The sequence below is a fragment of the Paramisgurnus dabryanus genome, chromosome 3 (genome assembly GCF_030506205.2).
Source record: "Paramisgurnus dabryanus chromosome 3, PD_genome_1.1, whole genome shotgun sequence".
Lineage (NCBI taxonomy): Eukaryota > Metazoa > Chordata > Actinopteri > Cypriniformes > Cobitidae > Paramisgurnus > Paramisgurnus dabryanus.
This window is the reverse complement of record NC_133339.1, coordinates 2326859-2471037: the sequence shown is the minus strand read 5'-3', so window position 1 is coordinate 2471037 and position 144179 is coordinate 2326859. Positions and strand designations below refer to the sequence as shown.

The 144179-nt window shown below is 41.5% G+C and overlaps 1 protein-coding gene across 1 annotated transcript; it reads right to left on the bottom strand.

The window, feature by feature from the left end:
- Nucleotides 1-41955: 41955 nt before the first annotated feature.
- Nucleotides 41956-133544, bottom strand: LOC135734107 (Fc receptor-like protein 2). The gene is made up of 9 exons (XM_073813738.1): nt 133471-133544; nt 130433-130761; nt 127807-128073; nt 49073-49342; nt 44840-44965; nt 44573-44755; nt 44183-44461; nt 42155-42406; nt 41956-42101 (listed from the first exon to the last, which is right to left on the bottom strand). Exons 1-9 carry the CDS (start codon nt 133542-133544, stop codon nt 41956-41958), a joined length of 1926 nt encoding a protein of 641 aa, XP_073669839.1.
- Nucleotides 133545-144179: the final 10635 nt, after the last annotated feature.

Sequence of the window (144179 nt, the reverse complement as noted above, 5' to 3'; positions counted from 1 at the left end):
CCTCCCAGAGTTCATCAATCTTCTTTGGTTTCATCTTCCATGCTTCCTCTTTTATCCTACCCCAAAAATGCTCAATGATGTTCATGTCTGGTGACTGGGCTGGCCAATCCTGGAGCATCTTGATCTTCTTCGCCTTGAGGAACTTTGATGTGGAGATGGAAGTGTGCGATGGAGCACCCTCCTGCTGCAGAATTTGGCCTCTTTTATGGTTAGGAATATAAGAAGTAGCTAAGATTTCTTGGTATTTTAGACTATTGATGTTGCCTTTCATCTCGGATCCTGCAATATTTGTGGTGACTCTGATGTAATTCAACAGAAGATTCATCTGAAAAATCAACCTTCTGCTTTTCCAACATTCAAACTTTTAGCAGGCTGTGGGCCTTGGCAAATGCCACATGGTTTTTCAATTGTCTTTTGTTTAGTGCTGTCTTCTGGGCACTGATTCAACCATGGAGGCCATTTCGAGACAGAACCAGACAAACTGTTCTGGTTTACACAGGGATTTCAGGTGACCAGGTCTTGTGGAGCTCTGCTGCAATGGAAAATGGGCTGACCTTGGATTTTCAAGCCAACAAACAGTGCCCTCGAGCAGTTGTCTTCCAGGGTCTTGCTGACCTGGGCTTGTCGAAAACGTCTCCAGTCTCTTCAAATCTTTTTTTATCCTCTGTGCTTGATGCTAAGACACATTAAAGGGGTCTGCCACATCAGCATTGGATCTGGTCTTCAGCCTCTTGATAAACAAAACTTTAGTCTCAGGGTGAATCTTGGGCATGTTTGCAGAGGTCTAGTTGCAGTTGATGTGAAGGTCTAGTGTACTGGGGTTCTTTTTATACACATCTGAGACCTAATTGATCCATTATTAGTCACAGATGAAGCTCAAGACAAGGCGACAACACTTATGTCTTTGCAAAAATCTAGGCTGCTTACGTCATCAAGACGGTCTTATTTCAGAATATTAACAATTATAAAGTTGACTATTATTCTTAGTTAATCGTAAGTTGTTGTAATATGTTCATGACTTGCAAATATAATGATGAGTTTACTTAAATCAGGCTTGATGACCAAAAGCGATCTCCGCAGGCTGCAGCCTTCGGATTGAGAAACGGCACTGCTAAACCATGACCACCGTGTACTTTGCTTTTTTAAAAGTTATTTACAGCTTACCGAAGTGCTCTGCTTGTCGTCTCCAAAGATAGAAATAATTGACCCCTCAATCAGACGAAGTCTATCGGCAAATCCTTCTTTATACTGGCAAAGATTGGTGAAGTAGTTATCCTTGAAGTGCTTCGGGCACACAAAAATGACTTTACCCACAGATGTGGGTACATTTCTTACTCTCTCGTAACTTCTGCATCTTTGAGCTTGGACTACAATATCGCAGCGAGAAAAAAAAATGGCGGATTGCTCGAAGTGTTGGGCTGGGAGTCGATGTCCTTATTTGGCAGTTCCGCCTCAAATACTGTGACGTAATTGTTCAAAAAACGTAATAGATAATAGAAAAATCAGAACAGGTTGGAAAATATGACCAAATCAGAATATAAAGATATCAACAAAGCACCTGAAGAGACTAATTTAAACTTTTATGTACTTCTAAACACTACAAATATACAACAAAATGCATTTAAGAGCCAAGAAAGTGGATTTAGCATGATATGTCTCCTTTATGTCTCCTCCAACTTTGATGGTCCATATTGGTTTTTACCTCTAACAGTTCTTGCACAACAAACTATCACTTAAATTCTTTAGCTTGTTATCAAGTCAATCCCATATAATTAAGTCAATGTTCATGTCATGAAAACATATAGAGAATATACATGGCACAAACTTTTATGATCTATACAAACCGGAGGTGTAGACTTAGTTGATGTCATAAAATATAGTGTCTTGTTGCACTATATTGGTGTTATAAGAGATGAGCCAACAAATTATTATCCAAAACAGATATTACTGTACACAATGTGATATTCTCATCTCAAATTAGGTCATATGTCCCTTGTAATTTTAATAATCCATGTTTTCTGAGGTTCTTTGTTCTGTGGAAATTTGTAAAACGATGTATTTTCTATGTTTTTGTGTTAGTTTTAATGGCTGAATGACCAGCATCCTGATACAAAACAATATGTTTAAAGCGCACATCCTGAACGTCCATCATGCTGATGAACTGAATAATAATGCATTACTCATAAAGCCTCAGTCTGCTGTAAATCACTTCTTTAACAATTTCATTTCAAAACATTTCATAATGAATGCCGCTAATGCAATGTAAAAACACTGAATCCGACAGTAATACTGCAACACATGTTTATACCACATTTACCATATTAATGTTACAGAATTTTGCAGAGGTGCATTAGAGACACTATGAAGTGAACAAGTCTATAGTAGCCTATGTGTTATCAACACGTACTGTACATGAATCTATATCTTAAATGTGATGTTTGATTGACAACATGTATGAAACCCACTTTTAAAACACAGTGATGTTCTTCATTAATAAATATTTAGTAATTAGTTTTGTTCGAATTGATCAGCAAGTTTACCAAACTTCAGCTTCATCTCAGCTACAGAATCACAGTTACACAAAACATCTCTCTGGTGTTTGTGCTGTTTACACTATTATACAGGCTGTTAGGTTTAACACTATCGACAAACCTGACGGGCTATTTCATACAAACATTCACTCATACATCATTAGAAGAGCATGAAAAGATTTAGTAAAAATACTGGAGCAGTAAATCTCTTGATCCTGTAGACAATGTGACAGTAATTGATGTGTAGTTAAATCCATAGAGAGAAGATAATACTCACAGAGAACTAGAGGAAGAGAAATCAACTCCATACTGATCTACTGATGACTGACACTTAAACATTAAACACTCTGTGATAAAACCTCAACACTTCCTCTACAACACCATGTACCTCCCTGCATCACAATTTACGTACTTTCTGCCCTAAATAGTATTCAAATATATAATATAAAGTGAACATAATACATAGAAATAATGAACGAACAAAAGCTAAAAAGTTGTCTTTTGATGTGTTTGATAGCAAATGATAACAGGATGCGTCCCGACAAAAACAGCCACTTTTGTTATGTGTTAATATGTCCAAGTACTACAATAAATTATTGCACATTTAGATGCATACAGTATGTCGCCAACCGGAGCGGGCCACTAATGCCCCTCCGGACGGTCCACCTCGAGGAGGTCCCCAAAAGCACCCCAATGACCAAGCACGAAACAAAGTAAAATTAAAACAAATTTTATTTAAATTAATTAAAATCAAGCTGGGATGGGGAAGGGGAAATTTAAAATAGCTCTGGCGTGTTCCTTTTACTTCTGCAGGGGGGGGAGGGCAAGGGGAAACAGGACGCGACTCCTTCATCATGAGGTAAGTATTGCGACTTCCTAGGAGTTCTAATCCTTGTTTTTCCTCTTTCCTTTTAGTTGAACACGTGGCGCCCTCCTCTGACCCTGGAGGTAGAAGGGAAACACAGTTAATGGATGTAGGAGAGCGAGACAACTACCTACTCCGCTGCGGGGTCGACTCCGTAGCTTCCCAAGCCGTGTTACATTTCGCTCCTGTGTATGACCGTGATTTAAATCAGGTGAGCATAACAGGGATTCTTTCGTGTCCGTGACTTCCTCTTCTGTTTGTTTTTACACAGGGTGCCTGGACGACTTGCCTCGGCCCGCGGTTGCTTGGCTCCCACGCTTGTCTCGGAGGTCCGCTACAGTCCTACACACACAGGAGACAGGTTAGAGAAAATATCACTGTGTTAACGTGCCTTCCTCCGTTATTGGAGGTTTTCCACGACGGCTGATGAACAAGAACACTCCTTTCTATTTCAGGTCATTTCGGGGACGCTGAACTCCACTGGACTGGCAGATACACAAGGTAAGTATGAACTTCACTAGGCATTCTAGACTGGATCTACAAAGGCTCTCAGGTAAGTGTAGCTCTATGTTCACTGGGCCTGCTGCTCTGTGTCCACAAGACGTCTTGGGTAAGTACAATTCCAGTTCTGGCTCTAGTGTAGCTCTGTGGTTCAATGGCATGCTGTTCTGGGTCAACAAGACAGCTTGGGTACGTATAGCTTTTAGCTCTGGCTCTAGTGTGGCTCTGCGGTTCAATGTGCGTGCTGCTCTGGGTCAACAAGACAGCTTGGGTATGTATAGCTTTTAGCTCTGGCTCTAGTGTGGCTCTGCGGTTCAGTGGGCATGCTGCTCTGGGTTAACAAAACAGCTTGGGTACGTATAGCGTTTAGCTCTGGCTCTGCCACTCTCAAGGGTAGTACAGGTAAGTATCTCAACATAGATAAGAGAATCTATACATCACCCAACCCTGTCCCACGGTGAGAGAGTACAGTCGCTACCCCCTTCCACATGATTACTGCTGGCCGGGTCACAGCCTGTGCCGTCCGAAGAAATGGAGGGAATTGTGGATGGGACTATAAGATGACGTCCATAATGACCCGTCAGCTCCCTTTCCTCTCCAAAGCCAGAATGACACCTAGATTGATGGAACAGCGGCAGCGCCTCTTCTCCACACAGGGTTTATACACACAGTTAACACTCTGGGGTCGGCTGCGGCGCGGGCGCCGCAAACTCTTTATTTTTCAATTACTCCCCAAAGAGACTTAGATAACTCTGCTGATTTTTGACATACAGATATGATTTATACATCATTTAAAACGTAAAATTGTCTAGTTTTTTTCTGTCCACTCCCAATAAAAACAGCATGTTGTGCTTTTCGCAAAATTAAGAAAATAAACATGATGCGCGTTTTGTTCTCTCTCCCTCAGTGAAGTCCTTTCAGAAACACGTCAGAAAAATGAACTGTAACTTAACTAATATTTGTCATATAAACAAAAGATAAATGTCTACATAATGCTTGGAATGTCTGCTTTTGGAAGATGTAAGTGAAATCGAAAACAAATATTGTAATTCGTTGTTAACTGTATTAGAAGAGAGAGATGTACCGTCTTTCTTCTGTTGCTTCATTATCTATAATGAGCCACGCCCGCTCCATTGAAGAGAAGAGCAGAGATCATCCATATTCATTAGGCAACCCCACAGTCAATGGACATTCCATTCCGTCTCTGCATCCAGCCATTCACTGCTGTGTTGAGTTTTAATCCGAGTGCTGGAAACATGACATCTACTTGTTTACTCGTGACTGTAACTAAAGTTATCTCCAGACGCGAGTGTGACTCGATCGACGTCCAAACGCACACACAAACACACAATACCTCATATTTGAAGCGCTTTGTGGTATCATTATAAAAGATGCGATTGCACACATCACATACTTGTTTACTCGCGCCTAAATCTCCAGACAGACGCGAGTGTGTGTGCTTCGTCAGTGTGACGGGATCGATGTCCGACATATAAATCCTTATTTACATGCGGATGTGTGTCAGTATCTCCAGACGCGAGTGTTTTCTTTGTCTTCCGTCAAACAGCTGAGGCGACGGGAACGCACATACACAAACACGCGAGTCAGGAAACTCGACGCGCTTTTTGGTATTCTTATAAAATCCGCGATTGCAAACAGTACAATCCTTATTTATTTGCGTCATATCTCCGCACAGCAAGTTTATTAAACACAGGATCACTCGCATGTGCACACATTCACTGCTTTCATGATCAACACGTGAGGTAATGGCGGCGGCTGTAAACAAACATTGATAAGTTTATCACGCGTGTCCCTGGTTGTGTTTCTACTATAATGATTACAAAAACACAAATAGGAGTCCAGACAACGATAGGCAGTTGTTCTTTTGAGCTTTTTACTGCACAAAAGTAAACCTCTCGCTGGCCAACCAAACACTAACCCTGTCTTGAAGTGTGTTCATTTTACGATGGCCAAACAGTATCTTTACCAGGATTAGGCTAACATGGATTTTAAAAGGTAACTTATACTTGTGAAATGAATAGAAAATATTTCAATAGAAATATATATATATATATATAATGTGTGTGTGTATTTACATTATATTGAAAAGTAAACCTTATCATGGTTTTACTACAGAGGTAGTTACATTCCTGTTGAACATCCCCACAAGGCTCATTATTCAATTCTTTTGTCTCTCAGCTGTCAATCACTGATTATTCAGGAGCTATCCCGCCTCCACGCATACAGCCTCTCTCAAGCAAAAGTGTCTTAGAAATTGTAAATCAATATCTTGCTTTATGTGATTGAGTAGGCCATATGATTTTCACATCATTTTGAAGAAAAAACTCTAGACTACTAGATCCAGTTTGGAAAGTCTTGGGAAACATGTTAAGAATGAGTTTTGTGGAGTTATATCAGTGACTTAAAAATTTTGCTTTTTCAAAAACCACGCATAAACATTTTTCTCTCAAAAATACAAACATGTACATACATGTTGATTATATGATATTGTAGCCCCGTTTGTGATGAACACAGTGTTATGAGACTTTTGCCATTAATATGTTTTTAAGCAACTGAAAAAAGCACAAATGTCTGTGCATGTCAAAACTTCCCCAGGGCCCTAAAAACCCCTTAGACCCCAGAGGGTTAACTTTACTCCTTCACAATTTCTTGACTTCCTTTGATTTTACTATGATCTCTTCCACAGCATGTCGATACTGTACTCACAAATCTCCTTCGTTGCTCGGACACACAGGTGGGGGAAATAGGAAGGTAAATCCATGATGGTGATCACACTCCAGCAGCTTCTCGACAACCTCGCAGAGATAGGCTTGACCTGGAAGCGGTATGAGCGACAAGGACACGGCACAACACTGCAAATACTTCAGGTGCACACACGTCAATAATTCACACTCACGGCAATCCACACTCTTTAGTGACAGAAAAGGCCCATACCTCCACACTGGGTCAAATACTCCACTGGGGAAAGACGTTATAGTTGCTGCCACCAGCGATTTGTGTAGTTGGCACGAGTCCCCACACAGCGGTCCAGATGCTCTGCAACCTGTTGGCTCGCCCACCGGCACTCCACACAACAGTTTACAGTCTGTTCTTCAATGTCTCAGTAAATGTAAATAATTGCTTGTACTCACAGTCTGATAACATATATCTGCTTCCCTCTGTATCCGTCCGCCCTCTTCTCGCGGCTCTCCAAGGCCGCTTGACTTAAGGAAATCTCCGCCAAAAATCGTGCAACACGATGGCCTTCCATATGCATATACACACACAAACACGCAAGCAGTAGTCCTTCAATATAATTCGTCTTTTGTCCAACCTGTTTCAGTGACTCGTCTCTCTGCTTTTTCTCCTCCAACAGATCCTCACTTCGGTTCCTGATCGTCCGCTTTGCCACATCAATACACCACTCTGCCACAACACCCGCTTAAACAATGGACAACGCCTTGTGTTTCACATGCTCCATTTATACTTCCTGCTTCCTGCGAACTGTCCAGTCAGCGCTCGCCACCTCATCGTGTACACCTGCCGCTTGTTTCCACTGATCTCGTTGTTTGCACAAAACGGCCCGGGCGGAACTTTTCTTCTCCACACTTTAGTTCCCCCCCCTACAGTCACTCGTGACATATACTTTTTAATAAATACTTTTAGGGCATAATATAAGTGGGTGAACTGGAATGCAGCATACATGAAAGTTTGACATAAAATCCACAAATGAAGAGTCACAAAGACTCATTTCTACAGAAAAAATGTTTGGTTGAGACTTTTTCATACAGCATCAAATAGAGTAAAACTACATTTATTTGTCACTGACTGCACATAATAATTGTGGTAGTGACCGTTTTTGTAAATTAAAGGAAAATATGTATTAGAAGCTGATGAACAACTAACGTCTTTCACACATTTGTTAATACCACAAAACTAAAACAGAACTGAAACTAAAACCACAATGAGCTCAACTTTTCCATCAGGTCACTCATGCTGAGTTTGTCAATGATATATATATACACATGTGAACACAGTTATAAAATTTCATTTTATCGAAATTAGTGGAGCATAGTAGACATTGAGTGCGTTTACATGCACAGTCTTACGCCGATTATGCTTAATAAACTGATAACATGTGGGGTCATGTAAACGCGTAAAACTGTTTTCTTTAATCGGGGAAAGCCCATAAACGGCGTAAGCAAAAAACGATCGGCACAGGTAGTTTTTTGCTCATTACGCCGATTTTGCGTGGCATGTAAACACCTTAACCTGCTTTCTCACGGTTTTGTCCATGTGCGCATGTCTCCGCCTATGAAAGATAAACATCACACGCGGAAGTAAGCACAAAGTAACGCATAAAAGTCTCCGCTTGACTAAAGCAGTTGGCAGAGAAACTGTTAAAATAGAAGCTTATGTTACATTTACAGGTTCTGCAGACACGAGAAGAGATATAACAATATAGCTTTAGACAGATATGCCGTCGGCTTTTTGATCGACTATTATGTAATTCAATTCAATTCAATTCAATTTTATTTATATAGCGCGTTTCACAAAAGTCAATTGTTTCAAAGCAGCTTTACATAAATAGAAGCAGTGGAAAGCACAGCAAACGACAGATAGCACAACAAAATACATGATAGCATGAGCAGTTAAATTTGCTGCGGCTATGACTCAATATTATAATTGCACGTATTACTAAAGCAACGTATAGAAGAGGAAGCTAGGTAAAGCCCAAAAAGGCTGCCTCCCCGGGGTGAAAAACCCCCTAGGAGAAAAAAAAAAACCCCGGGCTTTTATCCGAGGAAAAATAAGTCCTAGGAGGGAAAAACCCTTGGGAGAACGGAAATGGAGATTTAGCGGAGATTAAGCGGTTCTGCCGGTGATCGTTGGTCAGGTAACAGCTGGGCATAACGTTGAAGGACAGCCAGTAGATCAGAGGTGTGCCGACTTTCACATCTACCGGGACTGGGTCTGTTTGTCCCGTCCTCGGGTCGAGGACGAGACAGGGAGAGAAAAACAAAATCGTATTAGCGTAGCGGCCGTTCATATGTATTGAAGTGTCACACAGGGATGTGGTTTAACTCAGCTTAGTTCCAGACAGACTAAATAATGTGGCATAATTATGTTATCCACAGTTGAGGATTTAGCAAATTGGCGGGCCCAATGCGAGGGTATATATGGTAAATAAGGGTCACCTTCCGATCTTTAAGAGAAAATGAAACCTGACGACCCGTTTGACTAAGGCCTAAAGCCCCACTGTCGTCGTTAATGCAGGTTCTGTGGCAAACGGGTCTATATTGTATACCATTTACAGGACCAGGAGAAAACGCCAAAAACATCGCAACCCGACCATACGTGTTAACCCGTTTGACTAAGGCCGGAAGCCCCACTGTCGTCGTTAATGCAGGTTCAGTGGCAAACGGGTCTGTATGGCATACTATTCATAAGACTTACGATAGCGCCAAAATCGCAACCCGACCATACGTGCCAACCCGTTTGACTAAGGCTGGAGGCCCCACTGTCGTCGTTAATGCAGGTTCAGTGGCAAACGGGTCTGTATGGCATACTATTCACAAGACACACGAAAGCGCGAAAAACGCAACCCGACCATACATACCAACCCGTTTGACTAAGGCTGGAGGCCCCACTGTCGTCGTTAATGCAGGTTCAGTGGCAAACGGGTCTGTTTTGTATACCATTTACAGGACCAGGAGAAAACGCCAAAAACATCGCAACCCGACCATACGTGTTAACCCGTTTGACTAAGGCCGGAAGCCCCACTGTTGTCGTTAATGCAGGTTCAGTGGCAAACGGGTCTGTATGGCATACTATTCATAAGACACACGAAAGCGCGAAAAACGCAACCCGACCATACATACCAACCCGTTTGACTAAGGCTGGAGGCCCCACTGTCGTCGTTAATGCAGGTTCAGTGGCAAACGGGTCTGTATGGCATACTATTCATAAGACTTACGATAGCGCCAAAATCGCAACCCGACCATACGTGCCAACCCGTTTGACTAAGGCTGGAGGCCCCACTGTCGTCGTTAATGCAGGTTCAGTGGCAAACGGGTCTGTATGGAATACTATTCACAAGACACACGAAAGCGCGAAAAACGCAACCCGACCATACATACCAACCCGTTTGACTAAGGCAGGAGGCCCCACTGTCGTCGTTAATGCAGGTTCAGTGGCAAACGGGTCTGTATGGCATACTATTCACAAGACACACGAAAGCACCAAAATCGCAACCCGACCATACGTGCCAAACCGTTTGACTAAGGCCGGAAGCCCCACTGTCGTCGTTAATGCAGGTTCAGTGGCAAACGGTGGCAAACTATTTAATGCAATTCATTTTAAGTGTTCATGCAGAAAAGGTTTTTATTTATTTATTTGGTTGGTCTGTGTTATGACCGTGAGTGCTTTGTTCCGTGAAAATAACTATTGCGAGTTAAGAACCTTTACTAGACAAATTATGCAAATGCTTTGTTCAAGAGAAAAGTTTTAAGTCTAGATTTAAAATGATCGACTGTGTCTGATTCTCGGACATCGGTTGGTAAATCATTCCAGAGCTTAGGGGCTAAGTAGGAAAAGGATCTTCCACTTTTAGACACTTTTGATAGTCCAGGGATAATCAATAGGCCAGAATTTTGCGACCGTAGTGTGCGTGATGGATTGTATTCTGATAGTAATTCTCTAAGATATGAGGGTGCTAAGCCATTTAAAGCTTTGTAGGTGATTAGTGATATTTTAAATTGGATGCGATATTTAACTGGTAGCCAGTGTAAAGATGCCAGAATTGGGCTTATGTGGTCATACTTCTTAGATCGAGTAAGTACCCTTGCAGAAGCGTTTTGAACTAGCTGAAGCTTGTTGACCTGATTTGAATGGCATCCCCCGAGTAGCGAGTTACAATAGTCTATTCTAGAGGTCATAAAAGCATGAATAAGCTTCTCTGCGTCAGATGTAGACAGTATATGGCGTATTTTTGAGATATTTCTAAGATGGAAGAATGCTGTGCGGCAGACGTTGGCGATATGACTATCAAAGGATAAGTTGCTGTCGAACATCACACCTAAGTTCCTAACCGTGGAAGATGGCACCACAGTACAGCCATCTATGTGCAATTTGTAATCTGACATATTATGTTTGTAGCGATTTGGTTCAATAATAAGTACCTCTGTCTTATTGGAGTTGAGCTTAAGAAAGTTATGTGCCATCCAGTCACTAACATCGCTAATGCAGTCTTTTAGCTTAGAAAACGTGTGTGTTTCGCTGGGATGCGAGGAGATGTAAAGCTGGGTATCATCCGCATAGCAGTGAAAACTTATGTTATGTTTCCTGATAATGTCTCCTAGGGGTAACATGTATAACGAGAACAGGATAGGACCTAAAACTGATCCCTGCGGTACACCGTATTTAACCAGGGAGTGATATGACTCTTCCTCATTTACATAAACAAAGTGATAACGATTGGTTAGATATGACCTAAACCAGGCTAGCGCCTGACCACTGATACCAACATAGTTTTCTAGTCTATTGAGTAGGATTCTGTGGTCTATTGTGTCAAATGCTGCACTAAGGTCTAGTAATATAAGAATTGAGATTTCACCACGATCGGATGTTAATAGGAGGTCATTTGTAACTCTAAGCAACGCTGTCTCTGTGCTATGGTGGGGCCTGAATCCTGATTGGAACTTTTCATATGTACTATTATTTGTCAAGAATGTGCGTAACTGGCTTGCCACTACCTTTTCTAATATTTTCGAAAGAAAAGGGAGATTTGAGATTGGTCTAAAGTTATTAAGTTCTCCTTGGTCAAGCTGTGGTTTTTTAATCAGCGGTTTAATAACTGCTAGTTTGAAAGCTGTTGGAACGTATCCTATTTCTAGCGATGAGTTAAAGATATTTAGAACCGGGGTTGACACTACAGGGAATACTTCTTTAAGTAGTTTTGTGGGAACGGGGTCTAATATACAGGATGATGATTTGGATGATGTGACTAGTTTAGAGAGCTCATCTATTGTAGTAGGTTTAAATGAATCAAGATGTTCGTATGGTAGTCTAGTGTTAAGTGAACTAATGGGTAGAGTGGTGGCTGCCTGGGTAGCTACGATGTTTTCCCTAATAGCCGAAATTTTGTTAGAAAAGAAGTTCATGAAGTCGTTACTATTGTGTTGAAGTTTACTATTGGTTTCTGTTTGTTCTTTGTTTCTAGTCAGTTTCGCAACTGTGCTAAAGAGGAAACGAGGGTTATTATGATTCTCATTTATAAGCTTGCTAAGATATGTAGATCTGGCGGTTTTAATAGCCTGTCTGTAGTGTTTAACACTCTGTTTCCATGCTGCGCGCCATACTTCTAACTTTGTGCTTCTATAATTTCTTTCCATTTTTCTAGCTGCCTTTTTAAGGGCTGCTGTGTGATGGTCATACCATGGAGCTGGCGGTTTTTCTTTGAATCTCTTTTTTCGAATGGGAGCAACGGCATCCAATGTGTTAGAACAGACATTGTTTAGGTTTTCTATTTCAATATCTAGATCGTCACAGTTATCTGCTACATGTTTCATTTGGGACAGGTCTGGAAGAGTGCTAATAAAGCTATCTTTAGTGGTGGAAATTATTGTTCTGGCTAGTCGGTAGCATGTTGTAGATTAAGTGATCCTATCTAGAAGTACAGTGTATGACACAAGGTAATGGTCAGAAACTGCATCACTCTGAGGTGATATTTCGACGTCATTAATATTGAGTCCGAGTGACAGAATTAAGTCTAATGTGTGATTACGAGTATGCGTTGGCCCTGTCACGTTTTGTCTAATATTGAGAGAATTTAGAACATTTATAAACGCACGTCCTAATGCGTCTTTTGGGTTGTCCACATGGACATTAAAATCACCAACAATAAGAGCTTTATCTACAGTGACTACAAGCTCAGATAGGAAATCTGCTATTTCATTAAGGAAATCTGCATGGTGGCCCGGTGGTCTATAGATTGTCGCTAAAGCAAAAGAAAGCTGTTTGTGGTTACGATCAGTTATTTCCATATTTAACAACATTACTTCAAATGATTTAAATTTTAGCTCAGATTTTTGGTTTACTTTAAACATTGTGTTGTATATTGTAGCTACACCACCCCCTCTCCCCTTTAATCGAGGTTCGTGTTTATAATAATAGTCTTGTGGGGTGGATTCATTTAAACTAATGTAGTCGTCTGCTTTAAGCCAGGTTTCTGTTAAACAGAGTACATCTAAGTTTTGGTCTGTAATTATTTCATTGACAATAGGTTCTTTATTGGTAAGCGATCTAATGTTAAGAAGGCCGAATTTTAAGATTCGAGATTCATCTGTTAATGTATTGTTTTCTAATTTTATTTGAATCAGATTTGTACCAGATGTAACAAGCGGTGCCCTGTATTTATTTGTTCGGGGAACAGATACAGTTGAAATGTGCTGATATTTCGGTAAGATTGACTCGAAGTGCTGGAATATAAGTGGTCTTGACATATCACGGCAGCTAACAGATGGACGGTTAAGCCGATCCGTCTGTTTCCGGACCTGGGCCCTGGATAGTCAGACTATATCAGAATTAAGACTATTGATCAGATTTTTAGTGAGTATAGCACTTCCTTCCGATTACGGATGAAGGCCATCTCGGGTTAAGAGAAATGGTCTTCCCCAGAAATGCTTCCAATTGTCTATAAACCCTACGTTATGCTGAGGGCACCACTTTGACATCCATCCATTGAGAGACACTAATCTACTATGTGTTTCATCTCCCCGGTAGGCGGGGAGGGGACCAGAGCATATTACATTGTCTGACATTGTTTTTGCAATTTCACACATCTCCTTAATATTATCTTTGGTGATTTCCGACTGGCGGAGCCTAGTGTCATTCGTGCCGGGTGAATAACAATCTTAGAAAACTTCCGCTTAGCATTAGCCAGCACTTTAAGTTTGGATCTAATGTCAGACGTTCTGGCTCCCGGTATACAGTCGACTATGGTGTTTGGTGCCTCAATGTTAGTGTTCCTGAGTATAGAATCTCCAATTACCAGGGCACTTTTAAAAGGTGTTTCAGCTGGTATACTCCTTAGGGGATCGAATCTGTTAGAAATTGTCGTTACGTTATGGGTCTTAGAAGGACGCCTTATATGACTATGCCGCCTAACAGTCACCCAGTTTGACCGCCGACTTGACTCTGATGACGGAACCGAGCCATGTGTATTTTGATAAACACTATGCGCGCTCGATACAGTATTTGTAATATTTATATTAGCATCTGATGTCGGAACCGAGCCATTAGTCTTTTCGCTCGATAGATTATTTGCGACAGTAACATTAGCGGTTTTGCTATCCTCAACTAGCGTTCGGATGCGCGATTCTAGTTCAGCAACCTTCTCAGTTAACCTTAATACTTCAATACACTTAGTGCATGTAAACCCCTCTATGCTAACAGCAGAAGCTAAACTATACATGTGGCAAGTAGTACATGTTACAATAACAAGCGGAGTCTTACCGCTTTCATGCTGGGCGATGGCGTCTTCGTTTACCCGAACGCGGTCCCCGGAGCTGCATCGCGTGGGGTGTTCGGTTGTGACACGCCTCGGTCGCCTGCGAACGTCTGGGGCCAGGGTGATGTTTGGCTTGCCGAATCTGCGAAGGCCGGGCAGCGGTTCATCCACAGCTTCCCGATCGCTTTCATGTTGTTCACGGTCCGTGAAGCTGCATCGCGTGGAATGCATGTTTGTTGCTCGCTTGTGGACGTCGGAAGGTAGGGTGAAGTGGGCGCTGTACCTCGCCTTGGATCTGCTAAAAGCGGGAAACAACTCCTCCACAGCTTCCCGCTCAGGTGAGGATAGGTCAGAAAAGCATATATCAGATGAATCCGCCATTAGATCGGAAAATGCTAGCTTTAGCGTTTTGTACTATAGGTGGTGACGTCACTGCCTGCGAGAAAACTGATAATTCTTCAAGTACCATGTAAACGCAGTTGACTGCATAGCCGGCTTATTGATTTGCATGTAAACGCATGAAAACAGTTTTCTATAATAAGCAGATTTTTTATAGTTATCCGCTTATTCTGTGCATATAAACGAACTCATTGATTCATGAGTTCATGATGCTTTTTCGAGAGCTGCTTTCATGCCGCCGAAGTCTTTGCCCAATGAAGCAGCGAGGCAAGAGGTCAGCTGCCTAAGCTTTTGGACACAGCTTTGGCCAGTTTGAAACACACTCCGAACAAATGATTCGAAACAAAAGATTTGCAAAGGTTTCGAAGCCTCATGAAGCAGTGTTTTGAAAGCGACCATTAGTGTTCATCAACTTTTAGTTGGGGAACTAAAACAACAATGAACTTCACCTCCATCAGACCTCAAACACTGACGTGTGCTGCTATATGTAGTTGTCAGTTTATAATTATCACGGACACATAAGAGAAAAATAACTATGGTTTATAGGTAGGCTAGGTTTAGGAATGTTAACAAACCCATCACAACATTCAGATCATAACTCATCTGCATCATTTGTGCTACAGACATTGAATGATACCTGAGATCAAACTTCTTGTGCTGTTATGTTTCTAAACAACCAAACTTAAGATTTCTGTTTACATCATTATAAAATGAGTTAAAGGAACCCACAGACTGAAACAACTGAAAGAGGAACCTGGAGACCAGAATCACACAGACTTCATGGTGTAATCTTTTGACAGAGCAAACCACCAGAACACCACAGAAACCACATAAGACATTTGTACCATTTTGCTCCTAAAGGTTTGTCTGTGCTACTTAAAAACAAATTTGTTTGTTTTGTTTTTTGACAGAGTTTTTGCATGTTTCACCAAGTAAAATGTAAGACTTTTTAAGATCTTGTTTAGATCATTATGAATGAAATTTGAGACCTGCTTCATGACAATAAAGACAAATTTTCTTAATGTAACCGGATTAGGCGAGCTGTGAGTGAGACCTGAAATCACCTATCAGGGAGGGGCAACCCTTTTTTAAGCATCAATTGGCCGCAGCATGTGATGTGTCATGTCCGATGTTCCGCTTGGTGCGTGTTGACAATAGCGGCTGGTAAGTGTTGTTAATGCGTTTACGCTAACAGCTTGTACTTTCTGTGCTTGGATTTAAAACCTCTCGGTTGTTGCTTTTAGTGTGTCTTTTGCCCTGTGTGTGCCCTGCTTAAAGGGAAACTTCACCCATTTGCATTAAGCTTTGTACCGTTAGAACCCCAGTCATGTTTTTGAATGGTCGTGCATCATTCCCTCAGTTTCCCCTGAGAGGGGAGAAATACTCATTTCAGTGAGGCACTTCCTTCTTTCAATGATGTAAAAATCGTCATTTTGCGTCATTGAAAGAAGGAAATCCTGTATCTCTGTTCAGTGTGAAAGACTACAGACACTCATTCCTCATTTTTCCAAGGTGGGGGCTATGGGTGGGACCCACTCATGCTTCAGACCAATTGCAGATCAGTGGGTGGGACTTACGAAAATATACGAACACAGACGGAAAAAAACGATCAACCGCCATCTTTATGCTAAGCTAAGCTAAACAGAAGTTGTGGAGCGAGCCAGAATTCATGTTACAATAACAGTGTAAGTTAATCAATATAACATGGAAGAGGGTGATTTTGCAAGCGTGATGCTCTAATCCGCTGTTCATTGGACCTTTATGAGCCACAATACTGCAAAGACCTGGTAAACGGGGCTCTTAGGTTTTTAAACTTCTAGCACCACGGGGTTGAGAGCCTATTCTGCAGAATATATAAAATTCAGACAAAGAAAATTCTGTCGACAGTGTGTCTGTGTGATCCTTGACTTTGACTCTTAGTGAGTATTATTTGATGCGGCTAAAATTCCACGACATTAATGGCGACGAGGATGCGGATTCCACAGCTGAAGACTCCAGAAGGTTTGGGAGAGACTGACTGATCACCCCTGAGACGAGAGGTCTCGGGCTCCGTACCCCATGCCTAAGGGAAGGGAGAGTCTCAACCATTTCTGAAGTCAAAGCTGACGGAATCTGGAAAAGAACCGTTGTGGTGGCATCTGAATAGATAATACGGTAAGCGTTATTTCGTTCGTGACCATGGGTCAGGGTAATTCGAAAGGGAGTACAAAGTCAATGGATCTGGAAAATGGCGTGTATGCTCGAGTGATCAAATCAAAGGGCACGGGGGCGTTGGAAAGCGTAAAATCTGGGAGAAAAGGTATGATTTTCCTCCTAAAGGAACACTGAGTGTAAAAGCACTCATTTTATTAAGGGAAAAATCATTGCGGGTGGCAGAGAAATGAGAGCACAGAGTAAGATAAAGACCAAGGACGAACTGACTCAGACTAAGTCAGAGCTAAACATTAAGCAAATGTTTTTCCTACATCAGATTCATTACATGATGAACCTAACTTTCTTTTTTTTTTTTTTCCTCCTCCTCCCTATGCACCTGCATGTACCCCACCTGGGGTACATTTCCAATTCACAAGGGTACCGCTTCTGGACGATGACCTCCAACCCCCTCCACAACGTCGCCCTCCACCACCACCTGCTCAACAAATCGCACAGATACAACAACCAGCTCAACAAGCCGCACAAATACAACAGCCAGCACGACAAGCACCACCTTCTGCACCCCCGCCACCGCCGATGCAAGAACTGCCACGTGGACCAGAATCAGAGATCATCCACATCCTTGACAGCACTTTTGAAGAGGACAAAGATGATGTTCAGATAAAGACGGAACGGGAGGCAAGGCCTAAGGAAACAGCAGAGAAGCCGTTCACCAGAGAAACAGCTATCTTCAGCTTTTGCCAAGATAGGAGAATGGGCACAGCCACAACATAACAACGCAATTTCTCTTCGCAAGGACAACGCTCCCGAGAGAACGGGCAGCAGAGAGAATGAGAGAAGAGGAGATCCGAAAGAAAATGTTTGCTGGTATTGCGGACAGAAAGGACATTTGAAAAACCAATGTTTCCATTTCCTGAAAACTAAAGGGACACCGGAATCCCAAGGGAGTGCGGGAAACCTGCCGGTGTGTAAAGAAAGGGGGGACTGAAGACAGGAGGGGGAAGGGGAGCATCGTACGGAGGCGGGTAAGTCCAATCTTGTTTTTTCTGCGGTTCAAATGCCATATTTTCTGCTTGCTGATTCTGATTTTTCTGATGTGTGTGATAGGGAAAGGAATGCTCTGTGCAATGAAGAACTTGCTTTGCTTGAAATTGACCGAGAGGCATACTCTAAATTGCCTCTCGAAGAAATAATGGTTGAGGGACAGGCTCTGTTGTTTATGGTGGACTCTGGCGCGACTAACTCTGTCATACGCAAAAATGAATTCCCATTTGTCACCTTGAGTGGGCAGTTTAACTCATCTATGAGTGCTACGGGGCATATAGTGAGGGAAGAATTTACTGCTCCACTCTGTTGTATGCATGACGGTAACAAGTTTATGCATATGTTCCTCTTATCTGACGCGTGTCCGGTAAACCTCATGGGGAGGGATTTGATGTGTAAAATTAATGCTAGCATCTTATGTAACAACCAAGGCCTGAATATTTCTTGTTGGGATCCCAGAATGTCATCTATGTGTGTGTCTCTGTTATATGTGTATGAATGGGCCTTTCTGAATGAAGAGTTGCATGCTGAAGGGAAGATAAGATTGCCACAAGCCAGCGAGGTCATTCCAGCTGAAAACATGCATTGCACAAGCTCATGTTGTTGACATAACAGAAAGAGAGTGGCAAGAGAGATGGTTTTCTGTAAAGACAGAGGGTTTTGACTATAACCCATATATGCTGGAATGACTCATGGTGTGTGGCACTCGTTCAGTTGACAGGAAAGCAGGAACAAATTTTTGATGTTGACAATTCAATACCCCACATCTCCATTGCAAAAAAATACTAGTCAGCCGTTAGAAAAAGCAGGTTAATTTGCAAAGGCCTGCAGCGAGGCTGTTGATTGGGAACCATTGGCAGATAGCATACAGTTCTCAGAGCAGTTATCAGCACACAGAAGAGATTATGCTGCTTTTTCATGGCTGAGAGAGAGATAGTTGTAATACAGAAAGCTGTTTCTGCAGATTTCAACTCACAAAACAGTTTGTCAGTACACATGACGCGTGCTAGTATTGATTTACCGCAAAAAGTTCTTGACAATGTACCTGATTACCTGTGGGCTAAAGACAAGTATGATGTGGGTTTGATTAAAGGGTGTGAACCAGTAACTATCACCCCAAAGAGTGATTATAGACCATGTAAACCCCAATATCCTCTGAAAAGGGAGGCGCTTGAGGGGATAAGGCCAGTGTTTTAGGCCTTATTGGGATAATTATTCCCTGCCCACACTCACCTGTGAGAACACCCATTTTTCCTGTACAAAAGGTCAGGGATGCAGGTCAGCCCACAGAGTGGAGGTTTGTTCAAGATCTCCAAGCAGGAAATGCTGTGGTACAAGCAAGAGCACCTCACGTGCCAAACCCTTACACAATTCTCTCACAGATACCAGCTGACGGCCAGTGGTTTTGTGTAGTGGATATTTCAAGTGCATTCTTCAGAGTTCCTGTCCATTCTAATAGCCAGTTTTGGTTTGATTTTACATTTAAGGGGTACAGCGAGAGCCGCACTATTTACAAACTCTGCATTGCATTGTTCATTACAGAAACTTGTGTTGGATGATGATGTTGCTTTATTGCAGTACGTGGATGACCTCTTGGTGCCAGCACCTACTCAGCAATCGTGCACAGACAACACCATACGGCTGCTTACTCATCTAGCTAAGGAAGGTCATAAGGTAAACCCTAATAAAGTCCAGTGCTCAGTCCAGAAAGTAACCTTTCTAGGATATGAAATTGCACCAATAGGTAAGCCTCTCTCTCCAAAGAGAATAGAGGCAATAGCTAATATACCAAGGCCCATTACAAAGAAACAAGTCATTTTTGGGTATGACATCATATTGCATGACATGATTTATGAGAAACCTTTGGCACCATCAGAGAAGGTAGAATGGACAGAGAAGGCTGAAAGCGCATTTGTGGAACTAAAACAGACATTACAGCAGGCACCCACTTTGGGGTTGCCAGATCCAAAAAAGCCTTTTATTCAAACTGTGGATGAAAGAAATGGCTGTATGACCTCTGTTTTGTTACAAGAACATGGTGACAAGTTGAGGCCAGTTGCATATTTTTCAGGACGCCTTGAGGCGGTGGCCAGGGGCCTACCAGGATGTCTCAGGGCAGTGGCAGCTGCAGAGAAAGCTGTGCAAGCGAGCAGTGAGTTTGTGGGGTACGTGCGTAAGTTGCGTCTGTTGGTCCCTCACTCTGTGTCTCACATACTGCTCGAACAGCGCACATCTCACTTGTCTGCAGCAAGGTGGATGCGTTATTCCTGTGCATTGTTACAAATGTCTAATGTCACAGTTGAAAGATGTACAGTGCTAAACCCGGCGACATTGTTACCTACACCTGATGAAGGTACACCACATTGTTGTTTGTCTGCCCTACGGGAAGTATGTACACCAAGGCCTGACCTTGCTGACACACCCATACCTAAATGCACCCTCACATATTATGTGGATGGTTCCTCTTCCAGAGATGACAGAGGCATAAATAGGATGGGGTGGGCAGTTGTGTCTGACTTTGAAGTAGTGAAATCCGGATGCTTACCACCTCACAAATCTGCAAAGGTGGCTGAATTGCATGCACTAACACAAGCTTGTAAAATTGCTACTAATCAATCTATTTTACTGACAGTTTCTCTCCTATAACAAATTTTACTCATTTCTCAAATAGCTGTGCGCAAATGCAAAGCACACACCAAGGAACAGGACGCGGTATCCAGAGGCAATGCACGCGCGGACGCGGCTGCAAAAGAAGCATCTCTCATTTCTACTAACACAGACTTTTCTCTTACACAGATTTCCCAGGAAAAGGAAGCTGAAACACCACAGGAGTCACTAATAAGCATGCAAACATTTTCTCTCCCAACAGAAATAGCTCTATGGAAATCGTGTGGAGCTACCAAAACTCCTGAAGGGATTTGGATGGGTCCAAATCAAAAACCTTGTTTACCTAAACACTTTTATTCCCATTTTTGCTAGGTTAACACATGGCTTAGACCACGTGTCCAAAGGAGGAATGCTGACAGCCATGGCACAAAATTGGCTCACAAAGGGTTTTTCTCCTGTAGCACAGGGACACTGTGAAAACTGTCATACACGTCTGGGTAATAATGCTGCAAGAGGGGTAAAACCTGCACCTGTGGGGCATCCCATTCCTGAGGGACCATTCACACATGCAATGATGGATTACATTGAATTGACACCAGCAGAAGGTAAACGCTATTGTTTGGTGATGACAAACATGTTTTCGAAGTGGAACTGAAGCCACGCCCGCCAAACACGCAGACAGTGCTGGGCAGGGGCGCATTAATGCACGGGCTTACATGGGCTGAAGCCCAGGGGCCGGCACAGGGAAGGGGCATACTAAATGAACAATTTTTTTTTTTTTTTTTAGAAAACAACTTTCAGATTTGTATATAGTAGTAATACAAAAGGTAGTAATAAATAAATAAATATAAATAAAATCAGAATTTCCTTTATTAGGTTATTAGGTCATGTGTTGCGTAATTGACGTTGATTGGATAATGGGCGCGTCCAACTGTTAGTCTGCGTTGACTGCTTATAGTTCTATATAGTGTGAAAGATGGCGGAATTCAAGAAGCAGGATAGTGGGGCACAAAAAAGAAAAATGCACAAACTAATGGAACAGCGCAACCAGCAGCTTTTAAAGAAAATCCCTAAACTTACCGGATATTTCAAGCCTGCAGATAGTGCCGCTAATCAGCTTTTAGAGAACGCTAGACAGAGTGACGACCTGCATGGATCTAAAACGTGTCCTGTTGACGATCAAGACAGTGATAAAACAACAGAACTTTTAGAACAACCCCCTAAAGGTGAGCGAACATCTACACCCGTTATGGGCTCCGATAATATCAGTAATGCAGCTGCAAATGTGCACGTGGAAGACTTGAGAAAGTTTACCTCAACTAACCTGGGGGTGGCGCTGGGGGAGAGTGAAGAAATCAGCGGAGCGAGCCCTACTGACACCTGTTTTGAGAGCACCGTAAACGATTCCTTCAGTTCAGATCCTGGAGTTTGGGATAAAATAGACAGCAATGCACGAGCATACTGGACCAAAAAAGGACCAGAATTGTGTCAGAATAAAAACGTTGACGTGTCGGCTTCAGAACGCGTGTATAAGCACCAGAAACGTCACTTTTCACAAAGCTATTTCAGACGTGAACTTGGGAATGGAGAGAGTGTGCCCAGAGAATGGGTTTTGTATTCGCCTTCCAAAGGAAAAATGTTTTGCTTTGCGTGTAAAATTTTTGGAGATAAACCCAACGTATTCACAAGTGGTTGTAATGATTGGAAACATGCCAGAGAGCGCATAACGGAGCATGAAGGCTCCGAGACACACCGTAAAGCCATGCTAACTTATTTGCTTGAAAGTGCAGAGAAAGGACAGGTGGACTCGGAGCTGAAGAAACAATTTGAAACTGAGCGCGAGTACTGGACAGAAGTGTTACGAAGGGTGGTAGCAGTTGTTAAATTTCTAGCAGAGCATGGACTTCCTTTTAGGGGTCATAGTGCTGTTTTTGGTAATCCCAATAACGGAAATTTTTTGGGAATTTTAGAATTAATTAGCCAGTTTGATCCCTTCTTAAAATCACACATTGAGAAATACGGGAATGCAGGAAAAGGAAACCCTTCTTATCTCTCTCATGGGACCTGTGAAGAATTTATTCAGCTGATGGGGCAGAGGGTTCTTTGTGATATCCTGACACAAATAAAGGTCGCAAAGTACTTTTCAATCAGTGTTGATTCTACCCCCGATGTGGCACACACTGATCAACTCACATTAATTTTGTGATATGTCTCACAAGAGGGGAGCATTGAGGAACGTTTCCTAAAATTTTTGCCTATCACAAGTCATACAGGGGATTCTCTTTGCACAGCTGTGTTGAATGCTTTAAAGGAGATGGAAATAAACTTTGATAATTGCAGAGGTCAATGCTATGATAACGCCAGCAACATGTCCGGCTGTTATAAAGGTTTGCAGTCGCGTTTGAAGGAGATAAACCCTTTGGTTGAATGGGTCCCGTGCGCTGCCCATACGCTTAATTTGGTTGGCGTAAACAGCGTGAACTGCTGCCTAGAAACAGAAGACTTTTTCTCTTTTGTTCAGACACTTTTTAATTTTTGCTCAAGATCGCCAGCGCGATGGAAGACTATCACCGCCGGTTTACAACCAAATGACAACAGCAGGATAGAGACTCTGAAAACACTCTCAGATACAAGGTGGTCTGCACACTCACAAGCCACTAAAGCGCTCTGTTTAAATTATGCAAACATCCAGGAATCACTGAGAACGATAGCTAATGACACTAACCAGCAGTTGACCACTCGTGATGAAGCCAGTCGTCTAAACAAGAAAATGGATAAACTGGAAATTGCTTACCTCTTTAACATGTGGAACACAATTCTGCAGCGATTTTATAAGACAAGCACATCCCTCCAGAGTGTTGATATTGACTTATGTGTTGCTGTAGATTTGTTAAGATCGTTAAGAGACTTTGTGGCAGAGCTCCGAAATCAATTTGACAGTTTTGAGGCAACGGCAAAGCAAATGTCTCCAACTGTGTCTGACGTGTATAAAGCGGACTCTCAGCGCCAGAGAATACGCAAAAAGCGTTGTGATGAATCCACAGAGCCAGACCACTGCTTGTCAGGCCGGGATCGGTTTTCTTCAAGTGTTTTTATACTGGTGATTGACAGACTCATAGCGGAGCTGGACCGGCGCTTCCGTTCATATGAAACTGTAAACCAGCATTTTGGATTTTTAAATAACATTCTGTCCCTGACTCCAGATGAGCTCCGATTGTTTGCAACAAAATTGCAAAATAAATACTGCAGAGATCTGGAAACTGATTTAGTGGATGAACTTTTACAATTTAAAGCAATTATCCAAAAGGAAACCAACACCACAGCGAGAGCGCTCATCAAGATGATTAAGCAACGGAAGTTAGTGTCTGTATTTCCAAACATAGACATCGCTCTACGCTTATTTCTCACGCTACCTGTTACGAATGCCACCGGTGAGCGGTCATTTTCAAAGCTGGCCTTGGTCAAAAACAGGCTGCGTTCTGTAATGGGCCAGGATCGTCTCTGTCAGCTAACTTTAATGTCTCTGGAGAGCGACGTTCTTCAGAAATTGGATTTTACTGACATTATCAAAGACTTCGCAGCAAGAAAAACTAGGAAGAAAACCTTTTAAAGGTAGGCAATATAATTGTGTTCTGTATTAGTTTGTATTAGCACAAATTTAAATTATGGGTGAAAGGGGGCCTTTTGTAATGCTGTAGCCCATGGGCCTTTGCTTATCAAAATGCGCCCCTGGTGCTGGGGTGACAAAAATGCTGTTGAAAGATATTATTCCCAGATGGGGAATCCCAAACAGAATTTCCAGCGATAATGGAGCACACTTCACTGCTCAGGTGGTGAAAGATGCGGGTAAATTTTTGCAAATCAATTTGACCAATCACTGCGCCTACCACCCACATAGTGGAGATGCAGTGGAAAAAGAGAATGGCACCATCAAGGCAAAACTAAGCAAAATGGGTGAAGAAACAAAATTGAATTGGGTTCAGTGCTTACCACTGGTACTCATGTACATGAGAACAAAATTGTCCCCCTTTGAAAAACTTTTTGGAAGACCCTCACATACGGGGTGGGAACCACACAGGGCGACAGGCGATACTCTTCAAAATGAAAATGACATGCTGCAGTATTGTATTTCTATGCCCTCTGTATTTCAAAATATCTCCAAAGCAGGTTAAAGCAGCCCTACCCCGTCCAGTAGAAGAACCATTACACAACATCAAACCAGGGGATTATGTGGTGGTAAAGAACCTCAGGAGGAAATCCTGGAAAGCCAGATGGTGGGATGGGCCCTATCAGGTTCTGCTGACAACTCATACCGCCGTAAAGATCGCAGAGCGTGCCACATGGGTGCACGCTGCCCATTGCCGAAGGGTTGGTGCTGGAATCCAAGGGGTGATCCAAAGGGAGGATGACTAACCGACTGCGTGGTGTGGTGCTACCATACCCGAATCTACAGAGGGAATTAATCATCAAGGGCACACGACCCCAACTACAACTGTGCTCAACCCCTTCACCACAAATCCAAAGGAATCATCAAGGGCACACGACCCCAACTAGAACTGTGCTCAACATCTTCAGTACAATTCAAAAGACCCTATGCAACGATGAGAGTCATGAAGTTATGAATAAATCATAAAAAGGGAGGAGTGTAGTGGAAGATTTTTTATTTTTATTTTAATTATAGTCTATGAACTTATAATTGTTAAATGGAAAATCCTGTTCTTCTGTTCTAGTGAAAGATTTCTGTTCTTTCCATCTGTTCAGTAGTAAAATGTCCAAAGACTAGAACATTATGCAAAGTCCTACCAGATAAGATAAAGGGGGGCTAGTGAATGACATAAGTAACAAATGATGAACAAGTGGAAAAACTCAGTAAACGGTAGAGTTTCACTGAGAACAAAATAATTTCTTCTATTTGACCAGATGTGCTTCAACTGATATGTTTCTTAGTCATTGATAAATTGAAGGTTTATTTTCTAAGTGACGCTGGAACTATGATGAAATCTTTGGATCATGGGCGGAGATGGGATGATCAGTATCTTACTATAAATATGTGCTCAACCTGGTAAACGGGGCTCTTAGGTTTTTAAACTTCTAGCACCACGGGGGTGAGAGCCTATTCTGCAGAATATATAAAATTCAGACAAAGAAAATTCTGTCGACAGTGTGTCTGTGTGATCCTTGACTTTGACTCTTAGTGAGTATTATTTGATGCGGCTAAAATTCCACGACAGGCAGATGTAGGAACAGAAGCCCGAAGAGTAGGCCGGACATTTCTGCATCAGATAAGGATATGGACGTTTGTTTGGTGAAGGTTTCTAGGCAAGTGAGGAACTTTGCGCGCGTTTGGACATGTTTATTTCACGGACGTATTTCGGTTTACGAGCAGACGCGCTGGGGAGTATATAAGCTTGGACGGACTCTCGCTGTTTGCTTTCGGTTTAACATTTCTGGATCAGATAAGGATATGAACGTTTGTTTTGTGAATGTTTCTGGTCGCGTGCTTATTTCAAAGACGCGTTTCGGTTTACGAGCACAAGCTCCAAGAGCTGAGGCAGCGGGTCTGTGGAGATATTGTGCAGGGGACGCGTTTGTGTGGAGGATGCAGGGATAAACGGACGTCTGACTAAAGTGAGTGTTTGTATTTTCTTTGTTATACTAACGTGGCATTTATATACATAATAGCATATCTGAGCTGTGTTTTATATGTCTATATTGTGAGAGCAGTGATGCCAATAATAACACAAATGTAATTACAGTAAACAAAAGACAAAAAGAAAATTGGTAAAACTAAATAAACATTTAAAATGCATACCCTTTTTTTAAGTACTTGTAAAGACATTGGTACTGCGGATCTGAAACAGCACGTTACTGTTTGAATAAGACTTTGCTACACACCAGACCAGAGTGTTATTGTGTGTAACACAATGTAACATCACGTTTAAAAGTAAATCATGATTGGTGTCTGTCAGACACAGTGGTGATGGCTATATTCTTTGTTTTACTAACGTGGCATTTATGTACATAATAGCATGTCTGAGCCGTGTTCTGATTAATGGGAGTGGCTTGCAGAGCTGTGCATTGTGGTGCATAGTGGGAGTTGTAGTTTTTCATACAAATGTGCTCTAAAGTCACGTTCTGTCTTTTCTCGGTCAAATAGACACAAAATTCTACATTTATGTTACATTTTGACTACAAATATGACCCACTTTCCATAAAGATTAATGCTCTTATCGGTGAAATGGCCCTTTAAGTGGATGTTAGACCAGGGCAGGACTTACCAGGGTGGAGGCCCCTGGCCTTGAAAAAATTTTGTGCCCTACACTCTCAGAATAAAGGTACAAAAGCTGTCACTGGGACGGTACCCTTTAAATGGGTCCTAATGTTGTACATTTGTACCTATTATATCCACTCTTTAGGTACAAAGGTGTAGTATTTGAAAGTGTACCACCCCAGTGACAGCTTGTGTAAATTATCTTCTGAGAGTACACTCACAGTAAACAACCTAAAATAAAAAATATATCATAGAACTAGATTATAGGGAAGTTTCCCGACAGGGTTTAGATTAATCAAGCACTAGGCCTATTGCCAGGTTATCTCAGATCATTCAAGTAGTTTTTACAAACAAACCTTACAAAAATACATTACTGGTGTCCGTCTTGAGACAAAACAATGGCAATGATATATGTTAAGATATATCAGTGCAAGATGTGTTTAAATTAAGACAGATCAAACATGCATTTTAATCTTGGACTAGGATAAAACAAACTGCCCCTATATCTCTAAAGCAGAACATAAGCCCAGTCTTAAATTAAATTATGTATTTTTAGGGATAGAACAAATCCAAATTAATCATGCACATAAAAAATACCCCATAACAACATTTAAAATCATTGTGTTAGACTTAGCTTAAGAAAATAATGATATGTTTTGAGAAACTTTCACATTATTACACACCATATAATGTAATGTGTAAACATAATCAACAAGTGTATTTAAACAAGTGGTGCAGTGTTTAAGAATGAAAAAGAAAAGATTTTAGGATGTTATTTAAAAATTATGACACTCTAAAAAAATGACACACTCATGTACGACACAGTGTATGACACACTCATGTACACTCAAAAAAAAAAAAAAAAAAACGGTGCTACATAGCACCAAAAGTGGTTCTTTGCTCATAATCATAGAAGAACCGTTTTTAGTGCCATATGTAGAACCATATTTGGTGCTATAGTGGTACTAAATGGCCCCCATATGGTTCTACACAGGTGCTTCACCAATGCTATATGGCACTAAAAATTGTTCTTCTATGATTACGATTTGGCCTACCCAATTTCAAAAGCTTCCCATACCCACAAGCAGAGGTGCACATACAAAAGTTTGTATCATTTTACAGGAAACCATTTGAAATGACATAACACTGTTAAAAGTGCTAAACATGGTTGTATGTGTTGTCAGTCCTCTAATAAACACAAAAATAAATAGGCGCTTTTTGATGTTTTTTTTTTCTAAAGTCTGTATTTAAAAGTGTATAACTCTGGCCCTGAGTGGTAACGAAACCTGCAGACAGTTTTGTTTGATTCCAGCAATTGCCAGCTTACAGAGGACAAAGGAATTTTTTCTCTATCATAATAAATGCAAAAGTTATTTTACTCCAACTGAAGGGAGGAATAATACCCTTTTTGTATACAATTTCTGCCTAAAAACATTTGAAGTGCTCCCATAACCACATACAGTGGAATAAATGCAATATCTTTATATCATTTTAAAGAAAACCCTTTGAAGTTACATATAAAGTTGCTGTTTGTGACAAAGATTGTTATTTAGGTTTTTTTTCATATGATAAAACACCAAATTGTCTTTTTATGTTGTAAACACTGTCTTTGATAGTGTATAACTCTGGTTCTGTGTGCTCTCGCAGACTGCAGAAAGTTCTGGTTGTTAGCAGCAGCAGACGGTAAACCTCCCAAAAAAGAATGAACTCTTTATTAGGTCACATTCAAAAGTTATTATTATTTTACTGAAGGGTGTGAAAATAAATTTTTCATATAAATATAAATTTTTTGTTTTGCACATATAATAAATAGCAAGGGATTCATTATGCACACAACCAAAGAAAATGCTGTGAATGGACTCATTGTTTAAAGTTTCCCATATGTTTACAAAAGACTATTTTTTACCTCATTATTCATTCGACGATTGTTGGATATTTGATGAAAATAAAACAAAAATTATTCCTGAGAATGAGAGCTTTCATTTGATATAAGGCTTTCCCATGTTTGTCATACTTGAAAAATATGAAATATGTGAATATTAAATCATATAAAAAATTGTGGGGGTGATAGTGTAAATTAAGTGTAAATAACTTTCTTACAGTAAAACATATCTCAAAGTGATGCATATCTGCAGAAAGTAGAGAGTCTAAGCTTTCAAACAGTATCTCATATGTGGTACTGGGTCCATGACAGACCATTAAAAATTAAAGGAATATTTTATATTTAGTCAAAATAAGATAATTCTGGACCCGGTACAGGGTCCACAGAGTCAAACAATTAATTTTTGCATCTGATATGAACATAATACATTAAAACCTTGAACATAGATATAAAAATTAACACTTTTCAGAAGTTTAAAGTGTGATTATGTTAAGCACAAGCAAACATGCTGAAAGAGAAAGTACAGGTAGGCTAGCTAGTGGATTATATCAAAACCATCAGGACATCAACATGGCCATAATTTAGTGCATCCTCACCTCCAGATGAAGTAATAAACTGGACTGATGATTTAAATGTTGAAATAATCATATGTGCGTTGTTAACTCTCCGGATTTTGTTATGTTTCGTAGCTTTGCCCCACTCGTTCACTACTCCACAGGGAATGTTTGGTTACATTGTACCGTGAACTGCAGACTGCGAGCAGATTGGATTTAATTTGATGCTACGCAGACCGATTGGTGATGTCAAAGTACCACGAGAGTGATTTGAAAGCAGACTACCCCGTGTGATTTCGAATCGCCCTCGCGGTCCTTTGATGTCATGCGTCTGGCTGTTTTTGCACCACCTTTCCTAGTGGGTATACTGCGTATACCTGCGTATCACGTTAGACTACAAACCAACAAGAAAAAACAAAGTTACAAGACCATACTCTAGTCATTTTTTTTTCACATCACTGAGCGCTTCCTTTCCGCGTTGCTCTTTCTCGTTACATGTAAAGCTCCTTCATGACTCCCATTTCACATATTCGCTATTATACTAGCATCTAATGGTTTCAAAAGCAGTAAACTCAGCGCGTCATATTCAGCACTAAGATGACTTACATATTAACGAATTAAATGCAGCATCAAACAATTCCGCACCAACCAATAGGCTGTAAAAGAAAAAATTATAATGACTGAACAAATCAAATGAACGAAAGCAAGCGTGGAGGCCCCCTACTGGCCGGGGCCCCTGGGCTCAAGCCAATGAAGCCCAATGGTAAGTCCGGGCATGGTTACGACTGTTCACCCTCAAGTACGTTTGTTAAACACGCTGTTGTATAGACTGGGTGGGGTAGCATATTGTGCTAACATGAAATACGTATGTGTGGTCTCCTGTACCCTAGTTGCCGGCGGCTGATAAGGCTGTGCTGCTGAACCCATGCCTGTAGCAGGTAATGTTTATTATTATACCATTGGTTGGCAGGAGATTCGGGAGAATTCCCGGTGGGCTGCTTCCTTTTTGGGCCGGTCGAGTTTTTTTTTTTTACATTTGTCACGTCAGTGAGTCTATCTTCTCTTAAATGACACTTCACACGTTTCGCATTGGCAGCGCGCAGCCTCTGCATTAGACCTGTTTGAGTCGTGACTCACTCGGATCTTAACCCGGATCTTTAAATTAACTCATGAGTCGCGAGTCTCTAGTGTCATTAACCCGGATCAGTTGAGTCCTACTACAATTCAATGTAAAACCATAAACAGCGCCACCACACACACCAACCTCCTTCAACATTATTGATGAGACTTCGCTCGCACTACAGATCCACTCGAAATCGGCTGATATGCGCGAGATTCTCACTCAGAGCCGGAAACATTGCAAACTCTAAAGACCTGCGGATCCGCGCGAGCCGCGAATTGACCCGAGATTCTCACTCAGAGCCGGAAACATTGCAAACTCGAGAGACCTGTGGATCCGCGCTAGCCGCGAACTGCCCCGAGATTCTCACTCAGAGCCGGAAACAATGCGGACTCGAGAGACATGCGAATCTGCTCTGACTCAAGAAATCTCTCAACTCGTAACCGGCTGATCCGTAACCGGCTGATCCGTAACCAGCTGATACGCCGGCTGATCCGTAACCGGTGATCTGCGCGAACTGTCTCTCCGGCTCTGGGGGCTACATAAGCAGGACACATTTTTTTCTATATTTTCTCTATATTATTATGCTATTGTTATTAGGCTTATTTTTTAAAAGGTCAACCATACACACAGGGCCGACGCCAGACATAACTAACAGGGGGGCATGCGGCTTCCAACGAGGGGGCACGCAATCAACAACAATAACTTAAAAAAATAAGGCATAAAACAACAAAACGCACACTCATACAATTTATACAGACTGTCAGCTCATTTCGCGTGTAAAGTGAATAAGATCACAAACTAATCAGTGTTACCACAATCACGTCGCAAAAAAAAAAACAGATTGACAATTAAATGCAGTTAACGTTTTATTAGCCACACTACACAGCTTATGATTATGAAAGTTTCAATCAAGGTTCATTTTTAAATGAAAAGTGGTACAGGTGAGCCAGGGGCGTCGCTAGACCCCTTTTACTGGGGCACGTGCCCCAGTGTAAATATTTTGTGCCCTGGTGTAAATCTCAAGTTTAAATTGTATCAGTTAACTAGTGCAATCCTTTACAAAGACAATCGCGGCAAAAACGGATCTATATGCAATGTAGTTACCCAATTTACTCTTGTAAAAGCGACAAAGCAGTCGCATTGACGCGTGCACGCACGTATCCATGTCCGCGCGCGTCTTTGCGTCATTAGCGGACAACCGCATTCAAAAGGTGACGCCACGCGAGTGAGTTAGCTTATGAAAACATGACGAGACTAAAGTAAGTTTCTAAATAATAATGCTAATCTTATTTTGACTCGATCATTTTTGGCTTCTGTAGATGGACATCAGAAATGTTTTGTGCAAAGCAGGGAAAGAGAAGCAGAAAGGAGAGATGATGAGTTTAAGGGAGGTAAGAGAAACTACATCCTCATCCTGTCAGGTCTCAAACATTAGAGATAAAATCTCAGGAAAACCTCTTGTCAAGTCTATAGAATTGCATTGTTGCTGAGAAAATCAACAGATGTGATACTGTTCTGTATTTTCAGATATGAAATTAATATTTAGTTTACTAAAATATTAGACACATAACAGCAGTAACTATGACTGAGATTATTTAGTATAGCAGGCATAAAATGATTTTTTTTTTATTCTTGTAAAAATAAGTTATTAATCATGGCTATCATTGTATAATGTAGAAAATATTTCTCTGCTGTCATTATTTATGCCTCCAAACATGTTAATAATGTTAGGTATGATGAAGATTACAGTTATCTTTTGCAGTAACTGTTGCACTGTAGAATAATGGGTTAAGCAATTAAGGACATTATATAGAAGTGTTGCACACTTCTTGCACACAGCAGGCTTTCAAAAAAAGTCAGCAAAAAATGGGGGGCCTGTGCCCCAGTAGAGCTTTATGTCTAGCAACGCCCCTGAGGTGACCCAAAACCTTTTTCTATTCTATAGAAACATGGCAAGCTTTTAAAATCATCTCGTTGTTATACTCAAACCAATGATTATGTTATTACACTGAAACAAAGCGTATTTAATCTAAAATAAAAAATAACCGATATGCAGTTAACGTTTTATTAGCCAACATTACACAGCTTATGATTATGAAAGTTTCAATCAAGGTCCATTTTTAAATGAAAAGTGGTACAGGTGAGCCAAAACCTTTTTCTATTCTATAGAAACATGGCAAGCTTTTAAAATCATCTCGTTGTTATACTCAAACCAATGCCTATGTTGTTACACTGAAACAAAGCTTATGTAATCTAAAATAAAAAATAACCGCATAACTTACTTTTTAAAAAAGCTGAAGGCGGCGCGTGTGATAATTAAACCTCCTTAAAACGGTGTCCTTCCATTCGGTGGTGCATTTTCGAGTAAGATCCATCTCGAAGGCCAGCTGAACTAACTGGGCCTTCCGTTTGTGAAGCATTGAGCGTCTGTGGTCCGAAAAAACATTGCGCAGAGAGGAGAAAGAATTCTCACAGGTTGCTGTAGAAGCGCCGAAAGTCAGAGCATGTTTAAACGCAGTCAGTACACTAGGCATAGTTTGCAGAACTGTGTGGTACTTCGAGAGAATTAATTTTGTGCTCCAGTTTTCCCCCTCTGTTTTCCATTCTTTTTGCGACCTCAAAAAGTGTCAACTTCAAACTCTGCATCAACAATTGGTGATTGTGTCAGGTCCATTCTGTGTTTCACGGTCTTTGGATCCAGAAATAAATCGCTCTTCGGATCAAGCGCATTAAGTGCGCGGTACAAGTGTGACTGTCACAAGTCGGGGCGGACCCAGATGTTAATGAGGTCACGCCCCTTTTTAATTTCCACTTCGAGGAGGTTCCCAAAGCCACCCCAATGACCAGACACACAAGGTACGAATAATATTAAAAAAGACTTTATTAAATTATTTAAAAAGGAAGGGATGGGGGAAGTGAAAAAAGGGAATTTAAAATAAGGGCCTCTTCTAGCCTCCAGGCAGGTTTAAAGGAAGGGGGAGGGGGGCAGCCTTTTGGGGTCTCTTCTATTTGTGGCGCCCTCCGCTATCCTGGAGGCAGAAATCCGACGGCTCGTAGTGGTGAGCACACTGAATAATCTTCGGATACTTGGTTCGTAGTCTTTCTCCTTTTGACGAGCTTGGGGCTGTAACACAAGATCACACGGCACCTTTAACTTTAATTTTCTCTCTTACTTGCAGGTGGACTGGCAGCAATGGATACGGTGAGTAATCTTCGAGTCGCTGGTTCGTCGCCTTCCTCCTTTAGAGGCTTGGGGGCTGTATCCCCAGTGCACACGGCACCTTTAACTTCAACTTCCTCACTTACTTGCAGGTGGACTGGCAGCAATGGATACTGTGAGTAATCTTCGAGTCGCTGGCTCGCAGTCTTCCTCCTCTAGGGGCTTAGGACTGTAACATAAGATCACACGACACCTTTAACTTTAACTTTCTCTCTTACTTGCAGGCGGACTGGTAGCAGCAGATGTGGTGAGTACTTTCACAGGTAACTAGTTGGTCGTCTTCCTCTTTTAGAGGCTCAGACTGTAAAACAAATCACACGGCACCTTTAACTGTGACTGTCTTTCTCTTACAGATGGACTGGTGGCAGGGAATACGGTGAGTACTTCTACAGGTAACTATTTCGTCGTCTCCCTCATTTAGAGGCTTGGGGACTGTATCCCCAGTGCACACGGCACCTTTAACTTCAACTTCCTCACTTACTTGCAAGTGACTGACAACAATGGATACGGTGAGTAATCTTCAAGTCGCTGGTTCGTGGTCTTCCTCCTTTAGAGGCTTGGGACTGTAACATAAGATCACACGACACCTTTAACTTTAACTTTCTCTCTTACTTGCAGGCGGACTGGTAGCAGCGGATGTGGTGAGTACCTTCACAGGTAACTAGTTGGTCGTCCTCCTCTTTTAGAGGCCCAGGCTGCAACACAAATCACACGGCACCTTTAACTGCGACTGTCTTTCTCTTACAGATGGACTGGTGGCAGTGAATACGGTGAGTACTTCTACAGGTAACTGTTTCGTCGTCTTTCTCCTTTAGAGGCTCAGGGTTGTAACACAATTCACACAGCACCTTTAACTTATGACTGTCTCTCACTCACAGGGGGACTGGTAGCAGTAAATGTGGTGAATATTTTTACAGGTAACTATTTAATCGTCTTCCTCTTTTAGAGGCTCAGGCTGTAACACAAGGTGTGGGTGCAGTGGATAGATCTACTCACAGGCCTCCCGTGGTGAGATGGGTTCTTGTGGTTTTTACCTCCAAGTCCTCAATCACAACGAGGGGGTGGAATACTGTCCCCGACGAGCCGAACGCTTCCCTCTCCGTATGTGTAACTCCGGAGATCTGGACAGGGGCGCACCCTTGAAGAGGCTCCGTGACAAACAGGTTACTACACTTCTACACACACTGTGCTTTCCTTCTTATACACATCAGCATTCGAATTTCTACTCACACCAGGGTCTGGGCCTTCAGTATAATCCACCACCAACTGCACCAACTCCACGACAGGGGCTCTTGATGCCACACCCGTCTTTACACCACACCACTGCACAGCAGATGTATAAATAGCACTTCGCCCACCGCACGGCGTCTACTCTCACGGCCACTCACTGTAATGCCTCCTGACAACAAATACACAGCACAACACTGCACCGCATCAAGTGTACACATTCAGCAAAGTCACGACTCACCCACGACACACTTTAGTGATAATTATTAAGGTCAGGCCAAGATCTTCCCGGAGTGGGCCGTGGGCCGGCGGGGCGTTGTAGTCGAAGGCTGAGATAGAAGGTCGCTATTGCAATGGTCCTTTTCCTGGAAATGTTGCACTGCCGGCTTGCCCACCACTCTGCTACGTGACGGGGCCGCTATCTTCGTTCACTGGGGGCTCACACACACATGAAACAACAGGTTCTCAATAAATATATCCCACTGTAAATTCCTGGTACTCACGGTAAGTGGTCACACTCTCTCTCTCTCTCTTGGTTTCCGTGGCATTCACGCATTCCACAATACTAATCACTTTCAATATACTCAGCCAACGATTTCTTCTTTGCTTCCGTTTCCACTCACAGTTCATTCAATCCTCCGTCTGCATACCACAACAACACCAGTATCCACTTCACCACCACAACGATGAGCTCAGCCAACACAACAAGCCCGATGGGCAAAACGAACCACACTAACCTTGGATTTTCCTCTCTCTTTTATACTCCTTTACTTCCTTGCATCCTCCAATCCTCGATCGCTGCGTTTATTTGTCACACCTGCGCATCATCAGCTTGATTTTGGTCGCGGCGTTTTCCCGGAAGTTCCGGTGTTTCTGCTCATGCCGCCGGGTGGAACTCAACTCCGGGCGGAACCAATCTTCTGGAATTTTGGTTCCGCCCATGCATTCGTCACCGTGTGACATGACTTCCGTTCACCAAATCTCTGATCCATCTCTCCAACCACTGAATCTACAGTGCTGTAGTACAGTCTCTTGAGTTCTGTTTCCATGTCATTTTCTCTTTGACCCATCATTTCTTCTACAAAATAATCGTCCATATTCTTGTTTCCGGTGCGTCTTCGCTTTGGGGTTGTGGATTTCGGCAGTTAATCAGCCGTGGCTTTCTCCCACACTTTTGTAAATCCTTCATCACAACGAAAATTCTGCACACATGCTTTTGCACTTGCCACAATGTCCAGACCTGTCCAAAGATCAGTTTTCTCCCTCTGCAGAAGCTTATTTGGCGGATCCAACAATGCGAGGACTTCGTGCACAAGATTTGCGATGAACAAAAAGCTTGGTGCAGTTATCTCTCTTAGCAGGCCAACAGCTTCCATTCGCAGCTCTGGACCATGGGCTCTTACAGAGTCAAATTCAGTCAGAAGAGATTTGATATCTTTGAAATTGTTGAGAAGGACGGACACGGTAGCAAAATGGCCTGTCCACCTTTGTTCAAGAAGCCGTTTCAGGCGCTCACCCTTGTAATGCACAGCTATTGTGGGCTTCTTACAATATTTGTACAAGGCGTTACAAACTTTAAAAAAATCCATCACAGCTTCCTCGGCTGACATTGCATGCACTACAACTAAATGTAGCTGATGATTAAGGCAGTGAACATTAGGGATATTCTTATTAAGCTTTTCTTGTAACAGCTTCTGTACCCCGCCAAACTTTCCTGACATAAGTGATGCACCATCATATACTTGGCTAAGGATCTTTGATGGGTTAAGACCAGCTTTGTTAAGCTCTGCTAAAATGGTGTCTGTCAGTGTCCGGGCATCACCCATTTCAGCAGTGGCTAAGGTTAACAGGCGCTCCGATACTTCGAAAGACTCGTTCTCATTTACAAACCGAATGACAATTGATATATTTTCGCAGCCAGTTTGCCAGGCCTACTCTGCATGGGTTGTACCATGTGAGAGAGTTTTCCCCTCCCCTCCCATAGAGTTGGTTCGGTCCTTAGGACATCCAAGAAAACTTTTCTCCGGTTGGCTGGGCCGGCCCTACCGTAAGAATATGCGTCTGAGAGGAGGAGGGCGTAAAAAACAGGTTGAAGAAAAAATCCGTTAGAGGAGGATGCTGCCAAATATGTGACCCGTCACGGAAACCAGGGACTCAAGTCGGCAGCACAAGTTTCGAGAAAATGAGAAACAAAGTTTTTTTTTCGAAATTTGTGATTTTCGTTTTATTGCAGAATCTGTTAGTTAAGATCACGAAGAAGCCTCTCCATGTTTGAGATAGCAGTTTTTGTATATTTAAAAGCGTACATTTTGCGGTTAAAATAGGCTTGTTTTTCCGGAGATTCTAGCGTGCAGCGGGGGGCGTCATTGTCTGTGTGTATATTTACATACTGTATAAGCTTGTGTTTTCGCCTCCGCCCCCAAAGGGAACAGCGTGACTACTAAATAAGGATAGTTCGCCCAAAAATGAAAATAATGTAATTAATGACTCACCCTTATGTCGTTCTAAACTCGGAAGACCTCCGTTCATCTTCGGAACACAGTTTAAGATGTTTTATCGTTAGATTTAGTCCGAGAGCTTTCCCCTTCATTGAAAATCTATGTATGGTTTCCATGTCCAGAAAAAACATCATCAAAGTAGTCCATGTGACAACAGTGGGTCAGTAAGATTGTGTTGATGCATCGAAAATACAGTTTGGTCCAAAAATAGCAGAATTACGACTTTATTCAGCATTGTCTTCTCTTCCGGCTCGAGCGTGAAGTCACGTGACTGTAGTGACGCGCTGCCCTGTTCCTCAGACATGTTTGCTAAGTTTTTTTTTTTTTTCAAACTTATAGCCTGCGTCTCCTTAGACTGTAAAGCTCGGGCGCACAAAACAAAAGAAAAATAAAAGAAGCTGGGGCGGAACAAATAACAGTAAGCCGCATCGTACGTCAGCCGCGTCACTGACTTTATGCGGCGCCGCAGTCGGATGACGTCAAAGAACCGCGAGAGCACTTCAAGAAATCTTACGGAGTAGTTTAATTTCGACTCGCTCTCGCGGTACTTTGACGTCATCTGTATGTCAGTTCTTGCAGCGCAGCATGAGTCCAAACACACAGAAGTTACACAGATATAGTTGTATTCTTCATATAATTGGCTACATGTTTTGTCTATCAATATTTTCCATGAAGTCATTGGCTGATGGAGGAACGAGCGAGCCATTGGTAACCTCTCTAAAGGATGTCACGTTTTCGACGGCGCTGTTTGGATGATCTATTATACTACTTCCCTAATTTAAATACAAACTTTGAAGGCGGGTTCATGTGTTTTTAACGGGCTGTAAGCTCATATACCCTTACATGTTACGATTTAAATAGTCTTCAGATTATATATTATATTGTATTACCAGACATTCATGCGAAATCTGATGTAAACAATCTATATTTCACGGATTATACGCATTTGTGGACAAATAATGGTCATTGGATAATCTGAAACAGACTGGATTCGACTTGTGATCCCCACAAAGGTAAAAGAGTCATGTTTATTTTTGCGGGTTGTCATTTGTTCATAAAATACTACATATTATGCTAGAACATCTCAAAAAGGGTTTTACAGGGGGCATGGCTTAGCTAAATGAGATGTAAATGAGCCCTATTTTCTCCCCCAGCTGAAAAGAAGAGTCCCTTTCGTCTCGATTTTCTCGGTTTGAGTATTTCTGAGTTCCTATATTCAAATGGCCACAACTTCTCCAAATCTTATCAGATTTCCATGTGTTACACATCGTTGGAAAGCTTAGAAACTGCACTTTCAGAATCTGTGAATAACTCAAAATGCCCAGATCCGACTTGTGTCCCTACTTTCCGTGACTGGTCACATATGTGCCAAACTTACAGATTTATTTTCAAGAGGACAAACAAAAGTGACAACAACAGGTAACTTAGAGAAAATAAGCTAATGATTAGCATTAGCAACGTAATTATTCGGTTAATGCCGTTGTCAAACTATTTACAAGCCAACATTTTTTTTAAGTTAAAATATTAGCTTTTTGTGTATACATGGCGTTTCATAGACTTTGCAAATATTATGCAAGCAGCTTCTGAGCAGCAGAGAAGCCAGTCCCCCGCTGAAAATGAGGAGGCGATGAATAGACAACATGAATTAAAGTTATTTAACCCTCAGGTTGTGTTCAGAACCCTATAACACCTTTTGTTTTCCCAGTCAAAAATGACCAGCCTAAAAAAAGCTTATAAATCACTTGTTATGCTATATATTTACCCAATATTGGATTCAATATTTTTGTCAAATTGTTTTCTTTTTTAATAAGAACTGGGTTTTATATTTCTATTTGCATCTGATTAATCATAGGCCTCATAGCATTAGCAATGCTAATAATTTATCAACCTTTCCTTGTGGAATAGATCCAAAAAGGGCTGGGTAAATATTGGACAGAACACGCTGCTGGGTTAAAATTGACCCAATGCTGGGTTGTTTTAACCCAACTGTTGGGTTATTATAATCAATGGTTGCATAACAACAGCCCAACATTGGGTTCTTTTTTACCCAGCATGTGTTCTGTCCAATATTTACCCATTATGGGTAAAAAATAACACAGCCTTTTTTAGAGTGTAGAGGAATATTTTAACTTAACTTCTCATCTTAAGTGAAATATTATTTAACTTTTACCTTATTTGTTGAACCATGATATTAATAAAAACTATAGTAAGAGCTGAACTGTTGCTTGCTTTATCCAATTTGAAAAAAGTGCTAATTTGGAATAACACTATGGAAAAAGTGGGCCGGTCTTGGGCCTGAAACTCCCGGGCCGAAAAGTGGCCCCACTCCGGCCCTGTTGGTTGGTAAGTGTTTATCATCAAAGCATTATATTGTATGTCATCCGTTTGGTAACTTTGTCACTTTGTTGTGATTCCGGATTTGTGATCTGCCGTTCGTATTGCCGTAACATCATCACTGTCTTTTCCACATAACTCAACGAGGACCGTAAACTGTCTGGTTCGGCTGTGTATCGACCCTACTCTTACTATATTACAGCTATGGTGTACTCTTGACGTGTAGGGGAACGGGTAGCCTTTCCATTGGGTTTTGCTTTTGTTTTGCTTTAATGCATTGAGTTTTCTTTTTGTTCAAAAATTCATTCTTTCTATTCTTATTGTTTATTTGTTTTTGTTTTTTGATAGGATTCAATGTAGTTATTGAATTCTCTCTTGAAAGTATTTTGGTATTTATTTATATCTGCTTCAGTGAACTGGGTCCTATGTGACAGGTTATTGGATTACTTTCTTTTTGGACAAACTATTGAATTCTTGTTGTGACTTGTGTTTGGTTTTGTGAATTTGTTTTGAGTACGTTAGATTTATTTAATTAGTTTAATTCTTTCTTTTCTTGGTCATCAGCTAAGGCTGACTGGCATCATTTTGTAGTGTTGTTGAACCAAGTATTCATCCAGTTTTTGATCTGTTACAGGAGCTGGGGTCCCAATGGGTGGATGGAACTTTCTGGTGATTGTTCTTCTTTTTCATTGTGTGCTGTGTAACACGATGTGTGTGGTTTATTTAATTTGAGTGCACAGTGGTGTGTGTGTGTGTGTGTGTGTGTGTGTGTGTGTGTGTGTGTGTGTGCCTATGTGGACCCAAGTCGAGATTAAGAGCCCCTCTCTCCTGTTGGGAACCTCTGCCCTGCTTAATGTATTTGCATTTAACATTAACTTTTCAGTTTTTGTGTGTTTGCAGTGTGGTTGCCATGAATCTGAAGTGGAGTGATAAGATACATGATTGAGTGCTTATTTTAATGAGATTAAGTAATACAATTATTTTTGTATTATACTCACGTCTCTTGTTTACTCTTTCTTCGTTTTAAACGAGGAGTGAACCTGTGTGCTTTCCCACCCTTCTGGGTGTAATGAGCATTTCCCCGGGTGCAAGTCCTGGGGTGGCATAGTTGGAGTTCAAATATCAAATCTCTCCTTTTGTTCCAAAGCTATACCATCACGCCACATTAAATTTAGATTTAAAGTCTGTGAAATGTGTTTTCTAAGCCTTTTTAACTTTCATGACAAAAACAAGACATCTAGTCAGCATGTGGAGGACCCAGAGCACCATAACTCTGTTGGATGTGATTCAGAAGTGACACAGAGGTCGCCTATGGCAATTGCGGAGCTACTGTATGGGTCTTGCCTATAGATGGTTTCATTGGACACATGAGCTTCCAATCTGTATTTATTCATAAGTCTGGCTAGTGGCTTGACTGATCTCACAGACAGAAAGAACTTCAAATGTTGGAATTATATTTTTGTCTACCAAAAACATTTAAACATGTGCTTTTAGATATTTTTTTTCAAGGGATAGTTCACCCAAAAATGAAAATATGTTTTTTTATATCTTCCTTTGTGTTTATCAGAACAAAGAAATGTATACAGATTGTAACAACATAAGAGTAAATGATGACAGGATTTTCATTTTTGGGTGAACTGTCCCTTTAAGATCATGAAAAAATGTCATTCAAGTGACATCTAAGTCTTCTAATCTCATAATTATGACTGTTATTAAATATTACATTTTTAAAGCACATGACGGAAATAGGCTACCATACAAACTAAAAAACTGCTTACAAAAGTCATGACTGTGTCACTACATGCATACAGTGTGTATCTGAATTAAAAAATCAGAAGGAGAGAGACAGGTTGATTTCAATTTATTTTGCATAGCACTTTTCAATCTAATTCATATATTTCAAACTCACTATGAAGAAAAGTGTCTGACAAATCCCTCAGTGAGCAAGCTAAGGGTGACAATAATAAGCAAAATGAACAAAGATGTTTAAGTAGATGAAGAACAAACATTAGAAAAATCCAAATCAAAGGATCTGTACAGACGGAGATGAGCATCACTATGATACAAATTATTGAGGCCACAACAAATTAAACACAACTCATCAATCATAAAGACATCAATGTTATTTTATACAAATATAATCCAGCTACATCCAGTGATAATGACAATATGAACTAATTTGTTTAATTCAGTATAATAATCGAATATAATGACCCAATAAATCAGACAGATGTTTCACCTCTCAGTCTGTAGCATTTGACACCCAGCACGACTGACGCTATCAGATATGGACAAACTGCCAATGGAAAAGTAAAACTCTTGAGGCCAAACATCTCCTGATAAAAACCTGAAACTGAAACACATGTTATCATGCAGTATATCTGAACAACAACAACAAACAAAATCACTTGAGATCATTTTTATAGACTCTCACCTCTGACTGAGATCCAGCTCTTTGGAGACTCTCCTCTCTCTGGGTGTTTACAGTAGTAGAAACCCTCATATATCTTTGAGACTGTAGGGATGATCATCATGTCTCCTGTAGTCTGATTCTGCACCACTGATCCATCTTTATAAAATTCAGCTCTCAGTTTAGAGGGTTTTTTATCTCGATATAAACAGTGTAGAGTCAGAGGATCTCCTTCAGTCACAGGATGAACAGGACTGTCCAGAATCACATCAACATCTACACAACAGAAGAAATGACTGATGATTATAAATTATAAAAATATATCAGATTGATTTTTACAATTTACTATCAGCTTGTTATATCTGGTAAAAAGTAAAATTCCATAGACTTAAAATTGGAAAGCATCTTTAACCATAATCTAACCTAACCATAATCTAAATCGAACAACACCTTAGCAACCAGCATTAAAACCCTTGCAACAGCGTTCAGTTGACAGTGTTTGAGAGAAGAGAATTCAAGAATCCTGCCTGTTATTGCAAGATTTTGACAAACTCATTTAATTTATTTTGCTTTTTTTATTCAATCATATTTGTCTGGGTGGTTTATCACTTTTTAGTTGCGTCACAAACTGAGAAGACATTTGATATCAAACTTTTCATGGACTTTAAGTTCTGAATTACACTGATTCTTGAAACTTTGGCAAAAACATGTCCCACTAAGAAAAGTGCTAATTCTGTTGGAAATTAATAAAATTTTCATGAAGAAAAGGAATCAATGTTATAATCAGGGGGTCCTTTGCACACATGTAAGGTTCTTTTATAGGTTTATTTTTATTTTTAATTAATTTAATGATTATATGCTGACCCATTGCCTACAAAATCAGCTGTCCTCGGTTAAGAGATAATCATTTCAACTTGATTAAAAAAGCCAAAAGTAATAATTGAATTAAATAATATATTTACCACATGAAAGAGTACATTGTAATATGTATTAAAAACTACAAACAGTGAGTTTTGAACAATATTTACTATTATTTTGTGATTGCTCAAAATATGTCCCACATATTCGTCACCACCGTCAGATATTTATAAAAAGCAATAAAATCAGACAACTACAGGGTCAACTGCATTCCTGAGGACCCCATTTTCAAACCTTCAGCTCTACTGCATGCTTCAAGATCACTCAAGCTCCTGTATGTTTGCTATTTTCTCTTAAACTTGTCAACACCGTCATCTTTGTAAAAAAAATATTAGATTAGATTATGAAATAAATGTATCATTTTTAAGAAGAGGTCTGAAGTAGCTAGCAACAGAGGGGAAACAAGGTGGCTAATGTGAACAACTCATCTATTTTTTTTATCTATATTAGGTTTTTGTGTCTTTTCTGTCACGTTTTATGTATTTTAGGAAGTTATGATTTGATATTTGTTCATCACAGTGCTCAGGATTGTTATTTTTTGGACCAAATATTTACATAAAGTTTAAGCAAGAAGCCATTGACTTGAGTGGTATACATTTTAGAATAATGAGGCCAATGTCACCACCGTCAGATTAATGTTACCTTCGTCAGACGGAGTTTTATTTGTTTTAAATTAATATGCTTACAATATGTTTCTTCAGTGCTGTTAAGTTATTAAATTAATACTCTCTATTAATACAAAAATATGTTTATTAAATAAAAAATCATTACTTTTTCTATTTATGCTTAAAGTAAATGTTGTATGAGTAATAACTGGAAAAACACCTATTTTATGAAAAAAAAAAAAATACGAACAGAGGAGGTTGCACCAGTAAATTGCTGAACAGCCAAGACCTTGGTCTATAATGATATACCTTCAGATTTTGTAATTTAACTAACTTTTTTCCCAAAATGTAAAGCTGTTTTATCCAAATTCCCAAGAATCAGTGATAAGTGAGTTTATGCATTTATATTTCAAAATGTTTTATTTAATAGCCACTGATTATTGAAATTACTGAATTCTGTTTATGAATTTATTCTTTATGCAGTGACTGTAAAGATTTTTTGCCTTTAAAAAAATAAATACAAACTCACTGTGTACTGAGATATTAACAGGATGAAGTTTCTCTCCAGATTCAGACTGACACCAGTACACTCCAGTATCAGATGTGAAGAGAGATCTGATTGTACATGTAGATGTTGTTCCTGTAGATCTCCAGTCTGATGATGAACAAGGTTTCAGTTTGTCTGTGTATCTTCTCACTGTCCATCCAGTAGAGTTACTGTGATCCTCACAGCTCAGAGAGAGAGATTCAGATGAGAAGTGTTGAGATCTGTTGGGTCTGATGATCAGAGAGACTGAAGGAGAAACACCTGAGAAGAAAATGACAGAAAATCATCTTTATAAGAGATAAATGAATAAATGAATGATATAAGACAGAGTGTAAGAGATTGTTGTTGTTTAGTTGTGTGTAATGAACTCACCAGTGATCCACAGTGTTTGTGTGTTACTGTACTCTGTGTGATAGACTGGATCTCCTCTCTCTGCTCTGCACATATAAACTCCTGTGTGCTTCACAGTCACTGAACTCACTGTGTAGATGCCTTTAGATCCTCCACTGCTGTTTATGAGCTGATAATCATCTTTATTCACTGTAGAGTCAAAATCTCATTTAACCCTTAACAATGTTTTGAATAAACCCAGTTGATGTATTTGTTATGAGATGAATGAGATATTACCTGAGTAAAGACTCTGTACAGTGAACCAGCTGAATGTCCAGCCTGTAGATGAATTTATAACCTCACACATCAGAGTCACTGAATCTCCTTCAGTCAACCACTGCTGTGGAGAAACACTTAAAACTGTCTGTGGTTTATCTGAAAGTGATCAATCTCTCATGAATAACATGTTACACTTCATCTCTTCACACTAATAATGATGAACAAACATATAAACTCACCTGATGATACAGTCAGTGTAACAGCATCACTCATCTCAGTGTTGTGTTCACGTATCTTTCCTCTACAGGTGTATTTACCACTGTCAGTCTGTTGAATGTTGTTGATTTTACACTCTTGTGAGTTGCATTGTGTGATTATATTTCTGTTATTTGTCTTCTTTACAGTCCAGCTGTATGTCCACTCAGTGTCTCCTGTATCCTGTATGTCACATCTCAGAGTAACAGTTTCTCCTCTGAACAGCTGTGTGTCAGGATCAACAATTACTACAGGTTTAAGATTCTCTGTACAAACACAATAATTTTTTTAAAATTAATTTATTATATCATCATGTAAAATGCTTAACAAAACACATGTACACAACCTTTCATATATTTAAACACTTGATTTGATTTAAACAAAGACCATAGTTGGGGAAACAGCAAACATTTCTCAATTGACAAAAAAACGGGTTGTAAAAAAACTTTGACGGTCATGTTTGTTTCAAACCTGCATGAATTTCTTTTTCTCCAAAAAGGCACAACGAATAAATATAAAAAAAAATGCTGCTATTTTTTTCACTTAATAAAAGTGAATCAGGAGTAGGGTTGGGAACCGAGAACAGTTTCTTATTCAGAACCGGTTCTGTTTTTAAAAGGAATCGGAACCGCACGGAATTATTAAAGGAACAGTATGTGGCCAAAACTGGTATTGCAATCACAAAACGTGTGGCTAAAACTGGTACTGCAATCACACAACTGGTGGCCAATACACAAATTGACAACATAAACATCAGTTGAGGGCTGCAACTCCACTTTTTAATTGACAATATCCTGTCCAGACCAATGTTGTCAGTGATATAAGTATTTGAAATGAAAATGATTTCTACCATAAAGACTCAGAAGGCAAGTGAACGTTTGAATGACATTTATTCCATGTTGAATTAAAAGACAGAAATTCAAATCAGACTCAATTAAATGGATGCTTGAGTCTCGTATAGATTCTTTTGGCGTATGCCCCGCCTTTCGTCCGGGTCTAGCTGTAGTCCGGCAGATCCTGCCTGATGTTGAAGGCAGGGGCGGAGCCTACCCCCGGACAAAAGAACAGGGAACAACCTGGTGGTGGTGGGGAGGATGGAGGCGAACTTCAGCTACGACACCTACGGGCAGCAGGAGAGAGTGTTAGTTCAGCGTTTAAATAGTCGGCATTGAGCTGTGATTGGTAAGCCGATTTTATGAATGAATGACGTGGTATTAGAGTCTTCCTGGTAAAACTTACGCTGACGCTTTCATTTCTTAATGTCTAGTGACATATCACGGCCATTTTATGATTAATTGATATACATTTCTTACATACTGTTCCTTTAAGTTTTTAAGTGCTTAATTTCTTAATATTTGTTTCACAATTCATGTCTAAAATCATGCGGAAAACGTGACCGTGTTGCTTTCCTTTTCTTCAAAGAGTTTGGGCGCTCCAGAGCGTCTGTCGCTAAGTAACCTTAGCATTGCTTGACGTTGTGAAGAGCAGCCACCGGGGTAAAACAAATCGGCGTCTATGAACACGCACATTTGTTAAGAAACGTAAATCTGATTTAAATTTCAAAATGCATTATATTGAGTTTATTTATCTTAGTTTGGGAGGAGCATGGTCATGTGATCCAATCAATCAGTGCAAAGAGGTGCCTATAAATAGCAGTCCCATTTTTTTTGCAGCATCTCTCCTCCACCCCATCACCTCACTCTCATCTAGTTTTATTTATCCCAGTTAAAGAGGGGGGAGTACTCTGGCTTTGAGCTAAAATTCTGAGCTCGGAGCCCTCTCCTCGGACAGCACGCCAAATATGCTTTATCTCATTTCCTATCGATTACATGTTAATGCAAACTCGTGATATATACATTATATTGATGCCTATATGCATCAATGCGTGCATGCAGCTGTGCACATACAAAAATTATATCCTGTACAAGTAATATGACAAAACACTTGCTCCAGCATATATAAATCTCTAATCATTTGTTTTGAATGTTTGAGAACTACTGCTCCTAACATGTCCACATCATCAGGTAAGATCTTACAAGGGCTACTTCAACAGGAATAAATTATATAGTGACTGAAAATATTAATTCACTTTACATTTAAAATATTTTGAAAGTGATAAATAAACACAAATGGAATTGTTTAAGTATATTGTGCATTATTATTCCTGTTTATTTTATTATGTAGAATCTGAAACGGCAATCACATAACTGGAACTGAAATCGGAACAATAAAATTTCTTACGATACCCAACCCTAATCAGGAGCACCCCTTCAAGATGACATTAAAGCAAAATAAAGTTTTTCCAATTCTTCTAAAGCTGTTCAACTCATTTTGTGTAACAAGTAAATAGAAGATGAAGTTATAAAGATTTGGAATAACATAGAGGACAGCAAATTATGGCAAAAATATTTTTGACATTAGAAATTTCTAACAACCCATAACAGACTGTCAGATTAAATTCAGTCTACAGTGACTGAGATCAATGTCATCTCTCACCTTTAACATTTATCAACAGTCCATCACTGTAGTCTGTGTAATAGTCTGGTTTTCCTCTTCCAGCTCTACACCAGTACTGACCTCCATCTGAAACTTTAACACTGTGGATTGTGTAAAAGTTTGTTTCTGTTGTCGTCTCCTCAGTGTTTTGTGTGTGTTTGTACCAGTAAAACTTCCATCCAGTAGACCAATGATCAATGTGACACTTCAGAGTCACTGTGTTACCTGTCAGTAAAGATCCTTCAGTATCTGATGTGAGTTTAGGTTTTGATCCTGCAGGAGAATAAAACACAGAGTCTCTGTTTATAGTGTAACACTCAGACTTAAACACTTCAGTTGTGTCTTTATACCACAGATATCTTCAGTTTCTGTACTGATCGTCTATCTCACACTTCAGTCTTTTCACTGAACACTGATGTTTCTTTTTGCATAGGAAAAGTTAAAGGTAGCTTTTTGTCAGGGCTTGACATTAACACTCGCCAACACGCCGGATGCGGGTAGATTTCGGCTATGGCGGGTAAGACAGCCAATCCAACTAGTCACTTTGGCAGGTTGAATATATTTTTTATTGTAGTTTTCTTAAAAGTTATGCAGACTTATAAACAATGTGCAATGCGACATTGGGAAAATACAACTTCCATGAGCACTCTCTGCACCCAGCGCATACTGAGACCATTTGTTGCGTACACACTCTCTGGGCAAGAGCGGAGAGAAATTCATACAGTAGCGCATACCTGAATGCACACATCCCAGTTTTGTCCAAAATCAAAGGAAACCCAGCAGTGGAGAGGTTTGCAGCTCGCGCATCATTTTAATAAAAGCTACTTTGTGCAACAATAATGCCCTCTCGACATTTGCCAATAAAAGTCTTACATAAGGTTGAACAGAAACCACAATCAAGCATAAATTTACTGCTGTTGTTAATAAATATTTAAAGTGTTTGTCTAGGGTTTTCGTGTTTATCTTTTCAGTTAATCTCTACACCCCTGCTTCACTTTTAATATATTCATTAGAATTTAATCTATTTACGCCTTACTTAGCATGTTTTTTATGCACCTAAATATATGAAATGATCCATACTGATATACCAGCTAAATAATGTAGTCTTAATTTGAGGTGGTCAGTCTACATCTAATCTAGCTAAATCAAGTCAAATTAGTCAAATTAAAGTAATTTTAGGATGCCAAAGTCAAGTTTAATCATATGAAATCTATTTTACCAACAACTAAATTTTGGCCAGTGAAAATGCTGAGTGGCTAGTAACTTTGAAAACCAACTAGCCACTTTGGCTGGTGAGCAAAAAAGTTAATGTCAAGCCTTGCTTTTAGTATATTCAACGTTCAATACAGTTGCCGCTTAAATATTAATATTTTATTTCATAATAATGAGTGTATATTTTGTTGTATAGGTCAGGTCCCTCTTGTAGAAGTAATTTTAATCCTGTGTATATAACCTGAGTTGACTATATATATATATTGACTTTATATTGTGAATGATGATAAACAGACTCACCTGATACTGTCAGTGTAGCTTCATTACTGATGTGTGAGTATCGTGATCCTCTGGTCTCTGTTCCTCTACAGGTGTATTTACCTGCGTCAGACTCACTAACAGATCTGATTGTGTAATACTGAAGTTTATTCTGCTGGATGATTGAATCTTTATACCAGCTGTACTGCCAGCTGCTGACTCCTCCTCCATTGATGACACATCTTAGATTGACAGTTTCTCCTCTGTATACAAGATCATCAGGCCAAACAGACACTTGAGCTGTTGGTCTTTCTGTACAATAACAACAATTCACATTGAAAATAATGTCAAATAAACACTTGATTGCAAACTGTGTTGGGTGTAACTTGTTACTAAGTAATTAATTGCTGTAATTTAATTACTTTTCCATTGAAAAAGTAAATTAAGGGATTACTCTTATTTTTCCAGTAATTACATTACATTTACTTCAGATGTAATTGAACTACATACTGTGTCTGGACCGTAGAACAATTATATATAATACAATAGTGCATTTAACATCAAAATACTATAAGGTCTAATGTTTAAAATGTTTTTTATGAATCCTTCTCACTTTAAATATTTTGGTAAGAATAATAGCAATACTCTAGTTTTCAATTATCACTGGTTGGTTATTAGCATTAATATTACTAACATGTTGGCTGTTTATTAGTACCTAAATAGCACATATTAATGCCTTATTATGCAAAACCTTATTCTACATCCTTAACCATGCCCTTTTCGGTCAATACTTAAAATAAAAAAACTTTAATTAGCAGTATATAAAGTATATTTAGGCAAAAGTAGTTGATAGTTAGTTTTTAGAGAGAATTGGACCCTAAAGTGGTACCAGAATAATTGATGTACTTTTATATGATTTGTTCAAGCCATTTCAAGCCTATCTTTGTATCATTTACTAAATAGGATTTAGAAAGTATAAAGTAAGTAATCAAATACTTTTTGGAGAGAGTAATTTGTACAGTAAGCCAATTACATGATTGAATATGTAATTACAGTGCATTGAAAATGCGCTGTACTGTTCTTACTGGGCTTTTTATTATTATTATTACAGTGCATTGAAAATGCGCTGTACTGTTCTTACTGGGCTTTTTATTATTATTATTATTATTAGTGGTGCTTGCATTTATGCAAAGCATCACTATTACTATCTTGCATACTTATTAGTGGTGCTTGCATTTATGCAAAGCATCACTATTACTATTGCTCAGGGATATTATAATTATTAGTGGTGCTTGCATTTATGCAAAGCATCACTATTACTATCTTGCATACTTATTATTATTATGTTGGCTTGAAAAAGCCAACATATTGTTATTGCTTTTAAACTTATTATGTTGGCTTTGAAAAAGCCAATATATTGTTATTGCTATTAAACTTATATCTTATTATTCTACCCCAAAATTTCTGACACTAACTCGTCCTAGGGCTTTCAAGCTACATGCACCAAATTTTCCACAGACCTTCAGACTGGTCTGACTTAGTGTGCTATATCTTTTCTAACTGATGGGACCTTCCAAATTCCTAAACGGGGGGCTCGAACACCCCAAAATTTCCATTGATTTAACATTGAGACAAACTTTGACGGGTCATAGCTGTGAGTGAGAAACTTGTAGAAACTTGTGGCTTATCACATTTAAGGAGGCTGACAGGCTGTGTAAGAACATACCTCACAATGGGGTGTAAGCTGTACCCCTGGGGTGTAAGAGGCCCCCAAAATTTCCCATTGACTTATAATGGGGCAGGAAACATGCCCATAAAAGGGAATAAAAACGTCCCAGATGGCATATCTTCACTTTAGAGTGTCGCAGAGACATGGGGGTGGGCTCATTTTACTCAGGCAACCAATCAGTCTCTTAGGATCACCACAGAGCTATTAAGCCACGCCCCTAGCAACAATTTTGGGTACCCTAGCAACATCTCCCATAGACTACCATTATAAAAAGCCCAGATGCATATCTTTGCACAAGAGTGTCATAGAGACATAGGGGTGGGCTCATTTTACTCAGGCATCCAATCAGTCTCTTAGGATTCTTATTGAGGTATTAAGCCACGCCCCTAGCAACCAAATATGAACACCCTAGCAACATAATAAACAAAGCCTTATATCTCTGGATCTGAACATCATAGAGACATGGGGGTTGGGTCTTTGGGTCATGTTAGCGTCATGCTAGCTCCATGCTATGTCATACTAGCTTCATGCTAGCTTTATGCTAATTTCATGATAAATCTTGATAACTTCATGCTAAATCATGCTAACTTCATGCTAAATCATGCTAACTTCATGTTAAATCTTGTTAGCTGCACACTAAATAGTGCTAGCTTCATGCTAATCATGCTAGCATCATGCTAATCATGCTAGCATCATGCTAATCATGCTAATTTCACGTTAAATCATGTTAGCTTCATGCTAATCATGCTAACCTATGCTTACTTCATGCTAATTGTGCTAGCCTCATGCTAGCTTCATGCTAATCATGCTAACATCATGCTAGCTTCATGCTAATCATGCTAACATCATGCTAGCTTCATGCTAATCATGCTAGAATCATGCTAGCTTCGTGTTAATCATGCTAGTATCATGCTAGCTTCGTGCTAATCATGCTAGCATCCTGCTAGCTTCATGCTAATCATGCTAGCTTCATGCTAATCATGTAAGCATCATGCTAGCTTCATGCTTATCATGCTTATCATGCTAACATCATGTTAGCTTCATGCTAATCATGCTAGAATCATGCTAGTTATTATTCTTCTTAGCACCCCAAAATTTCTGACACTAACTCGTCCTAGAGCTTTCAAGCTACATGCACCAAATTTTCCACAGACCTTCAGACTGGTCTGACTTAGTGTGCTATATCTTTTCTAACTGATGGGACCTTCCGAATTCCTAAACGGGGCGCTCAAACACCCCAAATTTCCCATTTACTTAACATGGAGACAAACTTTGACGGGCCATAGCTGCGAGTGAGAAACTTGTAGAAACTTGTGGCTTACCACATTTAAGGAGGCTGACAGGCTCTGTAAGAACATACATCACATTAAGGTGTAAGCTGTACCCCTGGGGTGTAAGAGGCCCCCAAAATTTCCCATTGACTTATAATGGGGCAGGAAACATGCCCATATAAGGGAGTAAAAGCGTCCCAGATGGAATATCTTTACTTTAGAGTGTCGTATAGACATGGGGGTGGGCTCATTTTACTCAGTCATCCAATCAGTCTCTTAGGATCGCCCCAGAGCTATTAAGCCACGCCCCTAGCAACAATTTTGGGTACCCTAGCAACATCTCCCATAGACTACCATTATAAAAAGCCCAGATGGATATCTTTACACCAGAGTGTCATAGAGACATAGGGGTGGGCTCATTTTACTCAGGCATCCAATCAGTCTCTTAGGATTCCTACTGAGGTATTAAACCACGCCCCTAGCAACCAATTTGAGCACCCTAGCAACATAATAAACAAAGCCTTATATCTCTGGATCTGAACATCATAGAGACATGGGGGTTGGGTCTTTGGGTCATGTTAGCTTCATGCTAGCTCCATGCTAAGTCATACTAGCTTCATGCTAGTTTCATGCTAGCTTTATGCTAATTTCATAATAAATCTTGCTAACTTCATGCTAAATCATGCTAACTTCATGTTAAATCTTGTTAGCTGCACGCTAAATAGTACTAGCTTAATGCTAATCATGCTAGCATCATGCTAATCATGCTAGCTTCACGTTAAATCATGCTAGCTTCATGCTAATCATGCTATTCTCATGCTAACTTCATGTTAATCATGCAAGCCTCGTGCTAGCTTCATGCTAGCTTCATGCTAATCTTGCTAGTTTCATGCTAGCTTCATGCTAATCATGCTAGCATCATGCTAGCTTCATGCTAATCATGCTAGCATCATGCTAGCTTCATGCTAATCATGCTAGAATCATGCTAGTTTCATGCTAATCATGCTAGCTTTATGCTAGCTTCATGCTAATCGTGCTAGCATCATGCTAGCTTCATGCTAATCGTGCTAGCTTCATGCTAGCTACATGCTAATCATGCTAGCATCATGCTAATTAGCTACATGCTAATCATGCTAGCATCATGCTAGCTTCATGCTAATCATGCTAGCTTCATGCTAATCATGCTAGCATCATACTAGCTTCATGCTAATCATGCTAGCATCATGCTAGCTTCATGCTAGCTTCATGCTAATCATGCTAACATCATGCTAGCTACATGCTAATCATGCTAGCATCATGCTAGCTTCATGCTAATCATGCTAGCTTCATGCTAATCATGCTAGCATCATGCTAGCTTCATGCTAATCATGCTAGCATCATGTTAGCATCATGCTAGCTTCATGCTAATCATGCTAGCATCATGCTAGCTTCATGCTAATCATGCTAGCATCATGCTAGCTTCATGCTAATCATGCTAGCATCATGCTAGCTTCATGCTAATCATGCTAGCATCATGCTAGCTACATGCTAATCATGCTAGCATCATGCTAGCTTCATGCTAATCATGCTAGCTTCATGCTAATCATGCTAGCATCATGCTAATCATGCTAGCATCATGCTAGCTTCATGCTAATCATGCTAGCATCATGCTAGCTTCATGCTAGCTTCATGCTAGCTACATGCTAATCATGCTAACATCATGCTAGCTTCATGCTAATCATGCTAGCTTCATGCTAATCATGCTAGCATCATGCTAGCTTCATGCTAATCATGCTAGCATCATGCTAGCTTCATGCTAATCATGCTAGCATCATGCTAGCTTCATGCTAGCTACATGCTAATCATGCTAACATCATGCTAGCTACATGCTAATCATGCTAGCTTCATGTTCGCTTCATGCTAATCATGCTAACATCATGCTAGCTTCATGCTAATCATGCTAGCATCATGCTAGCTTCATGCTAATCATGGTAACATCATGCTACCTTCATGCTAATCATGCTAGCTTCATGCTAGCATCATGGTAGCTTCATGCTAATCATGCTAGCATCATGCTAGCTTCATGCTAATCATGCTAGCATCATGCTAGCTTCATGCTAATCATGGTAGCTTCATGCTAGCTTCATGCTAATCATGTTAGCTTTATACTTAAACATACTAACTGCCAGATAGCCTACTAAACTAAACTTCTGTCAATCTGTTTTAAACGTTCAGGCTACGCTTTTTCAAGCCAACATAAAGTTTGTCTTCAAACTTTAATATCTAGTTATTATTATTCTTTTTCTGAGACCAAAATTACGAACACTAACTCGTCCTAGAGCTTTCAAGCTACATGCACCAAATTTTCCACAGACCTTCAGACTGGTCTGACGGAGTGTGCTATATCTTTTCTAACTGATGGGACCTTCCGAATTCCTAAACGGGGGGCTCGAACACCCCAAAATTTCCATTGACTTAACATTGAGACAAACTTTGACGAGTCATAGCTGTGAGTGAGAAACTTGTAGAAACTTGTGGCTTACCACATTTAAGGAGGCTGACAGGCTCTGTAAGAACATACATCACAATGGGGTGTAAGCTATACCCCTGGGGTGTAAGAGGCCCCCAAAATTTCCCATTGACTTATAATGGGGCAGGAAACATGCCCATATAAGGGAATGAAAGCGTCCCAGATGGAATATCTTTACTTTAGAGTGTCGTAGAGACATGGGGGTGGGCTCATCTTACTCAGTCATCCAATCAGTCTCTTAGGATCGCCCCAGAGATATTAAGCCACGCCCCTAGCAACAATTTTGCGTACCCTAGCAACATCTCCCATAGACTACCATTATAAAAAGCCCAGATGGATATCTTTGCACCAGAGTGTCATAGAGACATAGGGGTGGGCTCATTTTACTCAGGCATCCAATCAGTCTTAATAGGATTCTTATTGAGGTATTAAGCCACGCCCCTAGCAACCAAATATGAGCACCCTAGCAACATAACAAACAAATCCTTATATCTCTGGATCTGAACATCATAGAGACATGGGGGTTGGGTCTTTGGGTCATGTTAGCTTCATGCTAGCTTAATGCTAAGTCATACTAGCTTCATGCTAGTTTCATGCTAGCTTTATGCTAATTTCACAATATATCTTGCTAACTTCATGCTAAATCATGTTAGCTTCATGTTAAATCTTGTTAGCTTCAGGCTAAATAGTGCTAGCTTCATGTTAATCATGTTAGCATCATGTTAATCATGCTAGCTTCATGTTAAATCATGCTAGCTTCATGCTAATCATGTTAACATCATGCTAGCTTCATGTTAATCATGTTAGCCTCATGCTAGCTTCATGCTAATCATGCTAGCCTCATGCTAGCTTCATGCTAATCATGCTAAAATCATGCTAACATCATGCTAGCTTCGTGCTAATCATGCTAACATCATGCTAGCTTCGTGCTAATCATGCTAACATCATGCTAGCTTCGTGCTAATCATGCTAACATCATGCAAGCTTCATGCTAATCATGCTAGCATCATGCTAGCTTGATGCTAATCAAGCTAGCATCATGATAGCTTCATGCTAGTCATGCTAGCTTCATGCTAGTCATATAAGCTTCATGCTAGCTTCATGCTAATCATGCTAGCTTCATGGTAACATCATGCTAATCATGCTAACATCATGCTAGCTTCATGCTAATCATGTTAGCATCATGCTAGCTTCATGCTAATCATGCTAGCATCATGCTAGCTTCATGTTAATTATGCTAGCATCATGCTAGCTTCATGCTAATCATGCTAGCATCATGCTAATCATGCTAACATCATGCTAGCTTCATGCTAATCATGCTAGCATCATGTTAGCTTCATGCTAATCATGTTAGCTTCATGCTAATCATGCTAGCATCATGCTAGCTTCATGTTAATCATGCTAACATCATGCTAGCTTCATGCTAATCATGCTACCATCATGCTAACTTCATGTTAATAATGCTAACATCATGCTAGCTTCTTGCTAATCATGCTAGCTTCATGCTAATCATGCTAGCATCATGCTAGCTTCATGCTAATCATGCTAGCATCATGCTAGCTTCATGTTAATCATGCTAGCATCATGCTAGCTTCATGCTAATCATGCTAACATCATGCTAGCTTCATGCTAGCTTCATGCTAATCATGGTAGCTTCATGCTAACATCATGCTAATCATGCTAACATCATGCTAGCTTCATGCTAATCATGTTAGCATCATGCTAGCTTCATGCTAATCATGCTAGCTTCATGTTAATCATGCTAACATCATGCTAGCTTCATGTTAATCATGCTAGCATCTTGCTAGCTTCATGCTAGCATCATGCTAGCTTCATGCTAATCATGCTAGCATCATGCTAGCTTCATGCTAATCATGCTAACATCATGCTAGCTTCATGCTAATCATGCTAGCATTATGTTAGCTTCATGCTAGTCATGCTAGCATCATGCTAGCATCATGCTAATCATGCTAGCATCATGCTAGCATCATGCTAATCATGCTAGCATCATGCCAGCTTCATGCTTATCATGTTAGCATCATGTTAAATCATGCTACCTTCATACTTAAACATTCTAACAGCCAGATAGCCTACTAAACTAAACTTCTGTCAAACCGTTTTAAACGTTCAAGCTACGCTTTTTCAAGCCAACATAAAGTTTGTCTTCAAACTTTAATATCTAGTTAGTGGTGCTTGCATTTATGCAAGGCATCACTATTACTATTGCTCAGGGATATTATTATTATTTTTATTCTTATTTCTGGACAAAATTTCGGCGCGTAACTCGTCCCGCACGGTTTGTCGCAGACCCATGAAAGAGGGCTCAAATCAACCGGCTTGTTGAGGAGATGGTGGCTATATCTTTTATAAGTGATCGGGTGCAGGGTTTCCGAAAGGGGGGCAAAAAATCACCCGAAAAATCCCATTGACTTAACATTGGGCCGAACTTTGACGAGTCATAGCTCCGCTCAAGGATTTTGTAGAAACATGTGGGTTACAACATTTGAAGAGGGTGGTAGACTCTGTAACAACATACATAACATTGGGGTGTAAGTTGTCCCCCTGGGGTGTAGGAGGCACCCAAAATTTCCCATTGACTTTTAATGGGGCAGGGAACACGCCCATATAAGGGAATAAAATTGTTCCAGATGGGATATCTTTGCTTTACAGTGTTGTAGAGATAAGTGTGTGGGCTCATTTTACTCGGGCATCCAATCAGTCTCTCAGGATCATCTCAGATCTATTAAGCCACGCCCCTAGCAACAATTTTGGGCACCCTAGCAACATCTCCCATAGACTGCCATTAAAAAATGCCCAGATGGATATCTTTGCACCACAGTGTCATAGAGACATGGGGGTGGGCTCATTTTACTCAGACATCCAATCAGTCTCTCAGGATCCTTACATAGGTATTAAGCCACGCCCCTAGCAACCACTTTTGAGCACCCTAGCAACATAAAATTCAAACAGTTATATCTCCGCATCAGAACATCATAGAGACACGGGGGTTGGACCGTTTGACTCGTGACTCGGAGGGTAATCATTATGGAATGCCAATTTTTTCCCTAGCAACCAAATACAGTACCCTAGCAACAGAGTAAACAAAGCCTTATATCTCAGCATCAGAATATTGTAGAGACACGGGGGTTGGACCGTTTGACTCGTGACTCAGAGTGTAATCATTATGGGATGCCAATTTTTTCCCTAGCAACCAAATACAGTACCCTAGCAACAGAGTAAACAAAGCCTTATATCTCAGCATCAGAATATTGTAGAGACACGGGGGTTGGACCGTTTGACTTGTGACTCAGAGTGTAATCATTATGGGATGCCAATTTTTTCCCTAGCAACCAAATACAGTACCCTAGCAACAGAGTAAACAAAGCTTTATATCTCCGCATCAGAACATGGTAGAGACACGGGGGTTGGACCGTTTGACTCGTGACTCGGAGTGTATTCATTATGGGATGCCAATTTTTTCCCTAGCAACCAAATACAGTACCCTAGCAACAGAATAAACAAAGCCTTATATCTCCGCATCAGAACATCATAGAGACACGGGGGTTGGACCGTTTGACTAGTGACTCGGAGTGTAATCATTATGGGATGCCAATTTTTTCCCTAGCAACCAAATACAGTACCCTAGCAACAGAGTAAACAAAGCCTTATATCTCCGCATCAGAACATCGTAGAGACACGGGGGTTGGACCGTTTGACTAGTGACTCGGAGTGTAATCATTATGGGATGCCAATTTTTTCCCTAGCAACCAAATACAGTACCCTAGCAACAGAGTAAACAAAGCCTTATATCTCAGCATCAGAACATCGTAGAGACACGGGGGTTGGACCATTTGACTCGTGGCTCAGAGTGTAATCACTATGGGATGCCAATTTTTTCCCTAGCAACCAAATACAGTACCCTAGCAACAGAGTAAACAAAGCCTTATATCTCCGCATCAGAACATCTTAGAAACACGGGGGTTGGACCGTTTGACTCGTGACTGAGAGTGTAATCACTATGGGATGCCAATTTTTCCCTAGCAACCAAATACAGTACCCTAGCAACAGAGTAAACAAAGCCTTATATCTCCGCATCAGAACATTGTAGAGACATGGGGGTTGGACCGTTTGACTTGTGACTCGGCGGGTAATCACTAGTGGATGCCATTTTTTCCCTAGCAACCAAATACAGTACCCTAGCAACAGAGTAAACAAAGCCTTATATCTCCGCATCAGAACATCGTAGAGACACAGGGGTTGGACCGTTTGACTCGTGACTCAGAGGGTAATCACCAGTGGATGCCAATTTTCCCCCTAGCAACCAAATAAAGTACCCTAGCAACAGTGTAAACAAAGCCTTATATCTCCGCAGCAGAACATCGTACAGACACAGGGGTTGGACCATTTTACTTGTGACTCGGCATGTAATCACTAGTGGATGCCAATTTTTTCCCTAGCAACCAAATACAGTACCCTAGCAACAGAGTAAACAAAGCCTTATATCTCCGCATCAGAACATCGTCGAAACACAGGGGTTGGACCGTTTGACTTGTGACTTGGAGTGTAATCACCAGTGGATGGCAATTTTTTCCCTAGCAACCAAATACAGTACCCTAGCAACCGGATAAACATAGCCTTATATCTCCGCATCAGAACATCGTAGAGACACGGGAGTTGGATCGTTTTACTTTTGGCTTGGAGTATAATCATATATGTTACCCAGAATTTTGCCACGGCAAGCACCACTCACATTTTCTTCAGGAAATGTACCTATCTAGTTATTAGTGGTGCTTGCATTTATGCAAGGCATCACTATTATTATTGCTCATACTTATTATTAGTGGTGCTTGCATTTATGCAAGGCATCACTATTACTATTGCTCATACTTATTATTTATTTATATCTTTATTTATTATTCTTATATCTGGACACTTTTTCGGCGCGTAACTCGTCCCACACGGTTTGTCGTAGACCAATAAAACAGGGCTCAAAATGACCGGCTTATTGAGGACACGTCTGCTATGACTTTTATAAGGGATCGGGTGCAGGATTTCCGAAAGGGGGGCGAAAAACCACCCGAAAAATCCCATTGACTTAACATTGCGCCCAACTTTGACGAGTCATAGCTCCGCTCAAGGATTTTATAGAAACATGTGGGTTACAACATTTGAAGAGGGTGGTAGACTCTGTAACAACATGGATCACAATGGGGTGTAAGTTGTACCCCTGGGGTGTAAGAGGTGCCCAAAAATGCCCAATGAAAAGTCAATGGGGCAAAATCCCATAGACTTAACATTGGAAAAATTTTGACGCGTCATAGGTATGAGTGAGGATTTCATAGAAACATGTGGGTTACATTATTTGAAGAGGGTGGTAGGCTATGTAAGAACATACATGACATTGGGGTGTAAGTTGTACCCCTGGGGTGTAAGAGGCACCCGAAAATTCCCATTGACTTATAATGGGGCAGGAAACATGCCCATATAAGGGAATAAAAAAGTTCCAGATGGGATATCTTCGCTTTACAATGTCGTAGAGACACGGGGGTTGGACCGTTTTACTCATGACTCAGAGTGTAATCATTATGGGATGCCAATTTTTTCCCTAGCAACCAAATACAGTACCCTAGCAACAGAGTAAACAAAGCCTTATATCTCCGCATCAGAACATCGTAGAGACACGGGGGTTGGACCTTTTGACTTGTGACTCGGAGTGTAATCATTATGGGATGCCATTTTTTTCCCTAGCAACCAAATACAGTACCCTAGCAACAGTGTAAACAAAGCCTTATATCTCCGCATCAGAACATCGTAGAGACACGGGGGTTGGACCGTTTGACTCGTGACTCGGAGTGTAATCATTATGGGATGCCATTTTTTTCCCTAGCAACCAAATACAGTACCCTAGCAACAGAGTAAACAAAGCCTTATATCTCCGCACCAGAACATCGTAGAGACACGGGGGTTGGACCGTTTGACTAGTGACTCAGAGTGTAATCATTATGGGATGCCAATTTTTTCCCTAGCAACCAAATACAGTACCCTAGCAACAGAGTAAACAAAGCCTTATATCTCCGCATCAGAACATCGTAGAGACACGGGGGTTGGACCGTTTGACTCGTGACTCGGAGTGTAATCATTATGGGATGCCAATTTTTTCCCTAGCAACCAAATACAGTACCCTAGCAACAGAGTAAACAAAACCTTATATCTCCGCATCAGAACATCGTAGAGACACGGGGGTTGGACCGTTTGACTTGTGACTCAGAGTGTAATCATTATGGGATGCCAATTTTTTCCCTAGCAACCAAATACAGTACCCTAGCAACAGAGTAAACAAAGCCTTATATCTCCGCATCAGAACATCGTAGAGACACGGGGGTTGGACCGTTTGACTCGTGACTCAGAGTGTAATCATTATGGGATGCCAATTTTTCCCTAGCAACCAAATACAGTACCCTAGCAACAGAGTAAACAAAGCCTTATATCTCCGCATCAGAACATCGTAGAGACACGGGGGTTGGACCGTTTGACTCGTGACTCAGAGTGTAATCATTATGGGATGCCATTTTTTTCCCTAGCAACCAAATACAGTACCCTAGCAACAGAGTAAACAAAGCCTTATATCTCAGCATCAGAACATCGTAGAGACACGGGGGTTGGACCGTTTGACTCGTGAATCAGAGTGTAATCACTAGTGGATGCCAATTTTTTCCCTAGCAACCAAATACAGTACCCTAGCAACAGTGTAAACAAAGCCTTATATCTCCGCATCAGAACATCGTAGAGACACGGGGGTTGGACCGTTTGACTCGTGACTCAGAGTGTAATCATTATGGGATGCCAATTTTTTCCCTAGCAACCAAATACAGTACCCTAGCAACAGAGTAAACAAAACCTTATATCTCCGCATCAGAACATCGTAGAGACACGGGGGTTGGACCGTTTGACTCGTGACTCAGAGTGTAATCATTATGGGATGCCAATTTTTCCCTAGCAACCAAATACAGTACCCTAGCAACAGAGTAAACAAAGCCTTATATCTCCGCATCAGAACATCGTAGAGACACGGGGGTTGGACCGTTTGACTCGTGACTCAGAGTGTAATCATTATGGGATGCCATTTTTTTCCCTAGCAACCAAATACAGTACCCTAGCAACAGAGTAAACAAAGCCTTATATCTCCGCATCAGAACATCGTAGAGACACGGGGGTTGGACCGTTTGACTCGTGAATCAGAGTGTAATCACTAGTGGATGCCAATTTTTTCCCTAGCAACCAAATACAGTACCCTAGCAACAGTGTAAACAAAGCCTTATATCTCCGCATCAGAACATCGTAGAGACACGGGGGTTGGACCGTTTTACCCGTGAATCGGCATGTAATCACTAGTGGATGCCAATTTTTTCCCTAGCAACCAAATACAGTACCCTAGCAACAGTGTAAACAAAGCCTTATAACTCAGCATCAGAACATCGTAGAGACACGGGGGTTGGACCGTTTTACTCGTGACTCGGCATGTAATCACTAGTGGATGCCAATTTTTTTCCCTAGCAACCAAATACAGTACCCTAGCAACAGTGTAAACAAAGCCTTATATCTCTGCATCAGAACATCGTAGAGACACGGGGGTTGGACCGTTTTACTCGTGACTCGGCATGTAATCACTAGTGGATGCCAATTTTTTCCCTAGCAACCAAATACAGTACCCTAGCAACAGTGTAAACAAACCCTTATATCTCCGCATCAGAACATCGTAGAGACACGGGGGTTGGACCGTTTGACTTGTGACTTAGAGTGTAATCACCAGTGGATGCCAATTTTTTCCCTAGCAACCAAATACAGTACCCTAGCAACAGTGTAAACAAAGCCTTATATCTCCGCATCAGAACATCGTAGAGACACGGGGGTTGGACCGTTTAACTCGTGACTCTGAGTGTAATCACTAGTGGATAGTGGGTTGGAACGTTTTACTTTTGGGTTGGAGTATAATCATATATTGTCCCGAGAATTTTGCCACGGCAAGCACCACTTCACATTTTCTTCAGGAAATGTACCTATCTAGTTATTAGTGGTGCTTGCATTTATGCAAAGCATCACTATTACTATTCCTCAAAGATATTATTATTAGTGGTGCTTGCATTTATGCAAGGCATCACTATTACTATCTTGCATACTTATTATTATTATTATTATTATTATTATTATTATTATTATTATTCTTTTTCTGGACACTTTTTCGGCGCGTAACTCGTCCCGCACGGTTTAACGTAGTCCCATGAAAGAGGGCTCAAATCGACCGGATTATTGAGGAGAGGTGTGCTATGACTTTTATAAGCGATCGGGTGCAGGATTTCTGAAAGGGGGGCGAAAAACCACCCGAAAAATCCCATTGACTTAACATTGCGCCCAACTTTGACGAGTCATAGCTCCTCTCAAGGATTTTGTTGAAACATGTGGGTTACAACTTTTGAAGAGGGTGGTAGGCTCTGTAAAAACATTGATCACAGTGGGGTGTAAGTTGTACCCCTGGGGTGTAAGAGGTGCCCAAAAATGCCCAATGAAAAGTCAATGGGGCAAAATCCCATAGACTTACCATTGCAAAAATTTTGACGGGTTATAGGTACGAGTGAGGATTCCTTAGAAACATGTGGGTTACTAAATTTGAAGAGGGTGGTAGACTCTGTAAGAACATGGATCACAATGGGGTGTAAGATGTACCCCTGGGGTGTAAGAGGCCCCCAAAATTTCCAATTGACTTATAATGGGGCAGGGAACACGCCCATATAAGGGAATAAAACCGTTCCAGATGGGATATCTTTGCTTTACAGTGTCGTAGAGATAAGTGGGTGGGCTCATTTTACTCGGGCATCCAATCAGTCTCTCAGGATCATCCCAGAGCTATTAAGCCACGCCCCTAGCAACAATTTTGGGCACCCTAGCAACATCTCCCATAGAGTGCCATTATAAAATGCCCAGATGGATATCTTTGCACCACAGTGTCATAGAGACATGGGGGTGGGCTCATTTTACTCAAGCATCCAATCAGTCTCTCAGGATCCTTAAAGACTTACTAAGCCACGCCCCTAGCAACCACTTTTGAGCACCCTAGCAACATAAAATTCAAACAGTTATATCTCGGCATCAGAACATCGTAGAGACACGGGGGTTGGACCGTTTTACTTGTGACTAGGCGTGTAACAATTGGGCACATCATTGGCCACTCCCAAGCCACGCCCCTAGCAACCAAATTTGAGCACCCTAGCAACTGAATAAACAAAGCCTTATATCTCCGCATCAGAACATCGTAGAGACACGGGGGTTGGACCGTTTTATTCGTGACTCGAAGGGTAATCACTAGTTAATGCCAAGAGGTGTTAAGCCACGCCCCTAGCAACCAAATATGAACACCCTAGCAACGGAATAAACAAAGCCTTATATCTCTGGATCCGAACATCATAGAGACATGGGGGTTGGGTGTTTGGGTCATTTTAGCTTCATGCTAGCTTCATGCTAGGTCATACTAGCTTCATGCTAGTTTCATGCTAGCTTTATGCTAATTTCATAATATATCTTGCTAACTTCATGCTAAATAATGTTAGCATCATGCTAGCTTGATGCTTATTTATGTTAGCATCATGCTAGCTTCATGCTAATTTATGTTAGCATCATGCTAGCTTCATGCTAATTCATGTTAACATAATGCTAGCTTCATGCTTCTTCATTTTAGCATTGTGCTAGCTTCATGCTAATTCATGTTAACATCGTGCTAGCTTCATGCTAATTCATGTTAGCATCGTGCTAGCTTCATGCTAATTCATGTTAGCATCGTGCTAGCTTCATGCTAATTCATGTTAACATCATGCTAGCTTTATGCTAATTCATGTTAGCTTCATGCTAGCTTTATGTTAATTCATGTTAGCATCATGCTAACTTCATGCTAATTCATGTTAGCTTCATGCTAATTCATGTTAGCATAATGGTAGCTTTATGCTAATTCATGCTAGCTTCATGCTAATTCATGTTAGCATCATGCTAGCTTCATGTTAGCATCATGCTAATCATGCTAGCTTCATGTTAATCATGCTAACATCATGCTAGCTTCATGCTAATCATGTTAGCTTCATGCTAATCATTCTAGCTTCATGCTAGCTTCATGCTAATCATGCTAGCTTCATGCTAATCATGCTAGCATCATGCTAGCTTCATGCAAATCATGCTAGCTTCATGCTAGCTTCATGCTAATCATGTTACCATCATGCTAGCTTCATGCTAATTCATGTTAGCTTCATGCTAGCTTTATGTTAATTCATGTTAGCATCATGCTAACTTCATGCTAATTCATGTTAGCATAATGGTAGCTTTATGCTAATTCATGCTAGCTTCATGCTAATTCATGTTAGCATCATGTTAGCTTGATGTTAGCATCATGCTAATCATGCTAGCTTCATGTTAATCATGCTAACATCATGCTAGCTTCATGCTAATCATGTTAGCTTCATGCTAATCATTCTAGCTTCATACTAGCTTCATGCTAATCATGCTAGCTTCATGCTAATCATGCTAGCATCATGCTAGCTTCATGCAAATCATGCTAGCTTCATGCTAGCTTCATGCTAATCATGTTACCATCATGCTAGCTTCATGCTAATCATGCTAGCATCATGCTAGCTTCATGCTAATCATGTTAGCTTCATGCTAATCATGCTAGCATCATGCTAGCTTCATGATAATCATGCTAGCATCATGCTAGCTTCATGCTAATCATGCTAGCATCATGCTAGCTTCATGCTAATCATGCTAGCATCATGCTAGCTTCATGCAAATCATGCTAGCTTCATGCTAGCTTCATGTTAATCATGCTACCATCATGCTAGCTTCATGCTAATCATGCTAGCATCATGCTAGCTTCATGCTAATCATGTTAGCTTCATGCTAATCATGCTAGCTTCATGTTAGCATCATGCTAATCATGCTAGCTTCATGCTAATCATACTAGCATCATGCTAGCTTCATGCTAATCATGTTAGCTTCATGCTAATAATGCTAACTTCATGTTAGCATCATGCTAACTTCATGCTAATCATGCTAGCTTCATGCTAATCATGCTAGCTTCATGCTAGCATCATGCTAGCTTCATGCTAATCATGTTAGCATCATGCTAGCTTCATGCTAATCATGCTAGCTTCATGCTAACTTCATGCTAATCATGGTAGCTTCATGCTAACTTCATGCTAATCATGGTAGCTTCATGCTAGCTTCATGCTAATCGTGGTAGCATCATGCAAATCATGCTAGCATCATGCTAGCTTCATGCTAACTTCATGCTAATCATGTTAGCATCATGCTAGCTTCATGCTAGCTTCATGCTAATCATGCTAGCTTCATGTTAACTTCATGGTAATCATGTTAGCTTCATGCTAACTTCATGGTAATCATGCTAATGTTAATCATGCTTAATGTTAATCATGCTAGCTTCATGTTAGCTTCATGGTAATCATGCTAACTTCATGCTAATCATGCTAGCTTCATGCTAATCATGCTCGCTTCATGCTAATCATGCTAGCTTCATTATCTCCGCATCAGAACATCGTAGAGACACGGGGGTTGGACCGTTTGACTCGTGACTCGGAGTGTAATCATTATGGGATGCCTATTTTTTCCCTAGCAACCAAATACAGTACCCTAGCAACAGAGTAAACAAAGCCTTATATCTCCGCATCAGAACATCGTAGAGACACGGGGGTTGGATCGTTTGACTCATGACTCGGAGGGTAATCACTAGTGGATGCCATTTTTTCCCTAGCAACCAAATACAGTACCCTAGCAACAGAGTAAACAAACCCTTATATCTCCGCATCAGAACATCGTAGAGACACGGGGTTTGGACCGTTTGACTCGTGACTCGGAGTGTAATCACTAGTGGATGCCAATTTTCTCCCTAGCAACCAAATACAGTACCCTAGCAACCGAATAAACAAAGCCTTATATCTTCGCATTAGAATATCGTAGAGACATGTGGGTTGAATTGTTTTACTTTTGGCTTGGAGTATAATCATATATTCTCCCCCGAAATTTGCCACGGCAAGCACCACTTCACATTTTCTTCAGGAAATGTACCTATCTAGTTATTATTATTCTTTTTCTGGACACTTTTTCGGCGCGTAACTCGTCTCGCACGGTTTGGCGTAGTGCCATGAAAGAGGGCTCAAATCGACCGGATTATTGAGGAGAGGTGTGCTATGACTTTTATAAGCGATCGGGTGCAGGATTTCCGAAAGGGGCGCGAAAAACCTCCCGAAAACGTCCCATTGACTTTACATTGCGTCGAACTTTGGCAGGTCATAGCTCCACTCTAGGATTTTGTAGAAAAATGTGGGTTACAGCATTTGAAGAGGGTGGTAGGCTCTGTAAGAACATGGATCACATTGGGGTGTAAGTTGTACCCCTGGGGTGTAAGAGGTGCCCAAAAGTGCCCTAATGGAAAGTCAATGGGGCGAAAATCCCATAGACTAACATTGCCAAAAAAAATTGACAGGTCACAGGTCCAAGTGAGGATTTCATAGAAACATGTGGGCTACTAAAATTGAAGAAGGTGCTAGACTCTGTCAGGACGTCCCCCACAATGGGGTGTAAGGTTACCCTAGCAACCGTTTTGGGCACCCTAGCAACATCTCCCATAGACTGCCATTATAAAATGCCCAGGTGGATATCTTTGCAGCACAGTGTCATAGAGACATGGGGGTGGGCTCATTTTACTTAGGTATCCAATCAGTATCTTAGGATCCTTAAAGACAAACTAAGCCACGCCCCTAGCAACCACTTTTGAGCACCCTAGCAACATAAAGGTCAAACAGTTATATCTCGGCATCAGAACATCGTAGAGACACGGGGGTTGGACCGGTTTACTTGTGACTAGGGGTGTAACAATTGGGCACATCATTGGCAACTCCCAAGCCACGCCCCTAGCAACCAAATTTGAGCACCCTAGCAACGGAATAAACATAGCCTTATATCTCTGCATCAGAACATCGTAGAGACACGGGGGTTGGACCGTTTTACTCGTGACTCGAAGGGTAATCACTAGTTAATGCCAAGATGTGTTAAGCCACGCCCCTAGCAACCAAATATGAACACCCTAGCAACCGAATAAACAAAGCCTTATAACGTCGCATCAGAACATCGTAGAGACACGGGGGTTGGACCGTTTTACTCGTGACTCGTAGGGTAATCACTAGTGGAAGCCAAGAGGTGTTAAGCCACGCCCCTAGCAACCAAATATGAACACCTAGCAACGGAATAAACAAAGCCTTATATCTCCACATCAGAACATCGTAAAGACACGGGGGTTGGACCGTATTACTTGTGACTCGGGGTGTAATCACTGGCCAAATCATTGGCCACTCCCAAGCCACGCCCCTAGCAACCAAATTTGAGCACCCTAGCAACGGAATAAACAAAGCCTTATATCTCTGCATCAGAACATCGTAGAGACACGGGGGTTGGACCGTTTTACTCGTGACTCGAAGGGTAATCACTAGTTAATGCAAAGAGGTGTTAAGCCACGCCCCTAGCAACCAAATATGAACACCCTAGCAACCAAATAAACAAAGCCTTATAACGTCGCATCAGAACATCGTAGAGACACGGGGGTTGGACCGTTTTACTCGTGACTCGAAGGGTAATCACTAGTGGAAGCCAAGAGGTGTTAAGCCACGCCCCTAGCAACCAAATATGAACACCTAGCAACGGAATAAACAAAGCCTTATATCTCCACATCAGAACATCGTAGAGACACGGGGGTTGGACCGTATTACTTGTGACTCGGGGTGTAATCACTGGCCAAATCATTGGCCACTCCCAAGCCACGCCCCTAGCAACCAAATTTGAGCACCCTAGCAACGGAATAAACAAAGCCTTATATCTCTGCATCAGAACATCGTAGAGACACGGGGGTTGGACCGTTTTACTCGTGACTCGAAGGGTAATCACTAGTTAATGCCAAGAGGTGTTAAGCCACGCCCCTAGCAACCAAATATGAACACCCTAGCAACGGAATAAACAAAGCCTTATATCTTCGCATCAGAACATCGTAGAGACATGGGGGTTGGACCATTTTACCTTTGGCTTGGAGTATAATCATAAATTGTCCCCGAAACTTGCCACGGCAAGCACCACTCACATTTTCTTCAGGAAATGTACCTATCTAGTATCTTATTATTCTTATGTCTGCACACTTTTTCGGCGCGTAACTCGTCCCGCACGGTTTGCCACAGTCCCATGAAAGAGGGCTCAAATCGACCGGATTATTAAGGAGAGGTGTGCTATGACTTTTATAAGCGATCGGGTGCAGGATTTTCGAAAGGGGGGCGAAAAACCACCCGAAAAATCCCATTGACTTAACATTGGGCCGAACTTTGACGGGTCATAGCTCCGCTTGAGGATTTTGTAGAAACATGTAGGTTACAACATTTGAAGAGGGTGATAGACTCTGTAAGAACATACATCACATTGGGGTGTAAGCTGTACCCCTGGGGTGTAAGAGGCACCCGAAAATTCCCATTGACTTATAATGGGGCAGGAAACATGCCCATATAAGGGAATAAAAAAGTTCCAGATGGGATATCTTCGCTTTACAATATGTAGAGACATGGGGGTGGGCTCATTTTACTCAGACATCCAATCAATTTACCAGGATAGTCCCAGAGCTATTAAGCCACGCCCCTAGCAACCACTTTTAAGCACCCTAGCAACATAAAATTCAAACAGTTTTATCTTGACATCAGAACATCGTAGAATCATGGGGGTTGGACCGTTTTACTCATGACTCGGAGGGTAATCACTGGCCGCATCATTGGCCACGCCCAAGCCACGCCCCTAGCAACCAAATTGGAGCACCCTAGCAACCGAATAAACAAATCCTTATTTCTCCGCATCAGAACATCGTAGAGACACGGGGGTTGGACCATTTTACTTGTGACTCAGAGCGTAATAACTTGCGACATCATTGGCCACTCCCAAGCCACGCCCCTAGCAACCAAATTGGAGCACCCTAGCAACCAAATAAACAAATCCTTATTTCTCCGCATCAGAACATCGTAGAGACACGGGGGTTGGACCATTTTACTTGTGACTCAGAGCGTAATAACTTGCGACATCATTGGCCACTCTCAAGCCACGCCCCTAGCAACCAAATATGAGCACCCTAGCAACCGAATAAACAAAGCCTTATATCTCTGCATCAGAACATCATAGAATCACGGGGGTTGGACCGTTTTACTCGTGACTCGGAGGGTAATCACTGGCCGCATCATTGGCCACTCCCAAGCCACGCCCCTAGCAACCAAATTGGAGCACCCTAGCAACCAAATAAACAAATCCTTATTTCTCCGCATCAGAACATCGTAGAGACACGGGGGTTGGACCATTTTACTTGTGACTCAGAGCGTAATAACTTGCGACATCATTGGCCACTCCCAAGCCACGCCCCTAGCAACCAAATATAGTACCCTAGCAACAGAGTAAACAAAGCCTTATATCTCCGCATCAGAACATCGTAGAGACATGGGGTTTGGACCGTTTGACTAGTGACTCGGAGGGTAATCACTAGTGGATGCCATTTTTTTCCCTAGCAACCAAATACAGTACCCTAGCAACAGAGTAAACAAAGCCTTATATCTCCGCATCAGAACATCGTAGAGACACGGGGGTTGGACCATTTTACTTGTGACTCAGAGCGTAATAATTTGCGACATCATTGGCCACTCCCAAGCCACGCCCCTAGCAACCAAATATAGTACCCTAGCAACAGAGTAAACAAAGCCTTATATCTCCGCATCAGAACATCATAGAGACACGGGGTTTGGACCGTTTGACTCGTGACTCGGAGGGTAATCACTAGTGGATGCCATTTTTTTCCCTAGCAACCAAATACAGTACCCTAGCAACAGAGTAAACAAAGCCTTATATCTCCACATCAGAACATCATAGAGACACAGGGTTTGGACCGTTTGATTCGTGACTCGGAGGGTAATCACTAGTGGATGCCATTTTTTCCCCTAGCAACCAAATACAGTACCCTAGCAACAGAGTAAACAAATCCTTATATCTCTGCTTCAGAACATCGTAGAGACACGGGGGTTGGACCATTTTACTTTTGGCTTGGAGTATAATCATAAATTGTCCCCTGAAATTTGCCACGGCAAGCACCACTCACATTTTCTTCAGGAAATGTACCTATCTAGTTATTATTATTATTATATCTTATTATTCTTATGTCTGCACACTTTTTCGGCGCGTAACTCGTCCCACACGGTTTGTCGTAGACACACGAAAGAGGGCTCAAATTGACCGGATTATTGAGGAGAGGTGTGCTATGACTTTTATAAGAGATCGGGTGCAGGATTTCCGAAAGGGGGGCGAAAAACCACCCGAAAAATCCCATTGACTTAACATTGGGCCGAACTTTGACGGGTCATAGCTCCGCTCGAGGATTTGGTAGAAACATGTGGGTTATAACATTTGAAGAGGGTGGTAGGCTCTGTAAGAACATACATCACAATGGGGTGTAAGCTGTACCCCTGGGGTGTAAGAGGCACCCGAAATTTCCCATTGACTTATAATGGGGCAGGGAACACACCCATATAAGGGAATAAAATCGTTCCAGATGGGATATCTTTGCTTTACAGTGTCGTAGAGATAAGTGGGTGGGCTCATTTTACTCGGGCATTAAATCAGTCTCTCAGGATCATCTCAGAGCTATTAAGCCACGCCCCTAGCAACCACTTTTGAGCACCCTAGCAACATCTCCCATAGACTGCCATTATAAAATGCCCAGATGGATATCTTTGCAGCACAGTGTCATAGAGACATGGGGGTGGGCTCATTTTACTCAGGCATCCAATCAGTCTCTCAGGATCCTTACAGACTTACTAAGCCACGCCCCTAGCAACCACTTTTGAGCACCCTAGCAACATAAAATACAAACAGTTATATCTCGGCATCAGAACATCGTAGAGACACGGGGGTTGGACCGTTTTACTTGTGACTAGGGGTGTAACAATTGGGCACATCATTGGCCACTCCCAAGCCACGCCCCTAGCAACCAAATTTGAGCACCCTAGCAACCGAATAAACAAAGCCTTATATCTCCGCATCAGAACATCGTAGAGACACAGGGTTTGGACCGTTTTACTTGTGACTCGGAGTGTAATCACTGGGCACATCATTGGCCACTCCCAAGCCACGCCCCTAGCAACCAAATACAGTACCCTAGCAACAGAGTAAACAAAGCCTTATATCTCCGCATCAGAACATCGTAGAGACACGGGGTTTGGACCGTTTGACTCATGACTCGGAGTGTAATCACTAGTGGATGCCAATTTTCTCCCTAGCAACCAAATACATTACCCTAGCAACAGAGTAAACAAAGCCTTTTATCTCCACATCAGAACATCGCAGAGACACGGGGGTTGGACCGTTTGACTCGTATCTCGGAGTGTAATCACTAGTGGATGCCAATTTTTTCCCTAGCAACCAAATACAGTACCCTAGCAACAGAGTAAACAAAGCCTTATATCTCCGCATCAGAACATCGTAGAGACACGGGGGTTTGACCGTTTGACTCTTGACTCGGAGTGTAATCACTAGTGGATGCCAATTTTCTCCCTAGCAACCAAATACAGTACCCTAGCAACCGAATAAACAAAGCCTTATATCTTCGCATCAGAATATCGTAGAGACATGTGGGTTGAATTGTTTTACTTTTGGCTTGGAGTATAATCATATATTGTCCCCCGAAATTTGCCACGGCAAGCACCACTTCACATTTTCTTCAGGAAATGTACCTATCTAGTTATTAGTGGTGCTTGCATTTATGCAAGGCATCACTATTACTATTGTAAAAATTATTATTAGTGGTGCTTGCATTTATGCAAGGCATCACTATTATTATTGCTCATACTTATTATTAGTGGTGCTTGCATTTATGCAAGGCATCACTATTACTATTGCTCATACTTATTAGTGGTGCTTGCATTTATGCAAAGCATCACTATTATTATTGCTCATACTTATTATTAGTGGTGCTTGCATTTATGCAAGGCATCACTATTACTATTGCTCATACTTATTATTTATAATTATTATTCTTCTTTTTCTGGACACTTTTTCGGCGCGTAACTCGTCCCGCACGGTTTAACGTAGTCCCACGAAAGAGGGCTCAAATCGACCGGATTATTGAGGAGAGGTGTGCTATGACTTTTATAAGGGATCGGGTGCAGGATTTCTGAAAGGGGGGCAAAAAACCACCCGAAAAATCCCATTGACTTAACATTGCGCCCAACTTTGACAGGTCATAGCTCCGCTAGAGGATTTTATAGAAACATGTGGGTTACAACATTTGAAGAGGGTGGTAGGCTCTGTAAGAATATGGATCACAATGGGGTGTAAGCTGTACCCCTGGGGTGTAAGAGGCACCCAAAAATTCCCATTGACTTATAATGGGGCAGGAAACATGCCCATATAAGGAAATAAAAAAGTTCCAGCTGGGATATCTTCGCTTTACAATGTCCTACAGACAAGTGGGTGGGCTCATTTCACTCCGGCATCCAATCAGTCTCTCAGGATCATCTCAGAGCTATTAAGCCACGCCCCTAGCAACAATTTTGGCCACCCTAGCAACATCTCCTATAGACTGCCATTATAAAATTCCCAGATGGATATCTTTGCACCTGAGTGTCATAGAGACATGGGGGTGGGCTCATTTTACTCAGGCATCCAATCAGTTTCTCAGGATCCTTAAAGACTTACTAAGCCACGCCCCTAGCAACCACTTTTCAGCACCCTAGCAACATAAAATTCAAACAGTTATATCTCAGCATCCGAACATCGTAACGACACGGGGGTTGGACCGTTTGACTCGTGACTCAGAGTGTAATCATTATGGGATGCCAATTTTTCCCTAGCAACCAAATACAGTACCCTAGCAACAGAGTAAACAAAGCCTTATATCTCCGCATCAGAACATCGTAGAGACACGGGGGTTGGACCGTTTGACTCGTGACTCTGAGTGTAATCATTATGGGATGCCAATTTTTTCCCTAGCAACCAAATACAGTACCCTAGCAACAGAGTAAACAAAGCCTTATATCTCCGCATCAGAACATCGTAGAGACATGGGGGTTGGACCGTTTGACTCGTGACTCAGAGTGTAATCATTATGGGATGCCAATTTTTTCCCTAGCAACCAAATACAGTACCCTAGCAACAGAGTAAACAAAGCCTTATATCTCCGCATCAGAACATCGTAGAGACATGGGGGTTGGACCGTTTGACTCGTGACTCAGAGTGTAATCATTATGGGATGCCAATTTTTTCCCTAGCAACCAAATACAGTACCCTAGCAACAGAGTAAACAAAGCCTTATATCTCCGCATCAGAACATCGTAGAGACATGGGGGTTGGACCGTTTGACTCGTGACTCAGAGTGTAATCATTATGGGATGCCAATTTTTTCCCTAGCAACCAAATACAGTACCCTAGCAACAGAGTAAACAAAGCCTTATATCTCCGCATCAGAACATCGTAGAGACACGGGGGTTGGACCGTTTGACTCGTGACTCAGAGTGTAATCATTATGGGATGCCATTTTTTTCCCTAGCAACCAAATACAGTACCCTAGCAACAGAGTAAACAAAGCCTTATATCTCCGCATCAGAACATCGTAGAGACACGGGGGTTGGACCGTTTGACTCATGACTCGGAGGATAATCACTATGGGATGTCAAAATTTTCCCTAGCAACCAAATACAGTACCCTAGCAACCGAATAAACAAAGCCTTATATCTCTGCATCAGAACATCGTTGAGACACGGGGGTTGGACCGTATGCCTCAGGACTCAGAGTGTAATCATTATGGGATGCCAAATTTTTCCCTAGCAACCAAATACAGTACCCTAGCAACCGGATAAACACAGCCTTATATCTCCACATCAGAACATCGTACAGACACGGGAGTTGGATCGTTTAACTTTTGGCTTGGAGTATAATCATATATGGTCCCCAGAATTTTGCCACGGCAAGCACCACTCACATTTTCTTCAGGAAATGTACCTATCTAGTATCTTATTATTCTTATGTCTGCACACTTTTTCGGCGCGTAACTCGTCCCGCACGGTTTGCCACAGTCCCATGAAAGAGGGCTCAAATCGACCGGATTATTAAGGAGAGGTGTGCTATGACTTTTATAAGCGATCGGGTGAAGGATTTTCGAAAGGGGGGCGAAAAACCACCCGAAAAATCCCATTGACTTAACATTGGGCCGAACTTTGACGGGTCATAGCTCCGCTTGAGGATTTTGTAGAAACATGTAGGTTACAACATTTGAAGAGGGTGATAGACTCTGTAAGAACATACATCACATAGGGGTGTAAGCTGTACCCCTGGGGTGTAAGAGGCACCCGAAAATGCCCATTGACTTATAATGGGGCAGGAAACATGCCCATATAAGGGAATAAAAAAGTTCCAGATGGGATATCTTCGCTTTACAATGTCGTAGAGACACGGGGGTTGGACCGTTTTACTCATGACTCAGAGTGTAATCATTATGGGATGCCAATTTTTTCCCTAGCAACCAAATACAGTACCCTAGCAACAGAGTAAACAAAGCCTTATATCTCCGCACCAGAACATCGTAGAGACACGGGGGTTGGACCTTTTGAATTGTGACTCGGAGTGTAATCATTATGGGATGCCAATTTTTTCCCTAGCAACCAAATACAGTACCCTAGCAACAGAGTAAACAAAGCCTTATATCTCCGCACCAGAACATCGTAGAGACACGGGGGTTGGACCTTTTGACTTGTGACTCGGAGTGTAATCATTATGGGATGCCAATTTTTTCCCTAGCAACCAAATACAGTACCCTAGCAACAGAGTAAACAAAGCCTTATATCTCCGCACCAGAACATCGTAGAGACACGGGGGTTGGACCGTTTTACTCATGACTCAGAGTGTAATCATTATGGGATGCCATTTTTTTCCCTAGCAACCAAATACAGTACCTTAGCAACAGAGTAAACAAAGCCTTATATCTCCGCACCAGAACATCGTAGAGACACGGGGGTTGGACCGTTTGACTAGTGACTCAGAGTGTAATCATTATGGGATGCCAATTTTTTCCCTAGCAACCAAATACAGTACCCTAGCAACAGAGTAAACAAAGCCTTATATCTCCGCATCAGAACATCGTAGAGACACGGGGGTTGGACCGTTTGACTCGTGACTCGGAGTGTAATCATTATGGGATGCCAATTTTTTCCCTAGCAACCAAATACAGTACCCTAGCAACAGAGTAAACAAAACCTTATATCTCCGCATCAGAACATCGTAGAGACACGGGGGTTGGACCGTTTGACTCGTGACTCAGAGTGTAATCATTATGGGATGCCAATTTTTTCCCTAGCAACCAAATACAGTACCCTAGCAACAGAGTAAACAAAGCCTTATATCTCCGCATCAGAACATCGTAGAGACACGGGGGTTGGACCGTTTGACTCGTGACTCAGAGTGTAATCATTATGGGATGCCAATTTTTTCCCTAGCAACCAAATACAGTACCCTAGCAACAGAGTAAACAAAGCCTTATATCTCCGCATCAGAACATCGTAGAGACACGGGGGTTGGACCGTTTGACTCGTGACTCAGAGTGTAATCATTATGGGATGCCAATTTTTTCCCTAGCAACCAAATACAGTACCCTAGCAACAGAGTAAACAAAGCCTTATATCTCCGCATCAGAACATCGTAGAGACACGGGGGTTGGACCGTTTGACTCGTGACTCAGAGTGTAATCATTATGGGATGCCATTTTTTTCCCTAGCAACCAAATACAGTACCCTAGCAACAGAGTAAACAAAGCCTTATATCTCCGCATCAGAACATCGTAGAGACACGGGGGTTGGACCGTTTGACTCGTGAATCAGAGTGTAATCACTAGTGGATGCCAATTTTTTCCCTAGCAACCAAATACAGTACCCTAGCAACAGTGTAAACAAAGCCTTATATCTCCGCATCAGAACATCGTAGAGACACGGGGGTTGGACCGTTTTACCCGTGAATCGGCATGTAATCACTAGTGGATGCCAATTTTTTCCCTAGCAACCAAATACAGTACCCTAGCAACAGTGTAAACAAAGCCTTATAACTCAGCATCAGAACATCGTAGAGACACGGGGGTTGGACCGTTTTACTCGTGACTCGGCATGTAATCACTAGTGGATGCCATTTTTTTCCCTAGCAACCAAATACAGTACCCTAGCAACAGTGTAAACAAACCCTTATATCTCCGCATCAGAACATCGTAGAGACACGGGGGTTGGACCGTTTGACTTGTGACTTAGAGTGTAATCACCAGTGGATACCAATTTTTTCCCTAGCAACCAAATACAGTACCCTAGCAACAGTGTAAACAAAGCCTTATATCTCCGCATCAGAACATCGTAGAGACACGGGGGTTGGACCGTTTTACCCGTGACTCGGCATGTAATCACTAGTGGATGCCAATTTTTTCCCTAGCAACCAAATGCAGTACCCTAGCAACAGTGTAAACAAAGCCTTATAACTCAGCATCAGAACATCGTAGAGACACGGGGGTTGGACCGTTTTACTCGTGACTCGGCATGTAATCACTAGTGGATGCCAATTTTTTTCCCTAGCAACCAAATACAGTACCCTAGCAACAGTGTAAACAAAGCCTTATATCTCTGCATCAGAACATCGTAGAGACACGGGGGTTGGACCGTTTTACTCGTGACTCGGCATGTAATCACTAGTGGATGCCAATTTTTTCCCTAGCAACCAAATACAGTACCCTAGCAACAGTGTAAACAAACCCTTATATCTCCGCATCAGAACATCGTAGAGACACGGGGGTTGGACCGTTTGACTTGTGACTTAGAGTGTAATCACCAGTGGATGCCAATTTTTTCCCTAGCAACCAAATACAGTACCCTAGCAACAGTGTAAACAAAGCCTTATATCTCCGCATCAGAACATCGTAGAGACACGGGGGTTGGACCGTTTAACTCGTGACTCTGAGTGTAATCACTAGTGGATAGTGGGTTGGAACGTTTTACTTTTGGGTTGGAGTATAATCATATATTGTCCCGAGAATTTTGCCACGGCAAGCACCACTTCACATTTTCTTCAGGAAATGTACCTATCTAGTTCTTATTATTCTTATTCTGGACACTTTTTTCGGCGCGTAACTCGTCCCGCACGGTTTGTCATAGACCCATGAAAGATAGCTCAAAATGACCGGTTTATTGAGGAGAGGTGTGCTATGACTTTTATAAGGGATCGGGTGCAGGATTTTCGAAAGGGGGGCGAAAAACCACCCGAAAAATCCCATTGACTTAACATTGCGCCCAACTTTGACGGGTCATAGCTCAGCTCGAGGATTTGGTAGAAACTTGTGGGTTACAACATTTGAAGAGGGTGGTAGACTCTGTAAGAACATACATCACAATGGGGTGAAAGTTGTACCCCTGGGGTGTAGGAGGCGCCCAAAAGTGCCCCATTGACTTATAATGGGTCACGGAACATGCCCATATAAGGGAATAAGAATTTTCCTGATGGGATATCTTCAAATTACAGTGTCGTAGAATCAAGGGGGTGGGCTTATTTTACTCAGGCATCCAATCAGTCTCTCAGGAGAGTCCCAGAGCTATTAAGCCACGCCCCTAGCAACCATTTTGGGCACCCTAGCAACATCTCCCATAGACTGCCATTATAAAATGCCCAGATGGATATCTTTGTAGCACAGTGTCATAGAGACATGGGGGTGGGCTTATTTTACTCAGGCATCCAATCAGTCTCTCGGGATCCTTAAAGACTTACCAAGCCACGCCCCTAGCAACCACTTTTGAGCACCCTAGCAACATAAAATTCAAACAGTTATATCTCGGCATCAGAACATCGTAGAGACACGGGGGTTGGACCGTTTTACTTGTGACTAGGGGTGTAACAATTGGGCACATAATTGGCCACTCCCAAGGCACGCCCCTAGCAACCAAATTTGAGCACCCTAGCAACCGAATAAACAAAGCCTTATATCTCCGCATCAGAACATCGTAGAGACATGGGGGTTGGACCGTTTGACTCGTGACTCGGAGTGTAATCATTATGGGATGCCATTTTTTCCCTAGCAACCAAATACAGTACCCTAGCAACAGAGTAAACAAAGCCTTATATCTCCGCACCAGAACATCGTAGAGACACGGGGGTTGGACCGCTTGACTAGTGACTCAGAGTGTAATCATTATGGGATGCCAATTTTTTCCCTAGCAACCAAATACAGTACCCTAGCAACAGAGTAAACAAAGCCTTATATCTCCGCACCAGAACATTATAGAGACACGGGGGTTAGACCGTTTGACTCGTGACTCAGAGTGTAATCATTATGGGATGCCAATTTTTTCCCTAGCAACCAAATACAGTACCCTAGCAACAGAGTAAACAAAGCCTTATATCTCCGCATCAGAACATCGTAGAGACATGGGGGTTGGACCGTTTGACTCGTGACTCGGAGTGTAATCATTATGGGATGCCATTTTTTTCCCTAGCAACCAAATACAGTACCCTAGCAACAGAGTAAACAAAGCCTTATATCTCCGCATCAGAACATCGTAGAGACATGGGGGTTGGACCGTTTGACTCGTGACTCGGAGTGAAATCATTATGGGATGCCAATTTTTTCCCTAGCAACCAAATACAGTACCCTAGCAACAGAGTAAACAAAGCCTTATATCTCCGCATCAGAACATCGTAGAGACACGGGGGTTGGACCATTTTACTTTTGGGTTGGAGTGAAATCATTATGGGATGCCAATTTTTTCCCTAGCAACCAAATACAGTACCCTAGCAACAGAGTAAACAAAGCCTTATATCTCCGCATCAGAACATCGTAGAGACACGGGGGTTGGACCATTTTACTTTTGGGTTGGAGTATAATCATATATTGTCCCGGGAATTTTGCCACGGCAAGCACCACTTCACATTTTCTTCAGGAAATGTACCTATCTAGTTATTTATTTATATCTTTATTTATTATTCTTATATCTGGACACTTTTTCGGCGCGTAACTCGTCCCACACGGTTTGTCGTAGACCAATAAAACAGGGCTCAAAATGACCGGCTTATTGAGGACACGTCTGCTATGACTTTTATAAGGGATCGGGTGCAGGATTTCCGAAAGGGGGGCGAAAAACCACCCGAAAAATCCCATTGACTTAACATTGCGCCCAACTTTGACGAGTCATAGCTCCGCTCAAGGATTTTATAGAAACATGTGGGTTACAACATTTGAAGAGGGTGGTAGACTCTGTAACAACATGGATCACAATGGGGTGTAAGTTGTACCCCTGGGGTGTAAGAGGTGCCCAAAAATGCCCAATGAAAAGTCAATGGGGCAAAATCCCATAGACTTAACATTGGAAAAATTTTGACGCGTCATAGGTACGAGTGAGGATTTCATAGAAACATGTGGGTTACATTATTTGAAGAGGGTGGTAGGCTATGTAAGAACATACATGACATTGGGGTGTAAGTTGTACCCCTGGGGTGTAAGAGGCACCCGAAAATTCCCATTGACTTATAATGGGGCAGGAAACATGCCCATATAAGGGAATAAAAAAGTTCCAGATGGGATATCTTCGCTTTACAATGTCGTAGAGACACGGGGGTTGGACCGTTTTACTCATGACTCAGAGTGTAATCATTATGGGATGCCAATTTTTTCCCTAGCAACCAAATACAGTACCCTAGCAACAGAGTAAACAAAGCCTTATATCTCCGCACCAGAACATCGTAGAGACACGGGGGTTGGACCGTTTGACTAGTGACTCAGAGTGTAATCATTATGGGATGCCAATTTTTTCCCTAGCAACCAAATACAGTACCCTAGCAACAGAGTAAACAAAGCCTTATATCTCCGCATCAGAACATCGTAGAGACACGGGGGTTGGACCTTTTGACTTGTGACTCGGAGTGTAATCATTATGGGATGCCATTTTTTTCCCTAGCAACCAAATACAGTACCCTAGCAACAGAGTAAACAAAGCCTTATATCTCCGCACCAGAACATCGTAGAGACACGGGGGTTGGACCGTTTGACTAGTGACTCAGAGTGTAATCATTATGGGATGCCAATTTTTTCCCTAGCAACCAAATACAGTACCCTAGCAACAGAGTAAACAAAGCCTTATATCTCCGCATCAGAACATCGTAGAGACACGGGGGTTGGACCTTTTGACTTGTGACTCGGAGTGTAATCATTATGGGATGCCATTTTTTTCCCTAGCAACCAAATACAGTACCCTAGCAACAGAGTAAACAAAGCCTTATATCTCCGCACCAGAACATCGTAGAGACACGGGGGTTGGACCGTTTGACTAGTGACTCAGAGTGTAATCATTATGGGATGCCAATTTTTTCCCTAGCAACCAAATACAGTACCCTAGCAACAGAGTAAACAAAGCCTTATATCTCCGCATCAGAACATCGTAGAGACACGGGGGTTGGACCGTTTGACTCGTGACTCGGAGTGTAATCATTATGGGATGCCAATTTTTTCCCTAGCAACCAAATACAGTACCCTAGCAACAGAGTAAACAAAACCTTATATCTCCGCATCAGAACATCGTAGAGACACGGGGGTTGGACCGTTTGACTTGTGACTCAGAGTGTAATCATTATGGGATGCCAATTTTTTCCCTAGCAACCAAATACAGTACCCTAGCAACAGAGTAAACAAAACCTTATATCTCCGCATCAGAACATCGTAGAGACACGGGGGTTGGACCGTTTGACTCGTGACTCAGAGTGTAATCATTATGGGATGCCAATTTTTCCCTAGCAACCAAATACAGTACCCTAGCAACAGAGTAAACAAAGCCTTATATCTCCGCATCAGAACATCGTAGAGACACGGGGGTTGGACCGTTTGACTCGTGACTCAGAGTGTAATCATTATGGGATGCCATTTTTTTCCCTAGCAACCAAATACAGTACCCTAGCAACAGAGTAAACAAAGCCTTATATCTCCGCATCAGAACATCGTAGAGACACGGGGGTTGGACCGTTTGACTCGTGAATCAGAGTGTAATCACTAGTGGATGCCAATTTTTTCCCTAGCAACCAAATACAGTACCCTAGCAACAGTGTAAACAAAGCCTTATAACTCAGCATCAGAACATCGTAGAGACACGGGGGTTGGACCGTTTTACTCGTGACTCGGCATGTAATCACTAGTGGATGCCAATTTTTTTCCCTAGCAACCAAATACAGTACCCTAGCAACAGTGTAAACAAAGCCTTATATCTCTGCATCAGAACATCGTAGAGACACGGGGGTTGGACCGTTTTACTCGTGACTCGGCATGTAATCACTAGTGGATGCCAATTTTTTCCCTAGCAACCAAATACAGTACCCTAGCAACAGTGTAAACAAACCCTTATATCTCCGCATCAGAACATCGTAGAGACACGGGGGTTGGACCGTTTGACTTGTGACTTAGAGTGTAATCACCAGTGGATGCCAATTTTTTCCCTAGCAACCAAATACAGTACCCTAGCAACAGTGTAAACAAAGCCTTATATCTCCGCATCAGAACATCGTAGAGACACGGGGGTTGGACCGTTTAACTCGTGACTCTGAGTGTAATCACTAGTGGATAGTGGGTTGGAACGTTTTACTTTTGGGTTGGAGTATAATCATATATTGTCCCGAGAATTTTGCCACGGCAAGCACCACTTCACATTTTCTTCAGGAAATGTACCTATCTAGTTATTATGTTGGCTTGACAAAGCCAACATACTGTTCTTCGATCTAAGCTTATTATTATTATTCTTCTGGTCCACACTTTTTCGAACTGTAACTCCTCCTAGAGCTTTCAAGCTACACACACAAAACTTTACAAAACTTTTAAGACTGGTACGTAGATTTATGCTATGACTTTTCTAACTGATGGGACCTACCGAATTCCTAAACGGGGCGCTCAAACACCCCAAAATTTCCATTGACTTAACATTACGACCAACTTTGACGGGTCATAGCTGCGAACGAGAAATTTGTAGAAACTTGTGGGTTATCACAGTTGAAGAGGCTGGTAGGCTGTGTAAGAACATACATCACATTGGGGTGTAAGCTGTACCCCTGGGGTGTAAGAGGCACCCAAATTTCCCCATTGACTTATAATGGGGCAGGAAACATGCCCATATAAGGGAATAAAAGTGTCCCAGATGGAATATCTTCATTTTAGAGTGTCGTAGAGACATGGGGGTGGGCTCATTTTACTCAGGCATCCAATCAGTCTCTCAAGATCGTCCCATAGCTATTAAGCCACGCCCCTAGCAACCATTTTTGGGCACCCTAGCAACTTATTCCATAGACTGCCATTATAAATTGCGCAGATGGATATCTTTGCAGCACAGTGTCGCAGAGACATGGGGGTGGGCTCATTTTACTCAGGCATCCAATCAGTCTCTGAGGATTCTTATCGAGGTATTAAGCCACGCCCCTAGCAACCAAATATGAGCACCCTAGCAACATAATAAACAAAGCCTTATATCTCTGGATCCGAACATCATAGAGGCATGGGGGTTGGGTCTTTTGGTCATGTTAGCCTTATGCTAGCTTCATGCTAAGTCATACTAGCTTCATGCTAGTTTCATGCTAGCTTTATGCTAATTTCATAATAAATCTTGCTAACTTCATGCTTATTCATGTTAGCATCATGCTAGCTTCATGCTAATTCATGTTAGCATCATGCTAGCTTCATGCTAATTCATGTTAGTATCATGCTAGCTTCATGCTAATTTATGTTAGCATCATGCTAGCTTTATGCTAATTCATGTTAGCATCATGCTAGCTTCATGCTAATTCATGTTAGCATCATGCTAGCTTCATGCTAATTCATGTTAGCATCATGCTAGCTTCATGCTAATTCATGTTAGCATCATTCTAGCTTCATGCTAATTCATGTTAACATCATTCTAACTTCATGCTAATTCATGTTAGCATCATGCTAGCTTCATGCTAATTCATGTTAGCATCATGCTAGCTTCATGCTAATTCATGTTAGCATCATGCTAGCTTCATGCTAATTCATGTTAGCATCATGCTAGCTTCATGCTTATTCATGTTAGCATCATGCTAGCTTCATGCTAATTCATGTTAGCATCACGCTAGCTTCATGCTAACTTCATGCTAATTCATGTTAGCATCATGCTAGCGTCATGCTAATTAATGTTAGCATCATGCTAGCTTCATGCTAACTTCATGTTAATTCATGTTAACATCATGCTAACTTCATGCTAATTCATGTTAGCATCGTGCTAGCTTTATGCTAATTCATATTAGCATCATGCTAGCTTCATGCTAATTAATGTTAGCATCATGCTAGCTTCATGCTAACTTCATGCTAATTCATGTTAGCATCATGCTAACTTCATGCTAATTCATGTTAGCATCATGCTAGCCTCATGCTAATTCATATTAGCATCATGCTAGCTTCATGCTAATTAATGTTAGCATCATCCTAGCTTCATGTTAATTCATGTTAGCATCATGCTAGCTTCATGCTAATTCATGTTAACATCATGCTAGCTTCATGCTAATTCATATTAGCATCATGCTAGCTTCATGCTAATTAATGTTAGCATCATCCTAGCTTCATGTTAATTCATGTTAGCATCATGCTAGCTTCATGCTAATTCATGTTAACATCAGGCTAGCTTCATGCTAATTCATGTTAGCATCATGCTAGCTTCATGCTAATTCATGTTAGCATCATGCTAGCTTCATGCTAATTCATGTTAGCATCATGCTAGCTTCATGCTAATTCATGTTAGCATCATGCTAGCTTCATGCTAATTCATGTTAACATCATGCTAGCTTCATGCTAATTCATGTTAGCATCATGCTAGCTTATGCTTATTCATGTTAGCATCATGCTAGCTTCATGCTAATTCATGTTAGCATCACGCTAGCTTCATGCTAACTTCATGCTAATTCATGTTAGCATCATGCTAGCGTCATGCTAATTAATGTTGGCATCATGCTAGCTTCATGCTAACTTCATGTTAATTCATGTTAACATCATGCTAACTTCATGCTAATTCATGTTAGCATCATGCTAGCCTCATGCTAATTCATATTAGCATCATGCTAGCTTCATGCTAATTAATGTTAGCATCATCCTAGCTTCATGTTAATTCATGTTAGCATCATGCTAGCTTCATGCTAATTCATGTTAACATCATGTTAGCTTCATGCTAATTCATGTTAGCATCATGCTAGCTTCATGCTAATTCATGTTAGCATCATGCTAGCTTCATGGTAATTCATGTTAGCATCATGCTAGCTTCATGCTAATTCATGTTAGCATCATGCTGGCTTCATGCTAATTCATGTTAGCATCATGCTAGCTTCATGCTAATTCATGTTAGCATCATGCTAGCTTCATGCTAATTCATGTTAGCATCATGCTAGCTTCATGCTAATTCATGTTAGCATCATGCTAGCTTCATGTTAATTCATGTTAGCATCATGTTAGCTTCATGCTAATTCATGTTAGCATCATGTTAGCTTCATGCTAATTCATGTTAGCATCATGCTAGCTTCATGCTAACTTCATGCTAATTCATGCTAGCATCATGCTAGCTTCATGTTAATTCATGTTAGCATCATGCTAGCTTCATGCTAATTCATGTTAGCATCATGCTAGCTTCATGCTAATTCATGTTAGCATCATGCTAGCTTCATGCTAATTCATGTTAGCATCATGCTAGCTTCATGCTAACTTCATGCTAATTCATGTTAGCATCATGCTGGCTTCATGCTAATCATGCTAACTTGATGCTAGCTTCATGCTAATCATGTTAGCTTCATGCTAGCTTCATGCTAATTCATGTTAACATCATGCTAGCTTCATGCTATTTCATGTTAGCATCATGCTAATCATGTTAACTTGATGTTAGCTTCATGCTAATCATGTTAGCTTCATGCTAATAATGTTAGCTTCATGCTAGCTTCAGGCTAATCATGCTAACTTTATGTTAAATCAGGCTAGCTTCATACTTAAACATACTAACAGCCAGATAGCCTACTAAACTAAACTTCTGTCAAACCGTTTTTAACGTTCAGGCCAGGCTTTGTCAAGCCAACATAAAGTTTGTCAACAAACTTTTCTATCTAGTTATTATTATTATTATATCTTATTATTCTTATGTCTGCACACTTTTTCGGCGCGTAACTCGTCCCACACGGTTTGTCGTAGACCCATAAATTAGGGCTCAAATCGACCGGCTTATTGAGGAGAGGTGTGCTATGACTTTTATAAGCGATCGGGTGCAGGATTTCCGAAAGGGGGGCGAAAAACCACCCAAAAAATCCCATTGACTTAACATTGCGCCCAACTTTGACGAGTCATAGCTCCGCTCGAGGATTTTGTAGAAACATGTGGGTTACAACATTTGAAGAGGGTGGTAGGCTCTGTAAGAACATGGATCACAATGGGGTGTAAGTTGTACCCCTGGGGTGTAAGAGGTGCCCAAAAGTGCCCCAATGAAAAGTCAATGGGGCAAAATCCCATAGACTTACCATTGCAAAAATTTTGACGGGTCATAGGTCCGAGCCAGGATTTCATAGAAACATGTGGGTTACTAAATTTGAAGAGGGTGCTAGACTCTGTCAGGACGTCCCCCACAATGGGGTGTAAGGTTACCATAGCAACCATTTTGGGCACCCTAGCAACCTATACCATAGACTGCCATTATAAAATGCCCGGATGGATATCTTTGCACCACAGTGTCATAGAGACATGGGGGTGGGCTCATTTTACTCAGGCATCCAATCAGTCTCTCAGGATCCTTACAGACTTACTAAGCCACGCCCCTAGCAACCAAATTTGAGCACCCTAGCAACCGAATAAACAAAGCCTTATATCTCCGCATCAGAACATCGTAGAGACACGGGGGTTGGACCATTTTACTTGTGACTCGGAGTGTAATCACTGGGCACATCATTGGCCACTCCCAAGCCACGCCCCTAGCAACCAAATACAGTACCCTAGCAACAGAGTAAACAAAGCCTTATATCTCCGCATCAGAACATCGTAGAGACACGGGGGTTGGACCGTTTTACTTGTGACTCGGAGTGTAATCACTGGGCACATAATTGGCCACTCCCAAGCCACGCCCCTAGCAACCAAATACAGTACCCTAGCAACAGAGTAAACAAAGCCTTATATCTCCACATCAGAACATCGTAGAGACATGGGGGTTGGACCGTTTGACTCATGACTCGGACGGTAATCACTAGTGGATGCCATTTTTTTCCCTAGCAACCAAATACAGTACCCTAGCAACAGAGTAAACAAAGCCTTATATCTCCGCATCAGAACATCGTAGAGACATGGGGTTTGGACCGTTTGACTCGTGACTCGGAGGGTAATCACTAGTGGATGCCATTTTTTTCCCTAGCAACCAAATACAGTACCCTAGCAACAGAGTAAACAAAGCCTTATATCTCCGCATCAGAACATCGTAGAGACATGGGGGTTGGACCGTTTGACTCATGACTCGGAGGGTAATCACTAGTGGATGCAATTTTTTTCCCTAGCAACCAAATACAGTACCCTAGCAACAGAGTAAACAAAGCCTTATATCTCCGCATCAGAACATCGTAGAGACACGGGGGTTGGACCGTTTGACTCGTGACTCGGAGGGTAATCACTAGTGGATGCCATTTTTTTCCCTAGCAACCAAATACAGTACCCTAGCAACAGAGTAAACAAAGCCTTATAACTCCGCATCAGAACATCGTAGAGACACGGGGGTTGGACCGTTTGACTCGTGACTCGGAGGGTAATCACTAGTGGATGCCATTTTTTTCCCTAGCAACCAAATACAGTACCCTAGCAACAGAGTAAACAAAGCCTTATATCTCCGCATCAGAACATCGTAGAGACACGGGGGTTGGACCGTTTGACTCGTGACTCGGAGGGTAATCACTAGTGGATGCAATTTTTTTTCCTAGCAACCAAATACAGTACCCTAGCAACAGAGTAAACAAAGCCTTATATCTCCGCATCAGAACATCGTAGAGACACGAGGGTTGGACCGTTTGACTCGTGACTCGGAGGGTAATTACTAGTGGATGCCATTTTTTCCCCTAGCAACCAAATACAGTACCCTAGCAACAGAGTAAACAAAGCCTTATATCTCCGCATCAGAACATCGTAGAGACACGGGGTTTGGACCGTTTGACTCGTGACTCGGAGAGTAATCACTAGTGGATGCCAATTTTCTCCCTAGCAACCAAATACATTACCCTAGCAACAGAGTAAGCAAAGCCTTTTATCTCCACATCAGAACATCGCAGAGACACGGGGGTTGGACCGTTTGACTCGTATCTCGGAGTGTAATCACTAGTGGATGCCAATTTTTTCCCTAGCAACCAAATACAGTACCCTAGCAACAGAGTAAACAAAGCCTTATATCTCCGCATCAGAACATCGTAGAGACACGGGGGTTTGACCGTTTGACTCGTGACTCGGAGTGTAATCACTAGTGGATGCCAATTTTCTCCCTAGCAACCAAATACAGTACCCTAGCAACCGAATAAACAAAGCCTTATATCTTCGCATCAGAATATCGTAGAGACATGTGGGTTGAATTGTTTTACTTTTGGCTTGGAGTATAATCATATATTGTCCCCCGAAATTTGCCACGGCAAGCACCACTTCACATTTTCTTCAGGAAATGTACCTATCTAGTTATTAGTGGTGCTTGCATTTATGCAAAGCATCACTATTACTATTGCTCAGGGATATTATTAGTGGTGCTTGCATTTATGCAAGGCATCACTATTACTATTGCAAAAATTATTATTATATTTTATTCTTACATCTGCACGTTTTTTCGGCACCTAACTCGTCCCGCACGGTTTGTCGTAGACCCATGAAAGAGGGCTCAAATCGACCGGCTTATTGAGGAGAGGTGTGCTATGACTTTTATAAGCGATCGGGTGCAGGATTTCCGAAAGGGGGGCGAAAAACCACCCGAAAAATCCCATTGACTTAACATTGCGCCCAACTTTGACGAGTCATAGCTCCGCTCGAGGATTTTGTAGAAACATGTGGGTTACAACATTTGAAGAGGGTGGTAGACTCTGTAAGAACATACATCACATTGGGGTGTAAGTTGTACCCCTGGGGTGTAAGAGGCGCCCAAAAGTGCCCCAATGAAAAGTCAATGGGGGAAAATCCCATAGACTTAACATTGCAAAAACTTTGACGGGTCATAGGTACAAGCGAGGATTTTGTAGAAACATGTGGGTTACATTATTTGAAGACGGTGGTAGACTCTGTAAGAACATGGATCACAATGGGGTGTAAGTTGTACCCCTGGGGTGTAGAAGGCACCCGAATTTTCCCATTGACTTGTAATGGGGCAGGAAACATGCCCATATAAGGGAATAAAAAAGTTCCAGATGGGATATCTTTGCTTTACAATGTCGTAAAGACAAGGGGGTGGGCTCATTTTACTCAGACATCCAATCAGTCTATCAGGATATTCCCAAAGCTTTTAAGCCACGCCCCTAGCAACCAAATACAGTACCCTAGCAACAGAGTAAACAAAGCCTTATATCTCCGCATCAGAACATCGTAGAGACACGGGGGTTGGACCGTTTTACTTGTGACTAGGGGTGTAACAATTGGGCACATCATTGGCCACTCCCAAGCCACGCCCCTAGCAACCAAATTTGAGCACCCTAGCAACCGAATAAACAAAGCCTTATATCTCCGCGTCAGAACATCGTAGAGACACGGGGTTTGGACCGTTTTACTTGTGACTCGGAGTGTAATCACTGGGCACATCATTGGCCACTCCCAAGCCACGCCCCTAGCAACCAAATACAGTACCCTAGCAACAGAGTAAACAAAGCCTTATATCTCCGCATCAGAACATCGTAGAGACACGGGGGTTGGACCGTTTTACTTGTGACTCGGAGTGTAATCACTGGGCACATAATTGGCCACTCTCAAGCCACGCCCCTAGCAACCAAATACAGTACCCTAGCAACAGAGTAAACAAAGCCTTATATCTCCGCATCAGAACATCGTAGAGACACGGGGGTTGGACCGTTTTACTTGTGACTAGGGGTGTAACAATTGGGCACATCATTGGCCACTCCCAAGCCACGCCCCTAGCAACCAAATTTGAGCACCCTAGCAACCGAATAAACAAAGCCTTATATCTCCACGTCACAACATCGTAAAGACACGGGGTTTGGACCGTTTTACTTGTGACTCGGAGTGTAATCACTGGGCACATCATTGGCCACTCCCAAGCCACGCCCCTAGCAACCAAATACAGTACCCTAGCAACAGAGTAAACAAAGCCTTATATCTCCGCATCAGAACATCGTAGAGACACGGGGGTTGGACCGTTTTACTTGTGACTCGGAGTGTAATCACTGGGCACATCATTGGCCACTCCCAAGCCACGCCCCTAGCAACCAAATACAGTACCCTAGCAACAGAGTAAACAAAGCCTTATATCTCCGCATCAGAACATCGTAGAGACACGGGGTTTGGACCGTTTGACTCGTGACTCGGAGGGTAATCACTAGTGGATGCCATTTTTTTCCTTAGCAACCAAATACAGTACCCTAGCAACAGAGTAAACAAAGCCTTATATCTCCGCATCAGAACATCGTAGAGACACGGGGGTTGGACCGTTTGACTCATGACTCGGAGGGTAATCACTAGTGGATGCCATTTTTTCCCCTAGCAACCAAATACAGTACCCTAACAACAGAGTAAACAAAGCCTTATATCTCCGCATCAGAACATCGTAGAGACACGGGGGTTGGACCGTTTGACTCGTGACTCGGAGGGTAATCACTAGTGGATGCCATTTTTTCCCCTAGCAACCATATACAGTACCCTAGCAACAGAGTAAACAAAGCCTTATATCTCCGCATCAGAACATCGTAGAGACACGGGGGTTGGACCGTTTGACTTTTGGCTTGGAGTATAATCATAAATTGTCCCCCCGAAACTTGCCACGGCAAGCACCACTCACATTTTCTTCAGGAAATGTACCTATCTAGTTATTATTATTATTATTATATTTTATTCTTACATCCGGACACTTTTTTCGGCGATTAACTCGTCCCGCACGCTTTGTTGTAGACCCATGAAAGAGGGCTCAAATCGACCGGATTGCTGAGGAGAGGTGTGCTATGACTTTTATAAGGGATCGGGTGCAGGATTTCCGAAAGGGGGGCGTAAAACCACCCCAAAAATCCCATTGACTTAACATTGGGCCCAACTTTGATGGGTCATAGCTCCGCTCGTGGATTTTGTAGAAACATGTGGGTTACAACATTTGAAGAGGGTGGTAGGCTCTGTAAAAACATAGATCACAATGGGGTGTAAGTTGTACCCCTGGGGTGTAAGAGGTGCCCAAAAGTGTCCCAATGAAAAGTCAATGGGGCAAAATCCCACAGACTTACCATTGCAAAAATTTTGACGGGTCATAGGTCCGAGCCAGGATTTCATAGAAACATGTGGGTTACTAATTTTGAAAAGGGTGCTAGACTCTGTCAGGACGTACCCCACAATGGGGTGTAAGGTTACCATAGCAACCATTTTGGGCACCCTAGCAACCTATACCATTGACTGCCATTATAAAATGCCTAGATGGATATCTTCGCACCACAGTGTCATAGAGACATGGGGGTGGGCTCATTTTACTCAGGCATCCAATCAGTCTCTCAGGATCCTTACAGACTTACTAAGCCACGCCCCTAGCAACCACTTTTGAGCACCCTAGCAACATAAAATACAAACAGTTATATCTCGGCATCAGAACATCTTAGAGACACGGGGGTTGGACCGTTTTACTTGTGACTAGGGGTGTAACAATTGGGCACATCATTGGCCACTCCCAAGCCACGCCCCTAGCAACCAAATTTGAGCACCCTAGCAACCGAATAAACAAAGCCTTATATCTCCGCATCAGAACATCGTAGAGACACGGGGTTTGGACCGTTTTACTTGTGACTCGGAGTGTAATCACTGGGCACATCATTGGCCACTCCCACGCCCCTAGCAACCAAATACAGTACCCTAGCAACAGAGTAAACAAAGCCTTATATCTCCACATCAGAACATCGTAGAGACACGGGGGTTGGACCGTTTTACTTGTGACTCGGAGTGTAATCACTGGGCTCATCATTGGCCACTCCCAAGCCAAGCCCCTAGCAACCAAATACAGTACCCTAGCAACAGAGTAAACAAAGCCTTATATCGCCGCATCAGAACATCGTAGAGACATGGGGGTTGGACCGTTTGACTCATAACTCGGAGGGTAATCACTAGTGGATGCCATTTTTCCCTAGCAACCAAATACAGTACCCTAGCAACAGAGTAAACAAACCCTTATATCTCCGCATCAGAACATCGTAGAGACACGGGGTTTGGACCGTTTGACTCGTGACTCGGAGTGTAATCACTAGTGGATGCCAATTTTCTCCCTAGCAACCAAATACATTACCCTAGCAACAGAGTAAACAAAGCCTTTTATCTCCACATCAGAACATCGCAGAGGCACGGGGGTTGGACCGTTTGACTCGTGTCTCGGAGTGTAATCACTAGTGGATGCCAATTTTTTCCCTAGCAACCAAATACAGTACCCTAGCAACAGAGTAAACAAAGCCTTATATCTCCGCATCAGAACATCGTAGAGACACGGGGGTTTGACCGTTTGACTCGTGACTCGGAGTGTAATCACTAGTGGATGCCAATTTTCTCCCTAGCAACCAAATACAGTACCCTAGCAACCGAATAAACAAAGCCTTATATCTTCGCATCAGAATATCGTAGAGACATGTGGGTTGAATTGTTTTACTTTTGGCTTGGAGTATAATCATATATTGTCCCCCGAAATTTGCCACGGCAAGCACCACTTCACATTTTCTTCAGGAAATGTACCTATCTAGTTATTATTAGTGGTGCTTGCATTTATGCAAAGCATCACTATTACTATTGCTCAGGGATATTATAATTATTATTATTATGTTGGCTTTGAAAAAGCCAATATATTGTTATTGCTATTAAACTTATATCTTATTATTCTACCCCAAAATTTCTGACACTAACTCGTCCTAGGGCTTTCAAGCTACATGCACCAAATTTTCCACAGACCTTCAGACTGGTCTGACTTAGTGTGCTATATCTTTTCTAACTGATGGGACCTTCCAAATTCCTAAACGGGGGGCTCGAACACCCCAAATTTTCCATTGATTTAACATTGAGACAAACTTTGACGGGTCATAGCTGTGAGTGAGAAACTTGTAGAAACTTGTGGCTTATCACATTTAAGGAGGCTGACAGGCTGTGTAAGAACATACCTCACAATGGGGTGTAAGCTGTACCCCTGGGGTGTAAGAGGCCCCCAAAATTTCCCATTGACTTATAATGGGGCAGGAAACATGCCCATATAAGGGAATAAAAGCGTCCCAGATGGAATATCTTTACTTTAGAGTGTCGTAGAGACATGGGGGTGGGCTCATTTTACTCAGTCATCCAATCAGTCTCTTAGGATCGCCCCAAAGCTATTTAGCCACGCCCCTAGCAACAATTTTGGGTACCCTAGCAACATCTCCCATAGACTACCATTATAAAAAGCCCAGATGGATATCTTTACACCAGAGTGTCATAGAGACATAGGGGTGGGCTCATTTTACTCAGGCATCCAATCAGTCTCTTAGGATTCCTACTGAGGTATTAAACCACGCCCCTAGCAACCAATTTGAGCACCCTAGCAACATAATAAACAAAGCCTTATATCTCTGGATCTGAACATCTTAGAGACATGGGGGTTGGGTCTTTGGGTCATGTTAGCTTCATGCTAGCTCCATGCTAAGTCATACTAGCTTCATGCTAGTTTCATGCTAGCTTTATGCTAATTTCATAATAAATCTTGCTAACTTCATGCTAAATCATGCTAACTTCATGTTAAATCTTGTTAGCTGCACGCTAAATAGTGCTAGCTTAATGCTAATCATGCTAGCATCATGCTAATCATGCTAGCTTCACGTTAAATCATGCTAGCTTCATGCTAATCATGCTATTCTCATGCTAACTTCATGTTAATCATGCAAGCCTCGTGCTAGCTTCATGCTAGCTTCATGCTAATCTTGCTAGTTTCATGCTAGCTTCATGCTAATCATGCTAGCATCATGCTAGCTTCATGCTAATCATGCTAGAATCATGCTAGTTTCATGCTAATCATGCTAGCATCATGCTAGCTTCATGCTAATCATGCTAGCATCATGCTAGCTTCATGCTAATCATGCTAGCTTCATGCTAATCATGCTAGCTTCATGCTAGCTTCATGCTAGCTACATGCTAATCATGCTAACATCATGCTAGCTTCATGCTAATCATGCTAGCTTCATGCTAATCATGCTAGCATCATGCTAGCTTCATGCTAGCTTCATGCTAATCATGCTAGCTTCATGCTAATCATGCTAGCATCATGCTAGCTTCATGCTAATCATGCTAGCATCATGCTAGCTTCATGCTAGCTACATGCTAATCATGCTAGCATCATGCTAGCTTCATGCTAATCATGCTAACATCATGCTAGCTTCATGCTAATCATGCTAGCATCATGCTAGCTTCATGCTAACATCATGCTAGCTTCATGCTAATCATGCTAGCTTCATGCTAGCTACATGCTAATCATGCTAGCATCATGCTAGCTACATGTTAATCATGCTAGCTTCATGCTAATCATGCTAGCATCATGCTAGCTTCATGCTAATCATGCTAACATCATGCTAGCTTCATGCTAGCTACATACTAATCATGCTAGCATCATGCTAGCTTCATGCTAATCATGCTAGCATCATGCCAATCATGCTAGCATCATGCTAGCTTCATGCTAATCATGCTAGCTTCATGCTAGCATCATGGTAGCTTCATGCTAATCATGCTAGCATCATGGTAGCTTCATGCTAATCATGCTAGCATCATGCTAACTTCATGCTAATCATGCTAGCATCATGCTAGCTTCATGCTAATCATGCTAGCATCATGCTAGCTTCATGCTAATCATGTTAGCTTCATGCTAGCTTCATGCTAATCATGTTAGCTTCATACTTAAACATACTAACTGCCAGATAGCCTACTAAACTAAACTTCTGTCAATCCGTTTTAAACGTTCAGGCTACGCTTTTTCAAGCCAACATAAAGTTTGTCTTCAAACTTTAATATCTAGTTATTATATTTTATTCTTACATCCGGACACTTTTTTCGGCGATTAACTCGTCCCGCACGCTTTGTTGTAGACCCATGAAAGAGGGCTCAAATCGACCGGATTATTGAGGAGAGGTGTGCTATGACTTTTATAAGGGATCGGGTGCAGGATTTCCGAAAGGGGGGCGTAAAACCACCCCAAAAATCCCATTGACTTAACATTGGGCCCAACTTTGATGGGTCATAGCTCCGCTCGTGGATTTTGTAGAAACATGTGGGTTACAACATTTGAAGAGGGTGGTAGGCTCTATAAAAACATGGATCACAATGGGGTGTAAGTTGTACCCCTGGGGTGTAAGAGGTGCCCAAAAGTGTCCCAATGAAAAGTCAATGGGGCAAAATCCCATAGACTTACCATTGCAAAAATTTTGACGGGTCATAGGTCCGAGCCAGGATTTCATAGAAACATGTTGGTTACTAAATTTGAAAAGGGTGCTAGACTCTGTCAGGACGTACCCCACAATGGGGTGTAAGGTTACCATAGCAACCATTTTGGGCACCCTAGCAACCTATACCATTGACTGCCATTATAAAATGCCTAGATGGATATCTTCGCACCACAGTGTCATAGAGACATGGGGGTGGGCTCATTTTACTCAGGCATCCAATCAGTCTCTCAGGATCCTTACAGACTTACTAAGCCACGCCCCTAGCAACCACTTTTGAGCACCCTAGCAACATAAAATACAAACAGTTATATCTCGGCATCAGAACATCGTAGAGACACGGGGGTTGGACCGTTTTACTTGTGACTAGGGGTGTAACAATTGGGCACATCATTGGCCACTCCCAAGCCACGCCCCTAGCAACCAAATTTGAGCACCCTAGCAACCGAATAAACAAAGCCTTATATCTCCGCATCAGCACATCGTAGAGACACGGGGTTGGACCGTTTTACTTGTGACTCGGAGTGTAATCACTGGGCACATCATTGGCCACTCCCAAGCCACGCCCCTAGCAACCAAATACAGTACCCTAGCAACAGAGTAAACAAAGCCTTATATCTCCGCATCAGAACATCGTAGAGACACGGGGTTGGACCGTTTTACTTGTGACTCAGAGTGTAATCACTGGGCACATAATTGGCCACTCCCAAGCCACGCCCCTAGCAACCAAATACAGTACCCTAGCAACAGAGTAAACAAAGCCTTATATCTCTGCATCAGAACATCGTAGAGACACGGGGGTTGGACCGTTTTACTTGTGACTCGGAGTGTAATCACTGGGCACATCATTGGCCACTCCCAAGCCACGCCCCTAGCAACCAAATACAGTACCCTAGCAACAGAGTAAACAAAGCCTTATATCTCCACATCAGAACATCGTAGAGACATGGGGGTTGGACCGTTTGACTCATGACTCGGAGGGTAATCACTAGTGGATGCCATTTTTTTCCCTAGCAACCAAATACAGTACCCTAGCAACAGAGTAAACAAAGCCTTATATCTCCGCATCAGAACATCGTAGAGACATGGGGTTTGGACCGTTTGACTCGTGACTCGGAGGGTAATCACTAGTGGATGCCATTTTTTTCCCTAGCAACCAAATACAGTACCCTAGCAACAGAGTAAACAAAGCCTTATATCTCCGCATCAGAACATCGTAGAGACACGGGGGTTGGACCGTTTGACTCATGACTCGGAGGGTAATCACTAGTGGATGCAATTTTTTTCCCTAGCAACCAAATACAGTACCCTAGCAACAGAGTAAACAAAGCCTTATATCTCCGCATCAGAACATCGTAGAGACACGGGGGTTGGACCGTTTGACTCGTGACTCGGAGGGTAATCACTAGTGGATGCCATTTTTTTCCCTAGCAACCAAATACAGTACCCTAGCAACAGAGTAAACAAAGCCTTATATCTCCGCATCAGAACATCGTAGAGACACGGGGGTTGGATCGTTTGACTCGTGACTCAGAGGGTAATCACTAGTGCATGCCATTTTTTTCCTTAGCAACCAAATACAGTACCCTAGCAACAGAGTAAACAAAGCCTTATATCTTCACATCAGAATATCGTAGAGACATGTGGGTTGAATTGTTTTACTTTTGGCTTGGAGTATAATCATATATTGTCCCCCGAAATTTGCCACGGCAAGCACCACTTCACATTTTCTTCAGGAAATGTACCTATCTAGTTATTATTCTTCTTTTTCTGGACACTTTTTCGGCGCGTAACTCGTCCCGCACGCTTTGTCGTAGACCCATAAATTAGGGCTCAAATCGACCGGCTTATTGAGGAGAGGTGTGCTATGACTTTTATAAGCGATCGGGTGCAGGATTTCCGAAAGGGGGGCGAAAAACCACCCAAAAAATCCCATTGACTTAACATTGCGCCCAACTTTGACGAGTCATAGCTCCGCTCGAGGATTTTGTCGAAACATGTGGGTTACAACATTTGAAGAGGGTGGTAGGCTCTGTAAGAACATGGATCACAATGGGGTGTAAGTTGTACCCCTGGGGTGTAAGAGGTGCCCAAAAGTGCCCCAATGAAAAGTCAATGGGGCAAAATCCCATAGACTTACCATTGCAAAAATTTTGACGGGTCATAGGTCCGAGCCAGGATTTCATAGAAACATGTGGGTTACTAAATTTGAAGAGGGTGCTAGACTCTGTCAGGACGTCCCCCACAATGGGGTGTAAGGTTACCATAGCAACCATTTTGGGCACCCTAGCAACCTATACCATAGACTGCCATTATAAAATGCCCGGATGGATATCTTTGCACCACAGTGTCATAGAGACATGGGGGTGGGCTCATTTTACTCAGGCATCCAATCAGTCTCTCAGGATCCTTACAGACTTACTAAGCCACGCCCCTAGCAACCACTTTTGAGCACCCTAGCAACATAAAATACAAACAGTTATATCTCGGCATCAGAACATCGTAGAGACACGGGGGTTGGACCGTTTTACTTGTGACTAGGGGTGTAACAATTGGGCACATCATTGGCCACTCCCAAGCCACGCCCCTAGCAACCAAATTTGAGCACCCTAGCAACCGAATAAACAAAGCCTTATATCTCCGCATCAGAACATCGTAGAGACACGGGGTTTGGACCGTTTTACTTGTGACTCGGAGTGTAATCACTGGGCACATCATTGGCCACTCCCAAGCCACGCCCCTAGCAACCAAATACAGTACCCTAGCAACAGAGTAAACAAAGCCTTATATCTCCGCATCAGAACATCGTAGAGACACGGGGGTTGGACCGTTTTACTTGTGACTCGGAGTGTAATCACTGGGCACATAATTGGCCACTCCCAAGCCACGCCCCTAGCAACCAAATACAGTACCCTAGCAACAGAGTAAACAAAGCCTTATATCTCCGCATCAGAACATCGTAGAGACACGGGGGTTGGACCGTTTTACTTGTGACTCGGAGTGTAATCACTGGGCACATCATTGGCCACTCCCAAGCCACGCCCTTAGCAACCAAATACAGTACCCTAGCAACAGAGTAAACAAAGCCTTATATCTCCACATCAGAACATCGTAGAGACACGGGGGTTGGACCGTTTTACTTGTGACTCGGAGTGTAATCACTGGGCACATAATTGGCCACTCCCAAGCCACGCCCCTAGCAACCAAATACAGTACCCTAGCAACAGAGTAAACAAAGCCTTATATCTCCGCATCAGAACATCGTAGAGACACGGGGGTTGGACCGTTTTACTTGTGACTCGGAGTGTAATCACTGGGCACATCATTGGCCACTCCCAAGCCACGCCCCTAGCAACCAAATACAGTACCCTAGCAACAGAGTAAACAAAGCCTTATATCTCCACATCAGAACATCGTAGAGACATGGGGGTTGGACCGTTTGACTCATGACTCGGAGGGTAATCACTAGTGGATGCCAATTTTTTCCCTAACAACCAAATACAGTACCCTAGCAACCGGATAAACACAGCCTTATATCTCCACATCAGAACATCGTACAGACACGGGAGTTGGATCGTTTAACTTTTGGCTTGGAGTATAATCATATATGTTCCCCAGAATTTTGCCACGGCAAGCACCACTCACATTTTCTTCAGGAAATGTACCTATCTAGTTATTAGTGGTGCTTGCATTTATGCAAAGCATCACTATTACTATTCCTCAGGGATATTATTATTATATTTTATTCTTATGTCTGCAAGTTTTTTCGGCGCGTAACTCGTCCCGCACGGTTTGTCGTAGACACACGAATGAGGGCTCAAATTGACCGGGTTATTGAGGAGAGGTGTGCTATGACTTTTATAAGCGATCGGGTGCAGGATTTCGGAAAGGGGGGCGAAAAACCACCCAAAAAATCCCATTGACTTAACATTGCGCCCAACTTTGACGAGTCATAGCTCCGCTCGAGGATTTTGTAGAAACATGTGGGTTACAACATTTGAAGAGGGTGGTAGGCTCTGTAAGAACATGGATCACATTGGGGTGTAAGTTGTACCCCTGGGGTGTAAGAGGTGCCCAAAAGTGCCCCAATGAAAAGTCAATGGGGCAAAATCCCATAGACTTAACATTGCAAAAATTTTGACGGGTCATAGGTCCGAGTCAGGATTTCATAGAAACATGTGGGTTACTAAATTTGAAGAGGGTGCTAGACTCTGTCAGGACGTCCCCCACAATGGGGTGTAAGGTTACCATAGCAACCATTTTGGGCACCCTAGCAACCTATCCGATAGACTGCCATTATAAAATGCCCAGATGGATATCTTTGCACCACAATGTCATAGAGACATGGGGGTGGGCTCATTTTACTCAGGCATCCAATCAGTCTCTCAGGATCCTTACAGACTTACTAAGCCACGCCCCTAGCAACCACTTTTGAGCACCCTAGCAACATAAAATACAAACAGTTATAATTTGGCATCAGAACATCGTAGAGACACGGGGGTTGGACCGTTTTACTTGTGACTAGGGGTGTAACAATTGGGCACATCATTGGCCACTCCCAAGCCACGCCCCTAGCAACCAAATTTGAGCACCCTAGCAACCGAATAAACAAAGCCTTATATCTCCGCATCAGAACATCGTAGAGACACGGGGTTTGGACCGTTTTACTTGTGACTCGGAGTGTAATCACTGGGCACATCATTGGCCACTCCCAAGCCACGCCCCTAGCAACCAAATACAGTACCCTAGCAACAGAGTAAACAAAGCCTTATATCTCCGCATCAGAACATCGTAGAGACACGGGGGTTGGACCGTTTTACTTGTGACTCGGAGTGTAATCACTGGGCACATAATTGGCCACTCCCAAGCCACGCCCCTAGCAACCAAATACAGTACCCTAGCAACAGAGTAAACAAAGCCTTATATCTCCGCATCAGAACATCGTAGAGACACGGGGTTGGACCGTTTTACTTGTGACTCGGAGTGTAATCACTGGGCACATCATTGGCCACTGCCAAGCCACGCCCCTAGCAACCAAATACAGTACCCTAGCAACAGAGTAAACAAAGCCTTATATCTCCACATCAGAACATCGTAGAGACATGGGGGTTGGACCGTTCGACTCATGACTCGGAGGGTAATCACTAGTGGATGCCATTTTTTTCCCTAGCAACCAAATACAGTACCCTAGCAACAGAGTAAACAAAGCCTTATATCTCCGCATCAGAACATCGTAGAGACATGGGGTTTGGACCGTTTGACTCGTGACTCGGAGGGTAATCACTAGTGGATGCAATTTTTTTCCCTAGCAACCAAATACAGTACCCTAGCAACAGAGTAAACAAAGCCTTATATCTCCGCATCAGAACATCGTAGAGACACGGGGGTTGGACCGTTTGACTCGTGACTCGGAGGGTAATCACTAGTGGATGCAATTTTTTCCCTAGCAACCAAATACAGTACCCTAGCAACAGAGTAAACAAAGCCTTATATCTCTGCATCAGAACATCGTAGAGACACGGGGGTTTGACCGTTTGACTCGTGACTCGGAGGGTAATCACTAGTGGATGCCATTTTTTTTCCCTAGCAACCAAATACAGTACCCTAGCAACAGAGTAAACAAAGCCTTATATCTCCGCATCAGAACATCGTAGAGACATGGGGTTTGGACCGTTTGACTCGTGACTCGGAGGGTAATCACTAGTGGATGCAATTTTTTTCCCTAGCAACCAAATACAGTACCCTAGCAACAGAGTAAACAAAGCCTTATATCTCCGCATCAGAACATCGTAGAGACACGGGGGTTGGACCGTTTGACTCGTGACTCGGAGGGTAATCACTAGTGGATGCAATTTTTTCCCTAGCAACCAAATACAGTACCCTAGCAACAGAGTAAACAAAGCCTTATATCTCTGCATCAGAACATCGTAGAGACACGGGGGTTTGACCGTTTGACTCGTGACTCGGAGGGTAATCACTAGTGGATGCAATTTTTTCCCTAGCAACCAAATACAGTACCCTAGCAACAGAGTAAACAAAGCCTTATATCTCCGCATCAGAACATCGTAGAGACACGGGGGTTGGATCGTTTGACTCGTGACTTGGAGGGTAATCACTAGTGGATGCCATTTTTTTTCCCTAGCAACCAAACACAGTACCCTAGCAACCGAGTAAACAAAGCCTTATATCTCCGCATCAGAACATCGTAGAGACACGGGGGTTGGACCGTTTGACTCATGACTCGGAGGGTAATCACTAGTGGATGCCATTTTTTCCCTAGCAACCAAATACAGTACCCTAGCAACAGAGTAAACAAACCCTTATATCTCTGAATCAGAACATCGTAGAGACAAGGGGTTTGGACCGTTTGACTCATGACTCGGAGTGTAATCACTAGTGGATGCCAATTTTCTCCCTAGCAACCAAATACATTACCCTAGCAACAGAGTAAACAAAGCCTTTTATCTCCACATCAGAACATCGTAGAGACACAGGGGTTGGACCGTTTGACTCGTATCTCGGAGTGTAATCACTAGTGGATGCCAATTTTTCCCTAGCAACCAAATACAGTACCCTAGCAACAGAGTAAACAAAGCCTTATATCTCCGCATCAGAACATCGTAGAGACACGAGGGTTTGACCGTTTGACTCGTGACTCGGATGCCAATTTTCTCCCTAGCAACCAAATACAGTACCCTAGCAACCGAATAAACAAAGCCTTATATCTTCGCATCAGAATATCGTAGAGACATGTGGGTTGAATTGTTTTACTTTTGGCTTGGAGTATAATCATATATTGTCCCCCGAAATTTGCCACGGCAAGCACCACTTCACATTTTCTTCAGGAAATGTACCTATCTAGTTATTATTATATTTTATTCTTACATCCGGACACTTTTTTCGGCGATTAACTCGTCCCGCACGCTTTGTTGTAGACCCATGAAAGAGGGCTCAAATCGACCGGATTATTGAGGAGAGGTGTGCTATGACTTTTATAAGGGATCGGGTGCAGGATTTCCGAAAGGGGGGCGTAAAACCACCCCAAAAATCCCATTGACTTAACATTGGGCCCAACTTTGATGGGTCATAGCTCGGCTCGTGGATTTTGTAGAAACATGTGGGTTACAACATTTGAAGAGGGTGGTAGGCTCTGTAAAAACATGGATCACAATGGGGTGTAAGTTGTACCCCTGGGGTGTAAGAGGTGCCCAAAAGTGCCCCAATGAAAAGTCAATAGGGCAAAATCCCATAGACTTACCATTGCAAAAATTTTGACGGGTCATAGGTCCGAGCTAGGATTTCATAGAAACATGTGGGTTACTAAATTTGAAAAGGGTGCTAGACTCTGTCAGGACGTCCCCCACAATGGGGTGTAAGGTTACCATAGCAACCATTTTGGGCACCCTAGCAACCTATACCATAGACTGCCATTATAAAATGCCCGGATGGATATCTTTGCACCACAGTGTCATAGAGACATGGGGGTGGGCTCATTTTACTCAGGCATCCAATCAGTCTCTCAGGATCCTTACAGACTTACTAAGCCACGCCCCTAGCAACCACTTTTGAGCACCCTAGCAACATAAAATACAAACAGTTATATCTCGGCATCAGAACATCGTAGAGACACGGGGGTTGAACCGTTTTACTTGTGACTAGGGTGTAACAATTGGGCACATCATTGGCCACTCCCAAGCCACGCCCCTAGCAACCAAATTTGAGCACCCTAGCAACCGAATAAACAAAGCCTTATATCTCCGCATCAGAACATCGTAGAGACACGGGGTTTGGACCGTTTTACTTGTGACTCGGAGTGTAATCACTGGGCACATCATTGGCCACTCCCAAGCCACGCCCCTAGCAACCAAATACAGTACCCTAGCAACAGAGTAAACAAAGCCTTATATCTCCGCATCAGAACATCGTAGAGACACGGGGGTTGGACCGTTTTACTTGTGACTCGGAGTGTAATCACTGGGCACATCATTGGCCACTCCCAAGCCACGCCCCTAGCAACCAAATACAGTACCCTAGCAACAGAGTAAACAAAGCCTTATATCTCCGCATCAGAACATCGTAGAGACATGGGGTTTGGACCGTTTGACTCGTGACTCGGAGGGTAATCACTAGTGGATGCAATTTTTTTCCCTAGCAACCAAATACAGTACCCTAGCAACAGAGTAAACAAAGCCTTATATCTCCGCATCAGAACATCGTAGAGACACGGGGGTTGGACCGTTTGACTCGTGACTCGGAGCGTAATCACTAGTGGATGCCATTTTTTCCCCTAGCAACCAAATACAGTACCCTAGCAACAGAGTAAACAAAGCCTTATATCTCCGCATCAGAACATCGTAGAGACATGGGGTTTGGACCGTTTGACTCGTGACTCGGAGAGTAATCACTAGTGAATGCCATTTTTTTCCCTAGCAACCAAATACAGTACCCTAGCAACAGAGTAAACAAAGCCTTATATCTCCGCATCAGAACATCGTAGAGACACGGGGGTTGGATCGTTTGACTCGTGACTCGGAGGGTAATCACTAGTGGATGCCATTTTTTTTCCTTAGCAACCAAATACAGTACCCTAGCAACAGAGTAAACAAAGCCTTATATCTCCGCATCAGAACATCGTAGAGACACGGGGGTTGGACCGTTTGACTCATGACTCGGAGGGTAATCACTAGTGGATGCCATTTTTTCCCTAGCAACCAAATACAGTACCCTAGCAACAGAGTAAACAAGCCCTTATATCTCCGCATCAGAACATCGTAGAGACACGGGGTTTGGACCGTTTGACTCGTGACTCGGAGTGTAATCACTAGTGGATGCCAATTTTCTCCCTAGCAACCAAATACATTACCCTAGCAACAGAGTAAACAAAGCCTTTTATCTCCACATCAGAACATCGCAGAGACACGGGGGTTGGACCGTTTGACTCGTATCTCGGAGTGTAATCACTAGTGGATGCCAATTTTTTCCCTAGCAACCAAATACAGTACCCTAGCAACAGAGTAACAAAGCCTTATATCTCCGCATCAGAACATCGTAGAGACACGGGGGTTTGACCGTTTGACTCGTGACTCGGAGTGTAATCACTATTGGATGCCAATTTTCTCCCTAGCAACCAAATACAGTACCCTAGCAACCGAATAAACAAAGCCTTATATCTTCGCATCAGAATATCGTAGAGACATGTGGGTTGAATTGTTTTACTTTTGGCTTGGAGTATAATCATATATTGTCCCCCGAAATTTGCCACGGCAAGCACCACTTCACATTTTCTTCAGGAAATGTACCTATCTAGTTATTAGTGGTGCTTGCATTTATGCAAAGCATCACTATTACTATCTTGCATACTTATTATTATTAGTGGTGCTTGCATTTATGCAAAGCATCACTATTACTATCTTGCATACTTATTATTATTATTATTCTTCTTTTTCTGGACACTTTTTCGGCGCGTAACTCGTCCCGCACGCTTTGTCGTAGACCCATAAATTAGGGCTCAAATCGACCGGCTTATTGAGGAGAAGTCTGCTATGACTTTTATAAGCGATCGGGTGCAGGATTTCCGAAAGGGGGGCGAAAAACCACCCAAAAAATCCCATTGACTTAACATTGCGCCCAACTTTGACGAGTCATAGCTCCGCTCGAGGATTTTGTAGAAACATGTGGGTTACAACATTTGAAGAGGGTGGTAGGCTCTGTAAGAACATGGATCACAATGGGGTGTAAGTTGTACCCCTGGGGTGTAAGAGGTGCCCAAAAGTGCCCCAATGAAAAGTCAATGGGGCAAAATCCCATAGACTTACCATTGCAAACATTTTGACGGGTCATAGGTCCGAGCCAGGATTTCATAGAAACATGTGGGTTACTAAATTTGAAGAGGGTGCTAGACTCTGTCAGGACGTCCCCCACAATGGGGTGTAAGGTTACCATAGCAACCATTTTGGGCACCCTAGCAACCTATACCATAGACTGCCATTATAAAATGCCCGGATGGATATCTTTGCACCACAGTGTCATAGAGACATGGGGGTGGGCTCATTTTACTCAGGCATCCAATCAGTCTCTCAGGATCCTTACAGACTTACTAAGCCACGCCCCTAGCAACCACTTTTGAGCACCCTAGCAACATAAAATACAAACAGTTATATCTCGGCATCAGAACATCGTAGAGACACGGGGTTTGGACCGTTTTACTTGTGACTCGGAGTGTAATCACTGGACACATCATTGGCCACTCCCAAGCCACGCCCCTAGCAACCAAATACAGTACCCTAGCAACAGAGTAAACAAAGCCTTATATCTCCGCATCAGAACATCGTAGAGACACGGGGGTTGGACCGTTTTACTTGTGACTCGGGGTGTAATCACTGGGCACATAATTGGCCACTCCCAAGCCACGCCCCTAGCAACCAAATACAGTACCCTAGCAACAGAGTAAACAAAGCCTTATATCTCCGCATCAGAACATCGTAGAGACACGGGGGTTGGACCGTTTTACTTGTGACTCGGAGTGTAATCACTGGGCACATCATTGGCCACTCCCAAGCCACGCCCCTAGCAACCAAATACAGTACCCTAGCAACAGAGTAAACAAAGCCTTATATCTCCGCATCAGAACATCGTAGAGACATGGGGTTTGGACCGTTTGACTCGTGACTCGGAGGGTAATCACTAGTGGATGCCATTTTTTCCCCTAGCAACCAAATACAGTACCCTAGCAACAGAGTAAACAAAGCCTTATATCTCCGCATCAGAACATCGTAGAGACACGGGGTTTGGACCGTTTGACTCGTGACTCGGAGAGTAATCACTAGTGGATGCCATTTTTTTCCCTAGCAACCAAATACAGTACCCTAGCAACAGAGTAAACAAAGCCTTATATCTCCGCATCAGAACATCGTAGAGACACGGGGGTTGGATCGTTTGACTCGTGACTTGGAGGGTAATCACTAGTGGATGCCATTTTTTCCTTAGCAACCAAATACAGTACCCTAGCAACAGAGTAAACAAAGCCTTATATCTCCGCATCAGAACATCGTAGAGACACGGGGGTTGGACCGTTTGACTCATGACTCGGAGGGTAATCACTAGTGGGTGCCATTTTTTCCCTAGCAACCAAATACAGTACCCTAGCAACAGAGTAAACAAGCCCTTATATCTCAGCATCAGAACATCGTAGAGACACGGGGTTTGGACCGTTTGACTCGTGACTCGGAGTGTAATAACTAGTGGATGCCAATTTTCTCCCTAGCAACCAAATACATTACCCTAGCAACAGAGTAAACAAAGCCTTTTATCTCCACATCAGAACATCGCAGAGACACGGGGGTTGGTCCGTTTGACTCGTATCTCGGAGTGTAATCACTAGTGGATGCCAATTTTTTCCCTAGCAACCAAATACAGTACCCTAGCAACAGAGTAAACAAAGCCTTATATCTCCGCATCAGAACATCGTAGAGACACGGGGGTTTGACCGTTTGACTCGTGACTCGGAGTGTAATCACTAGTGGATGCCAATTTCTCCCTAGCAACCAAATGCAGTACCCTAGCAACCGAATAAACAAAGCCTTATATCTTCGCATCAGAATATCGTAGAGACATGTGGGTTGAATTGTTTTACTTTTGGCTTGGAGTATAATCATATATTGTCCCCCGAAATTTGCCACGGCAAGCACCACTTCACATTTTCTTCAGGAAATGTACCTATCTAGTTATTATTATTATATTTTATTCTTACATCTGCACGTTTTTTCGGCACCTAACTCGTCCCGCACGGTTTGTCGTAGACCCATGAAAGAGGGCTCAAATCGACGGGCTTATTAAGGACACGACTGCTATGACTTTTATAAACGATCGGGTGCAGGATTTTCGAAAGGGGGGCGAAAAACCACCCCAAAAATCCCATTGACTTAACATTGAGCCCAACTTTGACGAGTCATAGCTCCGCTCGAGGATTTTGTAGAAACATGTAGGTTACAACATTTGGAGAGGGTGGTAAACTCTGTAAGAACATATATCACATTGGGGTGTAAGTTGTACCCCTGGGGTGTAAGAGGCGCCCAAAAGTGCCCCAATGAAAAGTCAATGGGGCGAAAATCCCATAGACTTAACATTGCAAATACTTTGATGGGTCATAGGTACGAGCGAGGATTTCGTAGAAACATGTGGGTTGCTAAAATTAAAGAGGGTGCTAGACTCTGTCAGGACGTCCCCCACAATGGGGTGTAAGGTTACCCTAGCAACCATTTTGGGCACCCTAGCAACCTATCCCATAGACTGCCATTATAAAATGCCCAGATGGATATCTTTGCACCACAGTGTCACAGAGACATGGGGGTGGGCTCATTTTACTCAGGCATCCAATCAGTCTCTCAGGATCCTCACAGACTTACTAAGCCACGCCCCTAGCAACCACTTTTGAGCACCCTAGCAACATAAAATTCAAACAGTTATATCTCGGCATCAGAACATCGTAGAGACACGGGGGTTGGACCGTTTTACTTGTGACTAGGGGTGTAACAATTGGGCACATCATTGGCCACTCCCAAGCCACGCCCCTAGCAACCAAATTTGAGCACCCTAGCAACCGAATAAACAAAGCCTTATATCTCCGCATCAGAACATCGTAGAGACACGGGGTTTGGACCGTTTTACTTGTGACTCGGAGTGTAATCACTGGGCACATCATTGGCCACTCCCAAGCCACGCCCCTAGCAACCAAATACAGTACCCTAGCAACAGAGTAAACAAAGCCTTATATCTCCGCATCAGAACATCGTAGAGACACGGGGGTTGGACCGTTTTACTTGTGACTCGGAGTGTAATCACTGGGCACATAATTGGCCACTCCCAAGCCACGCCCCTAGCAACCAAATACAGTACCCTAGCAACAGAGTAAACAAAGCCTTATATCTCCGCATCAGAACATCGTAGAGACACGGGGTTTGGACCGTTTTACTTGTGACTCGGAGTGTAATCACTGGGCACATCATTGGCCACTCCCAAGCCACGCCCCTAGCAACCAAATACAGTACCCTAGCAACAGAGTAAACAAAGCCTTATATCTCCGCATCAGAACATCGTAGAGACACGGGGGTTGGACCGTTTTACTTGTGACTCGGAGTGTAATCACTGGGCACATAATTGGCCACTCCCAAGCCACGCCCCTAGCAACCAAATACAGTACCCTAGCAACAGAGTAAACAAAGCCTTATATCTCCGCATCAGAATATCGTAGAGACACGGGGGTTGGACAGTTTTACTTGTGACTCGGAGTGTAATCACTGGGCACATCATTGGCCACTCCCAAGCCACGCCCCTAGCAACCAAATACAGTACCCTAGCAACAGAGTAAACAAAGCCTTATATCTCCGCATCAGAACATCGTAGAGACACGGGGGTTGGACCGTTTTACTTGTGACTCGGAGTGTAATCACTGGGCACATCATTGGCCACTCCCAAGCCACGCCCCTAGCAACCAAATACAGTACCCTAGCAACAGAGTAAACAAAGCCTTATATCTCCACATCAGAACATCGTAGAGACATGGGGGTTGGACCGTTTGACTCATGACTCGGAGGGTAATCACTAGTGGATGCAATTTTTTTCCCTAGCAACCAAATACAGTACCCTAGCAACAGAGTAAACAAAGCCTTATATCTCCGCATCAGAACATCGTAGAGACATGGGGTTTGGACCGTTTGACTCGTGACTCGGAGGGTAATCACTAGTGGATGCCATTTTTTTCCCTAGCAACCAAATACAGTACCCTAGCAACAGAGTAAACAAAGCCTTATATCTCCGCATCAGAACATCGTAGAGACACGGGGGTTGGACCGTTTGACTCGTGACTCGGAGGGTAATCACTAGTGGATGCCATTTTTTTCCCTAGCAACCAAATACAGTACCCTAGCAACAGAGTAAACAAAGCCTTATATCTCCGCATCAGAACATCGTAGAGACACGGGGGTTGGATCGTTTGACTCGTGACTCGGAGGGTAATAACTAGTGGATGCCATTTTTTCCCTTAGCAACCAAATACAGTACCCTAGCAACAGAGTAAACAAAGCCTTATATCTCCGCATCAGAACATCGTAGAGACACGGGGGTTGGACCGTTTGACTCATGACTCGGAGGGTAATCACTAGTGGATGCCATTTTTTCCCTAGCAACCAAATACAGTACCCTAGCAACAGAGTAAACAAACCCTTACATCTCCGCATCAGAACATCGTAGAGACACGGGGTTTGGACCGTTTGACTCGTGACTCGGAGTGTAATCACTAGTGGATGCCAATTTTCTCCCTAGCAACCAAATACATTACCCTAGCAACAGAGTAAACAAAGCCTTTTATCTCCACATCAGAACATCGCAGAGGCACGGGGGTTGGACCGTTTGACTCGTATCTCGGAGTGTAATCACTAGTGGATGCCAATTTTTTCCCTAGCAACCAAATACAGTACCCTAGCAACAGAGTAAACAAAGCCTTATATCTCCGCATCAGAACATCGTAGAGACACGGGGGTTTGACCGTTTGACTCGTGACTCGGAGTGTAATCACTAGTGGATGCCAATTTTCTCCCTAGCAACCAAATACAGTACCCTAGCAACCGAATAAACAAAGCCTTATATCTTCGCATCAGAACATCGTAGAGACATGTGGGTTGAATTGTTTTACTTTTGGCTTGGAGTATAATCATATATTGTCCCCCGAAATTTGCCACGGCAAGCACCACTTCACATTTTCTTCAGGAAATGTACCTATCTAGTTATTATTATTATTCTTTTTCTGGACACTTTTTCGGCGCGTAACTCGTCCCGCACGCTTTGTCGTAGACCCATAAATTAGGGCTCAAATCGACCGGCTTATTGAGGAGAAGTCTGCTATGACTTTTATAAGCGATCGGGTGCAGGATTTCCGAAAGGGGGGCGAAAAACCACCCAAAAAATCCCATTGACTTAACATTGCGCCCAACTTTGACGAGTCATAGCTCCGCTCGAGGATTTTGTAGAAACATGTGGGTTATAACATTTGAAGAGGGTGGTAGGCTCTGTAAGAACATGGATCACAATGGGGTGTAAGTTGTACCCCTGGGGTGTAAGAGGTGCCCAAAAGTGCCCCAATGAAAAGTCAATGGGGCAAAATCCCATAGACTTACCATTGCAAAAATTTTGACGGGTCATAGGTCCGAGCCAGGATTTCATAGAAACATGTGGGTTACTAAATTTGAAGAGGGTGCTAGACTCTGTCAGGACGTCCCCCACAATGGGGTGTAAGGTTACCATAGCAACCATTTTGGGCACCCTAGCAACCTATACCATAGACTGCCATTATAAAATGCCCGGATGGATATCTTTGCACCACAGTGTCATAGAGACATGGGGGTGGGCTCATTTTACTCAGGCATCCAATCAGTCTCTCAGGATCCTTACAGACTTACTAAGCCACGCCCCTAGCAACCACTTTTGAGCACCCTAGCAACATAAAATACAAACAGTTATATCTCGGCATCAGAACATCGTAGAGACACGGGGGTTGGACCGTTTAACTTGTGACTAGGGGTGTAACAATTGGGCACATCATTGGCCACTCCCAAGCCACGCCCCTAGCAACCAAATTTGAGCACCCTAGCAACCGAATAAACAAAGCCTTATATCTCCGCATCAGAACATCGTAGAGACACGGGGTTTGGACCGTTTTACTTGTGACTCGGAGTGTAATCACTGGACACATCATTGGCCACTCCCAAGCCACGCCCCTAGCAACCAAATACAGTACCCTAGCAACAGAGTAAACAAAGCCTTATATCTCCGCATCAGAACATCGTAGAGACATGGGGGTTGGACCGTTTTACTTGTGACTCGGGGTGTAATCACTGGGCACATAATTGGCCACTCCCAAGCCACGCCCCTAGCAACCAAATACAGTACCCTAGCAACAGAGTAAACAAAGCCTTATATCTCCGCATCAGAACATCGTAGAGACACGGGGGTTGGACCGTTTTACTTGTGACTCGGAGTGTAATCACTGGGCACATCATTGGCCACTCCCAAGCCACGCCCCTAGCAACCAAATGCAGTACCCTAGCAACAGAGTAAACAAAGCCTTATATCTCCGCATCAGAACATCGTAGAGACATGGGGTTTGGACCGTTTGACTCGTGACTCGGAGGGTAATCACTAGTGGATGCCATTTTTTTCCCCTAGCAACCAAATACAGTACCCTAGCAACAGAGTAAACAAAGCCTTATATCTCCGCATCAGAACATCGTAGAGACACGGGGGTTGGACCGTTTGACTCGTGACTCGGAGGGTAATCACTAGTGGATGCAATTTTTTTCCCTAGCAACCAAATACAGTACCCTAGCAACAGAGTAAACAAAGCCTTATATCTCCGCATCAGAACATCGTAGAGACACGGGGGTTGGATCGTTTGACTCGTGACTCGGAGGGTAATCACTAGTGGATGCCATTTTTTCCCTAGCAACCAAATACAGTACCCTAGCAACAGAGTAAACAAGCCCTTATATCTCCGCATCAGAACATCGTAGAGACACGGGGTTTGGACCGTTTGACTCGTGACTCGGAGTGTAATCACTAGTGGATGCCAATTTTCTCCCTAGCAACCAAATACATTACCCTAGCAACAGAGTAAACAAAGCCTTTTATCTCCACATCAGAACATCGCAGAGACACGGGGGTTGGACCGTTTGACTCGTATCTCGGAGTGTAATCACTAGTGGATGCCAATTTTTTCCCTAGCAACCAAATACAGTACCCTAGCAACAGAGTAAACAAAGCCTTATATCTCCGCATCAGAACATCGTAGAGACACGGGGGTTGGACCGTTTGACTCGTGACTCAGAGTGTAATCACTATGGGATGCCAATTTTTTCCCTAGCAACCAAATACAGTACCCTAGCAACAGAGTAAACAAAGCCTTATATCTCCGCATCAGAACATCGTAGAGACACGGGGGTTTGACCGTTTGACTCGTGACTCAGTGTGTAATCACTATGGGTTGCCAAATTTTTCCCTAGCAACCAAATACAGTACCCTAGCAACAGAGTAAACAAAGCCTTATATCTCCGCATCAGAACATCGTAGAGACACGGGGGTTGGACCGTTTGACTCGTGACTCAGAGTGTTATCACTATGGGATGCCAATTTTTTCCCTAGCAACCAAACACAGTACCCTAGCAACAGAGTAAACAAAGCCTTATATCTCAGCATCAGACCATCGTAGAGACACAGGGGTTGGACCGTTTGACTCGTGACTCAGAGTGTAATCACTATGGGATGCCAATTTTTTCCCTAGCAACCAAATACAGTACCCTAGCAACAGAGTAAACAAAGCCTTATATCTCCGCATCAGAACATCGTAGAGACACGGGGGTTGGACCGTTTGACTCATGACTCGGAGGGTAATCACTAGTGGATGCAATTTTTTTCCCTAGCAACCAAATACAGTACCCTAGCAACAGAGTAAACAAAGCCTTATATCTCCGCATCAGAACATCGTAGAGACACGGGGGTTGGACCGTTTGACTCATGACTCGGAGGGTAATCACTAGTGGATGCCATTTTTTTCCCTAGCAACCAAATACAGTACCCTAGCAACAGAGTAAACAAACCCTTATATCTCCGCATCAGAACATCGTAGAGACACGGGGTTTGGACCGTTTGACTCGTGACTCGGAGTGTAATCACTAGTGGATGCCAATTTTCTCCCTAGCAACCAAATACATTACCCTAGCAACAGAGTAAACAAAGCCTTTTATCTCCACATCAGAACATCGCAGAGACACGGGGGTTGGACCGTTTGACTCGTATCTCGGAGTGTTATCACTAGTGGATGCCAATTTTTTCCCTAGCAACCAAATACAGTACCCTAGCAACAGAGTAAACAAAGCCTTATATCTCCGCATCAGAACATCGTAGAGACACGGGGGTTTGACCGTTTGACTCGTGACTCGGAGTGTAATCACTAGTGGATGCCAATTTTCTCCCTAGCAACCAAATACAGTACCCTAGCAACCGAATAAACAAAGCCTTATATCTTCACATCAGAATATCGTAGAGACACGTGGGTTGAATTGTTTTTTCTTTTGGCTTGGAGTATAATCATATATTGTCCCCCGAAATTTGCCACGGCAAGCACCACTTCACATTTTCTTCAGGAAATGTACCTATCTAGTTATTATTATTATTCTTCCAACCAAATTTCCGCAATTAATACGGCTCGAATCGTTTAACTTAGAAACTTCATTCAAACTCTCAAACGTGCGGACTATTCCGGAATAGTGTGCTATGACTTTTATAAGCGATCGGGGGTACGGTCTTCGCCCCAGGGGCGAAAAAGCAGCCGAAAAATCCCATAGACTTAACATTGCGACAAACTTTGACGAGTCGTAGCTCAGACCTAGGATTTCACAGAAACTTGTGACTTGCCACATTTGAAGAGGCTGGCAGGCTCTGTAAGAACATACCTCACAATGGGGTGTAAGCTGTACCCCTGGGGTGTAAGAGGTCCCCAAATTTCCCCATAGACTTATAATGGGGCAGGAATCATGCCCATATAAGGAACTAAAAACGTCCCGGATGGGATATCTTTGCAGCGCAGTGTCATAGAGACATGGGGGTGGGCTCATTTTACTCAGGCATCCAATCAGTCCCTTAGGATCCTTATTGAGCTATCAAGCCACGCCCCTAGCAACCATTTTGGGCACCCTAGCAACATCTCCCATAGACTGCCATTATAAAATGCCCAGATGGATATCTTTGCAGCACAGTGTCACAGAGACATGGGGGTGGGCTCATTTTACTCAGGCATCCAATCAGTCTCTCACCATCCTTATTGAGGTATTAAGCCACGCCCCTAGCAACCAAATATGAGCAGCCTAGCAACATAATAAACAAAGCCTTATATCTCTGGATCCGGACATCATAGAGACATGGGGGTTGGGTCTTTGGGTCATATTAGCTTCATGCTTGCTTCATGCTAGCTTCGTGCTAATTTCATGCTAGCTTTATGCTAATTTTATAATAAATCTTGCTAACTTAATGTTAAATCATGCTAGCTTCATGTTAAATCTTGTTAGCTTCATGCTAAATCATGCTAGCTTCATGCTAATCATGCTAGCATCATCTTAATCATGCTAACATCATGCTAATAATGCTAGGATCATGCTAATTTCATGCTAAATTCATGCTAACTTCATGGTAATCATGCTAGCATCATGCTAGCTTCATGCAAATTATGCTAGCTTCATGCTAATCATACTAACATCGTGCTAGCTTCATGCTAATCATACTAACATCGTGTTAGCTTCATGCTAATCATGATAGCATCGTGCTAGCTTCATGCTCATCATGCTAGCATCATGCTAGCTTCATGCTAATCATGCTAGCATCATGCTAGCTTCATGCTAGTCATGCTAGCTTCATGCTAGTCATGCTAGCTTCATGCTAGCTTCATGGTAATCATGCTAGCATCGTGTTAGCTTCATGCTAATCATGCTAGCTTCGTGTTTATCATGATAACATTGTGCTAGCTTCATGCTAATCATGCTAACATCGTGCTAGCTTCATGCTAATCATGCTAGCAATGTGCTAGCTTCATGCTAATCATGCTAGCAATGTGCTAGCTTCATGCTAATCATGCTAGCATCGTGATAGCTTCATGCTAATCATGCTAGCATCGTGCTAGCTTCATGCTAATCATGCTAGCATTGTGCTAGCTTCATGCTAGCATCGTGCTAACTTCATGATAGCATCATGCTAATCATGCTAACATCATGCTAATCATGTTAACATCATGCTAGCTTCATGCTAATCATGCTAACATCATGCTAGCTTCATGCAAATCATGCTAGCATCATGCTAGCTTCATGCTTATCATGTTAGCATCATGCTAGCTTCATGCTAATCATGCTAACATCATATTAGCTTCATGCTAATCATGCTAGCTTCATGCTAATCATGCTAATCATGCTAGCTTCATGCTAATCATGCTATCTTCATGCTAGCTTCATGCTAATCATGCTAGCATCATGCTAGCTTCATGCTAGTCATGCTAGCATCATGCTAGCTTCATGCTAGTCATGCTAGCATCATGCTAGCTTCATGCTAGTCATGCTAGCTTCATGCTAACGTCATGCTGAATCATGCTAATCATGCTAGCATCATATTTCATCATGATAACTTTTTTAAATCATGCTAGCTTCACACTAAAACATGTCAACAGCCAGGTAAACTACTAGACTAAATTTCTTTTACATTTCTGGCAATCAACTTTTTGCATTTTCATGCACTGGTAATTCCTTGGGAATTGCATATCTAGTTATTATTATGTTGGCTTTGAAAAAGCCAATATATTGTTATTGCTATTAAACTTATTATTATTATTATGTTGGCTTGAGAAAGCCAACATACTGTTGTTGCACTTAAACTTATTATTATTAGTGGTGCTTGCATTTATGCAAAGCATCACTATTACTATCTTGCATACTTATTATTATTATTATTATTATTCTTTTTCTGGACACTTTTTCGGCGCGTAACTCGTCCCGCACGCTTTGTCGTAGACCCATAAATTAGGGCTCAAATCGACCGGCTTATTGATGAGAAGTCTGCTATGACTTTTATAAGCGATCGGGTGCAGGATTTCCGAAAGGGGGGCGAAAAACCACCCAAAAAATCCCATTGACTTAACATTGCGCCCAACTTTGACGAGTCATAGCTCCGCTCGAGGATTTTGTAGAAACATGTGGGTTATAACATTTGAAGAGGGTGGTAGGCTCTGTAAGAACATGGATCACAATGGGGTGTAAGTTGTACCCCTGGGGTGTAAGAGGTGCCCAAAAGTGCCCCAATGAAAAGTCAATGGGGCAAAATCCCATAGACTTACCATTGCAAAAATTTTGACGGGTCATAGGTCCGAGCCAGGATTTCATAGAAACATGTGGGTTACTACATTTGAAGAGGGTGCTAGACTCTGTCAGGACGTCCCCCACAATGGGGTGTAAGGTTACCATAGCAACCATTTTGGGCACCCTAGCAACCTATACCATAGACTGCCATTATAAAATGCCCGGATGGATATCTTTGCACCACAGTGTCATAGAGACATGGGGGTGGGCTCATTTTACTCAGGCATCCAATCAGTCTCTCAGGATCCTTACAGACTTACTAAGCCACGCCCCTAGCAACCACTTTTGAGCACCCTAGCAACATAAAATACAAACAGTTATATCTCGGCATCAGAACATCGTAGAGACACGGGGGTTGGACCGTTTAACTTGTGACTAGGGGTGTAACAATTGGGCACATCATTGGCCACTCCCAAGCCACTCCCCTAGCAACCAAATTTGAGCACCCTAGCAACCGAATAAACAAAGCCTTATATCTCCGCATCAGAACATCGTAGAGACACGGGGTTTGGACCGTTTTACTTGTGACTCGGAGTGTAATCACTGGACACATCATTGGCCACTCACAAGCCACGCCCCTAGCAACCAAATACAGTATACTAGCAACAAAGTAAACAAAGCCTTATATCTCCGCATCAGAACATCGTAGAGACACGGGGGTTGGACTGTTTTACTTGTGACTCGGGGTGTAATCACTGGGCACATAATTGGCCACTCCCAAGCCACGCCCCTAGCAACCAAATACAGTACCCTAGCAACAGAGTAAACAAAGCCTTATATCTCCGCATCAGAACATCGTAGAGACACGGGGGTTGGACCGTTTTACTTGTGACTCGGAGTGTAATCACTGGGCACATCATTGGCCACTCCCAAGCCACGCCCCTAGCAACCAAATACAGTACCCTAGCAACAGAGTAAACAAAGCCTTATATCTCCACATCAGAACATCGTAGACACATGGGGGTTGGACCGTTTGACTCATGACTCGGAGGGTAATCACTAGTGGATGCAATTTTTTTCCCTAGCAACCAAATACAGTACCCTAGCAACAGAGTAAACAAAGCCTTATATATCTGCATCAGAACATCGTAGAGACACGGGGGTTGGACCGTTTGACTCGTGACTCGGAGGGTAATCACTAGTGGATGCCATTTTTTTCCCTAGCAACCAAATACAGTACCCTAGCAACAGAGTAAACAAAGCCTTATATCTCCGCATCAGAACATCGTAGAGACACGGGGTTTGGACCGTTTGACTCGTGACTCGGAGGGTAATCACTAGTGGATGCCATTTTTTTCCCTAGCAACCAAATACAGTACCTTAGCAACAGAGTAAACAAAGCCTTATATCTCCGCATCAGAACATCGTAGAGACACGGGGGTTGGATCGTTTGACTCGTGACTCGGAGGGTAATCACTAGTGGATGCCAATTTTCTCCCTAGCAACCAAATACAGTACCCTAGCAACCGAATAAACAAAGCCTTATATCTTCGCATCAGAATATCGTAGAGACATGTGGGTTGAATTGTTTTACTTTTGGCTTGGAGTATAATCATATATTGTCCCCCGAAATTTGCCACGGCAAGCACCACTTCACATTTTCTTCAGGAAATGTACCTATCTAGTTATTATGTTGGCTTTGAAAAAGCCAATATATTGTTATTGCTATTAAACTTATTATTATTATTATTATTCTTTTTCTCCCCCCAAAATTATAAACACTAACTCGTCCTAGGGCTTTCAAGCTACATGCACCAAATTTTCCACAGACCTTCAGACTGGTCTGACTTAGTGTGCTATATCTTTTCTAACTGATGGGACCTTCCGAATTCCTAAACGGGGGTCTCGAACACCCCAAAATTTCCATTGACTTAACATTGAGACAAACTTTGACGGGTCATAGCTGTGAGTGAGAAACTTGTAGAAACTTGTGGCTTACCACATTTAAGGTGGCTGACAGGCTCTGTAAGAACATACATCACAATGGGGTGTAAGCTATACCCCTGGGGTGTAAGAGGCCCCCAAAATTTCCCATTGACTTATAATGGGGCAGGAAACATGCCCATATAAGGGAATAAAAGCGTCCCAGATGGAATATCTTTACTTTAGAGTGTCGTAGAGACATGGGGGTGGGCTCATTTTACTCAGTCATCCAATCAGTCTCTTAGGATCGCCCCAAAGCTATTTAGCCACGCCCCTAGCAACAATTTTGGGTACCCTAGCAACATCTCCCATAGACTACCATTATAAAAAGCCCAGATGGATATCTTTACACCAGAGTGTCATAGAGACATAGGGGTGGGCTCATTTTACTCAGGCATCCAATCAGTCTCTTAGGATTCCTACTGAGGTATTAAACCACGCCCCTAGCAACCAATTTGAGCACCCTAGCAACATAATAAACAAAGCCTTATATCTCTGGATCTGAACATCTTAGAGACATGGGGGTTGGGTCTTTGGGTCATGTTAGCTTCATGCTAGCTCCATGCTAAGTCATACTAGCTTCATGCTAGTTTCATGCTAGCTTTATGCTAATTTCATAATAAATCTTGCTAACTTCATGCTAAATCATGCTAACTTCATGTTAAATCTTGTTAGCTGCACGCTAAATAGTGCTAGCTTAATGCTAATCATGCTAGCATCATGCTAATCATGCTAGCTTCACGTTAAATCATGCTAGCTTCATGCTAATCATGCTATTCTCATGCTAACTTCATGTTAATCATGCAAGCCTCGTGCTAGCTTCATGCTAGCTTCATGCTAATCTTGCTAGTTTCATGCTAGCTTCATGCTAATCATGCTAGCATCATGCTAGCTTCATGCTAATCATGCTAGAATCATGCTAGTTTCATGCTAATCATGCTAGCATCATGCTAGCTTCATGCTAATCATGTTAGCATCATGCCAGCTTCATGCTAGCTTCATGCTAGCTACATGCTAATCATGCTAACATCATGCTAGCTTCATGCTAAGCATGCTAGCTTCATGCTAATCATGCTAGCTTCATGCTAATCATGCTAGCATCATGCTAGCTTCATGCTAATCATGCTAGCATCATGCTAGCTTCATGCTAGCTACATGCTAATCATGCTAGCATCATGCTAGCTTCATGCTAATCATGCTAGCTTCATGCTAGCTTCATGCTAATCATGCTAGCATCATGCTAGCTTCATGCTAATCATGCTAGCATCATGCTAGCTTCATGCTAGCATCATGCTAGCTTCATGCTAATCATGCTAGCATCATGCTAGCTTCATGCTAGCTACATACTAATCATGCTAACATCATGCTAGCTACATGCTAATCATGCTAGCATCATGCTAGCTACATGCTAATCATGCTAGCATCATGCTAGCTTCATGCTAGCTTCATGCTAATCATGCTAGCTTCATGCTAGCTTCATGCTAATCATGCTAGCATCATGCTAACTTCATGCTAATCATGCTAACATCATGCTAATCATGCTAGCATCATGCTAGCTTCATGCTAATCATGTTAGCTTCATGCTAGCTTCATGCTAATCATGTTAGCTTCATACTTAAACATACTAACTGCCAGATAGCCTACTAAACTAAACTTCTGTCAATCCGTTTTAAACGTTCAGGCTACGCTTTTTCAAGCCAACATAAAGTTTGTCTTCAAACTTTAATATCTAGTTATTATTCTTTTTCTTCTGAGACTAAAATTTCTAACTCTAACTCGTCCTAGAGCTTTCAAGCTACAGCCATCAAACTTTGGACATACCTTCGGTCTGATCTGACGAGGTGTGCTATATCTTTTCTAACTGATGGGACCTTCCGAATTCCTAAACGGGGCGCTGAAACACCCCAAAATTTCCATTGACTTAACATTGAGACAAACTTTGACGGGTCATAGCTGCGAGTGAGAAACTTGTAGAAACTTGTGGCTTACCACATTTAAGGAGGCTGACAGGCTGTGTAAGAACATACCTCACAATGGGGTGTAAGCTGTACCCCTGGGGTGTAAGGGGCCCCCAAAATTTCCCATTGACTTATAATGGGGCAGGAAACATGCCCATAAAAGGGAATAAAAGCGTCCCAGATGGAATATCTTCACTTTAGAGTGTCTTAGAGACATGGGGGTCGGCTAATTTTACTCAAGCATCCAATCAGTCTCTTAGGAACACCCCAGAGCTATTAAGCCACGCCCCTAGCAACAATTTTGGGTACCCTAGCAACATCTCCCATAGACTACCATTATAAAAAGCCCAGATGGATATCTTTGCACCAGAGTGTCATAGAGACATAGGGGTGGGCTCATTTTACTCAGGCATCCAATCAGTCTCTTGGGATTCTTATTGAGGTATTAAGCCACGCCCCTAGCAACAAAATATGAAGACCCTAGCAACATAATAAACAAAGCCTTATATCTCTGGATCTGAACATCGTAGAGACACAGGGGTTGGACCGTTTTACTTGTGGCTTGACGTGTAATCATTATGGGATGCCAATTTTCTCCCTAGCAACCAAACGTAGTACCCTAGCAACGGAATAAACAAAGCCTTATATCTCCGCTTCAGAACATCATAGAGACACGGGGGTTGGACCGTTTTACTTCTGGCTTGAAGTGTGATCATTATGGGATGCCAATTTTCTCCCTAGCAACCAAACGTAGTACCCTAGCAACGGAATAAACAAAGCCTTATATCTCCACATCAGAACATTGTAGAGACACGGGGGTTGGACCGTTTTACTTGTGGCTTGAAGTGTGATCATTATGGGATGCCAATTTTCTCCCTAGCAACCAAACTTAGTACTCTAGCAACGCAATAAATGTTAGCTTCATGCTAGCTTCCTGCTAATCATGCTAGCTTCATGCTAGCTTCATGCTAATCATGCTAGCATCATGCTAGCTTCATGCTAATCATGCTAGCTTCATGCTAGCTTCATGCTAATCATGCTAGCATCATGCTAACTTCATGCTAATCATGCTAACATCATGCTAGCTTCATGCTAATCATACTAGCTTCATGCTAATCATGCTAACATCATGCTAGCTTCATGCTAACATCATGCTAGCTTCATGCTAGCTTCATGCTAGCTTCATGCTAATCATGCTAGCATCATGCTAACTTCATGCTAATCATGCTAACATCATGCTAGCTTCATGCTAATCATACTAGCTTCATGCTAATCATGCTAACATCATGCTAGCTTCATGCTAACATCATGCTAGCTTCATGCTAATCATGCTAGCTTCATGCTAGCTTCATGCTAATCATGCTAACATCATGCTAGCTTCGTGCTAATCATGTTAACTTCATGCTAGCTTCATGCTAATCATGCTAGCTTCATGCTAATCATACTAGCTTCATGCTAATCATGCTAACATCATGCTAGCTTCATGCTAATCATGCTAGCTTCATGCTAATCATGCTAGCATCATGCTAGCTTCATGCTAATCATGCTAGCATCATGCTAATCATGCTAGCATCATGCTAGCTTCATGCTAATCATGCTAGCATCATGCTAGCTTCATGCTAATCATGCTAAAATCATGCTAGCTTTATGCTAATCATGCTATCATCATGCTAGCCTCATGTTAAATTATGCTAGCTTCTTTCTAGCTTCATGCTAAATCATGCTAGCTTCATGCTAAATCATGTTCGCTTCATGTTAAATCATGCTAGCTTTATCTTAAATCATGATAGCTTCATGCTAAGTTGTCAAACTCTACTCTCAGACTAGGCTTTCTCAAGCCAACATAAAGTTTGTTCCGACGAACTTTTCTATCTAGTTATTATTATTATTCTTTTTCTCCCCCCAAAATTATAAACACTAACTCGTCCTAGGGCTTTCAAGCTACATGCACCAAATTTTCCACAGACCTTCAGACTGGTCTGACTTAGTGTGCTATATCTTTTCTAACTGATGGGACCTTCCGAATTCCTAAACGGGGGTCTCGAACACCCCAAAATTTCCATTGACTTAACATTGAGACAAACTTTGACGGGTCATAGCTGTGAGTGAGAAACTTGTAGAAACTTGTGGCTTACCACATTTAAGGTGGCTGACAGGCTCTGTAAGAACATACATCACAATGGGGTGTAAGCTATACCCCTGGGGTGTAAGAGGCCCCCAAAATTTCCCATTGACTTATAATGGGGCAGGAAACATGCCCATATAAGGGAATAAAAGCGTCCCAGATGGAATATCTTTACTTTAGAGTGTCGTAGAGACATGGGGGTGGGCTCATTTTACTCAGTCATCCAATCAGTCTCTTAGGATCGCCCCAAAGCTATTTAGCCACGCCCCTAGCAACAATTTTGGGTACCCTAGCAACATCTCCCATAGACTACCATTATAAAAAGCCCAGATGGATATCTTTACACCAGAGTGTCATAGAGACATAGGGGTGGGCTCATTTTACTCAGGCATCCAATCAGTCTCTTAGGATTCCTACTGAGGTATTAAACCACGCCCCTAGCAACCAATTTGAGCACCCTAGCAACATAATAAACAAAGCCTTATATCTCTGGATCTGAACATCTTAGAGACATGGGGGTTGGGTCTTTGGGTCATGTTAGCTTCATGCTAGCTCCATGCTAAGTCATACTAGCTTCATGCTAGTTTCATGCTAGCTTTATGCTAATTTCATAATAAATCTTGCTAACTTCATGCTAAATCATGCTAACTTCATGTTAAATCTTGTTAGCTGCACGCTAAATAGTGCTAGCTTAATGCTAATCATGCTAGCATCATGCTAATCATGCTAGCTTCACGTTAAATCATGCTAGCTTCATGCTAATCATGCTATTCTCATGCTAACTTCATGTTAATCATGCAAGCCTCGTGCTAGCTTCATGCTAGCTTCATGCTAATCTTGCTAGTTTCATGCTAGCTTCATGCTAATCATGCTAGCATCATGCTAGCTTCATGCTAATCATGCTAGAATCATGCTAGTTTCATGCTAATCATGCTAGCATCATGCTAGCTTCATGCTAATCATGTTAGCATCATGCCAGCTTCATGCTAGCTTCATGCTAGCTACATGCTAATCATGCTAACATCATGCTAGCTTCATGCTAATCATGCTAGCTTCATGCTAATCATGCTAGCTTCATGCTAATCATGCTAGCTTCATGCTAATCATGCTAGCATCATGCTAGCTTCATGCTAATCATGCTAGCATCATGCTAGCTACATGCTAATCATGCTAGCATCATGCTAGCTTCATGCTAATCATGTTAGCATCATGCTAGCTTCATGCTAATCATGCTAGCATCATGCTAATCATGCTAGCATCATGCTAGCTTCATGCTAATCATGCTAGCATCATGCTAGCTTCATGCTAATCATGCTAGCATCATGCTAGCTTCATGCTAGCATCATGCTAGCTTCATGCTAATCATGCTAGCATCATGCTAGCTTCATGCTAGCTTCATGCTAATCATGCTAGCATCATGCTAGCTACATGCTAATCATGCTAGCTTCATGCTAATCATGCTAGCATCATGCTAGCTTCATGCTAATCATGCTAGCATCATGCTAGCTTCATGCTAGCTTCATGCTAATCATGCTAGCATCATGCTAGCTTCATGCTAGCATCATGCTAGCTTCATGCTAATCATGCTAGCATCATGCTAGCTTCATGCTAATCATGCTAGCATCATGCTAGCTTCATGCTAATCATGCTAGCATCATGCTAGCTTCATGCTAATCATGCTAGCATCATGCTAATCATGCTAGCATCATGCTAGCTTCATGCTAGCATCATGCTAGCTTCATGCTAATCATGCTAGCATCATGCTAGCATCATGCTAGCTTCATGCTAGCTTCATGCTAATCATGCTAGCTTCATGCTAATCATGCTAGCATCATGCTAGCTTCATGCTAATCATGCTAGCATCATGTTAGCTTCATGCTAGCTACATGCTAATCATGCTAGCATCATGCTAATCATGCTAGCATCATGCTAGCTTCATGCTAATCATGCTAGCATCATGCTAGCTTCATGCTAATCATGCTAGCATCATGCTAGCTTCATGCTAATCATGCTAGCATCATGCTAGCTTCATGCTAGCATCATGCTAGCTTCATGCTAATCATGCTAGCATCATGCTAGCTTCATGCTAGCTTCATGCTAGCTACATGCTAATCATGCTAGCATCATGCTAGCTACATGCTAATCATGCTAGCTTCATGCTAATCATGCTAGCATCATGCTAGCTTCATGCTAATCATGCTAACATCATGCTAGCTTCATGCTAGCTACATACTAATCATGCTAACATCATGCTAGCTACATGCTAATCATGCTAGCATCATGCTAGCTACATGCTAATCATGCTAGCATCATGCTAGCTTCATGCTAATCATGCTAGCATCATGCTAGCTTCATGCTAGCTTCATGCTAATCATGCTAGCTTCATGCTAGCTTCATGCTAATCATGCTAGCATCATGCTAACTTCATGCTAATCATGCTAGCATCATGCTAATCATGCTAGCATCATGCTAGCTTCATGTTAATCATGTTAGCTTCATGCTAGCTTCATGCTAATCATGTTAGCTTCATACTTAAACATACTAACTGCCAGATAGCCTACTAAACTAAACTTCTGTCAATCCGTTTTAAACGTTCAGGCTACGCTTTTTCAAGCCAACATAAAGTTTGTCTTCAAACTTTAATATCTAGTTATTATTATTATTCTTCCAACCAAATTTCCGCAATTAATACGGCTCGAACCGTTTAACTTAGAAACTTCATTCAAACTCTCAAACGTGCGGACTATTCGGGAATAGTGTGCTATGACTTTTATAAGCAATCGGGGGTACGGTCTACGCCCCAGGGGCGAAAAAGCAGCCGAAAAATCCCATAGACTTAACATTGCGACAAACTTTGACGAGTCGTAGCTCAGACCTAGGATTTCACAGAAACTTGTGACTTGCCACATTTGAAGAGGCTGGCAGGCTCTGTAAGAACATAACTCACAATGGGGTGTAAGTTGTACCCCTGGGGTGTAAGAGGTCCCCAAATTTCCCCATAGACTTATAATGGGGCAGGAATCATGCCCATATAAGGAACTAAAAACGTCCCGAATGGGATATCTTTGCAGCGCAGTGTCATAGAGACATGGGGGTGGGCTCATTTTACTCAGGCATCCAATCAGTCCCTTAGGATCCTTATTGAGCTATCAAGCCACGCCCCTAGCAACCATTTTGGGCACCCTAGCAACATCTCCCATAGACTGCCATTATAAAATGCCCAGATGGATATCTTTGAAGCACAGTGTCACAGAGACATGGGGGTGGGCTCATTTTACTCAAGCATCCAATCAGTCTCTCACCATCCTTATTGAGGTATTAAGCCACGCCCCTAGCAACCAAATATGAGCAGCCTAGCAACATAATAAACAAAGCCTTATATCTCTGGATCCGGACATCATAGAGACATGGGGGTTGGGTCTTTGGGTCATATTAGCTTCATGCTAGCTTCATGCTAAGTCATACTAGCTTTGTGCTAGTTTCATGCTAGCTTTATGCTAATTTCATAATAAATCTTGCTAACTTAATGCTAAATCATGCTAGCATCATGCTAACTTCATGCTAGCTTCATGCTAGCTTCATGCTAATCATGCTAGCATCATCTTAATCATGCTAGCATCATGCTAATAATGCTAGGATCATGCTAATTTCATGCTAACTTCATGCTAATCATGCTAGCATCATGCTAGCTTCATGCTAATCATGCTAGCATCATGCTAGCTTCATGCTAATCATGCTAACATCATGCTAGCTTCATGCTAATCATGCTAACATCATGCTAGCTTCATGCTAATCATGCTAGCATCATGCTAACATCATGCTAGCATCATCTTAATCATGCTAACATCATGCTAATAATGCTAGGATCATGCTAATTTCATGCTAAATTCATGTTAGCTTCATGCTAATCATGCTAGCATCATGCTAGCTTCATGCTAATCATGCTAGCATCATGCTAGCTTCATGCTAATCATGCTAACATCATGCTAGCTTCATGCTAATCATGCTAACATCATGCTAGCTTCATGCTAATCATGCTAGCATCATGCTAACATCATGCTAGCATCATCTTAATCATGCTAACATCATGCTAATAATGCTAGGATCATGCTAATTTCATGCTAAATTCATGTTAGCTTCATGCTAATCATGCTAGCATCATGCTAACCTCATGTTAATCATGCTAGCATCATGCTAGCTTCATGCTAATCATACTAGCATCATGCTTGCTTCAATGCTAATCATGTTAGCTTCATGCTAATCATGCTAACATCATGCTAGCTTCATGTTCATCATGCTAGCATCATGCTAGCTTCTTGCTAATCATGCTAGCATCATGCTAGCTTCGTGCTAATCATGCTAGCATCATGCTAGCTTCGTGCTAATCATGCTAGCATCATGCTAGCTTCAATGCTAATCATGTTAGCTTCATGCTAATAATGCGAACATCTTGCTAGCTTCATGCTAATCATGCTAGCATCATGTTAGCTTCATGCTAATCATGCTAACATCATGCTAGCTTCATGCTAATCATGCTAGCATCATGCTAGCTTCATGCTAATCATGCTAACATCTTGCTAGCTTCATGCTAATCATGCTAGCATCATGCTAGCTTCATGCTAATCATGCTTACATCATGCTAGCTTCATGCTGATCATGCTAGCTTCATGCTAATCATGCTAGCATCATGCTAGCTTCATGCTAATCATGCTAGCTTCATGCTAATCATGCTAGCATCATGCTAACGTCATGCTGAATCATGCTAATCATGCTAGCATCATATTTCATCATGATAACTTTTTTAAATCATGCTAGCTTCACACTAAAACATGTCAACAGCCAGGTAAACTACTAGACTAAATTTCTTTTACATTTCTGTCAATCAACTTTTTGCATTTTCATGCACTGGTAATTCCTTGGGAATTGCATATCTAGTTAGTAACTAGTAGTTAATTACTTTTTTGAGTAACTTACCCAACATCTGTTATAATAAAATCATTGTGAACAGTGAATCCGAAACTCATACAGTAGTATTGATAGATTCAACCTTTAAGTTGTTATCTGAATATCAATAGACTGTAAAAATTATGTCAAATAAACATATACTTTTATGTTACTTTAACTTAAATTAAGTTAAGTTAAAAAATTTCAACTTTTCAACAGTTTTTCTATGTTTTGACAACTTATCACTATTATATTTTTCAAAACATAAAATAATAGGTTAAATTAAATCGCAAAACCAAGTTGTTTTAACTTTTTTTTTACAGTGTAGACAAACTTTAGTGGTGTTTTCTTGCTGATAATAAAGAACTAAATTAGCAAAATTAGATTTTTTTTATTTAAATTGAATATTTATATTAAGGTTAATGTTTTAGCTTTTGTAATTCAACACGATTTTAAACATAAAACAAACATAATTTGTCTTATTTAATTTAAAGCTTTAAAAGTTGTATCATCTATAAACATTATTGCCGTTCAGTGTCCTATGAAATAATTTTCATAATGTTTTCAGAACAGAGTATGTGAGTATAAATATTTACCCTTTACTGTCAATCTTATTGGTTCACTGTGTTGTGTGTCTAAGGGAGGGTTTTCTCTTTTTCTGCCAATGCACTTGTACTCTCCTCCATCAGAGACTTGAACAGATCTGATTGTTTTAGTTCCTGAAGTTTCAAAGGATTCGGGGTTTGATGGTGTGATGAAAAAAAACTTCCATCCAGTGGACTGATGAATCTCACAGGTCAGAGTAACTGAGTCTCCAATGAACACAGACGTCTGTGGCTGCACAGTCAGAGTTGGTGTTATATCTGTTAATATAAAATCAATGAGAGTTGTCAGTTTTTTAACAAGATTTTGTTACTGTAACTGGTAAAAGATTATTAGTGCAGTCATATTTTACAGAAAAAACCCCACATATAATCCGCAGTGGTGATTTTTATATTTAAAGATATACATTAAAATGTAATTATAATCAAAATATTAAAGGTGTTAAAGAATCCCTTATAACAATATGTTACATTGTTCTCTGATATCTACATAGAAGATATGTGACTTTATTACTCTAGGTGCAAAAATTACCCAGATACTGTTTTACATGTCCATTTACAACTCTAGGATTTGTCCCCAGGGTCATGAATAATAATGTTGATTGACTGTTCCTCAGAGCGGCTCATTTTAGAAGCTATGTGCGTTGTAAGGAGCCACCCATCGACCCAACAACGGAATCCAATGGCGTGGGTGAAGGGATCTCGTGTTCTTTTGTGTCTTGGCGCTTCTAAAAGATTAATTCTATTTATCAGGATTTAATTACTTTGTTTGACCTCTGTGTTTAAATTATAATCTGACTCCAATTTAATATACTACACTCTAAAAAATAGTTAGGACAGAACACATTTCTGGGTTAAAATGACCCAATTAATGTGTTGTTTTAACCCAACTGCTGGGTTATTGTTAATCAACCACGTTGAAACAACCCAGCAGTTGGGTTAAAACAACCCATTATTTGGGTCACTTTAACCCAGAAATGTGTTCTGTCCTATAGTTACCCAGCCCAGGGTTAAAAACAACCCAATATTTTTTAAAGTGTAGGAATTTGGTGCATTATATCAATTATCTGTTGATCATAATTCAGATAATTGATTATTTATAAATTCTCATAATCTTAGTTATTCATTCATTAGGGACACGATATCGCACAGAGTATATGTTGCGTTGCGTATCTCACAGACACCAAATTGTCAAATTGTTCTAATGAATTTAAATGAATCAAATGTAACAATTTATTATACCAGCAGGTTCCAGATATAAACATATTAAAAAATACAATACAAAATATGATTTAATTCCAGTTATTTAAAATGATCAACAGTTGCAAAAGTTACAAAGTCATACCTGGCAATAGACACTGGCTACAGAGTACTTCCAAAATGGATATATTACACACCAAGTGGTGTAGGAAGATTCTTGTTAAAGATTTCTTCCATTATGTTTTAATACACACATAGTGTGGGAGCTTCTGGTTACAGAATCCTCCCAGAGTCTCTTGCCAAGCCACCTTATATACACAGATGAGACAAGAATCCTTAACCAGGATTTGGTTAGTTAGGTTCTTGTGACCCGAAGAAGCACCAAATGGGATTCTTAACAACCTGTTATCTACAGTATATCTCTTTAGGAGGTGACACCCATCGCAGGAGTACAGTTTACGTCTTAAGTTCTAAACTTTGATATTATTAGACCTTTTTAACCATAGCACCATGACCTTTAAAATAAAACCACACATGATTATAAAATTACAATCTCAGAACAACATTTATACATACGATCATATATATTCAGCCAATACCCAATGATGTGAGCCTGAAGGCTTGAAGGAAGATTTAGGCTGAGAGGATTTGAGTTGAAGAGATCAAAGGGGTCGAATGCATGTCAACAGCCCCACCTGAGGGTCAACTGTAGATAAATGTCACCAACCGAAGTTTTATTGTTTTGCAATGTCTCTCCATAAACAAACTCAAAGTTGATTGTTTAACATCTGGTCTTACAGTGTTTACATACAGACCTTATGTTTGAGGTTCGGAATAATACATTTTTCAGAGATTAGAAATGGAAGTTTTTGATTGGTAAATTGGGTTTGTTCAGTATGAACCTGCAAAACAGAACTGTACTATCAATAGTAGAACTTCAGCCTAAACGCTAGTATATAACATTAATAAGCATATAGCACTAACTCACCAATCACAACTTTTTTAGCATTGTAACAACGTTGTTACTAATTTAATGTATCATTTAATGTTGGGTGTACATTCACAGTCTGTGTTATGTTGATATTGGTTGTTTTCCTGCTGTATTGTGCATGCAAAAGGTTTACATAAGAAGGCTCAAAATGTCATTACTGCATCACTCTCATTATTTATCCATGCCTAGATAAATACAGTTTTACATTCTACTGCATCTTTAATGGAATTTAATAGAATATAATTTGGAACTATTTAAAACATGGAAACTGTTTAGGATAATGTTTTGTATACATTTTTCTTACATTTGCATATTCAAACCAAAGGACTACATGTTTTTTCCTCAGTAACTGTAATAGACACCCATTTAGTGAAATAACTGACATTGTGTTTTCAAAACAAAGTGAATTTTGTGAGTATAAATACTTACCGTGTACTGTCACTGTTATTGGTTCACTGTATTGTGTTAAAACATTAACGTTTCCTCTTCTTCTGGCTCTGCACTTGTACTCTCCTCCATCAGAGACTTGCACAGATGTGAATGTTTTAGTTCCTGTAGTTTCAACGGATTCAGTCTTGGCGAGTGGTGTGGTAAATAAAAAATCCCATCCAGTGGACTGATGAATCTCACAGGTCAGAGTAACTGTGTCTCCAATGAACACAGACGTCTGTGGCTGCACAGTCAGAGTTGGTGTTATATCTGTTAATATAAAATCACTGGGAGTTGTACGTTTTTTCAAAAATATATTTTTGTTGTAACTGGTAACAATGAGCATGTTATAGCAATGTTTACATCATAACGAGTACACTATGAAAATATTTGTCAGTTTTGTGTTGATTCAGAGTTGCTGTCATCTGAAACCCTCACAGAGTTGGACCTCATAACTTTATCTTTATCATTTCTGTCCAACAGCCCTGAGAAACTCAGAATTTCTCTGTTTTAAAAGCAGACACAGGCAACAGGTGGACTGCAGGACAATAATTTAAGTTTTTGTTTTATCATATGTATCTGTTCACCACAATATGAGAGAAACAAGCAAGGTTATTATAGCTATTTGCTGGCTGGTGTGCCTTTGTTTTATTGGGTGAGTTGGTGAGCATTTGTTCTTTGTTCATTCATGGGTAAAATCAGCAGGGGGACACTAAACTGAAGGGGTGAGCCCCTCATCTCTAAGATAATATTGAGTGTTTTTACACATGCCCTGCTCTCATGTTTACCTGCTTAGAGCGGGGTGATCTGGGAAGCATTCAGGGGTGTAGTCTACGTGATACGCAGGTACACGCCATATATCCACTAGGAATTGTCAAGGATTTCCATAAACCCACTAGAAATAGCGTGAGGATGCCTAACAGCATGGTTTTGTGACATTTAAAACTTTTAGTCATAATTTAGATGTGAAGCACTGACCAGTAGCATGCTAAACTTGCTACTTTAGCAGGTAAGCATATACATATTATTAGGCTATATATTTGGTGTGTTTGACTTCCTGCCAAACTGCAATATCCGATCGGCGTATGAAATTACCATAGCAACGCAAAAGTGACTGGGGAGCAGACTGGTATGGCACAACAAGAACCCACAAGCGAGGACAGCAAAGTACCACGAGTGCGATTGCAGTTATCACATGGAGAAATTTGCTTTGAATCGCTCCCGCGGTACTTTGACATCACCAAGAGGTCTGCTTAGCGCCAAATGAAGTCGAAGCTGCAGTGTAGCTGCTCACGCGAGAGTGTAAACAAATAGGCCATGTGGAGAAGTGAACGAGTGGAGCAGTGCTGCTACATAAAATCCGGAGAGTTAACAACGCACATGTGAGTAAACAACATTTAAATCATCAGTCCAGTTTATTACTTTATCTGGAGGTAAGGATCCAAATGCAACAAAATAAGCCCTGTTTATGTCCTGATGGTTTTTAGCTGCCTTTAGTTCCTCTTTCAGAATTGCTTGTGCTTCACAGTGTTAAATTTTCCTTCTCTGTGATCATTTGTATATCTACCTACGTGTATATGATCTTAAACTCAAATTCATGTCTGCGTTGATATTCAGTCAGACTTGCAAATTAAAGATCATTTTCTTCACTTTGGTTTGGGTGTCTAATATTATGGTCTTATTACACAGCTCTCTGGAATGCTTGATTCTGATTGGTCAGTTAAGACATTTACAGGTTCGTTCTTTTCAAATAATAACCGCTCCAAAATAATAACGCATAGCCGGACTACTTGCACGAGTAAAATCGCTCTGCGCCAATAAAGATCAATAAAGATTACTGTCTGTTTGGCGCCATCTTGTGACAAACACTCGACAACCACGACAAGACACAGACAGCTAACTGAGACTGAACTTGACGAAATAGAGCATGACAGCTACGAAACCAACACACAAAAAAATACAGAATGGGCATTAAAACTTCTCAAAGACAAAAAATGGAGACAGACAAGTATGAAGCAGAGGATCTTAATAAGGTATTACGATCATTTTATGCATCTGTGCAAAGTTTCGTGGAAGGATAAAAATGATAATTTAAAACAAATATGCCAATAAAATGTTTCAAATTCATATTCATGTCCAGTTTTTTTTCTTATGTGGCAAGTAGCCGTGTAATAAGCGGGATAATGTAGAGGCAGCCGGTAGTTATTGGGAAATAAGCCCCTTCAGTGTGATACAAGACCCTCCGCTTCGCGTCGGGCCCTGATCACACTGTCGGGGCTTATTTCCCAATAACTACCGGCTGCCTCTACATTATCCCTTACTTGTAATAATAATTAAGTAAAAGCCTATTTTTATTTTTAAACAATGCTTGTATTATATGCAAAAATAAGCTTTTTATATCAATGACTATGCAAATTAGAGTTAATCCATGGTCTTAAATGTGTATTAATTAAAAACATTTACCCCATTAAATTACACATGGTAATGTTATCAATAGTTGGCAGATAATATCTATTGAAAGAGTGGATTTTTTTCTCCTTCAATGCATGTGTTAGCCACGGATTGAACATCGTAAACAGTTTATTTAATTTTAATTAACAGTTAAGTAACTTTTGTCCCTGAGTTGGATGTTGATTAACACTAAACCAGTCTAAAAATCAGTCCAGTTTCCCCAGCTGTAAATCCATTGGCTGTTAAGGTCTTGTTTTTCTTATAATAAACTGACATGTTGATAACACATTCAGTTTATGTGTTTATGAGTACACTTGCAAAATGCTCTCAGTTACATGAAGATCCATACTGAATGCATCTGTGAGCAGGGGCGTAGGAATGAGTTTAACATTGGGGGGGACACATATCGGAAACCTGACAGATCCGTTAATGATTTGCACAGAAATTTGTCATACACTGAAAAACATTCACCAACATACTTTATTCTACTAAAATGATATAATTAACGTGTTCACTTCTAATCATGTTAAAACTTTCCTTTCATGATCAACAATCTAAAATCACCTCACCCTTCATATAACACCTACCTGGAGCTCAGTGCTAGCTCTCCCTGCATTACCCTCACCAGTGTCACCACTGTTAGTTTCCAGCTGAACTTCATCTTATCTCTAATATGAAAGTAGTGGAAATGGACAAGGTATAGAAAAATACTGATGGGAATGTCATGAACAAGCAAAAAACACACAGACAGACTAACTCATCATGTTCTTTTACAATCATCATCCTAAATACTGTTTTTAGTGTCAAATCGCTTTTCTCCATTACATTACTGGAAAGTCTGCCATATTTTCGCCAGGCTTCGTTGGCTAGTAAGGTTAATAGTAACAACGTTTACCTAGCAAGAGTGTAGCGTTACTAGTTAGATGTTGAATCACAACATCAGCTTAATATCAACAAGTCTAAGGCATGGGTTAAAGTGAAAAAAAAAATCACAATGTGTTTAACATGATAAATTATCTATATGGTATTTTGAGCTAGAACTTCACATATGTTCTCTGAGGACACAAAAGATTTGACATTTGACATCTTAAAAAAGTCTTTTGAACTGACACTTTATGTAAATAGGTGAGACCAATAGCATTTTAAGGAGAGATGTTTTAAACTGCTTTAAAATTGTCAGTTTGCATATTTTAAATGCCATTTTTAATCTCTGAAATGTACTTCAGTATTTACTTCAGTAAATACACTTTCAGTGCATGTTTATATTTTATTTTCTTCTGATTGATAGCAAGCTACCACTTTTTTGCTATTAATGCAATATTGAAGTCTCATGTGGCATATATAGGGTTGCCAACTGTCACTATAAAATACAGGACCAAAGGTGGGCTACAGCAGCAGTGCAAGTATGGTTTTGTGTGAATATACATTGTATTGTTTTAAGCCATTTGTCAAAATGATAGTTAATCTCCTAATTTATAACTTTTATGCCTACAACATATGGTAGGTTTATTAATAGTTTGTTAATTTACAGCTTTACTTTTAACACAGTCCTTTAATTGAACCATTCCCTTTACTATATGTCTAAAACAAACTTGTGACTCCTGCACTAAGGGTTAAAAAAACGTTATCCCCTTCATGTTAATTTATGTGACAAACTAAAAAAAATCTTACATAGATTTAGCTATTTAAAACACGCGTACAGGCTGTGACTCACGCACGAGAATGTCCAAGCAAAGTTGGAAATACTTTTGGGGCATTTCATATTGAGGCGAAACATCTACAGTAAATTACCCACTTTATAAAAAGAAAATATGAAATCGTATATCACCCCTGTAATGTACACTCGACGGGACGGGGTCTGTGATTGGATGACAGGTGTCGGTTATCATTATCATTTGCCGTGATCAGCAGCACTGCTGCTTATGCTGCAGGTTCGACTTCGGGCAGCGGTGCTGGAACCGACAGGCGAATGACATCAAAGTACCGTAAAAGCATTTCGATAGCAGTCTCCTCGTATGTTTTCTTGAATCGCTCTCACAGGATTTTGATGTCATCTGCCTCTAGGTTCTTGTGACGCAACATGAATTTTAACAAACATGTACCAGTCACTGATTAGATCAGCGTATCAGTTAAAAAACGGGACGCGAGTGGTCATGTAACGGGACAAATCCCTAGGCATACAGTGCAAAGACACCAATTTTACCAGCTTAACACACTACAGTCTGAAAACCCGGAGCGAAGTGATTACAGAATGCTTACAGTGAAGAGAAGAACATGCTTTCGCTCCACTCCAGGCTTTGATCAAATCCCGCTTAGCAAGGGGAATACATGTCGTCTTTATGAAAAGTGAATTTAAGAATTTTGCAATTGACGGAGAACTTTAATCCATATCTTACGTTAGACATAAAATATAATTATCCTCCTCCTGGACAAAATTTATACCAACTCACATTTCCTTTCTTTCTTTTCTTCCCCAGTAGAAAGAAATCATTTAAACTGAGCTGCTGCTGTCTCTTCATATTAACCTCAGACGACCTGTCCCCAGCTTCAGACCCCACTAGCCGTTGAGGGGGTGGGGCGGGCCGTGAAAAGACGCTGTGTTGCGCTTTCAAAATAAAAGCACGCGAGTTAAAGATTTCAAAATCAAAAAAATTTCAAATAATTTTTGGGGGGGACAAATGAAACTGTCTCCAATATTGGAGGGGACACGTCCCCCCCGTCCCCCCCGGTTCCTACGCCCTTGTCTGTGAGTGTGGTGGTGCTTATGGGGTGTCGCGCTGGGACAAATGAGCAAAAGGGTGAGAGGGAAAAATCACAGTATACTCACTACAAAAATCTAGACTACACCACTGGATGCGTTCACAACTGCTTTTTATTGCCTTACTGTATTCTGACTGTAAATTACTTCCTCACGTTGATTCTCATGTTTGAATTTCCAAGATCACTGCCGTAAGAAGAAAGTTATACGCTAAAGCAAACTTTCTCTAGTGTTTGGCATCAAAATCCGCTATTTCATTCAATCATATTGGCTTCCAAAACTTCTCCGTTTCCATCAATCCGTGCAGTATTTTTCAAAGTAATCATACAGAACGAAGGATTAGAATCTCTAGATTACATTATTGGCATGATTTTGACAAACATATTAATAAATACATGCATGCAACATGCATGCATTTATTGATTTATAAATGATAAATAACATAATCATCAATTAATGTATTAATAATATCTGACATTTTAAATTGCTTCCCAGCATTATTAGTCAATTAAGAAATATTAAAGAAACAATTACATGTCTGTTTAATACAATATTTGTAAATATAGCTTTTATTTGAGAGGATTTTGATTTCATATGAAAAGATATGCGTGGATTGATTTCATTAATTAGTGGTTAATCAGAAATAATAACATTTTTATATACCTTTTAAATGAAGTCATCTTCATAATCCTGCTATGCATATGAAGTAACCGTTTTATAAATGCAATAAGCCCACGAAGCAGTGGTGTTACAGTGCACTTTATAACAGGGTTTTTCCGCTTCGCGTTGTGCCTAACAATGCCCCTTATGACATGACAGTGTTTCCATTAACCAATGCAGAGGTGTATACTACTTAAGTATTTTTATTTTCTACATTAAAGTAAATTTTCATGTATTTGTATTTTATTCGTGTTTTTCTTTGGAAAACATATTTTCCAAAGCATACTATCATAATTTTTACTCCACTACATTTCATAATTTCAAGTTTTTGGTTTATATATAAGTTGTGATTGTTGGTAATTATGCAAATAGACCTAGAAATGAGGAAGTTTTAAAGTGTTTGGTCAAGCGGAAGAGGTCACAGTTTTTCATAGTTTTATTGTTTTAATTGGGTACAAAAATGAACCGTAATTTTCAAATTTAAAAATTCCATAACTTTCTTCATAGTTATCCGATTTTAATAATTTAAAAAACATTTTAAAGGTATTTTTATTATCTATCATAGGGTTATGATTATATATATATGAATTTTCTAGTATTTATTTTTTGTCACATACCTACTTATTATGGGATAAAACTGTGCACTGCTTTAACATCAAGAGATTTCATGCTTGCAGCATCCGAAAGTTTAGGCAGTTGACTTATTGACTTCTGCATCAGACAATGATTGTTCATAAATGCACCTAAGTTTATATTTGTAATAATAATAATAACAATAATTATGTATTTGATGGATGGGATGTAAGGGACCTTGATTATGCATAGGAGAGTGCTGCCCCAAAAAGTATTAAAAAACAATGCTCCAACATGAAGTCCTGAAACATGATCTGCATTATGTGTGTTTGATTTCATGTGGCGCAGTGAAGGGAGATCAGCAAAAGACATCAAAGTACTGTAAGAGAGATTCAAAGCATACAGAGCAACATCAACCTATAGAGATATAGAGATGATTGAGACACCAAGCTATTGTCATACCACACAGTACTACTCAAGCTATTACACTGACAACAATGAACATTAGCTGCTAAAAACACAGATGTTTATTGAATCAAAAATGACAATTCTTATTTTCTGGAATATTGAAGTGCTTGTTTTAAATAATTGATCTGTCCTGGTCATTATTTGTTTAAAATTCATCTGCCCTCATAATCCTTCATCAAAACATTATTTTTCTCTCACTGTCAAAAAACCTCTTCTGTTGCTGGTGTAAACACCACACAGAGAGCCGAGAAACACAATCCAGCTCTGCTAAGTGTTTTTGCGGTACGTTTGGTTGGAGGATGAGACAGAATGCTCACGATTCAGCACTGGTGATATTAAAAGAATCTTTGTGTTATTTGTTGCTATGCGCTTTTTCTGGGAATGAGCTTTTTGTGCAGAAGGTTTGTGACATAGGAGGTGAAGCGGGGGGGCTGACAGATGCTTTACAGAAAAATACAGCACCTACATGTTATTATGGCGGGACACATTAGACTGTGGCGGCCATTCAGCCTCCATTTTGTTAGTAACGCCCAACTTCAAAGGTCCAACCAGGACCTGTTTATTTCAGTTCAGAATAGCCTGATTTCCATTAAAGATTTGCACAAAAATTTGCGTCAATAAAAAAATTTATGACATGACAGTGTTTCCTTTAACCAATGTGCTGCAACTATAACGTAATTTTGTTCTCTCGCTGAAAGTCATTCCACAATCCATGCCGATGGGTGTGGTCGACTTCATATGTTAGTGTGCAGACCAACATGCGGATGACTTCAAAATACCACAAGAGTTATTTGAAAGCATACAGAGCAGTTGACTGTAATTCGCTTGATGGTTCTTGCAAAGCTGCCTGAAGTCGAACACACTTCTTTTGTCTTGTACTCCAACCAAACATACTGCACCATATTTAAAGGTGCTCTAAGCGAATTCACGCGTTTTAGACCATAAAACATTTTTTGTTACATATAGCAAACATCTCCTCACTATCTGCTTGCTGCCTGTCCGCTGAACTGTAAAAAAAAACGCGATCTCTGTAGACAGCCCAGGCTCCACAAACTGCAATATAAACACAGTGGCCAAACCTAGCACCACGAAACAAAACAAAGTGTTCCAGCCAATAAACGACAAGAAGGATTTGGGGGTGGGGGTTGGGCGCGTTCATGAAAGCACGGAAGGGAGGGGGAGGAGTTAGCTATGCTCCGTTTGTTTGAAAACAGTTCAAACATCAACCAAAAGTGACGTCTCGCAGATTCATTTTTAAAAGATGATTGTTTGCAGTTTTTGCAATATGCAGTTTTGCAATATGGTCCTTTTTCCATTGCCTGAAAAACCACCTCACCCGAAAAACCACCTCACCCGAAATAACATTTTGCGATATATGGGAGTGTTTTCATTAGATGCTCTTTCAACTCTCTATTTCAGATTGCGTAATTTCTGTTAAGTAATTTAATTGCATCTTAGCCAAAAACTGATTTTGAGGCTACATTAGATCTATTATGCTGTGTGATAAAAGTTTTTGTATTATTTTAGGGTAACTTTACATATTTGATTAAAATCCATGTAAACAGAAGGTCACGATTTACTTTACTTTCATATTTACTTTATACTGTGATGTGATTCCGAGTCAAACGGAACATATCACATGAGGAATATAATGGGCGTGTCTTGTGTTTTCCAGTGTGAATTGATTGAATATAGAAAAGTAAATGTTTCTTTCAATAATGGAACTCGCAGCAGACTGACAAATGGAGAATTATCCTCAGAAAATGATCATCACACGAAAGTTGGTTTTAGATTTTGATTAAAGTTTATGAAAAAATAATGACCCACACTAATAAACTGCTTATAATTAACACTGCAATATTCCATTAAAAAACTAAGAATTGTCAGTTTGAATTTCATGTGGAATTTAAATATTCAAAGTATTTCAATTATTTTTGTACAGCTTAATACAAATGACAAAACAAACTAAATCAATCAAACACATATTTTAAAATGAATTAAATTGATTTACCTTCTGTTCGTTGAGAGTGGATGTTTGAAATCAGCACTGGAAAAAAACAAAGAGAAAATCTTATAGTTTAAACAAAGCTGATAAACTATCTGAAAGTAAAATACTTTGTGTGTGTGTGTGTGTGTGCGTGTGTGTGTGTGTGTGTGTGTGTGTGTGTGTGTATGAGTGCGTGCGTGTGTGCAATGAGTGTTGGGCAGCAACCAAAACAAACTAAACACAACAGAGATAAGTAAATTGTGTGAAAAGTGCTTTTTTAAACGTGAAACATGAACACATGTTATAATGCGCACTGTAAACACAATCATAGGTTCAAAAACACATAAAGAACGAGACCATTAAACCTTTCTATGATAAATGTCAATGATTTGACTCACACTTATAACTTTTTTTTTACATATATTTTTATTATTCAAAAACAGATGTTAATATTTGTACAGAGATTATATTTAACATTTACAATCCCTTCCCAACCCACCCCGAACAAACTGACACTTATAACTTTTCCTGCCACTTTGAAGAGACTATTCAACCTATTCCTGTTGTAAGATTACCAAACTAAACTACGATACAAAAGGAAAACACTGACTTCATAAACGACCTACAAGTCATCATCTTGGTGCATACATTAAATGTTTTCATCTTCCCTAAGAAAAACATTCTTTGCTGAAATTTCTTGCACACAACTGATACATTTGCTTTAACAAAATTCAACTCAAAATCTAGGTGATGATGTCACAAATATATAAAATAGCGTGTAATGTAATTCAGCCACACAGATACACAAAATCTTAGCAGAAACATTGACATCTTATTTATTCAGGACACACAGATTTTTGCATGAACTAAAATCAAGAAAATAAACAATTTAGCAAGTTTGCAATTAAAACCAATTGTTTTCCTTCTTAACCTCTCACTGTTCTTGTCATCCAAGCATAGAATAATGTTAAATAAAAACACTAGTGGGCCAAATCATCAGAACCGAATCAAACCGGATAACCATGGTAAAAATGAGGTATGTATTAAACTGTGGATTTAGGGGTTGTGCACACCAAAACTTTTAAACGTGCTGAAATGCCTGGAGGACGCTGAATGCCAGCTGTTTTTCAGCTGAGTGCCAGCTTTCTTCAGCTGTGCGCTTTAGTAGCTGTGATACTTCAGCTGTGAGTCGGTTGGTCGCTGTGGTAATGTCCGGCCCCTCCTCCACTGTGATTGGATGGTCGTGTGAGAACTGACATTGACAAGTGGAGCTTTTCACCCAGGGACGTCACTAGCCCCCCTTAAAAATCCTGCCAGCCCCCCTAAAAAATTATTTGATTCATTAATTTGTGATCGCTTCAGTCCCCTATAAAAACTCTTTAGAAAAGGCGGCATGCTGCGTCAAGTTTCGGCTCCTCCCCTGATCTGAGTCAGCATGGATTTAGCGCGTTTTTAAATCTGCAGGGGGGCCGAGCAGAGCGAACATCAGTAGTACAAGGTGTGTGCAGGGCGGACTGACCATCTTGGCCTGGCGGCTGTTCTGACCCGCCGTGCAGTCAGCTCAGGTTGACATGTGAAATAATATGATATGAATGAATGACGGACCTCCTAAAATCTACGAGTCAGTCAATCGCGGTGCGAAAATGCCACAACATGCCTAACGGCGGAAACCCACTGCCTTTTTGGCTTTATCTAACAAATATGCAGCGCAAAGGAGAAGCAGAGAGAGATACAGCAAAATCACAGAAATATTCCCCAAGAAGGGAGCAGGTCAGTCAAGTTACCAGTAAAAGCACACATCTATATTGCTGAATAACGTTACATGTTTTAAAGTCAGGTGCTGGCGTGATGTATTGCTTTATGTACAGTTGTTGCTCTCAACGCATCAGGCAGATCATTTCATGCAGCGAAACACCGGGTGATTGTGAAGTTTATCCTTTTATAAAACTTGTTTTTGTGGAAAAACTGGATCAAAAATGCAAATCAAGCTTTTTATGGCCATTTCACCTTATATTTGCAGTTCTTTTAAATAACTTTTTTTTAATCTAATAATATAAGTAAAGTATAGATTATTAAATATGTTTGTTTCATTTAAAATATTAATATTTCAACATTTGAACTCCTTCCTTTTAAAAAGTGTATGCCACCTGTGTATTTGTCTGTGGTATGGTTGTATACATTGTGTATTCCTAGTAAGTTTTTAAGGGTTCACCTACTACAGTATAGACATAGGGGCTGTTTCCCAGACAGGGCTTAAGTCTAGTTCAAGACTAAAATGCCTGTTTGAGTTTAAGTTCTTTCCTAAAAGTACCTTGCACTAACATATCTTAAAATACATCAGTCACATTGTTTTGTCTCAAGATGCACACCTTTACTTTTTTTGTAAGGTATGCTTGTAAAAACTACATAAACATCCTAATATAACCAAGGCTTAGTCCTGGATTAATCTAAACCCTGTCCTGAAAACGTCTCGGTTACGTATGTAACCCTCGTTCCCTGAAGGAAGGGAACGGAGACGTCACGTCGTGACCGACGAATTGGGAACCGCTTCGCGGGTGACCTATCTACTTCGAGAACTTAGTCTAGTAGCCAGCCCATAGAGCCCCATTGTGAACCCGGAAATGTTGAGTACACCAAAGTTTTATTGCATGAATGGGAAGTTTAGGTCCCCAACATACAGAAACTGCCGGATGCTAATTTGCATATGTTGAGCAATTTGCATAATTAGCATAATTAGCAATATTAGCTTAATTGTCCATTTTGGTCACATATTTTGCACTGTATGGCCAATTTCTACAATATGTAAGTGGTTTTAGAGGTTTTAGAGGATTCTGATTTCATTTCTGCCACTTTCAGACTTCAAAATGGTAATTCTATAACAGATTTGGATTAATTTAGACACTTTTTTATTAATTCCGAACAAAATTTTAGGTTATTTTTATGGTAAACACTATATTCTCACATTTCAGAATCACAAGAACTCATGCTCTTTGATGTGAATGTTGATAACCTCAATATGTTTACATTTCTTAAGGTCTGGTCATGTTTTTATGCAAATAAGCTGTTGCAGTGAGCTGTTGTATATACAATAAGTATGTTGTAAAGCAAAGGAGCATAGTCTATTTTTAAAGTCGAAATTATCCTTGCAGATTTTTTTATATTCTTATATCATATTTATGTTTTCACATTAAGATAAAAGGTTATAATGAGTTATAATGACAGTTTTGTTCAGTACATTGTGAATTTCTATTCAGATCCATTTTGTGAGTGAATCTGGTGTTCAAAAATTAGTTACCATTATTAAAAAAATTTGTATTATTCTTTTTTTAAATTCAGACTTCTTGTGATTTGATCAGGAATGGATTAAAAACATTTGATATTCAGTGTTCTTGCTGCTTTCTCAAGTTGTCGTGTAGTATTAATTTAACCATTCGGATCTAGGTTTAAAGGACAAGTTCGGTATTTTACACTTAAAGCCCTGTTTTCAGATTGTTTATGATGAAATAGAACGGTTTTGGCTGAAATTTCGACATATGCGGCTGCCCTGAGAATTTTTGGGTGTTTGTGTTTCACCTCACACCTCTACAATGGGTTTAATGGTGCACTGGAACAATCCTTTCTAAAATGCATTAAACTTTCGTTTACAAAGACGTGAAACTCAGTGAGTGGTCAGGGGTGTTCACTGACATGCTCACACAAAAATCGCTGCAAAAGATGCTATTTCACTATTTCATCATAAACAATCTGTAAACGGGGCTTTAAGTGTAAAATACCGAACTTGTCCTTTAAGTACTTTCAAAACAAAGAGAAACGTTTTGATCAAGTCGAAATGTCAGGAAAGAAGTGTCTGTTTGCACCATGCAGTGGCAAAAATAGCGACTTTAACATATCTTTACAATCAGAGGAACTCTGTAACCTTGGATGGAGCCCGTATTAAATTTACCGAAAGCGCAAAAGGCCCCCAGCAGTGAAAGCACTATCTCCTACAGAACATAATATGCGCCTTCATGGAAGACGTGCCCACCTACAGGTGCTACTATGAAAATCAGCTGACCAGCCTGATCCACCGGTTGTGGATATCACCTTGTTTGGATGGGACAAGAAGATGGGTCTAAAGGAAGGAGAGGAACTGCTTATGCCCACACAGGATTCAAGTCCAGTTGCTCCTCCTGCTTTGTTAGATGTTGTCAGCTGTGGTTTCAAAGCTGTGTTGAAACCTTGTACATCAGCAAAGTCCAGCTGTGTAGCTGCAGGTCTGGGCTGTACCAGTTATTGTTCCTGCAAAGGCAATGATGGTATATACTGCATACTTACACAACACCAAGAACACAAAGAAAGAGATGAAGGGTCTGGAGAAGATGATGACAGAACAGAAGAGAATAGTGAAGATGATGAGGCTGCCTTTTTATTAATTGTGAGGCATAGCAGTTTGCCTGAAGGTGTTAGCCAGTGTGTGCTTTGTGTGGTGCGGAGGTAAGGCCCTCTTGGTTAGCCTTCCATCTGGCGGGCTGACCCGGGTTGCCCAGACTCAGTTTTAACTCTTCCGTTTGGCGGAGTTTTAACTGGGTCCTCATTTGATTTTGCGACTTGCGGACCAACCTGGAAAGCACATCTGCCATTCTGGAATGGCCCTAGTGACTTGCGGGGCCTGTCTTGTATGGCATATTTACATGTTTGCCTTGGTGCAGAGGTGAAGCCCTCTTGGTTAGCCTTGCGTTTGGCGAGCTGACCCGGGTTGCCCAGACTCAGTTTTAACTCTTGCGTCTGGCGAAGTTTCAGTTTACCCGATTACTATGTATCATACAGTTCCAGGATCCAAGTTATGTCAAATACCCGCATTGCTTTTTCAT

Excerpts from the sequence above, each read along its gene's own strand:
- LOC135734107 (XM_073813738.1), bottom strand. The coding sequence starts at position 133,544 with ATGAAGTTCAGCTGGAAACTAACAGTGGTGACACTGGTGAGGGTAATG. Across the intron at positions 128,074-130,432 it reads AATAACAGTGACAGTACACG|ATATAACACCAACTCTGACT; the intron begins GTAAGTATTTAT and ends TTATATTAACAG. Across the intron at positions 44,756-44,839 it reads CAGCTGGTTCACTGTACAGA|ATTTTGACTCTACAGTGAAT; the intron begins GTCTTTACTCAG and ends GGGTTAAATGAG.